This window comes from Polyodon spathula, chromosome 24, assembly GCF_017654505.1.
Source record: "Polyodon spathula isolate WHYD16114869_AA chromosome 24, ASM1765450v1, whole genome shotgun sequence".
Lineage (NCBI taxonomy): Eukaryota > Metazoa > Chordata > Actinopteri > Acipenseriformes > Polyodontidae > Polyodon > Polyodon spathula.
Window position 1 is genome coordinate 801791 of NC_054557.1, and position 138879 is coordinate 940669.

The 138879-nt window shown below is 40.0% G+C and overlaps 1 protein-coding gene across 2 annotated transcripts; it reads right to left on the minus strand.

Moving 5' to 3' along the window:
* Nucleotides 1–23953: 23953 nt before the first annotated feature.
* Nucleotides 23954–105017, minus strand: LOC121298620 (AT-rich interactive domain-containing protein 3B-like). Of its 2 annotated transcripts, XM_041225745.1 has the most exons (10): nucleotides 104762–105017; nucleotides 102313–102960; nucleotides 85141–85227; nucleotides 84148–84213; nucleotides 83385–83457; nucleotides 37906–38089; nucleotides 29380–29624; nucleotides 28702–28956; nucleotides 28023–28118; nucleotides 23954–26025 (listed from the first exon to the last, which is right to left on the minus strand). In XM_041225745.1, the coding sequence occupies exons 1-10, from the start codon at nucleotides 104795–104797 to the stop codon at nucleotides 25883–25885; spliced, it is 1833 nt and encodes a 610-aa protein (XP_041081679.1). In that variant the 5' UTR covers nucleotides 104798–105017; the 3' UTR covers nucleotides 23954–25882. The 2 variants fall into 2 exon arrangements, with proteins under 2 accessions (XP_041081679.1, XP_041081680.1); XM_041225746.1 differs by lacking the exon at nucleotides 84148–84213.
* Between the last annotated feature and the right edge of the window lie 33862 nt (nucleotides 105018–138879).

Genomic DNA, 138879 nt, shown 5'->3' on the forward strand with positions numbered 1-138879 from the left:
AATGACTTGATTCAAGCATTCAAAATTCAAAAAGGTATTGACAATGTCGACCCAAGGGAATTTTTCGATCTGAAAAAAGAAACTAGGACCAAGGAATGGAGAGTAGACAAAGGGGCATTCAGAACAGAAAATAGGAGGCACTTTTTTACACAGAGAATTGTGAGGGTCTGGAACCAACTCCCCAGTAATGTTGTTGAAGCTGACACCCTGGGATTCTTCAAGAAGCTGCTTGATGAGATTCTAGGATCAATAAGCTACTAGCAACCAAACGAGCAAGATGGGCAGAATGACCTCCTCTCATTTGTAAACTTTTTTATGTTCTTATGTTCTTAAAAAACATTGTTGAACTCCTCAATAAGCTTACGCAGTTCCTGTTGCTGATCTGGAACCAATTGTTCCCCTATCGAAAATTATTTTTGTGATAGGATTATCTGGAGAGGAGCCTAAATCATCCTTTATATTGCCTGGAGCTTTTGAGGAAAATGTATTTATTCTAATATAATTCTATATTTTTCTTGTATGTGCTGAGTTCTTCCTGTATTCTTTCTCTCATCTCCCCTCACCCAACTTAAAATGCAAGCTTCAAAAGAAACTAAGAACGCAGTCTGCAGATCTGCTAGCCAGGGCCAGGAAGAAATGAACAAGATTTTGTTGATTAGATAAGAATAGCAGGCCAAGTGGCTCAAGAAAGTGTGTCTGTTTTTCTAAATGGTCAGACTCTGATAAAATGACTGTCTCTAGCCCAGGTGTTAAACTGTCTATTGAAATTTATGAGTAACTCTAAGTGGGTTAGAGAATGTCTTTGAATTAGCTTTGCCGTTCAGCAAACCTTTAAAGATGAGTATACATAGTTTTCCTAAAACTTTCTAAATACAAGATTGACACTAACATTTTGTCTATAAATTTCTTACACTAACAATACCAAACACTATACACATTGTGATGATTGTTGTATGTCAAATTGTATTTTGATAACTGTCGGTATGATATCAAGGATTGAAAATATTTGATTTGTGCCTTACAATGACATGTGGCACATACATGGTTAAATCTGTAAAGAATAAGTTACAATTTAAAATGAACAAATAGTACATTATAACCAAATATAATTTGTGTTACTCAGGCTCTGAGTAGCAATATATTATAAGGTATGGAGTTATTCATCTTTTTGTGGGCAACATGAATATGAAGGTTTTATAGAGACAGGAAGGAGCAAAGTGGAGTTATTAATAAAATTTATTTTTTCTTAAGTTACTTTTTACTTTTTGATGGACTGCCTTATCCAAGGTATGGACAAGAATTCTTTAAAGATCAAGGACACATCTTTTTCTAAGGACAACTGCCAAGGAGGTTACATTTTGGGTCAATCCCAAATGATTGGCTGGTATCTCAGAACACCCATCTCAAGCCAATTTTAAAAGACCGGAAATCGAATGATTTTTGGGTCTTGATTTTTCCATCCATTCAAGATCTATTCTGGACCTATTCTTTGAGGAATCATCTATATAGCTGGAAGCTACAGAAGATGCCTTGTTGAAGAAAAACTTATTCAACTTAAAAACTTCGATCTGCCTTGGAACTAAACTTTGAATTGAACTGCAACCAAAAGACAATATCTTTGAAGAGGATTAACTGCAATTGACTTTCTACGTGGGATTTTAAAATAAAAACTTCACAGGACTCTTAAATCAAGTTTTGCACATTAATGGACTCTTTTTACAACTGGACTTGCAAAACTTTGAAACATTCCTGCTCTTAAAACCTTTTTTCAAGCTCCACAAGGGTAAATATATCATTCTCAACCTATCAAGAGTTGCCTATAGCTATTAGATTTAGAATATCTATTATGTGTTGTCTTCTCATATCCATGTGTGCATAATAAAACTAGTTAAAAAAGTGCATTTTACAGAGAGTAAATATTCATGATTTAATCAATTAAAATTAAGCTAGAATTGCTAATTACAATTGTAGTAATGTATTGCTGTAGTTTATAGCATAATTGGGGAACTATAGTGACTAGTTCTTTAATAGTAATTTGTGAGGAAACCACCTTAGATGTAAAAACATAAATATACACAACAGGCTATAAATAAAAACTCTTGGCTGCCAGGGCTTTAATACATTTATATGGTAAATTTCACATTCATTACGGTGATTGGGCTGTCTAATTTCATAATTCACCTTCCCTATAGCCCGAATCACTTCATATGGCCCCTGAATTTAGCACACAATTTCGATTCTGATGATGGAAGTAGCAGCATTACCTTGTCTCCTGTTTGAAAGGTTTGACTTAGTGCATTTTTGTTGTAGTGTTGCTGTTGTCAGTGCTGAGACGATTTGACGTTGTCTTGGGCCAAATGACTGACCAAATCCAGGCGATCTCTTAGTAGGAGCATATGCTTCACTACATTTTTGGACGAGCTTTTGTGCTCCTCCCACCCCTCTCAACAGATTGAGAATACAGTGAAGCTGTCGGCTGTACAAGAGCTTGAAGAAAAAATTGTTTGACTAACAGAAAATGGTTTATTTTCCTAATGTTGACATACAGTAAATGTACTGAATACAGACAACCTACTTTTGATCAGCTGATGGCATGGTATCGCCCATTGTGCTGGAATTTCAACCCCCAGGTAAAATATTTGACCTTTTCTGTACAATTCCTGGTTTAGTTTTTGATAATGGTTCTTGGAATTTGAAAGGTCTAAACAGCCTAACAAACACATTAAGTGTCTAGATATTTATGCCAAAAAATGTGGATTTGGCATTTTTACAATAATCACACTTGCATACAACAGATGCTCTCCGATTACAAAATACATTTTACAAATATCTAGTGACGGTTTGATACCAAAGGAAGTTATTCTCATCAGATGCAGTTTTCACTTGAATATAGAAAAGGTAGGTAATGACAAGTCAGGAAGACAGTTTTATATCTGTAGGACATTGCAGGGGGAAAAGGTAACTTTTATCAATGTATATTCCCCCGCTGTTTTTGACCCTCTTCTGACAAAATAATTCCTGTCATTATCTTAGTATTCTCTGATAATTGGAGGAGATATGAATGCTGTTTTTGATTTGCAACAAGACAGCTCAAACATTGCCTTTTCTGGTTCACAGAAATCAGCGTCCCAAGCATTAAATTGTTAACACAGGACCTGAATGTTTCAGATATCTGTCATCTACAAAACTCTTCTGGGAAAAACTAAATTTATTTTTCCTTGCATCATAAAACACACTCAAGAACTGAATATATTCTGTCTTCACCTGAATTAGTTACATCTGCCAATAACAGTGCTTCCTGCGATTCTTTCTAATCACAACCCTAAACAGTGTGAATTTCAGTTCCGCCCTACAGCACAAAAATTGACATGCTGGCAATTCAGTGTAACTTCACTACAAAACCCAGAGGATGTTTAAAATAGTGACGTTTTTAGAAATTAACAGGAGCTCAGTGAACAATCCATCTATGGTGTGGGATGCTACAAAAGGTTTCATAAGAGACAATACTTCTTATTTTGCTTCTCATGTTAAATAATCAAGACTCAAACAAATTAATGATCTGGAAAAATGGTGTCAATTGCGGGAGAATGCTCAAAAAAAATAACTATACCTGATATGAAGAAAAACTGCAGCCGCTAGGGCAGAACTTAATGATCTATTGTGACAATGGGTAGAATTTATTATGCATAGAGTTAGTCAAAAATATTATTTTCAAAGCAGTAAACCCAGCTGATTACTTGCACTGAAACTGTAGCAAAGTGAATCTCGAGCATCCATTGAAACTATTCGTTCATCCTTAAAGACTAATTTATGACCAGAAAGAGATTAGTGCAACTTCCCGCTCTTTTTTTCTGACTTGTGTAACTATAACTCCACATTAGCTGAGGTGGCATGCTCTAATTTCTAGCAAAACTTGACCCTTCCAAAACTATCTGAGGCAGAGTCAGCAAAATTAGACAAACCTATCTCACTGGATGAGTTAAAAACAGCACTGTTTTTGTTTTGGGACATACTTAGCCAGCCCTGCTTGACACACTACACTCGGCAGTCAAGAAAGGTGCATTTCATTGTTATCTCAATACTGCTCTAATTTCTCTGATACCTAAAAAAAGAGAACTATCCCACAGAGAGTGCAAATAATCATCCAATCTCTTTATTAACTCAGGATTTTAGCTTTACATCTAGAAAAATGTATGGGGAAACGTATATTCAATTTCAGTGACAATTTTATTAATTTGATGTGCACAATGTATACCAATCCACCTGCTATGGTCTCGACTGGTGGTTTACACTCTGAACCCTTTAATATCCTCAGGAGAAGCAAACAAGGCTGCTCTTTATCACCTATGTTATTTGCTCTCTCTCTTGAACCTCTAGTGCCCCCCATTAAGTTTAAACCATCAAACCATGCTATATAATTGTATGCAGATGATATTTTGTTGTATATTGTGGATATTCAAAATGCTATCCCTAAAATATTATCAGCTTTCAATTAAATCAGGGACTTATCGAGATATAAAACAAACTGGATAAAATCTGCCCTGTAGAGTGTAGTTTTTCTTATTTTATTAGTTATACTTCCTGTAATTCTTGGTTTGTTCATTACATTGTAAAGTAAAATATTACTGCCCATGTTCATCATGACACAACACAAATGAGTCTGCCTTTAAATCAGCAGACCATTTTTCACAAGACTGATGTTTTTTTTTTTTTTTTTTTAAATCATCCTTTGTTATCTGGGGTAGTAACAGGAGGCATCTATACCAGATTTGTGCTATCAATTTAAGAGTGACCCAAATCTTTTGTAAAAAGCTCAGTTTCAGATATTTTTTTAAAACTATTTATTTTCAAAATGGGATGGGAAAATGACCCATGGTGATATGCTGTAATATCAACAGTCCCATGTGACCTGTTTTGACCAATCAGGATAGAATATTTATATATGAGCTGCCATGCATTACAAGAAAATATCTAAATCATGGGTTTCTGTGACATCATAAACCGTGAGAGCAAACCCTGATCGCTGTGAAGTGACGGCTGGGAAGGTGATGTTGTTTGATAACATGACATGTTAACATGAAACAGTAGAAGGAGCAGACACGGTGTCTGGGGATACCAGTTCCCCATGAAACTTAAAATAAGGAACTGTGGCAAAGTGGTAATTAGTAGCAGGTGTATAGCAAGTGCAGTGCTGGTGCAGTAATCCAAAGAACAAACAGACAACAAAGTACGGATGAAATGGATTGTTCTATTTTTATAATCCAATGGTCTGATGACCAGCCAGTAAATAATAAAGAGCTTGCAATACACAACAATGTGTATTGCACAGTGGTGAAAAAGGGCTGCAGTCCCGTAAATAATAAGCACAGTACTTAACACATACAATTAGACACGAACACGATCCCAAAGTCCAAAGTGAGTGCTGTCAGTGCTTGTGGTGCAGTACAATATAATACATGCTATAGTGGTGAACAAGTTGTAATAACAAAGTTAATCATGACTGTAATGTAGTGTTGATCCGGTTTTGTGCTGGTACAGCTCCAGATTCGTGTTTAGCAGTCTAGGGATCACAAAACACAGACAGTTACTAAACAGACAAAGCAAACAAAGCACTCACAAACTCTTTCTTTTATTTCTTTCTCTATTTAGGGAAATCTCCCGGTTCTTCCAGTTCCTTGTATCTTTAAACCAAGCGAAGGAAAAGATTAACGATTCTCCGGCCCCTTTATGCTTTCACGCATGACCCCTTGGTAAACGATTGCAGCTGCCTTTATTACTTGCAACTGCTACCTCGTTTACCTTCCAGGTCAATACTTTCCTGCAATGGAGTCTCATCTTCTTCCAGGCTGACTGACTTCTCGACCCTGGAAATGAACTGTTCAGCCAGCCTGTCCAAAGACTTCGTGCTCTCACAGGTTGGGAGGGGGATTTCCAACCAGAACTCATTATATCGTCACAGGAACTCTGAAATATCTTTCTGTTTTCTGTTGTTCGGTGGATCATAGAAAACATTGGAATTATCCACGGAGTTGAGACAATCCAACTGGATTTTGTGTTTTAGGAGGCTGACAACTTTCACCAAAAAAAAAAAAAACAACCCCTCCCACATGATTCTTTTAATATAATAACCTCTGTAACTTCTATAATACAATAAACCCTTGGTCCTTTTGTTTATAAACTTTAACATTAAAAAAAAAAGAGTTTCATATCCACCCCACTTAGATAGATAACTTCCCTGAGGCTACGAAGCTGACCATAAAAAATAAGGCCAGTGCTTTACCAATAAAGATTCACTCACTTGTTTTCACACAGAATCAAACTGGCTGACCCAGAATTTACTCTCGCTCACTTTTGCGTGGCGGAGCAAGTAAAATTCCAGGTCAGTCAGTTTTATTTTGCTTGAATACAGCAAACAATGTCTCTTTCGGGGGCAGCAAAGCATAAACACAAGAAATGGGAAGAAGAAGACTGCAAGCAGCAAAGGGGGCTGTAATGTAGTGATATTTATGTAGTATCATGTCAAGTGGTCATGCCACGTGCACAAGACAATCAGAAGTCGAGTTTTGAAATGCCAAAAAGTGTTTTTTTATCAGGAGGCCTCCAGTGGAATAAATAAAACCAAAAAAAATAAAATCAACAAAAATAAAGATTCTCAATATTCAATGCAAAAGAAAAAAAAAAGAAAATACAAAATAGAAAAGAACATTTTTAAACAGAAATACTATGCTGTTTCACACAGATCTCCTGACACAGAGCAGTTATGTACTCATCAAGTCCATATAGTGAGAGTGCACCTCACTCTCCTTACTTTCTCCCCTAAATGACCCAAAACCCAGGTACTTATACCTGTTTTCATTAGCCACTCCCTTAGACTAAACCAATACAATATAAATTGGCATGTAATTGTATTTAAAGTCCCTATTTGGCCTTATCATATAAAAAATGCTCAAATATATACATTGGTTTTAACCCTCATGAAAATACACAATGCAAGTGTAAATATCAAAAACAAAATCAAAACAACAATAAAACCTGGTTTCCCTATAGACTACCATTAGGCAGCCTCGGCTATAAGAGCACGTTACATCAGCGCATGCCACCCCCCCTTGGTCCCACCGGCTTGCAGCTTCACCAGAGTGAGAAAGGCAAGTTAAAATATTACAAGCATTTTATTACAATGGCTTAGCAAACAATTTGGGAGTGCTTACTTTAACTAACATGCCTTCATGTCATTGTAAGGAATATGTGCACCTATTTCCTACAATACACACAAACAGTTACCGTGGCTCAAAACTGCAAACTAAACTTTCTTTCTTTACAGGTGCACAGTACCGGCAGAAAAGTGATCGGGCACCTCCCCAGCAGGTAAGCTTAACATTTACCTCTTGTAAACCCTTGTTAGTTTTATACAGCCGCAAGACATTTATCACGTTGATAAAACAAGCTTTATTTAAGTGCCTTTTAGTAAGCAGGTAAGAATGTAATGTGATCTGTGATTGAGTGCGCTGCATAGCTGGGGTCATTCTATCACAGAGACATTACAAATATTTTTACAAACTCGATGCTGAAAGCTCCAAATCGCCAAAAAACCAGCTCCCTGGAGAAAGAGCATTTTCTTAACGAAGCGTGTCAAAAACCAGCTCCCTGGAGAAAGAGCATTTTCTTAACGAAGCGTGTCAAAAACCAGCTCACTGGACAAAGAGCATTTTCTTAACGAAGCGTGTCAAAAACCAGCTCCCTGGACAAAGAGCATTTTCTTAACGAAGCGTGTCAAAAACCAGCTCCCTGGACAAAGAGCATTTTCTTAACGAAGCGTGTCAAAAACCAGCTCCCTGGACAAAGAGCATTTTCTTAACGAAGCGTGTCAAAAACCAGCTCCCTGGACAAAGAGCATTTTCTTAACGAAGCGTGTCAAAAACCAGCTCCCTGGACAAAGAGCATTTTCTTAACGAAGCGAGTCAAAAACCAGCTCCCTGGACAAAGAGCATTTTCTTAACGAAGCGTGTCAAAAACCAGCTCCCTGGACAAAGAGCATTTTCTTAACGAAGCGTGTCAAAAACCAGCTCCCTGGACAAAGAGCATTTTCTTAACGAAGCGTGTCAAAAACCAGCTCCCTGGACAAAGAGCATTTTCTTAACGAAGCGTGTCAAAAACCAGCTCCCTGGACAAAGAGCATTTTCTTAACGAAGCGTGTCAAAAACCAGCTCCCTGGACAAAGAGCATTTTCTTAAAGAAGCGTGTCAAAAACCAGCTCCCTGGACAAAGAGCATTTTCTTAACGAAGCGTGTCAAAAACCACCTCCCTGGAGAAAGAGCATTTTCTTAACGAAGCGTGTCAAAAACCACCTCCCTGGAGACAGAGCATTTTCTTAACGAAGAGTGCCAAAAACCAGCTCCCTGGAGAAAGAGCATTTTAGAACATAAGAACATAAGAAAGTTTACAAACGAGAGGAGGCCATTCGGCCCATCTTGCTCGTTTGGTTGTTAGTAGCTTATTGATCCCAAAATCTTATCAAGCAGCTTCTTGAAGGATCCCAGGGTGTCAGCTTCAACAACATTACTGGGGAGTTGATTCCAGACCCTCACAATTCTCTGTGTAAAAAAGTGTCTCCTATTTTCTGTTCTGAATGCCCCTTTTTCTAAACTCCATTTGTGACCCCTGGTCCTTGTTTCTTTTTTCAGGCTGAAAAAGTCCCTTGGGTCGACACTGTCAATACCTTTTAGAATTTTGAATGCTTGAATTAGGTCGCCACGTAGTCTTCTTTGTTCAAGACTGAACAGATTCAATTCTTTTAGCCTGTCTGCATATGGCATGCCTTTTAAGCCCGGAATAATTCTGGTCGCTCTTCTTTGCACTCTTTCTAGAGCAGCAATATCTTTTTTATAGCGAGGTGACCAGAACTGAACACAATATTCAAGATGAGGTCTTACTAGTGCATTGTACAGTTTTAACATTACTTCCCTTGATTTAAATTCAACACTTTTCACAATGTATCCGAGCATCTTGTTAGCCTTTTTTATAGCTTCCCCACATTGTCTAGATGAAGACATTTCTGAGTCAACAAAAACTCCTAGGTCTTTTTCATAGATTCCTTCTCCAATTTCAATATCTCCCATATGATATTTATAATGTACATTTTTATTTCCTGCGTGCAGTACCTTACACTTTTCTCTATTAAATGTCATTTGCCATGTGTCTGCCCAGTTCTGAATCTTGTCTAGATCATTTTGAATGACCTTTGCTGCTGCAACAGTGTTTGCCACTCCTCCTATTTTTGTGTCGTCTGCAAATTTAACAAGTTTGCTTACTATACCAGAATCTAAATCATTAATGTAGATTAGGAATAGCAGAGGACCTAATACTGATCCCTGTGGTACACCGCTGGTTACCACACTCCATTCTGAGGTTTTTCCTCTAATCAGTACTTTCTGTTTTCTACATGTTAACCACTCCCTAATCCATGTACATGTGTTTCCTTGAATCCCAACTGCGTTCAGTTTGAGAATTAATCTTTTGTGCGGGACTTTGTCAAAAGCTTTCTGGAAATCTAAATAAACCATGTCATATGCTTTGCATCCTCAAAAAAATCAAGCAAGTTAGTTAGGCACGATCTCCCTTTCCTAAAACCATGTTGACTGTCTCCCAGTACCCTGTTACCATATAGGTAATTTTCCATTTTGGATCTTATTATAGTTTCCATAAGTTTGCATATAATAGAAGTCAGGCTTACTGGTCTGTAGTTACCTGGTTCAGTTTTGTTTCCCTTTTTGTGGATCGGTATTACGTTTGCAGTTTTCCAGTCTGTCGGTACCACCCCTGTGTCAAGAGACTGCTGCATGATCTTGGTTAGCGGTTTGTAAATTACTTCTTTCATTTCTTTGAGTACTACTGGGAGGATCTCATCCGGCCCAGGGGATTTGTTTATTTTAAGAGCTCCTAGTCCCTTTAACACTTCTGCCTCAGTTATGCTAAAGTTATTTAAAACTGGATAGGAACTGGATGACATGTGGGGCATGTTGTCAGTATCTTCCTTTGTAAAAACTTGTGAAAAGTAATCATTTAATATATTTGCTATTTTTTTTTCTTTCCTCTACGATTTTGCCATTTGTATCTCTTAAACATTTAATCTCCTCTTTGAATGTTCTCTTGCTGTTGTAATATTGGAAAAACATTTTGGAATTGGTTTTAGCTCCCTTAGCAATGTTTATTTCTATTTCCCTCTTGGCCTTTCTAACTTCCTTTTTGACTTGCGTTTTAGATTTGTCTACTTTAGGGATATAATTGTTTTGTGCCTCTAGTACTACATTTTTGAAGAACAACCATCCTTTTTCTGTGGATGTTTTCTCTATTTTACTCCAATCTACTTCTGTTAGTCTCTGTTTCATACCTTCATAGTTTGCTTTTCTAAAATTGTAAACCTTAGCTTTAGTCATTACTTTTGGGGATTTAAAAAACACTTCAAATGAGACCATGTTGTGGTCTGAGTTTGCCAGTGGTTCTCTGACCTCTGTTTTAGTTATTCTATCTTCGTTATTTGAAAAGACTAAATCAAGGCATGCCTCCCCTCTAGTGGGTGCCTTCACAAATTGTGTTAGGAAGCAGTCATTTGTCATTTCCACCATTTCTATTTCATCCTTCGCGCTACCCACCGGGTTTTCCCATTTTATTTGGGGGAAGTTGAAATCCCCCATTAGTATGGCTTCTCCTTTGCTACACACATTTCTAATGTCATTGTATAACAGATTATTGTGCTCACCGTCTGAATCTGGCGGTCTATAGCATGCTCCTATTATTATGCCTTTTGAATTTTTGTCCGTTATTCTGACCCATATTGATTCGGCTTTATTTTCTTTGTCCAGGCTTAACACCTGGGCTTCAAGACTGTTTCTTATGTATAGCGCTACCCCTCCTCCTCTTCTGTCCTGCCTGTCTTTCCTATACAGTGTATACCCACAAATATTAAATTCGTCCCCATCACTCTCAGATAACCACGTTTCTGTAACACCTATCACATCATAGTTACTTGTTAGTGCAGTAGCTTCAAGTTCTAGAATTTTGTTTCTGATACTTCTAGCATTTAGATAAATACATTTAATGGTTGTCTTACCTGAGTTGTTGTTCTTGTTTTGATGCGGTCTCCCTTCTGTTTTTTTGTTGATTTCTCCCCCCTTCCTTTCTAGTTTAAATGCTTCTGAACCTGCTCGAGGATCTTTTCTCCAAGTAGACTGGTTCCCTTTTTATTTAAGTGCTGTCATGTCCCATTGTAGAATGTGATCCAATGATCAAGATAGGTGAAGCCTTCCCGTGTGCACCACGTCTTCAACCATTCGTTTTGATTAATTATTTCCAGCTGTCCATATGGTCCTTTGCAAGGTGCGGGTAGTATACCAGAAAATACCACAGTTTTGGTTTTCTCTTTTAATTTCCTTCCTAGCTCTCTGAATTTGTTTTGCAGGGATTTTGGTCTGTCTCTTCCAATGTTGTTTGTACCGATGTGGACGACTACTACTGGGTCGTCTCCTGTTCGTTCTAGGAGCCTGTCCACGTTTTCAGTGATGTGCTTGACCGAGGCTCCCGGAAGGCAGCACACTGTTGTAGTAAGGGGGTCCAAACTGCGAATTGAACTTGCTGTGTTTCTCAATATGGAGTCCCCAACAATCATGACCTCCCTTCTTTTTGCTGTCTGGTCACCACTGTCAATAGGGTCCTGGATGTTGTTCCTTTCATTCTCTTGTTGTTGGTTCTGCTCATCAAAATTCTGAAGTGACTCAAATCTGTTGGTTGTTTTGATTTCTGGTGGTTGTGTTTGACGAAGTTTCTTTTTTTCCCTGCTTCTGCCTACCTGAACCCAGCTGTTCTGACCTTCTATCTCCCTGGTGGCTTTCAGTCTGTTAGGGGTGATGCAGACTTCCATGAATTGTGGGTGTGCCAGTTCCTCAAGATCCTGTTGCTGTCTCATTTCTTCCAGCTCCATTTCTAGCATACTTACTAGTTTATGCAAATCCTGGATCGCGCGGCACTTTACGCACACTTGGTTTAGCTCCGCTGGGTTTTCTCGGATTTCCCACATCAAGCAGGTGTCACAGATTACTGGCTTGAAGACCATGTTGAGGGTTTTTTTTTTGAAGTTTAGTTTCTTCTGCAGCTGTCAACCTGCTTTCAGACTGCTTAAAACTGCTCTGTACTTTTCCACGCCTGTACTTCTCCCAATATTACAACAGCAAGAGAACATTCAAAGAGGAGATTAAATGTTTAAGAGATACAAATGGCAAAATCGTAGAGGAAGAAAAAAAAATAGCAAATATGTTAAATGATTACTTTTCACAAGTTTTTACAAAGGAAGATACTGACAACATGCCCCACATGTCATCCAGTTCCTATCCAGTTTTAAATAACTTTAGCATAACTGAGGCAGAAGTGTTAAAGGGACTAGGAGCTCTTAAAATAAACAAATCCCCTGGGCCGGATGAGATCCTCCCAGTAGTACTCAAAGAAATGAAAGAAGTAATTTACAAACCGCTAACCAAGATCATGCAGCAGTCTCTTGACACAGGGGTGGTACCGACAGACTGGAAAATTTGCAAACGTAATACCGATCCACAAAAAGGGAAACAAAACTGAACCAGGTAACTACAGACCAGTAAGCCTGACTTCTATTATATGCAAACTTATGGAAACTATAATAAGATCCAAAATGGAAAATTACCTATATGGTAACAGTATCCTGGGAGACAGTCAACATGGTTTTAGGAAAGGGAGATCGTGCCTAACTAACTTGCTTGATTTTTTTGAGGATGCAACATTGATAATGGATAATTGCAAAGCATATGATATGGTTTATTTAGATTTCCAGAAAGCTTTTGACAAAGTCTTGCATAAAAGATGAATTCTCAAACTGAACGCAGTTGGGATTCAAGGAAATGCATGTACATGGATTAGGGAGTGGTTAACATGTAGAAAACAGAAAGTACTGATTAGAGGAAAAACCTCAGAATGGAGTGTGGTAACCAGTGGTGTACCACAGGGATCAGTATTAGGTCCTCTGCTATTCCTAATCTACATTAATGATTTAGATTCTGGTATAGTAAGCAAACTTGTTAAATTTGCAGACAACACAAAAGTAGGAGGAGTGGCAAACACTGTTGCAGCAGCAAAGGTCATTCAAAATGATCTAGACAAGATTCAGAACTGGGCAGACACATGGCAAATTACATTTAATAGAGAAAAGTGTAAGGTACTGCACGCAGGAAATAAAAATGTACATTATAAATATCATATGGGAGATACTGAAATTGGAGAAGGAATCTATGAAAAAGACCTAGGAGTTTTTGTTGACTCAGAAATGTCTTCATCTAGGCAATGTGGGGAAGCTATAAAAAAGGCTAACAAGATGCTCGGATACATTGTGAAAAGTGTTGAATTTAAATCAAGGGAAGTAATGTTAAAACTGTACAATGCATTAGTAAGACCTCATCTTGAATATTGTGTGCAGTTCTGGTCACCTCGCTATAAAAAAGATATTGCTGCTCTAGAAAGAGTGCAAAGAAGAGCGACCAGAATTATTCCGGGCTTAAAAGGCATGTCATATGCAGACAGGCTAAAAGAATTGAATCTGTTCAGTCTTGAACAAAGAAGACTACGTGGCGACCTAATTCAAGCATTCAAAATTCTAAAAGGTATTGACAGTGTCGACCCAAGGGACTTTTTCAGCCTGAAAAAAGAAACAAGGACCAGGGGTCACAAATGGAGTTTAGAAAAAGGGGCATTCAGAACAGAAAATAGGAGACACTTTTTTACACAGAGAATTGTGAGGGTCTGGAATCAACTCCCCAGTAATGTTGTTGAAGCTGACACCCTGGGATCCTTCAAGAAGCTGCTTGATGAGATTTTGGGATCAATAAGCTACTAACAACCAAACGAGCAAGATGGGCCGAATGGCCTCCTCTCGTTTGTAAACTTTCTTATGTTCTTATGTTCTTAAAGAGCATTTTCTTAACGAAGCGTGTCAAAAACCAGCTCCCTGGACAAAGAGCATTTTCTTAACGAAGCGTGTCAAAAACCAGCTCCCTGGAGAAAGAGCATTTTCTTAACGAAGCGTGTCAAAAACCAGCTCCCTGGAGAAAGAGCATTTTCTTAACGAAGCGTGTCAAAAACCAGCTCCCTGGAGAAAGAGCATTTTCTTAACGAAGCGTGTCAAAAACCAGCTCCCTGGAGAAAGAGCATTTTCTTAACGAAGCCTGTCAAAAACCACCTCCCTGGAGAAAGAGCATTTTCTTAACGAAGTGTGTCAAAAACCACCTCCCTGGAGAAAGAGCATTTTCTTAACGAAGCGTGTCAAAAACCACCTCCCTGGAGAAAGAGGATTTTCTTTAACGAAGCGTGTCAGAAACCTCCTTCGATCAACAGAAAAGCTCATCGCCTTTGCTGTATTGACGATTGAGAAACTGCATTTGACTTAAGGTTGCCAACTGTCCATACATTTAAGTTTTACCACAGATTGATATTGGAAATATGCTGGATAGATGGGATTTATGCAGTAACAAGTGACTGACTTGAAGGATCTGGCAGCTGATGAATAGTGGCACAGAATTACACTCTTGTCTACACCTAGCAGAGAGCCATGTTTTCCTACACTTGCCAAGTTTGCCATTAATGTGTTGGCTTTGCCACACAGTACTGCAGAATTAGAACCATTATTTTCTCTCAGATGAACCTTGTAAAAGTAAAGAGTGGCATTAGGATGGGACTCCCACAGGATTTCCACAGTATGGGAATACATTTCTCTTTATGTGTTCGGAAATGGATGGAAACAAAAATGAAGTTGGCGGGAACTAGTCAGGGAGGCCACCAAGAGGCCTATGGCAACTCTAAAGTAGTTACAGTCTTCCATGGCTGAGCTGGGAGACACTGTGCATATGGCAACAACAGCCCAGGTGCTTCACAAAACCGGCCTTTATGGGAGAGTGGCAAAAAGAAAGCCATTGTTAAAAAAAACTCACATCAAATCTCGGCTAGAGTTTGCCAGAAGGCTCCGAGACCAAGTGGAAGAAGATTCTTTGGTCTGATGATACCAAAATAGAGCTTTTTGGCCTCAATGCTAAGTGCTATGTTTAGCGGAAGCCTAACACCGCACATCATCCTGAGAACACCATCCCTACCATGAAGCATAGTGGTGGCAGCATGATGCTATGGGGATGCTTCTCTGCGTCAGGGCCTGGAAAGTTTGTGAAGATAGAGGGCAAAATGGATGCAGCACAGTACAGAGAAATCCTGGAAGAAAACCTGCTGAAGTCTGCAAGAGACCTGGGACTTGGGAGAAGATTCATCTTCCAGCAGGACAATGACCCCAAACATAAAGTCAAAGCCACACTGGAGTGGCTTAAAAACAAAAAGGCTAATGTCAGTCCAATTGAAAATATGTGGAAAGAGCAAAGGTCTCCATCCAACTTGACTGAGCTTGAGCAATTTTGCAAAGAAGAAAGGTAGAGACTTATCCAAATAGACTCATGGCTGTAATTGCTGCCAAAGGTGCCTCTACCACATATTGACTCAAGGGGGTGAATACTTTTGCAATCAATTATTTTTTGTTTGGCATTTGTATTTAATTTCAAACAAGTTGTAGATTTGATTTTTCACTTTGACACTATGAACTTTTTTTGTGTTGATCAGTGGCAAAAACTCCTAATTAAATCCATTTTGATTCCATGTTGTAACACAACAAAATGTAGAAAAGTCCAAAGGGGGGGAATACTTTTGAGAGCCACTGTAAACATATATGTACAACTCCATCATCCCAGACTCTAATTACATCATAGCTTGTTTTTGTATGTCAACGTGAATGCTCGATAGGATTAATTATATTTTTAAATGTGTGATGAAATTTTGCAGTAGCTAGCATTCCTTGAATCTATGGAGTGAAAATGGACACTAAACAGTCGACTGTTACTCCTAGAATTTTGAATATCATCTGCACGATACACATTTTATTAAAAAATATTCTTGGTATTATTGAACACATTTAACATCAGTCCAGGCCTCAAACTGTTTTATAGGTATAGTACCTTGCTCACTTCAAGACCATTAAAAAATAAATAATAAATAAATAAAAATAAACTAATTTTGAATATGTCAATATTGGGAGTTCAAGTTGGAGTGTGTCATAGAGTTATTCAGTTTTTCTGTTATAAATACATTATGCATAATAAAATGGTTGCACTAGGTTTGTGTGGTTCTTGTTATTCTTGTAATAGGTAATATGGCAGTAGTGAATGACAATTTAAAGATTCAATTAGGAATGAAAAAAATGTGTACGGAACAGTTCAAAAAATGTAGTTTAAAAAAAAAAAAAAAAAAAAAAAAAAAAAAAATGGTTCACAAGGTGGTATGGGACCAGGAATTTAATTGCCACATAACTTTCAGAAACTGTGTTCCGCCTGATTCCGTTCCTGGTCTTCTGATTGAAAGTAAAAACTACCAATCACAGAGCACCCACTATTATACAGTTAAAGCAATTGTTTGATGCGAAAAATGACGTGCCAAAGTACCACGCTGCTACTCCAGCCCAGAACACAAGAGAATGCACACAGAATACATTTTATTTATTTTGAAATGTATTTAGCACACTGCCTTCAAATGAACTGTTTCTGTCAGATTCAGTCAGTTTTTCATCAGTCATTCAGTTCACAGAAGTGCGAGAAACTTTTGTCATAGTTAATAACTAGAATTCGGCATTATTGACTGTTTCTGATCAAAACCTAGTATAACTTAAAACTGAAAATGAAAAGTTTTGAAAATTGCCGTAATTTCTAAAAGCTAATTATGTATCTATCCATATAGAAAATTGTCTATTTGTTATTCACATAAGGTGGTAGGAGCCCAGGAGTGTATGTTTGCCTAGGGCCCCATGATGGATTAACCCGGCTCTGGCCTGAATCATGTCAAATGCAAGGGAACAGTTGCTACTCTACAGCTGAATATCACGCTCAGAAGTTTATCAAACGTATAATATTAGTAAATACATGACAAGCACAACACAGGTGTCAGAATTAAAAAACATTCTAATATAGAAACTTTCCAAGAAGATTCAGAAAAGACAAATGACTAGAACCCTGATCAATGCAGCTTCAGACCATGCTTTATTCATCTAGCTCTCAAGTTTCTGAAGCATTTTCACCCACAATCATTTATACTTTTCACTGAAAAAATATGACATTCATTGACGGCTTTTTATAGAAAAAGCAGTGTGCCAGGCTGGCGAGTGGAAAGAGGCCCAGAGACAGACTGCAGTTCAAAAAAATAACTTTTATTATAAATAAACACAAAAATGAAAGGGCACAAGGGCCCCAAAACAAAGCAATTTAAACACAAAGAAAGACAAAAAGCAAAACTTACAAAAATAACAATTTCCAGGCTGGGCAATGCTTTCACTGTATTCAACCTTTCCAAACAACCAAAAAAAAAACCCAACCTGCTTCCTCAGCTCCCTCTCTGCAAATGAGAAGCAGAGGCCTCCTTTTATATCAGGTGGCTGGGCGCTGATTGATCGTTAATCAACCCTAATCAACCCCAGCCACCTGAACATAATAAACCCAGGCAGGTAACGGAAGTTAACCCCATCCCTGCCAATTTAAAGGGCAGAACTTTGCTCTGCCACAAGCAGAACGACTGTTTTCTAACTAAGAGAAGTATTCCAGCATGTTCACTGGTTAGCGCCAGTCATTGAAAGAATACCCTGTTAGCCACCTAACTTACATTTAATCCCACATTATAATGCATCACTGTATCTACTGAAGCGGATGGTAATGGCAGGCTCCAGTAGGGTAAAAGAAGAACAGAGTGAAATTCCAAAGCAGTGAAAAATGTTACTCTATTGCCCATTCTGCACTGTGAAATGGATGCACTTTCAACTCCTTATACACAACAAGGAAACGGCAGCAAAGCACGCTTTTATATTCGTAACTCCGCCCACTGTTTTGCCTATTGGCACAATCATAACTCTGCACCCGATTGGCTGTACAGGCACCCAATCTCTCTCCGTGTGTGATGCCCCACAGACTGCACCCACACACAAATACACATATGCAGCCTGTAGGCAAGCAGGCTAGGAAACAGGGAGAGATGGAAGAGACCAGCAGCTGGGACACAAGTACCATATAATACATGATTACAGGGAGCAAAGTCCTAAAAATGGTTAAAAATGTACAGTAATTAAAGCTATGAATACTTTACTTGTACTTGCAAATTCCCTGAAACAAAAACAAAAGTAAAGACATATATTCGGCCCATCTTGCTCGTTTGGTTGAGTAGTCTATTAATCCCAGAATCTCATCAAGCAGCTTCTTCAAGGATCCCAAGGTGTCAGCTTCAACAACATTACTGGGGAGTTGATTCCAGACCCTCACAATTCTCTGTGTAAAAAAGTGCCTCCTATTTTCTGTTCTGAATGCCCCTTTGTCTAATCTCCATTTGTGACCCCTGGTCCTTGTATATTTAAAGACTGATATCTCTAGGCTGTATTGATGGAATACTTTTATTTAGGTTGAGTCTAAACTAGCATCCTGGGGCTATAGCTCCAAATTACCGGTGATCAGACAAGTCTGGTATTGGGGAATGGAAGAATGCCCTATTAGCATGGTGATTGATGCTGAAAACCCCTTCATGTTAGCATGGTGATTGACGCTGAAAAGCCATTCATATTAGCATGGTGATTGACACCAAAAACCCCTTCATATTAGCATGGTCATTTGTGATCACACAAAGGAAAACACTGGTCTAGTTCTTTCACAGTAACTAGTGGGGCTTTTACCATGGGTTCAATGGGAAAGGAAATCAATGCTGAAATGCTGAGCAGTGCAGAATCTGTATCCAACAGATAAAGACTGCCTGTGAAAGACCACGTGTTTGTTTGAAGAGGTTGCAGCTGCTGCGTCGGACCTTTCCTGAACAGTACACTGAAGCACTTCAAAAGTCAAGGTCGGGTGCTGAAAATCTCACCAGAAGTGTTGCTCAGCAGGCAGCACTGCAGATGTGAACTGTAGGCTCGTACGGGGGTTAGCATGGTGACCAAGACGGCTCTGTAGAGCCCTGCATACCCTCATCAGCACTGCGGATGTGAACTGTAGAGCCCTGCATACCCTCATCATTGTAGTGATGCAGTTTCTCTATACAGATCTGCAGTGCTAAAAGTGTTAAACGGTACAGACACACGCTTCAACCAAAGCAGTTAGCTGATTTAGAAAATAGGAAGCAAAGCAGGTGTTTAGTTTTTGTTAGAACACATATTCATATTTACAAATATAGTCTAATATGGATTTGTAACAACTTTTTCTAAAAAGAGACATACAGTATGGCGCCTTTAAAATCTTACCTAAAAGATTTTTTTCCCCCCTTAGTTGCAATGAACATAAATGACTCCTGTGGCATGTGATCTTATTACATTGTGAAATGTACATGGTGTAGTTCTCCTAAGTGATCTCCGTTGCAAGAGCTTTAGCGAGCGAGAGCACAGGCGGCTTCTCCTTTCAGTTCCAGTTTATCAAGCTGTGCAGAGGTTCTTTTGACTTCAGTTTCAGTTCTCTGCCATACATACAGTAGAAGTAAGAGCCTGAAGAACAGTGACCTGCCATTTGGGCCCAAGTTCCCTTTTGTTTAGCTGGCAATACAAATATAGGCAATTTGGCCGATATAGTCTATATCGGGGTTTCCCAACCCCATTCCTGGGGACATGCTGTGTCTGCTGGTTTTAATTCCAACTGAGCTCTCAATTACTTAACTAGACTTTTCATTGAACTGATCATTTACTTAATTAGACCTTTTTAATTGTTTACAGCTCTTTAATAGTTGCAGAGCTCAAGTTATAAAATATTATAGCTAACTTGAAATAAGCAACTGTTGAGCTGAAAACAATTAAAAAGGTCTATCCATTCAATTAAGGGTCTAGTTAAGTAATTGAGAGCTCAGTTGGATTGAAAACCAGCAGGCACTCAGGGTCCCCAGGACCAGGGTTGGGAAATACTGATCTATATGACCGATGTCTACTGGAACTGAAGCAACGGAACTTGTGCATTAAAATGTCAAAACAAACCAAAAAAAAAACCCAAAAACTAGACAGACGGATACAATCAGTGCATTAATGTCTACATTGTATACATTTTATATAAGGACCCTAAAGACTAAGACTATGATTATGATCGTGAACGACTGTTCAGTGGTGATGCCTCCATTATGGAGTTCACACAGGTAAAGTTGCACACTTGTGCATTTGCTGCAGGTCTGACATCACACTAGATGGTGTCCTTTAAGCATTTACCAGTTGCAGAGTGGTAAATGAAAATGAATGTAGGTCTAGTGTTTTTGTGGGGGAACGACAGGGTGTATACTTGCAATGACATAATACAGTGAACCTCCTGCCTCTTCAAATGTCTGGGTTGTTTATTTCAGGTATGGTAACTACATTTGTTCAAACTTAGATTATCCTAAAAGGACAAGGGTCTGTAAAACAGCCAACATTGGAATATTTACTCTGGCAGTTCATTCACCTTCAATGGAACTACCAAAGGGACTATGGAAAGATAAACCTGTCTATTGACACAGCTCTTATTCTTTCCAGTTGTGTACTGAACCCTACGCAGGCTCAACTGTTTCTCATTGTTCTTACCTCTGTTCCATCTTGAACACCTCCAGGCTTCAGGCTATATGTTTAACATTATGATAGGATACATATTGCAATGTTCACTTTTACTCACAATTCCCATCTTATAGCCCCTTGTCCTTTAAGTAAATGAGTGAAGATGAGAACTGCTTCACGCGTTTAGTTGAACGCTCAAAAGAGAGAGCTAGAAGCAGCGTTGATTAAATGCAAGTCTGTTCAAATAATATTTGCTTGCAATGATATTATAGACTCTGTGATGCATGTTAGATCTTATCTCTTCCAATAAAAGCATGTATCGGAACTATTAAACCTCAATAGAGACTGGGGTAAATATTGGGTTCAGTTTCAGATCGGTTGTATTTCATCAGCTGATTTCAGACCCAGTCTAGCTCTAATCTTGGATTACAGTGCATAACCAAGACTAGCATAAGCCAGGGTCTGTAAAACCAGTTGTTTACATTAATTGGTGCTATATTAGATTACAAATCGTTTCACAGGACGTTAGAGCACTAAGATGTATCTTAATATTTGTCTAGCTATTACCACTTAAAAACTTTATTTCTAATACAGTGCATTCCTCTCATAATGCCACACTGTCCAGTGTAATGGGTGCCTCTTAGCAGCTGATGTACAATGTAAGACATGACCTTCACTGCCTGACTTGAGCTAGCCCTTCTGTTGATGGCAAGTCATCGCTCTCTGGCCTGGGAGGTTATTGGTTTATGGTGGATAACAGTGTGATAGGTTTAACAGAGGAAGTAGAATCACATGTCAATGTATTCGCTTATTTAAATTCTCTTCGCTGTTTTAGGGTGTTTGCAATCCGTGCGACTGATTTCTTCCAATACTGAGTTATTATTTATTATTTATCCTTTACCTTCCTTCAAGCTGCTTTGAGCTTGTCTGGAGAATCTGAAGAGCCAGGAACTGAACAGCCGTCTTCATTCCATTCAAATCATGTGACAGAGTGACCCTCAACCCTGGGTACCTGGATTGATCACATAATATTGAAGCAAAAGAACCCAGAACCACTCAGAATGTCAGGAAGCATTATAAAATAGTAAACCAGTAAGGGAATGAAAAACAAAAGCATGCTACTTGCTACTTACATTTATACAAGTTGACCACTGACCTCTAGTGGTCAGTCAAACACATCACAACTGGAAAACAATGGTGTTGGGTTAACAGTCATGTACACCAGTACCATGAGAGTCGTTAACTTTTAAAAATATGAAAATGACAAATACACACAGAAAATAAGCATACAAGATCTGGGTAGAAATAAAGGTAAAACTTTATAATGAAATACATATTGTAACCCCTGAGTACCACAGCCTTGTATTTCCAATGCGAACAAAACTGAACATGTAATATCACTTTGGGAGAAAAAAAGTGCTCCCCTTTTAAATACACTTTACAATTATAGCACAAACCAGACTCACACGCATTCACAACATTATTCTCCAATAACATGGTTTAAGAGAATAAAAAAAGAAAAAACAAGCACAAAACCCACAAACAAAAAAGGAGTTCTCACCGTTGTGTTTTATGGCTTTAGAGGTATATCTTTAAAAAAACAAATCAAATAACTTGTACACCCTTAATATACTATACATGAATTAACAAACACAGAATGCTCTTCAATCAGGTTTCAAAAAGAAAGGGGTTGGGTGATAAGTGGGTATGTACAATATATTAAAATATTTCAGTTTGATCTGAACAGAAATACAGCTAGTACACAATGGGTTTCATTTCTAGGCTTTTTAAAATGAATGCACATACACACTGCATCTTTGGGTAAAATATCAGTGTCACAGTTAATTCTACATGATTAGAAAAGTTAGCAAACACCCTTTCATGGCATTAATTGATGTTTGATGCACAGTGTAACCATCACACACAGGAGTTAGTGAACAAATTTATAGCTGTCAATGCAATAGTACATCTGATGATAGGTGACAAACTGATTTTTAGAGGTTTTAAAAATTATGGAGGAGAAAATAAAATTAAAAAAAAAAAAAAAAAACCAACAACTCATGCAATACCTACAAACCAGGCCTTAGCTCCTTACAAAGAAACCAGAGAATAGAAAATACAAAGGACATCAGTTATTTTTTCTGTTGTGCTATTTTGCACTCGACAAATCTTTTTTTCTCTTTAAAAAGCACATCATCATGATATACGATCACATTTAAGCACACATAAGGTAAACATTAAAAGAACGCAATGATACAAATACTAAGCAGTCGGCCCACCTGAAGTGTCTTTGTTCTCCCTGAGCTTCTCCAAATCATTTCATTGGCCTCCTAGCTTCCCTGAGACTGCAGTGCCAAGGTGTTTGGTGGTCGAGGTGCTGGGATCCTGTGGGTAGCTTTATACCATCCCTGCCATCAGGAAGAGAGTCCTGAGCTTGAGTAAGTGTCCCTGCTGAGCCAGGGGTTTGAATCCTAACGCCGAGTGAATTAGTGTTGGAGGTGAGATGTCCTGTAGCATCTCTACTGTATTAGTGATAAAGCCGAGTCCATCAGTCGCATCCATCTGTGGTGGGGGGGGGTGGGGGGGGGGAGTGTGGGGGGGGGGGGGGGGGGGGGGGGGTATGTGGGGCCATGTTTCAATCTGCACCGTTAAACAAGGCTGCAAAACTAGAAACTGCTTCAGATTCACCATTCTACACGCAGGAATCCATCAGATCAGATACCATCTGCATGCAGGAATAAAGATTTCACAGCGATGTGGTCCTCGGTTGTTTATTCCTGCTGTGTGCTGCATCCAGTACCCACCTCGGTGAGTCATTTTCAGATGAACCCCCATTAGGGCGCAATGGAGACAGGTTTCTATCCTCACTGCAGCCGACAGACCAATTCAAATCAGTCTGCTGCAGATTTCCAATCCAACTGTTCCCAGCAGCATATAGAAATATTGCAGAAATATCCCTAACTAAATAATGTTCTGAACTCAAAAAGACAACCCCACCCCCTCCCCAATGTGACTTTACAAATTAGCCCTATTCAGCAGCTTGAAGCCTTCCTAATTATGTAAGGTTATATGTACTGTAATAGTAGGCAACTTATTTACAAGGATTTGCAGCCTTGAATAGTTCGATATATTTTAAAGCCAAATTGTTAAATGCAGAAAAAAAAAGCTTGTGTAGAATTATACAAAGTGACAGTGGTATACAGCTATGGCCAACGGTTTTGCATCACTCTACAGAATGAACAAATAATTTTACTTTATAAAGTCAAATGAAACCTGCTGAATAATGTTACGTTAACACATTGAATTACATACCGCTTTGTAGTTTTCTATATACCTAAAGAAAAACTGAAATCTAACATGAAATACTGTACTAATATTATGGCTTGCAATATCATTTTGTGGTGGAAATATCTCAATTATGTTGATTCTTTTTTGGGTTATTATTATTATTTTTTTTGGTTTTGTTTTAATTTTCTCAATTCTAAAATTCTAGGTGATGCAAAACTTTAGGCCACAGCTGTAAAGTTTTCTTGCCATGATTTGATCATTGTTAAAAGAGATTTAGTTATTATTAGCATCCTTGTGATTTAAGGTATATTGGTGAAGTGGTGCCTATACTTTTATTGTTAATGTTTAACCTTTAACTTTCTGTGGTAATGATAGTGTCCATTTCAAAGAACCTGAGTACGTAGCTGGGACCGGTACCTTGTGAGGTTCTGTCCTTCAGGGCTGGGACCGGTACCTTGTGAGGTTCTGTCCTTTTTTTGGTTATCACCTCAATTTAAGCCTCCTGACCACCTTCTCTTTCAAGACCCTTGAAGGCACTGAGAACCCCGACCCTCTCAGCTGAGCTGCTGACCAACACTGTCAAAGGAAGCCACACAAGGCCCTGCTTTCTTGCATACATTGAGGTATTTTGTTTACATGGGGATCCCATATCTTTGATACTTATCTGTGCAAGACCACGTAATTCGCAAGCAGACTGGCAGAGTTGCATCTAAAATACTGGCAATTGTGACACTGCATACAACACCCCCACATCTTAAAATGTTACACAATCCAACAAAGTAGCTTCCAGAAGTCCAGGCCCTTATGAAATCAACTGCCAATATGAGACCATACTGAAGTTGGAATGATTCTTAGCAAAGCAGGTTCTGAAGAGCTACCATTTGAAGCGTGGGGCGGGTTATCTTTTTTTTTTTTTTTTTTTTTGTAGTCTTTGGTTTTCAATAAACATCAACAAGTATGTTACAAATTCAACAAGCATTAGAAATAATGTCAAACCAATCAGATAAGGTATATAGAAAGATAGAAAGAAAAATAGAATTTAGCCACAAAGTCAGAGAGATATACTTGAATAGCACTAAGTTACTGTGCGGTATGAAATATTTTTAAAACCCAATATTTATAAAAATGTAAATGTACCAGCATATTCCTGAGACGACCCTTTCTGGTAAAGCAGAAAAAGGGAAACAGTTTAATTTGAACTGTAGCTGCACACTGATTTTCAGTTTTGTAAAGTTCCCTGCCCCCCTAAAAAGCACCTTAACCACACTAATAAACCTGCTGGATCCACAAATATGACAGTCTGGTCATTAGATTTATGAGGCTAGCTGACCAAGCTGAGCATAAAGTGGTGTCTGCATGCTACTATACGAGAGAGACAGCACGCTGCACTGTGAACCCGAAGACCAGGGTCTCTCACTCATGGCATGGGTGTTCTGGTCAAGGTGCATTTTGGGTTCTCTTCCAAATCAGAGGAGTTGTATTTGACGCAGCATTGGTTTTAGGACCTGAATTCAACTCCTATGCTTTTCAAAGAGTTGTGTCGGATCTTGTAGGGCTGGCCGAGCCTTGGAAACGAGAGGCTGCTAACAAGGCTGGGTTTGGGATATGCAGACTCTGCTCTCCTCCAGTTTAAAAAGCACTTGTAATACTGAGAAGAGATTCTGTAAACAGTCATTGTAAACTACAGCCCATTGAGGTATCAGCATTGCAAAATGGTTGAAGTATGTGATACAGAAAAACAACAACAACAATACAAAATCTTCAAGTTCAATTCACCCATCTTTTGGCTGTGCATCTGTGAAGACAGACAGTTCAGACGAGTTGATGAGGTAATAGTTGTGCAAGTCTGTAAATCCCTGCCATGATTAATATAATATATATTTCTATAAAGAACTGCCAAAAAGTCCTTGTGTACCCCCTCCCTCTCTCACCCTTTCTACACTAACACCCCCCTGCAAGGTGTGGCCTCTAGGGGGAGCCAGTGGTGGAGGGTTCTGCAGAGCTGGGCACCTTGGAAGAGGTGGGACTGTGAGAGGAGGAGAGGATCCCAAATCCGCCACTCGGACCTGGGGCTGCTGCTGCTGCTGCTGGCTTCTGAGCGAACAAGACACCTGGAGACCAGCAAGTGGAAAATCAGGGAATACACAAAACAAAACTGCAATGACAAAACGTTTCTACTAAAAATCTTTTTCAATGTCCTCAACGATGAAATAGTTAATTAATGCAATATACCACAATGTAATAAATGTTGTGCATATACACAATATAGATAATAGTCAAATTGCAATAATGAACTCCTAGTACTGTCAACTTTCACTTTACTTATTTTCATACACAGTAAATACAACCTTTATTTCAATATATATATATATATATATATATATATATATATATATATATATATATATATATATATATATATTACACACACACACACACCCACACACAGTGGCTTTCAAAAGTCACCCCCCTTGTACTTTTCCACATTTTACTGTGTTACAACATGGAATCAAAATGAATTTCAATTAGGAGTTTTTGCCACTGATCATCACAAAAAAAGTCCATAATGTCAAAGTGAAAAATAAAATCTACAAATTGTTCTAAATTAATTATAAATATAAAACAGAAAATAATTGTTTGCATATGTATTCACCCCCTTTGCTATGACACACCTAAATAAGCTCTGGTGCAACCAATTGTCTTTAGAAGTCACATAATTAGTTGAATGGAGTCCACCTGTGTGCAATTAAGGTGTTTCACATGATTTCAGGTTAAATACACCTGTCTCTGGGAGGTCCCACAGTTGGTTAGTACATTTCCTAACAAAAACTACATTATGAAGACGAAGGAACATTCAAAGCAAATCTGGAATAAAGTTCTTCAAAAGCACCAATCATTGGTAGGATATAAGAACATTTCCAAGGCACTGAATATCCCCCGGAGCACAGTAAAGTCCATTATTAAGAAATGGAGAGAATATGGCACAACAGTGAATCTGTCTAGAACAAGCTGTCCTCAAAAACTGAGTATCCGGGCGAGAAGGTCACTAGTCAGGGAAGCCACCAAGAGGCCCATGGCAACCCTAAAGGAGTTACAGTCTTCCATGGCTGAGCTGGGAACAATATATATGGGAACAATAGTCTGGGTGCTTCACAAAACTGGCCTTTATGGGAGAGTGGCAACAAGAAAGCTAGAAAGCTAGTTTGCCAGAAGGCATGTGGGAGACTCTGAGACCAAGTGGAAGAAGATTCTTTGGTCTGATGATACCAAAATAGAGCTTTTTGGCCTCAACGCTAAGCGCTATGTTTGGCGCAAGCCTAACAACGCACATCATCCTGAGAACACCATCCCTACTGTGAAGCATGGTGGCGGCAGCATGATGCTATGGGGATGCTTCTCTGCGTCAGAGCCTGGAAAGCTCGTGAAGATAGAGGGCAAAATTGATGCAGCAAAGTACAGAGAAATCCTGGAGGAAAACCTGCTGAAGTCTGCAAGAGACCTGGGACTTGGGAGAAGATTCATCTTCCAGCAGGACAATGACCCCAAACATAAAGTCAAAGCCACACTGGAGTGGCTTAAAAACAAAAAAGTCAATGTCCTGGAGTGGCCCAGTCAAAGCCCGGACCTCAATCCAATTGAGAATATGTGGAAAGAGTTGAAAATTGCTGTTCACCAAAGGTCCCCATCCAACTTGACTGAGCTTGAGCAATTTTACAAAGAAGAAGTGGACACTGAAATTTTTGCCCAATGTGCAAAGCTGGTAAGACTTATCCAAATACACTGTATTTGCTGCCAATGGTGCCTCTACCAAATATTGACTCAAGGGGGTGAAGACTTATGAGAGCCACTGTGTGTGTGTGTGTGTGTAATATGGATTTAAAGCAATTATATATATATTGCTTTAAATCCATATTAAAAGGTATTGGAAAACTCCGGTCAAGTCAGCACTGCTCATTGCCCCCATGTTGTTGTCTCTTTATTAAAAAGGGTCTAACGGATTTAAACAGGAACCAATTGAAAAGCAACCAGAAGAGCTGGGAGAGGAGACGGGTCCCCCTGTAGCCCTCCGAGTCCTCACCTCAGCCCTGTCAGCTTCAGTAAGCCTTACCGGAGTAGACTGTGCCATTAACCTCCACTGACATGCTGATGCTGTGCATGCCGCTTGTTGAAATGCTTAACGCCATGTCCTGCTTGCTGCTGTCTTCTGTAGGGAGAGATGGAACATGAGTGCCAGCATTGTTTCCTAACACCAGCAACTAGATAATGTTCAGGTGTGTGCGAGTTTGTGTGCATGTACATGTACCTGTGGGGAAGTAGTTTTAGTGAAAGTTACATACATTGTTTGATATAAATACTTGCTAGTATGAGGCACTGAATTTAGAAAAAAGGACACACGTTTTAATAACAAAGTTTATTTTGATTTGAATATGCCATGAACGATTGCTAAAGCCACTGCTACCATCTTGTCCAGGCAATATGGGCTGGGTTACTCTCTCTATACTAACCCTAAAATCATTCTCCTGAAATTCACCAGACAAGCTCATTCAAACTGATCAGAGTTCCATAACCACAGCTGTGTTCATATCTCCAATTTTATGTTTTTATTAGTATTACAACAAACTAACGTTGAGTTTGTACAGCTGAACAAATGAATCACAAAATATAAAAGTTCCCTGTTTATGTATACTGTTTCAGCCAATCACAGTGCTGAATTAGATGACTTCAGGGGTTACAGTATACACATCCAAGGGTTATCTAACTGCAGGGTTATTTATCCTGAGACTCACCGCGGTTGTTGATTCTGATGTTCATTGGCATCTGCGTTGCCATAGCGAGGAGGTTCTGCTGGAAGGCATGCTGGATGAGCCGCTGCTGCTCCTCTGCTAGCCGTGCAATCTTCCTCTCCGGGGGCTCCCCTGTCTCAAGCTTCTCCCGCAGCTGCTCGAGCGTGGCGGCTCGGGCCAAGCCTGCCATCTGCTGGTTGCCCAGAGCCATGGCCATAGGGAGGCGGCTCGACAGCAGTGCAGGTGACATCCCGTCTTCTGGGGAGAGAGCGCACGTTAAACCAACAGCGCCCAGGCTTCAGGTCAGGTTACAGCTGGTCAAAGTGCAGCAGAGTTCTGGTTTTATTTTTAGGTGAAACACACAACAAAGACAAACTTACTCCACTCCAGAGTAAATCTACCGTATTAAGGAAAAACACACAGTAGCATTTCCTTCCCCTAAACACTAACTTACAGTACTGTACAAGGTTTGTATACTTATTTTAGTTCACACTGTCTAAATAACATACTGCGTGTGACAATCTGGAAGACACTGGTGAAAAGTTCCTCAGCTTCAAATGCATTGTTGATATTAAATAGTGGACTGACATTCAGCACCTGAGGTTCAATCAGGCCCTGTGTTCACCAGCTTGGATAGGAAAGCACTGCACTGAACGTCTGAAGCAACCCTTGGGACAGTACCTTTCTTTATAGGCTGGCCAGGGGAGAGGTGCAGCCTGTTGTTTGCCCCCACAGTGGTGAGGTGCATTTTGGGGGGAGACAGGATGTGCGGGGCCCCGGAGGGGGTTGGGGAGTAGCCGAAGAGAGTGGAGGTATAGCTTGGCCGCCGGCCTTCCCGTCTGTTGCTGTCGATGGCAGCCTGGAGCTCCACTGGAGAGCTGAGGCCTTTCTTCTCACACTCGTAGGGATAGAGGTACTTCATATACCTGCGGAGGAGAAAGAGTCAGACACAACACTGAGCTCAGCACTTCATATACTGCAGAGGAGGGAGTCTCACACACACACGGACACACACACACACACACACACACACACACACACACACACACACACACACACAACACTGAGCTCAGCAATACCCCGGGCATACTATACCCAGTCACCAGGGGATAATACAGCTACAGTACCGTGAAAAAGTATTTGGCCCCTGTCTGATTTTCTGCATATTTTTGACACAATGTTATCAGATCTTCAACCAAAATCAATTGTTAGATAAAAGGGACCTGAGTGAACAAATAACACAAAATGTTGATACTTATTTCATTTATTTATTAAAGAAAGTTATGCAATACCCAATGCCCCCTGTGAAAAAGTAATTGCACCCTTAGACTCAGTAACTGGTTACGCCACCTTTAGCAGCAATAACTGCAACCAAACTCTTCCTGTAGTTAGTGATCAGTCTCTCAGTGCCGTGGAGGATAAACTGCATAAACTGCTCGTTTCAGGTCATGCCACAACATCTCAATGAGGTTTAAGTCTGGGCTTTGACTAGGCCATTCCAAAACTTGGAATTTCTGGTGCACTTGCTGGTGTGTTTCGGATCATTGACTTGCTGCATGACCCAGCTGCGCTTCCGCTTCAGCTCACTGAAGGATGGCCTGACATTCTCCTGTAGAATTCTCTGATACAGAGCAGAATTCATGGTTCCTTCAATGATGGCAAGTCATCCAGGTCCTGATGCAGCAAAGCATCCCCAAATCATGACACTACACACAACCACCGTGCGTGACCGTTGGTATGAGGTTCTTACTGTGGAATACAGTGTTTGGTTTTCGCCAGACATAACAGGGCCCATGTTGGCCAAAAAGTTCCAATTTTGACTCATCTGTCCATAGAACATTGTTCCAGAACTCTTGAGGATCATCCAGGTGCTTTTTGGCAAACTTGAGACGATTCATGTTCTTCTTAGTGAGCAGTGGTTTCCGCCTTGCTTCTCTGCCATGCATCCCATTTTTGCCCAGTGTCTTTCTGATGGTGGAGTGTGTCCAAATCAGGCCTGATTGCTAACCAAAGTATTCAAACAGCTGACCCTAATTATCCCTTTAATTGGGTTGAGTTAACTAGGGGGGCAATAACTTTCTCACACGAAGATTGCATATTTGATTACCTTGCACACCAAACAAATGAAAGCAGCACCAAACTTTGGTGTCATTTTTCTCTCAGACTCCCTCTATATATACCACAACCCACAAAAAGATCTGACCAAATTCAATCAGAAAAATGTGCAAAAATGCAGAAAATCAGACAGGGGGCAAATACTTTCACGGTTCTGTATGTGTATCCCTCAGGTATGGACATCGCCACTATGTCCAGTCATCAGGCAAATATGAAACTCTGTATCGCTCCGGGATCTTCATTTCTACATTTTAGTAAAAGCGGTTGTAGTCAACATAATAATTCCACAGATATGACCTATTTTGCACTTCCATTAGTTACACAGGTCTCAAATGTGCATTTTTGAAGGGAATCAATGTTATTGCAAACATGTATTTTCACTTTAAAACAGGGTCTCTGGGACTACACTTCCCAGGCAATTTTAACGAAAAATATTACCTCTGAATATCGGTCTGATTTCTGTTAAAAGGAAAATATATCCTACTCGGTTATTTATTTTCTCACTGTAATTTACCTGCTTATTTGTAATTTATCTGTAAGAGAAACCACAACTAAATCTTCTCATAGACAGTAAGCACTTATTTTTTATTTATTTATTTATTTTTACATTTAATTGTACAGGACTAAGTAAAATTCCAATTAAATAAAGATAACTTCGGCCAGCTTCCCGATAGCGCTAGAGTGACTGGCAAAGCTTTAAGTTCCTCTGAGTTTAAGTTTTCACGACCCAAGCTGAGGTAAACAGACAGCCCTTGTTTTATCCCCTGCTGTGTTGTCACTGAATTCTGCTGGGGTAAACAAAAAATGGATGTGAAGGACTGCTGTGCTCTAAGTAATTCATATTGGGTTGTCTATCGGGACTGTACCATAAAATACAATGTGCTTACTAAGGTGTGTGTACATTAGTATGTATTACACTGTGGATTGAGGCTGCAGTCTCTTTGGGGGCGTCACATGTACATAGCCACAGCTGCACATATATTTATTTATTTTTTGAACAGGGGTAAAAACCCTTGGCGTCCATTAAAAAAGCTGCTATCTGAGCGAGGCGTTAATTTGAGGGCGGCGTTAATTCGAATTAATACATACATACATACACACACATACATTATATATATATATATATATAAAAAATGGGAGCGAGAATTCTTTAGTCGGTTAGTTTTCGATTGAAAAATTTTACCCTCTTTTAAAATGACTTATTTCTTATATTTCTACTTGTTTAAGGTTGTACTAAAGAGTCACTCAAAATAACACATATAAGCTTTAATATATATTTTATTATGTTACGACTGTCATATTACATATTTATATATATATATATATATATATATATATATATATATATATATATATATAGAGATAGAGAGAGAGAGAGAGAGAGAGAGAGAGAGAGACACACACACACACACACAATGTGCCTATAGAAAGTATACACCCCCTTTCAAAATGTTCACTTTTGTTGCCTTATAGCCTGGAATTAAAATGCATTAAAATCTTTTTTTTTTTTTTTTTTTTTTTTTTTTCATTTATCTACACATCCTACCCCAGAACGTCCAAGTAAAAAAACATATTCCAGAAATCTGAAGAAAATTTATTAAAAATAACAACTGAAATAGCTTGGACAAAGTTGTTGAAAGGCACAGATCAGGGGATGGGTATATAAAAAAATAAAAAAATATCTAAGGCCTTGAATATCCCTTGGAGCACGGTCAAGACAATTATTAAGAGGTGGAAGGTGTATGGCACCACCAAGACCCTGCCTAAATCAGGCCGTTCCTTCCAAACTGTATGACTGAGCAAGAAGGAGACTGATCAGAGAGGCTATCAAGAGGCCAATGGCAAGAGCTACTGGATTTTATGGCCAAGTCTGGTCAAAGTGTGCATATGACAACAATATCCCAAGTACTCCACAAATCTGGCCTGTATGGTAGGGTGGTGAGAAGGAAGTCATTACTCAAGAAAGCCCACCTTGAATCCAGTTTGTAGTATGCAAAAAAAGACTGTAGCCATAAGGCAAAAAGTTTTGTGGTCTGACAAAAGTAAAATGGAACTTTTTGGCCTAAATGCAAAGCATTATGTTTGGCACAAACCAAACACAGGGCGTCACCCAAAGAACACCATCCCTACTGTGAAGCATGGTGGTGCAGCATTATGTTATGGGGATGATTCTCATCAGCAGGGACTGGGGCACTTGTCAGGATAGAAGGGAAAATGAATGGAGCAAAGCACAGAGAAGTCCTTGAGGAAAACCTGCTACCCTCTGCAAGAAAGCTGAAACTGGAACAGAAATTCACCTATCAGCATGACAACGACCCAAAGCACACACCCAAAGCCACACTGGAGTGGCTAAGGAGGTAAAGGTAAAAGGTAAATGTCCTTGAGTGGCCCAGTCAGAGCCCGACCTAAATCCAATCAAAAATGTGTGGCATGACTTGAAGATTGCTGTCCATCAATGCTCCCCAAGGAACCTGACAGAGCTTGAACAGTTTTCTAAAGAGGAATAGTCAAATATTGCCAAATCTAGGTGTGCAAATTTGGTAGAGACCTATCCCAACAGACTCAAGGCTGTAATTGCTGCCAAAGGTGCTTCCACCTATTAACTCAGGGGGTAGAGACTTATCCAGTCATAATCTTTCAGTTTTATATTTTTAATTATTTCTCAATAAAACTTTTGTCCCCTTAACAGTGTGGCGTATGGTGTGTAGATAAGTAGAAAAAAATCCTCATTTAAATGCATGAAACAGAGGCACTGACACAAAATGTGAAATAAGTTCAAGGGGGTGTAGACTTTCTACAGGCACTATATATATATATATATATATAATATATATATAATATATATATATGATAGTATATATATATATATATAATATATATATATTAGTGCTTGCTCTTATATATATAATTTTTTTTGCGAGAATTTAATTTTAGCTTTTTTTTTTTTGCCAGGATTTTATTAACGCTAGGAACAGAAATACGCTTACGGTTTTCCATGCAAGTGTCGAATAAAATGTTGCTGTGAGTTAAAAATAAAACCACCTCTAGTGAGAGAGCTTGTCATGAGAGCAAAAGCTTCTTAAAAGTCAACTTAAATCGTTTTCCACTGCGTTTGTCGCATATATTTTCTTATTCGCATAACCTTTACCAAGCTTAAAAGTTGGATGGAAAAAGGCCTAATGCAGGGGTGGCCAACCTTTCACAGACCAACAGCCAACAAAATAAAATGTACAGTGACAAAGAGCCACAAACTTTAAAAAGTGCTTAGTTTAGCATTTCATTGATATTTTTTACTGCAATTACTATCACACTATTAAATGATGCTGACCTTTATTTTTTCCAGTAGATATGTAATATTTACATCCAAACAAATACATTTTCACTATATATAAAAGCATAGTTTTGTTTTTGTTTCTTATTTGGGTGTGTAGCTAACTATCGTTTATTTTCTTATACCACATACAGGCAGGATCTGTGTGACTCTTTGGCATTCTTTACTACGCGCATTGTTAGAGTTCTGAATGCAGCTGTAGTTCAATGTCACTATTTAGATATGTTCTACCGCTGAAATTTTCTTTTGCAGTCGACTGTTATTTGGACATAGGAAAGCAATAACATTCCTAAGACAAGTTTTCACAAACTCACCTTTGGAGTAGGTTTTTTTTTGCATGGGCAATGTTCCAGGCCACTTGTTAGGAGCAGGCTAGAGTCGTGATCTCAGATTGTTTGGCAAATTTGGTCAACATTTGCGGCTGTTCCTCCATTTGCTTTTTACCGACAGCAATCATTTTGACGGGTATATTTTAATCAGCTCTGATATGAAAATGAACTACAAACTTTCAGATACAACTCAAAAGATGTATTTATGAACATAATATCTAACATTGGCACAGCAGAAACACCATATTTAAATAGAAATTAGCACATATAACGCATGACTATCGTGGCGGTTCTAGTGTAACTTTTAAAGACAGAAGTTTGTAATCTTTTGGAAATTCTTTGTCAATGCGGGCATGGTTTGTAGTGAAATAATTCTGCAGATTTGAAGATTTGAACTGCGACATAAAGGTAAGTGATCGATTGCATAAAACCTTAAGTGAAATTCCCCCCTTAGTTTTCCCAAATGTTCTACTTAAGTAATATTTGTATTTAAGTATTTCCCTTAAGTTAGTTAATCGTTGCACAAAACGCCTTTAGGGGATAATTAAGTGAAAATACGTAAATGTCCTATTGAGGCTCCTTAAAAAAATCGAACAAATGGTATGGCAGCATTTTTGGAAATTGAAGAGGACAGAGCCACACTTAGAAGAAGGATTTGCAGAGAGAAAATCCTTTGGATATAATAGATGACGAGCAATTAATAACAAACTATTAATTTGACCGAAATACTGTCTTTTAAATGTCTGTATAATGCTGGAAGCAGATTAACAACCACAAACAGAAGAAATCACGCATTACTCCCTGTTCTTCAAATATAGCGGTAGCACTTAGTTTTTTCGCAACTGGTGGCTTTGTATTACTATAAAAATTTATCCTTATTGGGAAAAAAAAAAAAAAAAACAAACACACATTTGGCCGGTTGCATAACATCTTAAGTGAGATTAATGGTTAATTCTGCTAAATACAAGATACTGCTCTCACTTTTGTTGTGAACACAGCCATACAAATTGTTTAAACAAATATGTTTAGTGTACATTTTTTGTAGATTCACCTGTTGTTTGTGATGCTCTTCTGAAATCAGAATATATATATTTATTTATTTATTTATTTTTAACACGTGACTTGCAATTTACCGTTAAATTTCTTGCACACACATTCAGTTATTTCTGCCAATTTCTTCTTCTTCATGGCAGTTGTCAAATTCAGACATAGTTTGCCTGATATTATTTGCTTTCTTTTATTATATTCCTCCATAAGTATTGTGTTTTTCCTCCTCTGTCCAGTTTGGGTTTCTTTTTTTTTTTTTTTTTTTATCAGCCATACTAGTAGTTTTCCTTGACTTCCCAAATGTTGCCATGGAGACAGGATTTACAGAGTACAGCAAGCTACTCGCCTATTGGTTGAAATCTTAAACAGTCCATACATAAGTGTTTTCCCTTAGCGAAGGAGAGCTGTTAAGATGTTTTGTGCAACACCTTTAAGTTTTTCCCTTAGCTAAGTGAAAAATACACTTGTGTCACACAAAAGTGAAATACTTAATAAGATGTTTTATGCAACCGGGCACTGGCAGATAAGGCACAGGAGAACATTACTCTCCCACTCCGGTAAGAAGGTTCGATATTCATCTTCAGGTTTTCTTTTTCGCTATTTTTTTCTGCCATCATGAACAAAACAGAAGCTGGTCCTGTTCAAAGTAAAACAAAGTTAACAGTTTCCAAGCTTCTAAGGGTGGTAAGGGTGCATAAGATTTGCTAGGTAGTTGCTATGTAACAAAAAAGTGCTCCTGCCACTCTGTTAATTGGCTTAGGTCAGAAATGGATCAGCTTGTGATGAAAAAAAAGAGAGACTTATTGTAAAAGTAATGCACATATAAAAAAAAGAATAAAAAAATAAATAAGTAACTTATTCATTGTGTAATGAAATATATGGGAGGTTCGAAGAGCCGCATGCGGCTAGGGAGATGCCGGTTGGCCACCCCTGGCATAATCTCACCTTCCAGTTACCGAGGAGGTGCAACACTACCTGAAAGCATGGCTTGCAAACACATTTCTTTAACCAAGTGTAGTTCCAGATATTACATTTCAAAATAGGAATACATGTTTACTATAAAATGTGTTTATTTCAAAACTACACTTTGAGACCTTTGCAATGTATGGAATGATTTTGTTAGCTCCACAGCCTCTTGAAATCTTGCTTCTGCAGTGAAATCCCTCCCTGGGATGGATGGAGAATGGATGGAGAATAGGCGACACACAGGGATGGGTTTGCTTCTTTCCTATCACTAGCTCTGTTTTTAGCATCGCAAGCTGCTCCGGATGCTGGTAGAAAAAGACATTGCACTAAAGCAGCATTGTAAATAAGACAGCTATTGTTTGCATTTAAATGGAGTGTCTGGAATCTCATTGTAAAGGTGGTTTTGGGGAACAAGCAGGAGCGAGCTTCACAATGGGTTACACTGGGGTCAGACAGGAAAATATAATACTATTGCCTTCACAACAAGGAGAGAATTACTCTGGACAATTGGGTTAAAAAACAAGATTACCACCCACCTAATAACACTGAAAGGACAGGGCAATCGGAATTCCAATAGAGGAAACAATTGATCAATACGGGCAACCTCCACCCATTCAACATGTATCGATGTGAATTCAGAACTCATGAATGTTGTTCAGTGACACTGGTACTGCCTGCAGTAAGTAGTTTTATTAATTTGCTTACAGTTCTGTCTGGTTTCCCAGGACATAACAGATCTTAAAAATGGGCTACTTAGTTCAGAGAGGGCCAGAAAGCTTCAGCAAGGAGCAAGCTTGTGTGTCTACTGCCATAATATAAACAAACAGGCTAGCCAGCCAGGTCTGGTTTCTGTTGTGGAAGATTAGTGGTAAAATTTCACTCAGGAATCACATTTTAGAGACATATTAAACAAGACTGTGGGACACTAGCTATAATAAATATATTATAAACAAACATACTATATAAGAAAAAATAATCTATAAATGACTACTATGTATTAAGTAAAACTATTTCATGGTTAATTTCTGTAAACTTGTCAATTGAATATTATGTAGTTTTGGGTCAGTGTGTCTGAGCTATAAATTAAAAAAAAAAAAAAAAAAAACTGCAATTTCAGGAACGACCCAATAATACCAGTTAGCTGATACAGAAAAAGGAGTATAAATATGTTCATTTTGTTATACGAGAGCTCGTGCAGTTCGGGTACTGTCTGCTCTAACTGCCAAATGATTTCTGTTATAATCAGAGACACACCAGGTAATAACTCCTTGCAAAAAAGATTGTACTCATGAACTACTTTATAACCTTTACAATCGTGTTCTATGCTCTGCTGCACATCCATACAATGGACAACAAGGTGAACTCTAACAGTGATTTGTCATGCGTGACTCTGATCATGTGAATAATGGCTTGCCGTACTGTGTCCGGAGAGTGAAGGCAGCGCTGGTTATTGAAGTGGGCAGGTTGAGTCCCTTGGTGATCTCCCTCCAGATCTTCTTGTTGATCACGTCCACCAGTCCTCCCTTCTCTGTCACCAGCTTGTAGAGTGTGTACAAGTCCAGGACCTGCTTTGCCATGATGGGAATTCTGTTCACCGGAGTGCCTGCAAAGCGAGCAGAGAAGAGCAGTGGGTGAGCATGAGGGCATTCATCCACACCAAGAGCGAGCACAGCAGAGCACAAGCTTGAGGGCATTCATCCACACCATGAGCAAGCAAAGCACAAGCATGAGGGCATTCATCCACAACAAGAGAGAGCATGAGGGCAAGAGCACAAGCATGGGGGCATTCATCCACAACAAGAGCAGAGCAGAGCACAAGCATGAGGGCATTCATCCACACCAAGAGCAGAGCAAAAGCATGAGGTCATTCATCCACAACAAGAGCAGAGCAGAGTAGAGCACAAGCATGAGGGCATTCATCCACAAGAGCAAGCAGAGCAGAGCACAAGCATGGGGGCATTCATCCACAAGAGCAAGCAGAGCAGAGCACAAGCATGGGGGCATTCATCCACAACTAGAGCAGAGCAGAGCAGAGCACAAGCATGAGGGCATTCATCCACAACAAGAGCAGAGCACAAGCATGAGGGCATTCATAAGAACATAAGAATGTTTACAAATGAGAGGAAGCCATTCGGCCCATCTTGCTCGTTTGGTTGTTAGTAGCTTATTGATCCCAGAATCTCATCAAGCAGCTTCTTGAAGGATCCCAGGGTGTCAGCTTCAACAACATTACTGGGGAGTTGATTCCAGACCCTCACAATTCTCTGTGTAAAAAAGTGCCTCCTATTTTCTGTTCTGAATGCCCCTTTGTCTAATCTCCATTTGTGACCCCTAATCCTTGGTTCTTTTTTCAGGTCAAAAAAGTCCCTTGGGTCGACATTGTCAATACCTTTTAGAATTTTGAACGCTTGAATTAGGTCGCTGCGTAGTCTTCTTTGTTCAAGACTGAACAGATTCAATTCTTTTAGCCTGTCTGCATATGACATGCCTTTTAAGCCTGGAATAATTCTGGTCGCTCTTCTTTGCATTCTTTCTAGAGCAGCAATATCTTTTTTATAGCAAGGTGACCAGAACTGAACACAATATTCAAGATGAGGTCTTACTAGTGCATTGTACAGTTTTAACATTACTTCCCTTGATTTAAATTCAACACATTTCACAATGTATCCGAGCATCTTGTTAGCCTTTTTTATAGCTTCCCCACATTGTCTAGATGAAGACATTTCTGAGTCAACAAAAACTCCTAGGTCTTTTTCATAGATTCCTTCTCCAATTTCAGTATCTCCCACAACAACAAGAGCAAGCAGAGCAGAGCAGAGCACAAGCATGAGGGCATTCATCCACAAGAGCAGAGCACAAGCATGAGGTCATTCATCCACAACAAGAGCAGAGCAGAGTAGAGCACAAGCATGAGGGCATTCATCCACACCATGAGCAAGCAGAGCAGAGCAGAGCACAAGCATGGGGGCATTCATCCACAACAACAAGAGCAAGCAGAGCAGAGCATGGCCGCATTTATCTACACCAAGAGCGAGCAGAGCAGAGCACAAGCATCGGGGCATTTATCCACACCAAGAGCAAGCAGAGCAGAGCACAAGCATGGGGGCATTCATCCACACCAACAGGAGACTGAGTTGAGAGCAAAATGAATTACTTAATTTTAAATTTAGCATCGTATTGATACATTATATTGACGCCTTAAATCAAAACAGTGTCTTACTGGCTTTGTGAAACTGCGTAGGTTTTGATTTGCTTTTAAGAGGTGCTTCTAAGATCTCCTTTTAAAAGAGGAAAATGTGTGTCACCTATACTACAGTACATCCAACAGAATTTGACACAGGCAGGCCCCTTTATTGAAGACAAGTGCTTTCTAATGGAGTATTGGATATCAATTGTACATTAAATAATTAGTTCAACAGAACCCAGTTCAGAGGTCAGTCCAGTTTTATTGACCTGTGTATTAAGCAGCATAGTGGTGGAAAAATTAGTCAATGCCCCCAATTGATGTGATGTGCAATAACTTCTGATAAAGATAACAGAAGTGGTATCATGGATTGCTCATTCAATTCAGTCCACTACTGGGGATAAAAGCAGAATGAAGAGAGTATCAAACCTTTACTGTATGGCTAGGGGGTTTGAGTCAATTTCTTTAGCAATTTGGCTTCTAAAATCACCAGAAAATGTATGTATGAAGTCTGTGAATTAATTTTGAAAAGTAGTAGAAAAAGAGTACAAGACTATTAGCCCAGTTCATGCATGTCCGATTTTGACAAACATATTGGAGCCCCCTGAATCCAACCCCAGCTCTGTATCTCAACAGGACAGCTCTGGCTTTGCCACAGTGCTGCTATCTGGGCCTAGTGAGCCACTGCTAATTTGCAACTGCAATGACACGCTGGTGCTGACTGAATGCCATAAGGAGATGGTCAGCACACACTGGCAATTAAACACATGGAGCCATTGCCTATTCATCCAAACAATAAGACCACTGCTACTGTAATGGATAATAGAACTAGAGACTGTAGCTAATTGGTTTACGAAAACTGAAAGCATCCAATAGATACTGGCTTCTGATATGAGAAAACTGGCTGACTGGCTGCCTTCCCTGACCACTTTCACAATCTGTCACCTGTCAGGGTAGATTACTGTGATCTGGCACATCATGATTAATGACTGCCGAGATCAGAGGTCACTATTCCATAGGGAGGGGCCTCAGGCCTAGCACACAAACCCCCTCATGATCCTTTTTAATTTTTATTTAGAGCTCTCCTAGCTAACTGCATTTCCTACAGAGATCCAGGCAGCAAGAGATAGCCTTCTCACACTGACACAGGCAGTGAAGCTCACTGGACGTCTGGGTCTACAAGCTTCACTGCTGAATCTTCAATACAGAAAACAAGGCACATTTTAACCTCTTAAAAAGGAAAGACAATCAACATGCTGTAACTCATCTTCCATCTCTGTAAAAATAAGGTCATTACATCTGACCTCTGACCTATTTTTAGAGTAAAGCAGCTGCCCACATTAAAAGCCTTTAATAATGGATGGCAGTCCTTGACGCCACAGCAGTAAATTAAATATTGCTGATTCTACATTACTGGGATTCTTTAAATAATTGAGAATGACAGCATTCCTCCCAGACATGGGCACAGACATTAAAGGATACAGGAAATGAATAACTTTGCATTGAATTTAGCTCTGCAGTCAGGGGATGCAGTTTCTAATAGATGCTTTTCTTGGGGGGGGGGGGGGGGGGGGGGGGGGGGGATTTGCTATAAAAAATAATGCCCAATGAAAACATAAACTGAGCTTTAGCCTTTAAATCAAAATACTGGTTCAAATTGGTTTACTGTGGTGAGCAAGAGTTTCTTGAAATGCAACATCTTAACCAAAATAGACTTGTACCTTTTTATACAAGTCTTTGATTACGTTAGGACAGTCGCCAAGAGCACCCAAAAACTTTTATTCTATGATTCATTTGTATAAATAGCAACAAGCTTGTATGCAACTGTGCCACCCCACCCTACTAAAATAATACAGGTCTTCCAGGAACAGCCAAGCGTGTTAGATTAGCCAGCAAGAGCAGCCTGCAAACCACAACGCTGCCCCTTTGAATGGAGCCCAAGCTGCTGTCATTATTAGGGGTTAAGTAGACCTTGATAATGCTTTTCTCTCTAATCCAAACAGCCTACATTTTACAGCAGCGCTGTCACACATAGGCAGCCAGAGGTTTATTAGAAGCGGATTTCACGAGGCATCAAATAAAACACCCCATAGAAATCCATCATCAGACTTGTCAACCCCTAAGTGTTCACTGCTGAAAAACCTTGGGATTGATGAAAAACCTTAAACTAGACCACTAGATTTTTAAAAAAATTTTGGGGGTGCTTTAGGCGGATCAGGATTTTTGCACATGGCTGACAGCTACACCACTGACCTAGACTTAAGAGCTATGCACACCGGGAGCGAAGCAAATGACACGAATACAGCACAAGTGCATAATTTTTTTATTTTTTTTTAAAACTGTAGCTAGTCATGAAAAGAAAATACTGTGTGCTTTTGCTCCTTTTGTGGAGACAAAATAAAATAAATAAAATAAAAGAAGGGGTCTGGTACATTACACACTAAAAAAAAAAATGACAGTGAATGTTTATATGTGGTCTGGTTTACGTGTATTATTCAAAAACAATACATCTCCACATACTAATTTAATATATGTTTAATGATTTTCAGTTTTAATAAAATTTTCAATTAGTGTGTGAATGTGGTGGTTATTGGTCAACATTATTAACACAAAGAAGCATCACTTTACAGGAATATGAAACCACTGTGTAGCGCTGCCCTTCACTGACTAAAATTAAGGTGAAATAAAGAGAGATAGACATAACATCAATTTCCAATTGTTCTGTTACTTCTTACCATATGGCGTCTTTCTTTTAATTGTCTTTTTTTGTGATCAATTTTTTATTTTATTTTTAATAACAGAAACAAAGCATAAAAAAATTATAAAATTAACTATTTACAACATTGCCAATGCTTGCACATTAAAATAACTAAGAAAAAGTTACTACAATATTGTTATCTAAAAATAAAATTACTTATCAAAAATAGAAGCTAGTATGAAGGTAATGGAAAGGAGGCCCCTGCCATTTAAACATCAGCGTAGCCAAATCGGCAGCAGTTGCACTCCATGCCTGTATAGCTGTCAGACATGCCTTATTAATCCTGGTTGTGGAGCATTCCAAAAAACAATGCTTCTAAACTCCGACAGCCAGGTAGCAATCACAGGAGGGGTAGGGTCTATCCAAAGCTGTAAAATTGATTTCTTGGCTGCAGTTAACCCTGCCAGAAGTATCCTGCTCTGATGTAGAGAAAGGCCCAGAGAGGAGTCACCATTCAATAGAAATACAACCAGATTTTTTATGACCTGAACCTCCATCAGCTCAGTAACAGTTTGAGCTACACTGTCCCAGAACGCAGCCACAATCTGACATTCCCAAAACATGTATACGTATGTGCCCACTGCACCAGCCTGACGAACTGCACAGAGCGGACTAGGGGACCTTTTCATTTTAAAAAGTATGTATGGAGTAGCATATGCTTTATGGGAAGTTTAAAGTGTATTAATTGATGAGCTGGGTTTGCGTATCGTTCCATACATTGTCCCAATCAGGAGAAAAGCCCAGCTTTTCCATTTCACGCTCCCAAATTTTTGTAACTGGCAGAGCATTACATGCTTGTTTTAGCAAGTGTCCATAGATAGTTGAGACTGTCTCTCGTGAACAGCTGTCTGTCACCAGACAGTCTATCAAAGGATGAGGACATACATCTGAGTCCCAAGGAACCCCAAAGGCATGTAAAGCAGACCTTAATCTTAAATATAGAAAATAAGAGAAACCTGGGAGAGAGAAGTCTTCCTTGAGTTCCTGGAACGTTTGAAGGCATTTACTGTTAAAAATATCTTTAAAATTGCACACTGCTATTTGACCAGACAGGTTATATAAAAGGCTTGCCTCCTTTCAGTAAATGATTATTATTCCAAATACGACACAAACGAGAAAACTTAAAATGGACCTCCCGTAAATTTTTTCACATCATACCAAGTGTTTAATGAATTTGCAACAATAGGACCAAATCTGAAGTCCTGTAGTCTATGTGGGTGAACTATAACTGCTTCCAAATTGCGCCCGGTGACCTTTGAGTCTATGCTGGTCCATGTTTTTAAGGCTCTAATTTGAAAAGCCCAATAGTATAGTTTAAGATCAGAAAGAGACAATCCACCATTGACCTTTCTGTGGTGCAGTATTGTTAGACGAATGCGGGGACGTCTTTCATTCCAAATAAATTTAGATATAATAGAATTGGCTTCCTTAAAAAAAGTAGGAAATGGGGAGAGGGGTAACACAGAAATTAAAAAATTAACTCTCGGTAATATGTTAATTTTAATCGTGGCTATCCTGCCTTGTAAAGATAAATGCAAGGGAGACCATCTCTGCAGGTCTTGTTTAATTTTTCAAATAAAGTAGTGTAATTAACTTTGTTTATACCTTGCAGACAGGGGTGAATCTTATTCCCAAATATGTAAATTTATTATCAGTTGGGACTGTAATAGGGAGTACTGATTCTTTGCAGTTAGATTTAGAGGATTAAAAATGTATTTAGCCCAATTAATTTTCTAATCATACATACTGCCAAATTTAGTAAATAGAGCTGATTCTGAAATGTTTGAAAGATATAAAAGAATGTCATCTGCGTAACGAGAAATGTAATGTTTTGAGCCTGCGGTTGTTATTGGAGAGATAGCTGTACTTTGATAACAGCTTAAGCCAGCAGTTCCAACGATAGAGCAAATAGCAATGGGGAGAGAGGACATCCTTGACATGTTTCCCATTGAAGTTTAAAAGGGGAGGATTGACAGCTACCAGTCATCACAGATGCCAAAGAATTGTTATATAGTACTTGCACCATATGAATAAAACCTGGACCAAATCCAAAGCATTCCAAGACCAACCAGAGGTAGCGCCACTCAATTCGATCAAATGCCTTTTCTGCATCCAGGAAAAAAACTGCACAAGATTCAGAGTGGGAGGCAGCATCACAAATGACATGTAGTAATCTATGAATATTGTCAGACTAGACACCCTCTCATGAAGCCCGTTTGATCAAAGTGGATCAAACTGCCAATATATTGTTCTAATCTAGAAGCCATGACCTTAGCATACAGCTTTGCACCACAGCTTTTTCAATAATAGTAAGATTAGGGCTGTATTTTGGTCCCTATTTAAAGAGCCTGTTTCAATAGCGTAGTATATAGAGTTCAATAAAAGAGGACAAGCTATATCCCATATTGCTAGCAAGAACTCAGGGGGGAGGCCATCTTTTTTATTGTCTTTATAACCACTGACACTGGCATCAAAGAACATTATATTTTTTGACTTTAATAATTAAATTCTCATTTATGTCCATTTCTCTTTTTTCTGTGGTAATTTCTGTGTGAATGAGACAGTGACAGTCTGTCCTTCGACTCTGTCTAAGTAATGACATGCTGTGTACAAAAACATAGAAGGCTGGCGCAGTCAAACCGTCAGTTTGAGACAACAAGCCAGTTCTATCTTTGGAGAAGGGTGGAGTTTGCATAGCAGCTACAGGAATATAGAATGGTAATGTACACCGCTTCATGGTAACCCCCCCCCTTGGTTGTACACTTTCATGTGAACCTGGCCTGACACTGATGACATTTCAATAACACGGACAGCATCTTATTTACAAGAAGACTGTGTCATGCACATTCCACAAAATACAGAACAGTTTTAAATATTTAGTATTTAAATGCTGTATTAAAATGCCTGATGGGAGTAAAATAGAATTACTGCTCAAGACTTCATGGACGAGCAAGGATATTTGCCTGGAAGAAAATAATCAATTAAAATGTATCTGTTACAACAAAAACTACAACTCCTGAATGGATTGTTGTTATGCGCTGTTGAGATCTTCAAGCATTTCAATAAAGCTTGTCCACAGAGACACCACACTGGGCTTGCAATTCCTCTCCGTGTCCATTAGCGGGCTACACATCTGATACACAGCCATCGATTGTCTTGATATTGGACGCTTCATTAAGTTGAGTTATCAAGAACCGTGATCATTTCACAACAGAGAACAGCAACAGAAGGAAAAAAAAAAAAAAAAACTATACTAACTGACATGAAGTTACGTTAGCACAGGATTTCTAAAATTTGTCAATAGTCTTTTTAAACTTACTTGCAGATAAATGGGATAAGGTTAGCAAAGACCCATTCTTGCACTTGTGAGTCTTCATACATCTGGATGAGAAATGCTGGTATACATTACTTTGCATTGTCTGGCCCCCAGCATATGAATAATAGGGTTAAAATAAAGAAGCCATGTTATAAATATCCTTCTATTTTTTTTTTTTTTTTTTATAGGCGATATTTTCCACAGCGAGCACTAATTGAGTCCTCTATACAATGTACTGGCAAGACTCTAGGTAGACAGTGGGTTGCTTATGCTATATTACAATGGCTTACTGCAATAATTTCTCTGTACTACAACAAAAATAAGTACTCTGCAGTGCTTTCCTCGAAGAATTGGTACTGCAATATGCTGTATAATCCTGGCTTCTCTAAAGGGGGAGCTGGCTTCTCTAAAAGGGGGAGCTGGCTTAATGTTGAGTAGCCAGTCCCAATGATGATGTCACCAGCAGGCAGCGGTGCTCAGGGCTCAGTCCAGAGTCTGCACAGGAAAGAGCTGAGCTGAGCTGGCAGGCCTGCCACACTGCACAACGAGAGAAAGCAAACTGCTCCCTGTTCAATGCCACTAAACTACACAGCAAACACATGAGTCAGCAGATTGCTCTCTGTTCAGTACAGTCAAAAAGAGCAGGGCCTGGACTCCACAATGTTGCTTAAACAAAAAAATATTGGATTCACAAGCACTGATTGCCATGTATATTGGTATAGTAGATCCTAATCTGACAAACAAGGCATCCACTCTTAAAAATATGCACAACCAAATATGCACCAACATTTAATAACACTTACGCAATACAATAAAAAGTAGAAGCTAGGGGACTGGTGGGTTAATTCACTTGCATCCAATTGCTGCCTATTACTGAGGGAGTTTGGTCTTGATTGCATGTAAAGTGAGTTGGGTGGTCTCAACTATGTCCACAGCATATAGTTAGGCACTGTTACTGTAGAGCCTCTGCTGATGAGAGGCAGGGCTGAATTGAGGCAAGGCAAGGGGTGCTGAATGATATGAGGGGGGAGCTCATTTGCCTGTGAAGATTAGAATAAATTAACACAGGCACAAGTAGAGACGGCAGAGCAGATATTACACAGGTACTATAACAGTAAGCACTGCACAAAACAAATACATGGGTAGAAACAGATCACAGTAGTACAAGCTGTTTGTTCTTAACATGGTTTTAAATTTCATCAAAACGTGTAATAGCAGGACACTGACTTTTCTGTCTAGCAGAAGTTTGCTAATTGGCTTGTCTTTCTGCATCAGTTCAGTAGGTGAAGCAGCTCCGCTCTATCGTCAGTTCAGTAGGTGAAGCAGCTCCGCTCTATCGTCAGTTCAGTAGGTGAAGCAGCTTTGTTCTCTCGTCAGTTCAGTAGGTGAAGCAGCTCCGCTCTCTCTCGTCAGTTCAGTGTGGGAAGCAGCTCCGCTCTCTCTCGTCAGTTCAGTGTGGGAAGCAGCTCCGCTCTCTCTCGTCAGTTCAGTGTGGGAAGCAGCTCCGCTCTCTCTCGTCAGTTCAGTGTGGGAAGCAGCTCCGCTCTCTCTCGTCAGTTCAGTGTGGGAAGCAGCTCCGCTCTCTCTCGTCAGTTCAGTGTGGGAAGCAGCTCCGCTCTCTCTCGTCAGTTCAGTGTGGGAAGCAGCTCCGCTCTCTCTCGTCAGTTCAGTGTGGGAAGCAGCTCCGCTCTCTCTCGTCAGTGCAGTGTGGGAAGCAGCTCCGCTCTCTCTCGTCAGTTCAGTGTGGGAAGCAGCTCCGCTCTCTCTCGTCAGTTCAGTGTGGGAAGCAGCTCCGCTCTCTCTCGTCAGTTCAGTGTGGGAAGCAGCTCCGCTCTCTCTCGTCAGTTCAGTGTGGGAAGCAGCTCCGCTCTCTCTCGTCAGTTCAGTGTGGGAAGCAGCTCTGCTCTCTCTCGTCAGTTCAGAGTGGGAAGCAGCTCTGCTCTCTCTCGTCAGTTCAGTATGGGAAGCAGCTCTGCTTTCTCATCAGTTCAGTAGGTGACAGCTCTGCTCTCTCGTCAGTTCAGTAGGTGAAGCAGCTCTGTACTCTCTCAAGTCATACTCAGGGCATGAACTAAACAAGTAGCAGATGAGACTGAAAGCAAAGGAGTTTAGTGGGATGCACTCTCGTCTCTGCAGACTGAGCCATCGAGCTCTGTGTGCTGTATGCAATAACAGACAGGAAGAAATCAAAACGAGCAGTACGGTATTGTACACCTGTAGAAACTGATACACGTACAGCATAAGCTGTACTAGGTCAAGCTACAAAACAAAGGGGACATGCCTATTGTTGATGGTATATACTGTAGTGAAATAAATATGCACCAAAATATTATTCAAGTCTAAACTAATATTTAGTTTCACTCTCCAATCTGCATTACTTCATTGTCCTCTCTCGTCCTACACCTTCAATTAAAGGTTCTCCAAGCTGTGTATTTTATTTTAAGAGTTAACGTTTGGAAGACTACCCAGAGTAGTTTAACAAATGCGACAGACTCAACTGTAATTATTTTATTCTCAAACTTCCAGCTTAAGATTTTTTACTTTTTAGGACTTTTTTACTTTTTTTTAAACTTTTTATTTACTTCTTACTGTCCTTAAGAGCTGACCGTGCCTGTTGCTGGTTGCTCTCAGTATGGACTATAAAGTTTGACTACTTGCCCTATTTTGCTATAGTTTCACCTGTAAAGCACACTATTTCTTCTGAAACAAGGAATGAGACTCAGGAGAAGAGAGGGCATGAATTGTTTAAAATATCATTAACTGCACACTCTCAGCATTCACTACCCATCACTAACACAGCTGCTCTGTCCTCATAAGCGTCAACCAACTTTTGCAAATCCTTACTAAAAGCCAATATTTAAGGAGTATTGCTGTAAATAAAGGCTTATGATTTCATTACCAGTACTTATAAATTAGGCAAATTTTCTGTCCGATTATAACAACCAGAAAAGGTACACAAAATAATATAAAGTGCGTCTTGGTATGAATATAAAATCAGTGCCCACACGTTTAACGCTCATCATGCAAGAGAATAAATAACTGATCATTCTGTATAAAATGGATGAGAATGTAGGCATGGAGCAGAATAAATGAAGTTGGGGAGCAGTGGTGAATCTAACAGTCAAACCACCACTATGCAAAACTTGAGCTGTAAAACTGCTGCAGTACTGTTAAAGGGACAAAAAACAGACAGCTGGACAAATATGCAAAAAGCACTGGAGAGAATTCCTGCCGTCAATGTCAAAAGAACCAAGTTAAAACACACAGTACTGGATGTACTCTGACTGACAGGCAAGCAACTCTTTCAACAATGGGCCAGTTTATACAAGTGCTTTTTTTCCTGGGAATCAGCAATGCGCGTGCATGTTAGCTGGAAAAACTTGTGAAACTGGCCCAAAAAACTGATGAAGTATTTAAACGGAAAAGTCCCATTTTAATGTGAGATTCCAGGAAATGCTCATGAAATCAACGTCCACTTACAATGGAAACACGAGTTTCTTATGAAAAAGTTAATTAGCTTGTTCAAGTCCTTTACTAAAACTGCTATAAAAGTCACATGGGAATACATAAGTTACCATGGTCCAAAGATGCTGCAGAGAAGTTAATGTTTTGTTTGCAGTATTTCCCTTATCAGTTTGATGTTGCAGATAACCCCACTTTCTCTGTCTTCCCTAAAACTTTGCACAATGCTAATCATACACTGATCTAAATGTGTTTGTAAAGTATCATACAGATTGTACTTAACAAGTTTCTGTTTAAAACTAGTACTAAAAATGTTTGATAAACTGCATCGTGGGCTTGGAAATTCAGGTGGTTACAGCCACTGTATGGTACTTTAGAATACACTTGCAATAGCTTTCCAAACAAGTATTATGTTTAAATGTGTATAACTATACTCCAAAGCAATTTCTCCTAGTTATGTCTGAGCAAAATCTGTGTCCATTCTCCACTTACATCCGTTGGAGTGATGAAGAGACTGTGTTTAATATCCATAAGGGAAGAGGATATGACGAGGCAGCTTGATACAATGCACAACACAACCATTGTTTAACCTACTTTGAAAATAAAATGTGGTCTCGGAAATCAACAATACTACTCAATATTCCAATTCTTTATTAAGCAGAACCAGTCACACAGCAGAAATAAGTACGCTATATTTGGTATAAAGAAATACAAAATAAGCTAATGAAACAAAAATGTGATAAAAAATAAAAGTACACAGTAGGGTTACAAAAATAAAGCTAGCAGTACATCTCTAATAACAGGACCCTCTTCAAATCACTGTTGCGCAATTCTTGCTGGAACCTGAGGAAGCTGTTCCTCTGCCTGTCTGAACACCTCCTTATCGTCCTGGCATAGACTGTGCAAGATACAGCAGGCTATAATAACTTGGTGAACAAACTCGTGGTTCACTTTAGTACGCTTCAGTAGTACCCACCACCTCCCTTTCAATAGCTCAATCGCCTGTTCAACCACCACTCAGACTTAGCCCAGTTTATTATTAATAAAGATCTAACCCCCCTGACAGATGATGTGTGAAAAGCAGTGTGGGTTATTCAACACCAAAACAAAGTATTAAAAAAACAGGCACTATCCATCAACAAATTAGATTTTTCATAACCATTTACGTCAAACATGATGACACATGGATTCTTCTTGTGAAACTGTTCTCTAAACAGTATTTTGGGGACTTTGACGGTTACAGCACAAGAATCTACTTGGGCCATCAACATGGCTAATTGAAATCTAAACACCCTCCCACTTTCCTTCATTTGCTTAACGACCGGGGAAAAGTAAGCGTTTCAAGGAAAATTAAAGGCTTTACATGTAAAATGCAAAAAAGTACCAAGTGCACATTTATTTCACAAGTCATACATGTCTCGAGAAACAGAAACCACTCATGTAAAATCGGCCTAACGACTGCTCAGTCCCTGACCACCTTCTGGTGCCTCCTCAAGACACACCTGTTCAGACAGCATCGTAAACCTCACAACTCTCGACTAGACTGTCCTATATGGCACCCAGTTGCACCAGTGCTTGCATCAGTTTGCACTTGCACTGAACTCCTCCATACTTTGCTGTATTCTACTACTGCTCTTAATTATAATTACTTCCAGTATCTTGTATTCGATTCTACTCTTATAGGTATCCGTATTCACATTTTTTGTAATTTAAAATCATTCTCCATAAATCCATTTATCGTACTTACTAGGTGCCCTTCCTGGACTTCACTCGTATAAGTAAATATTTTTACTGTAAGTTAACTGCTCTTAGTCGAACTTGCTCTTAAATGTAATTTACTGTATTTGTTTTTTTATCTTCTTTGAATTTGCTCTTATTTGCTACTGACTTTACTGTACTTTATAACTGCTCTTAACTGTAATGTGATATTCTGTACTGTACTTGCAGGGCGGCACACATGGTTAACAGCTGCCCAGTTAGGTTTGGTATAATTGCATTGTCAGTATTACTAAATAAGTGAAAGTCTCTATATAAAACAGAGAGAAGAGTTGTAACCTCCACAACTGACATCACTATCCATCTTCCTTTAATAAGAGCATCATTTAACTACAAAATCATGTGATGACTAATTTCATGACAAGGCCTCCCTGTTTTAAAACATAAACTTTTCTATTTAGGAAAGCAGCTGTTCCAGTCCATTTCACCCCGATTACACCGTGTAACAAATTATTTTATTTTTTTTTGTTCCTGGGTAGTAAGTGTTATTTCCTAATTGCTTATGCCTCGAAAGTATAGAAAATGGCTATTCCCCACAAACTTTGCTTTTGTGACCAGGACAGTGATATTTCAAAATGGGAAAACGGGCAAATGTGTGTCTTTTCGTTCACATAAAGTCAGAAAAAAACAACACATGAATCCAAATTAACATGTATTTATACTAAAGTAATACAAAAATGACTACAAAAGATTTAGAAGTGAGTAGTTTTTCGAGATTTACGATTATACTGTAAATACCCATTGGAAATAGTGATATTTTGAAATATCACTGTCCTGGTCACAAAAGCAAAGTTTGTGGGGAATAGCCATTTTCTATACTTTTGAGGCATAAGCAAGTAGGAAATAACACTACCCAGGAACAAAAAAAAGAAAAAATTTGTTACACGGTGCTATCAGCGATGATAGACAGGATCACGGGAATACCAATGCTGGTAAACGATCCCAAGCCGGTCGCACTTGCAGGTGCTCAAAATAATAATGAAAATAAAAGGCAAAAGAAAGGGAAAATAAAAACATAGTAATAAAAACTACAAATGAAAGGTGCTGCACTCAGCAGCATTAACCCCCGGTTGTTGCTACCCGCACCAACCTACACTCTTGGTTCCCTCAGCCTGCTAAAACAATACGTTGGGGGATCTGCTCAAGGTTTCCCCGCTACCCCTATGCTTCTCTCTTTTCGTTCAGGTTTCTCTCTCCTGTCCGTTCTCCTGGACCAGCGCTTCCGCAAGCTCAGCACCTCTAAAAGGGAAGACCTGAGGGAACAGCAGAGTATTATTTTATAGGGCCGACAATTCCCCCAAGACCTGCCTCTCAGAGAGAGGGAAAGCCACACACCCTCTCTCCCACCTCTTCATGTCACTGCCATGACTGTCAGGGGGGTATTGGACACTCCTCCTCAGTGGTGCTATAATTTGTTTTGCAGTGAAGGCTCTTCCTGCTGATGTACAGGGCCGGTTGCTCACTTTCCCGAACCTCCTGATACAACACCGCCCCGAGACCTCTGTCTGATGCATCCGTCTGCAGGTTAAACCTCTTACCGAAATCCGGACTGCATAGCACTGGCTTGCTACACAGCCTCCGCTTCAAGGCGAGAAAGGCCCTCTGCCACAACGCCGTGCACTGAACTGTATTTGGAGCAGCCTTCCGGGCGGGGTCTGTCAAGGGAGCAGCGAGCCTGGCGAAGCTTGGGATGAACTTCCTACAATAGCTCCCTAGTCCCAAGAAAGAGTGCACCTGGGTTTTCGTCGTAGGAACCAGCAAGTCAGCCAAGGCTTTCACCTTACCAATCAGCGGTCACTTTGGGACTCTTCTATTACCCCCAGTTGAAACATTTAATCAATCTCTGCCTTTATTTTCTGCTGTTCCTCCCACATCTCTCTGACCAGATTGAGTACACCCCGGGGTCTCCGCCCATACAACAGCTCGAATGGTGAAAACCCTGTGGAAGCCGAGGGTACCTCTCTGATCACAAAGGGAAGGGGAGGAATCAGCTGGTCCCAGTAACGCACATCACTATGAATAAACCTGCGCAACATGCTCTTAAGAGTCTTATTAAAGTGCTCCACAGGACCATCGGTCTGAGGATGAAACACCGACGTCCTAATGGTCTTAATTCCCAAAAGCTTACATGTTCCGCGGATTAGCCGGGACATAAAATTGGTGCCTTGATCGGTTAGTATCTCTTTGGGAATCCCCACCCGGGAGAAAACCTTCACAAGCTCATCGGCAACAGACCTAGCGGACATGGCTCGGAGGGGAATGGCCTCAGGATAACACGTAGCATAATCCAAAATGACCAGTAGGTGGGTGTATCCTGTCGCACTCATTTCAAGTGGCCCAACTATGGCCATCCCAATTCGCTCAAAAACAGAGCTTCCACTAGGGGTAAGGGCACCAGTGGGGCTTGTGGAACAGCTCTAGGGCTGACTTTCTGACATTCTCCACAACATTCATAAAACCATTTGATGTCGCCATCCAGCCCCAGTCAAAATAACCATGTCACTAGCCTCGCTTTAGTTTTGTCCCTTCCCAAATGACCAGACGGGAATAGCGTGAGCAAGCTGCAACAAATCCTCTAAAGGGCTGTGGAATGAGCAACTGGTGTCACACTTCCCCAGTCTAGGGTAATTTATCAACATGGTACAGAAGGACTTGATTAATTTCAAAGCGGGGGTACATGGTGGTGCGTCTGGGCTCAACCACTCGACCATCAACTACAGCCACTTGGTCAAAGAGCCTGCCCAGCACATCGTCACATCTTTGCTCGAGCCGGAAATCAGCTCCCATGGCCTCCAGCTCAGGATCAGGTCGGTCCCGAGCGGTGGCAGTCGGGCCAGACCCCTGTGCTGGCTCCGCGGCTCCACCCCCAGACTCTTCGCCAATTGCCCCACCTGAAACCTCTCTGACTCCCTCCATTGCCAGCCCTCATTCTTGGCGGGCCGGCGTTCCCGTTTAGATTTCCAGAGTCTAAATCGATGGCAAAACCAAGCCAGATCACGGAAGAGGATTACTTCCTCCTTCTCAACCTATAGGGAAGACGGAGCTGTCAGGGCAGCTATTCAATCCTTGAACTGCCCATAGTCCCGTCCCAGAATTACCTGTACTGGCAATTGCGGACATAATCCTGCTGGCCAATAATCATATTTACACTAATCTTGGGATAGGAGCGTACATCCCCACGAGTACATTTAATGTGCAACCGGCCAATATGTGTTTATGCCCCGGTGAGATTAGGCTCTCCTGTATTAGAGACTGACCACACCCTGAATCCAGGAGAGCCTGGGTTTTTGTACCATCCACTGTCACAGGAATAACAAAGCCTGTCTGTTGAAGTGACCGAAGTAATTGAACGTGCTTACCTCATCGGCTGAGGTCACACTCCATCACGGGGCAATCCCGGGCAATGTGGCCCACCTCCCAGCACGTCCAACACTTCGGTGGACTGATTTATCGCCCTGGAGCTTCAGCAAAAGGTGGGTACACTGGAGCCATCAAAGGAGCTCGCCGATAAGGTGGCCGCACGATACCCCTAACTCTACCCTGCCCTCTCCAGGGCCAGTGGAGTGGAAGGTCTGGTTGCCACACTCCTTCCAGGCAGTCTCGCGGACGCTGGCTCCGCTGCCTGGTACTATTCTGCCAACTCGACCGCCCAGTCCAGAATGGCAGGTGTTTGCCGCTGTAATCCTAGCCAAGGTCCCGGGGCCAAGCACTCCAGGAACCGCTCCACCAAATCACTTCCACCAACCTGGTTTTGGTGGTTGCGTCCGGGGTCAGTCAGTCCTTGATATAAAACTTCAGGTGGTGGGCGATGGTCCGTGGATGCTCCCCTGCCGCGAACTGCTCCTCCCGGAACTTTTTCCAGTAACCGTCCGGCATGGCCTCCACGCGATTAAGGATGGTCGCCTTTAACGTGGGGTAATCCGACATGTGCTCCAGGGACAGCATCTTCGCTGCTGCTTGCGCCTTTCCCGTCAGCTGAGGCAAGAGGTAACTACCCTAATGGGCTTGGGCCCACCCAGCTGATGTCGCTATGGCCTCAAACACCTCCAATTAGGCTTTGGGACGATCCAGGGCCGTCATCTTGGTTGGCCTCTGCGACTGGGGGTCTGGAGCTAATGGTCTAGCTGGCCCCTGCATCACAGGGTCTGGCGCAAGAGGTCCATCAGGGCTGCAAACTGGGTGGTGTCCATTTTCGGTCCCTCTGAGCGTGCACTGCTTGTAGGGCAATGCCAGTGAATCCCACTTCTAAAACCACGTAAAGGGTGATGGGTGATTCACTGACACACGGGAGACAGACAGATGTACGCGAAACACCGCCCAGGTGCCCAGTTTTATTAATAGTTGTTCTGGCTCAATGATTTGTTTTAGCCCACAGAGGGCACTGTTGTCCGTGGCTTGACTATCAGCGATGATAGACAGGACCACAGGAATGCTGGTAAACTATCCCAAGCCGGGCACACTCGCAGGTGCTCAAAATAATAATGAAAACAAAAGGCGAAAGAAAAAGGGAAAATAAAACACAGTAATAAAAAACTACAAATGAAAGGTGCTGCACTCTGCAGCATTAATCCCCGGTCGTTATTACCTGCGCGACCCATGTCACCAACCTACACTCTCGGCTCCCTCAGCCTGCTAAACACAATACGTTGGGGGATCTGCTCAAGGTTTCCCCGCTACCCCTAGGTTTCTCTCTTTTCGTTCGGGTTTCTCTCTCCTGTCCGATATCGGTCCTGGACCAGCGCTTCCACACGCTCAGCACGTCTAAAAGGGCAGACCTGAGTGTTATTTTATAGGGCCGACAATTCCCCCAAGACATGCCTCTCAGAGAGAGGGAAAGCCACACACCCTCTCTCCCACCTCTCCGTGTCACTGCCATGACCGTCAGGCGGGCATTGGACGACTGCTGCCTTCCTCCTGCAGTACCATGAACACGCCAGCAGAGTCAGTACAGATCTCCCCCTGTTACACAGGGACACTCCAAATAAACCATAGGAAAAACAGACTGCAGAGTATTTAGACTTAACTGTAAGCTAACGCATCGGAACACTGAGACAGAAGAGATGAGAAAGTCAAGTAGAACATTTCAGTTGATTTGAGATCCTGAAAACATGTCTGCCAAGAAAAGCACTGAATCTTTAGTGGATTGTTATTTCATGTGTGGAGATGGTCATTCTACTTTTAAAACACACACAACCACAACAGCTAGATCATGTTCAGAGCAAGTACTACAAAAACTAATTATAGAAACACACACACACACACACACACACTATATTAGGAATGGTCAATTCAGTTTAAAGATTTCTAGGAAGCCACCCTTTGATTTTTGAATCTATTCATTTTCCAATTCAGCTGAGAATTGCTGTGGCAAATTGATGGTTTTCGTCTCTGAAAGACAATCACTTTAATAACTGACAAAGTATTCATGTTTTCATAACGCTTCTTACAAAACCTCAAGTACTGGAATTTAAAATGTTATACATATTTCTAGAATTTCATTAAAATATATATGTTTTATATTGACTGTGCGATCACACTTTGACCAAATAGCACTGGAATCAGAAATGTTTTATGTGGGATAAACAGTAGATTCTTTTCATCGATTCATCACTTCTCATTCCTCCCTTACAGAATAAACAAGCTTAAACTAACGGACATATATAGAAAATCTGTACTCAATCACAAGGCCCTCATGAGAACTTCATGATTTTTATTATTTGGTTGTAGCCCCAAACTTGTCTGCATTTGGTAAACTAAGCTCTGTGTGTTTGAGAAGACAGAGAGAATTGCCTCAGACACCCCATACTGTGCACAGTTCTCTGAATAAAAGGAAGTGTTTCATCGAGGGTGTGTTTCATTCATGTTGATGTGTTCCAGACAATCCCTAGTTCCGCATTTCAGTTTTGAACTCACCCCCCTCTATTGATCTTACACAGTTGGGTCTATTTTAATGATCTAAAACCGCAACAGATACAAGGAATGGGGCCCTTCAACTCAAAAGCCTCTGCCTGCGGAGTTATTGTATTCAGTAATGCTACCAAATGAAAAGAACCGCCTAGGTGTTCATTCAAATAAAAATGGTACTTCAGTGGCACGTGTTCTGTATGTATTATTACTGCATGTGTAATAGCAGATTTTAAACATGATTCTTAATACCCATTACAATCGTTAGTCTAAAGGCCCATACCGGTAATAGAGTGGAGTGGTCCATTTTCAAGACTCAGTAGGTGACCTTTTGTTAATCCAGTCCCTGTGCCTTCACCAGAACTCAGTACTTCGCTCCCCTTTCCTCTCTACTAGGTCTGCTCACTTCACGAAATAAAAGCTAGCTTGTAACAAGGAAGACACATTCCCATTGATTCCATGTGTGGGAGTCGGACTCCTCCAGTGACCAGAACTGTGCATATTCATTGTGTCACTGGTGCTCACCCTGCTTATTTAATACAGAGCTATAGCTGTTAAAATCAATCCTCCCCCGCTTATTTAATACAGAGCTATAGCTGTTAAAATCAATCCTCCCCTGCTTATTTAATACAGAGCTATAACTGTTAAAATCAATGTCACCGTTTTCAATTCAGTTTGGAGTTTAAAGGAATTCCTAGAGGTACCTCATGTATGATTTATTGATTTATTTGTAAATGTTTTTTTTTTTTTTTTTAAAGCAGGTGACGTCAACCGTACCAATACTGATAAGGCGGCACAGCAAAAGCCCCATGTGGTCCGGCTGACTGCATAAAAAGCTCAGATTAGCTAAAGGGTCCTCAGCAGTCTATAATTCAGCACAATCAGCATGGTTCTCAAGATATGGCCAAGAATGAAAGAATGATTTTATTGACCTACAATGACTGTTTTTATATACTGTAAAAACTGTACATGTAAAGTTTCATTCAAATAAATTGTTCCTAAGATAGAGCCTTTATTAGCTCAAGCCATGACTAATACTTTAGATCCCTATGACCTGCTGCTGAGAGAAGGCTCAAAAGTAAGAATAATCCTTGTCCTTTTGACTCTCAGACAGGGTTCGAATACACTACCGAATGTACAAAACTACCTCAGCACAGAGAAATCTCACAATACCGATGAAAACATTAGCTGAAAACACTCTTCATTCAAAGTTGGGCAATTGACGAAGCTGGAAAACTTGGATTTGCTTCTGTGGTTACCAAGATAAACATGACCTTGCTCCCCAAGCCCAGTTTACAGGGAGACCTACAGTAGACATGCAGCCCTGATCAACTGTCAAAGAACTACTTGCAAGCAACTGGCTCTGGAGGGGAGGAACTGTTGTTAAGACTCTACCCACTTTGATTACAACATTCAAATACAACAGATGACTGCTAACAACATCAATCAGGGATACATATTTTGAGGCAAAATATATGGCAGCTGAGAGATTGTGGACTAAACATGGTCATTTGTTATAATTGCAGGTGTTGAAAACAGCACTTCGCACAGACTATGATCAGAACTGTGCAGCAGGTCATATAATACCTAAGCCTTTCGCTGGGTAAAGAACCAGACACGATTAGTTGGAGGATTTGCCTACAGAGACTGTCAAAATTTAAACACGTTTAACATCCTGGCATTTTGCATGCCGTCAGTAAAGGGTAGTATAATTTGCTAATAATTTGGCCTTTTACTGAGAAAATGTCCTTATTAACTGTGTAATACTGGTAAGATATCCAAACCTGTCAATTTTCAGTCTGGTTTGGCCAATAACTGGCCATGTCTCAAGACTAGTGCCATGTTACAGAATCAGGCATATTAAACATTACGGAAAGCAGGATGGTTAAAAGAAATTTCTGTTTTTATGATGGCATATAGTGCTGACTTGTTATATTCTTCTTTATTTCCACAGTACTGCACACATGTAGGCCAGGCGCTGCGAGCAGTGTTTAAGTTGCGATGGAGTCAATGCTGAACCTGGCCAGCGCACAAGGAATTTCTTGCAACCCAGACTGCTATCGGAGTTGACACGACATAGACTTTCAACTTAAGAAAGGAAAACCAGATATGTATATAATTACTGAGAAAATAACCTAGTAATTACAAAGAAATCAAGCAACCAATAACGGATCAAGGTTTCAAGTTGGTGGAGGGCTACTGTAGACCAACACAGACAACACAGCAGCAGTGTTTCCAGGAGCACAGCTCATAGGCTTGCTATCTGACAGCCAGTCCATACAAAAAGCAACACTTCCCTCCCCTGTTCTAACATGAACACCACCTTAATGTTTCAACGCATCACTCAAAGAACACCATCCCTACTGTGAAGCACGGTGACGGCAGCATCATGTTATGGGGATGTTTCTCATCGACAGGGACTGGGGCACTTGTCAGGATAGAAGGGAAAATGAATGGAGCAAAGTACAGAGAAGTCCTTGAGGAAAACCTGCTGCCCTCTGCCAGAAAGCTGAAACTGGGATGGAAGTTCACCTTCAGCATGACAACGACCCAAAGCACACAGCCAATGCTACACTGGAGTGGCTAAGGAACAAAAATGTAAACGTCCTTGAGTGGCCCAGTCAGAGCCCTGACCTAAATCCTATTGAAAATGTGTGGTATGACTTGAAGATTGCTGTCCATCAACGCTCCCCAAGGAACTTGACAGAGCTTGAACAGTTTTGTAAAGAAAAATGGTCAAATATTGCCAAATCTAGGTGTGCAAAGTTGGACCTATCCCAACAGACTCACAGCTGTAATTGCTGCCAAAGGTGCTTCCAACAAGTACTAACTCAGGGGGGTGGAGACTTATCCAATTATGATCTTTCAGTTTTGTATTTTTATATATATATATATATATATATATATATATATATATATATATATATATATATATATATATATATACACATTCAGACCCCTGACCAATTCTCTCATATTACCGAATTACAAATGGTACATTGAAATTTCATTCTGTTTGGTATTTTATTTTTAAACACTTAAACTCAAAATCAATTATTGTAAGGTGACATTGGTTTTATGTCGGGAAATATTTTTAAGAAAAATAAAAAACTGAAATATCTTGCTTGCATAAGTATTCAGCCCCTGTGTTGTGGAAGCTCCCAGTTTGCACCAATGAAAGAAATTGCCGTAACGAGGACACAATGACCTTACCACTGGCCTCCACCTGTGAACCATTAAAATTGCTGTCACATTTTCTAGATAAAAACCCCCACTGTATCATTGGTAAGGCTGTGAATCTGAAGGAAAATGAAGACCAAAGAGCATTCTACAGAAATTAGAGATAAAGTAATACAAATGCATAGATTAGGGAAAGGGTACAAAATAACATCCAAGTGTTTGGATATCCCAGTGAGCACAGTTGGATCAATAATCAGGAAGTGGAAGCTGCATCACACCACCCAGGCACTGCCAAGAAAAGGCCGTCCCTCAAAACTCAGCGCTCAAACAAGAAGGAGACTTGTGAGAGAAGCCACAGAGGGGCCAACAATCACTTTGAAGGAGCTACAAAGTTCAGTGGCTGAGAGTTGAGTAATGGTGCACCAGTCAACCATATCAAGAGCTCTGCATAACACTGGCCTGTAGGGGAGGGTGGCAAGAAAGAAGCCGTTACTCAAAAAGTACCATCTGAAAGCACGTCTGGAGTTTGCCAGAAAGCATGAGAGTGACCCAGCTGCAATGGGGGAAAAGGTTTTGTGGTCAGATGAGACCAAGATAGAGCTTTTTGGCCAAAACTCAAAGCACTATGTGTGGCGCAAACCTAACACTGTCCATGCCTCAAGACACACCATCCCTACAGTGAAGGATGGTGGTGGCAGCATCATGTTGTGGGGATGCTTCTTATCAGCAGGGACTGGGCATCTTGTTACAATTGAAGGAAGAATGGATGGAGCAAAATACAGGAAAATACTGCAAGAGAATCTGCTTCAGTCCACTAAAAAGCTGAAGCTTGGGAGGAAATTCACCTTTCAGCAGGACAATGATCCCAAGCACAAGGCCAAAGCAACATTGGAGTGGCTCAAGAACAAAAAGGTGAATGTCCTACAGTGGCCCAGTCAAAGTCGTGATCTCAATCCCATTGAGAATCTGTGGCACTATTTGAAAATTGTCCACAAGCGTCGTCCAACCAACCTGAACAACCTAGAGCAAATCTGCCAAGAATGGACCAAAATCACTCCTACATTGTGTGCAAAGCTGGTACATACTTACCTCAAAATACTTAAAGCTGTTATTGCAGTGAAAGGTGGCTCTATCAAATATTAATGTGTGGGGGTTGAATACTTATGCAAGCAAGATATTTCAGTTTTTTATTTTTGTTAAATATTTCCCAACATAAAACCAATGTCACAATAATTGATTTTGAGTTTCAGTGTTTTAAAATAAAATATCAAACAGAATGAAATTTCAATGTACCATTTGTAATTCTGTAATATCAGAGAATTGGTCAAGGGTCTGAATACTGAATACTTTTGCAAGGCACATTATATAGCTGTATATAGCTCTGGAAAAAATTAAGAGACCACTGCAAAATGATCAGTTTCTCTGGTTTTACTATTTATAGGTATGTGTTTGGGTAAAATGAACATTTTTTTTTTTTTTAATTCTATAAACTACAGACAACATTTCTCCTAAATTCCAAATAAAAATATTGTCATTTAGAGCATTTATTTGCAGAAAATGACAACTGGTCAAAATAACAAAAAAGATGCAGTGTTGTCAGACCTTGAATAATGCAAAGAAAATAAGTTCATATTCATTTTTAAACAACACAATACTAATGTTTTAACTTAGGAAGAGTTCAGAAATCAATATTTGGTGGAATAACCCTGATTTTCAAGCACAGCTTTCATGTGTCTTGGCATGCTCTCCACCAGTCTTTCACATTGATGTTGGGTGACTTTATGCCACTCCTGGCGCAAAAATTCAAGCAGCTCGGCTTTGTTTGATGGCTTGTGACCATCCATCTTCCTCTTGATCACATTCCAGAGGTTTTCAATGGGGTTCAGGTCTGGAGATTGGGCTGGCCATGACAGGGTCTTGATCTGGTGGTCCTCCATCCACACCTTGATTGACCTGGCTGTGTGGCATGGAGCATTGTCCTGCTGGAAAAACCAATCCTCAGAGTTGGGGAACATTGTCAGAGTAGAAGGAAGCAAGTTTTCTTCCAGGACAACTTTGTACTTGGCTTGATTCATGCGTCCTTCACAAAGACAAATCTGTCCGATTGCAGACTTGCTGAAGCACCCCCAGATCATCACCGATCCTCCACCACATTTCACAGTGGGTGTGAGACACTGTGGCTTGTAGGCCTCTCTAGGTCTCTGTCTAACCATTAGACGACCAGGTGTTGGGCAAAGCTAAAAATTGGACTCATCAGAGAAGATGACCTTACTCCAGTCCTCTACGGTCCAATCCTTATGGTCTTTTGCAAACCTCAGCCTGGCTCTTTGCTTCTCATTGATGAAAGGCTTTTTTCTAGCTTTGCACGACTTCAGCCCTGCCCCTAGGAGCCTGTTTCGAACCGTCCTCGCCGTGCACTTCACCCCAGCTGCCGTTTGCCATTCTTTTTGTAGGTCACTTGATGTCATCCTACGGTTGCTGAGTGACATTTGAATGAGCTGGAGGTCATCCCGGTCAGTGGAGAGTCGTTTTCGCCCTCTACCGGTCTGTAGCTTTGTTGTCCCCAATGTGTGCTGCTTGACCTTGTTCTTATGAACCGCCGTCTTTGATATTTTAAGGATGGAAGCAACCCGACGCTCACTGTATCCCTCTGCCAGTAAAGCCAGAATTGAACCCTTCTTTTCCTCACTCAGAACTTTCCTTTTCAACTCTTTGGGCATGGTCAATAGTTATTTTATATTCCAATTACTTTTGTTGTACTACTAGCACTGTTTTGCCATCCAGCTGGTCCTATTGCAAAAGGACAGTGATGACCACAGAAGTGGTTTTTATACTTTTCCTCGTTAAATAAGATTTGGTTCAGGTGATCCCCTAATCAGTACCTCATTCAGTAGAATGAGGTGTGCCTGTGTTGGAATTCAACAGACACTGGAATGGAATGGCTGCCATACATGAAGAGATGCTGATTTAAGAAAAATTTGCAGTGGTCTCTTAATTTTTTCCAGAGCTATATGTATATATATGTGTGTGTCTATATATATATATATATATATATATATATATATATATATATATATATATATATATATATATATATATATATATTACACACACATCAGTATTAAAATAGGTAAAATGAAGATGGAACAGAATGCATTGTACAGATGACGTTTGCATTCATCTTTAGTTACTTTAGATAACAAAATTATTAAGATAGTTGATATCTAGTATCTTGCTGGACAGTAATCTCAATTTTAAGGTCCATATTGATAATCTTGCAAAAAAATTAATTAATGATAGACTTCTTTTACAGACTCCGATTTTGTTTTTCTGTAGTATAAAAAAATAATAATAGTATAAAAAATAATTACCTGTATGTTCTTACCACAAACTGATTATGGGGACACAGTCTATTGGTTTGCATGGCCCTTAACATTAAGCAAACTGGATCCTATAGATCATGCAGCTTTGAGATATATTAAGAATTCAAGTTACAGCTCTCATCATTGTGTGTTATACAGTTTGGTTGGCTGGACCTCCACGGCTCTGAGAAGGTTGAAGCACTGGTATATTCTGTTATAGAAGGCTATTCTTTGTAAATTACCTCCTTATATAAATGAATACTTTATAGTCTCTTTTTGTAACTACAGTATTAGATCGTATACATTTTTTTAATTTCACGGTTACTAAAGTGCATACAGAGGCTGCTAAAAGATCATTTGCCTATTTTGCTCCCGGGTCTTGGAATGATTTACAATCTAATTTACGTAATCTGCAGTCCTGAATAATTTTAGTACAATTTAAGAGTAAGCTGCACGATTACCTACTTGAGAGTTGTGCACGTTTCAAGTAGTTGAGTAGACTTGTTACTGTTTGTTACTATTTGATTGTTGACTGTTCACTGATTGCTGACTGTATTATTATGATTTGTTTGTATTTTATTTTTGTATCTGGTTTTGTACTGTGTTTTACTGTGTTGCCTTTCTTGGCTAGGTCGCACTTGTAAAAGAGACTTTAATATCAATGTGCTTACCTAGTAAAATAAAGGTTTATAAAAAATTCAAAAAACCAAGCACATTTAACAAAAACAAATGTTATTTTGATTCTTGCACCCTTACATGGAAAGACGTTATCCTTCGGGCACCCTCTGCTGCAGCAAACCACCACTCAACTGCCGCTATTTAAATGTGAAAAAATGTTGCACAGTTCTCGCTAGAGATCTAGCTAAGAAGATGCAAATAATATTTAAAAATTAGAATGTTGCACAGTTCTCGCTAGAGATCTCGCTAAGAAGATGCAAATAATATTTAAAAATTAGAATGTTGCACAGTTCTCGCTAGAGATCTCGCTAAGAAGATGCAAATAATATTTAAAAATTAGAATGTTGCACAGTTCTCGCTAGAGATCTCGCTAAGAAGATGCAAATAATATTTAAAAATTAGAATGTTGCACAGTTCTCGCTAGAGATCTCGCTAAGAAGATGCAAATAATATTTAAAAATTAGAATGTTGCACAGTTCTCGCTAGAGATCTCGCTAAGAAGATGCAAATAATATTTAAAAATTAGAATGTTGCACAGTTCTCGCTAGAGATCTCGCTAAGAAGATGCTAATAATATTTAAAAATTAGAATGTTGCACAGTTCTCGCTAGAGATCTCGCTAAGAAGATGCAAATAATATTTAAAAATTAGAATGTTGCACAGTCTCGCTAGAGATCTCGCTAAGAAGATGCTAATAATATTTAAAAATTAGAATGCTGCACAGTTCGCTAGAGATCTCGCTAAGAAGATGCAAATAATATTTAAAAATTAGAATGTTGCACAACTCACGCTAGAGATCTCGCTAAGAAGATGCAAATAATATTTAAAAATTAGAATGTTGCACAGTTCTCGCTAGAGATCTCGCTAAGAAGATGCTAATAATATTTAAAAATTAGAATGTTGCACAGTTCTCGCTAGAGATCTCGCTAAGAAGATGCAAATAATATTTAAAAATTAGAATGTTGCACAGTTCTCGCTAGAGATCTCGCTAAGAAGATGCTAATAATATTTAAAAATTAGAATGTTGCACAGTTCTCGCTAGAGATCTCGCTAAGAAGATGCAAATAATATTTAAAAATTAGAATGTTGCACAGTTCTCGCTAGAGATCTCGCTAAGAAGATGCAAATAATATTTAAAAATTAGAATGTTGCACAGTTCTCGCTAGAGATCTCGCTAAGAAGATGCAAATAATATTTAAAAATTAGAATGTTGCACAGTTCTCGCTAGAGATCTCGCTAAGAAGATGCAAATAATATTTAAAAATTAGAATGTTGCACAGTTCTCGCTAGAGATCTCGCTAAGAAGATGCAAATAATATTTAAAAATTAGAATGTTGCACAGTTCGCTAGAGATCTCGCTAAGAAGATGCAAATAATATTTAAAAATTAGAATGTTGCACAGTTCTCGCTAGAGATCTCGCTAAGAAGATGCAAATAATATTTAAAAATTAGAATGTTGCACAGTTCTCGCTAGAGATCTCGCTAAGAAGATGCAAATAATATTTAAAAATTAGAATGTTGCACAGTTCTCGCTAGAGATCTCGCTAAGAAGATGCAAATAATATTTAAAAATTAGAATGTTGCACAGTTCTCGCTAGAGATCTCGCTAAGAAGATGCAAATAATATTTAAAAATTAGAATGTTGCACAGTTCTCGCTAGAGATCTCGCTAAGAAGATGCAAATAATATTTAAAAATTAGAATGTTGCACAGTTCTCGCTAGAGATCTCGCTAAGAAGATGCAAATAATATTTAAAAATTAGAATGTTGCACAGTTCTCGCTAGAGATCTCGCTAAGAAGATGCAAATAATATTTAAAAATTAGAATGTTGCACAGTTCTCGCTAGAGATCTCGCTAAGAAGATGCAAATAATATTTAAAAATTAGAATGTTGCACAGTTCTCGCTAGAGATCTCGCTAAGAAGATGCAAATAATATTTAAAAATTAGAATGTTGCACAGTTCTCGCTAGAGATCTCGCTAAGAAGATGCAAATAATATTTAAAAATTAGAATGTTGCACAGTTCTCGCTAGAGATCTCGCTAAGAAGATGCAAATAATATTTAAAAATTAGAATGTTGCACAGTTCTCGCTAGAGATCTCGCTAAGAAGATGCAAATAATATTTAAAAATTAGAATGTTGCACAGTTCTCGCTAGAGATCTCGCTAAGAAGATGCAAATAATATTTAAAAATTAGAATGTTGCACAACTCACGCTAGAGATCTCGCTAAGAAGATGCAAATAATATTTAAAAATTAGAATGTTGCACAGTTCTCGCTAGAGATCTCGCTAAGAAGATGCAAATAATATTTAAAAATTAGAATGTTGCACAGTTCTCGCTAGAGATCTCGCTAAGAAGATGCAAATAATATTTAAAAATTAGAATGTTGCACAGTTCTCGCTAGAGATCTCGCTAAGAAGATGCTAATAATATTTAAAAATTAGAATGTTGCACAGTTCTCGCTAGAGATCTCGCTAAGAAGATGCAAATAATATTTAAAAATTAGAATGTTGCACAGTTCTCGCTAGAGATCTCGCTAAGAAGATGCAAATAATATTTAAAAATTAGAATGTTGCACAGTTCTCGCTAGAGATCTCGCTAAGAAGATGCTAATAATATTTAAAAATTAGAATGTTGCACAGTCTCGCTAGAGATCTCGCTAAGAAGATGCAAATAATATTTAAAAATTAGAATGTTGCACAGTTCTCGCTAGAGATCTCGCTAAGAAGATGCTAATAATATTTAAAAATTAGAATGTTGCACAGTTCTCGCTAGAGATCTCGCTAAGAAGATGCAAATAATATTAAAAAATTAGAATGTTGCACAGTTCTCGCTAGAGATCTCGCTAAGAAGATGCAAATAATATTTAAAAATTAGAATGTTGCACAACTCACGCTAGAGATCTCGCTAAGAAGATGCAAATAATATTTAAAAATTAGAATGTTGCACAACTCACGCTAGAGATCTCGCTAAGAAGATGCAAATATTTAAAAATTAGAATGTTGCACAGTTCGCTAGAGATCTCGCTAAGAAGATGCAAATAATATTTAAAAATTAGAATGTTGCACAGTTCGCTAGAGATCTCGCTAAGAAGATGCAAATAATATTTAAAAATTAGAATGTTGCACAGTTCTCGCTAGAGATCTCGCTAAGAAGATGCTAATAATATTTAAAAATTAGAATGTTGCACAGTTCTCGCTAGAGATCTCGCTAAGAAGATGCAAATAATATTTAAAAATTAGAATGTTGCACAGTTCTCGCTAGAGATCTCGCTAAGATGCAAATAATATTAAAAAATTAGAATGTTGCACAACTCATACTAGAGATCTCGCTAAGAAGATGCAAATAATATTTAAAAATTAGAATGTTGCACAACTCACGCTAGAGATCTCGCTAAGAAGATGCAAATAATATTTAAAAATTAGAATGTTGCACAACTCACGCTAGAGATCTCGCTAAGAAGATGCAAATATTTAAAAATTAGAATGCTGCACAGTTCGCTAGAGATCTCGCTAAGAAGATGCAAATAATATTTAAAAATTAGAATGTTGCACAACTCACGCTAGAGATCTCGCTAAGAAGATGCAAATAATATTTAAAAATTAGAATGTTGCACAACTCACGCTAGAGATCTCGCTAAGAAGATGCAAATATTTAAAAATTAGAATGTTGCACAGTTCTCGCTAGAGATCTCGCTAAGAAGATGCAAATAATATTTAAAAATTAGAATGTTGCACAACTCACGCTAGAGATCTCGCTAAGAAGATGCAAATAATATTTAAAAATTAGAATGTTGCAGCTCTCTTCATTAACATATTTTTTCTTAACATACAACAAAATGTGCTCTTTGCATAACAAAAATGCAAACTGCTGTATTTTTGCACTGCGATTGGCCCATCTTAGTACCTCTACCCCTAAGTATGATATTATAAGAATAACCAGCTTAACTACAATTAAAATTTAATTTTCCAGTATAGCAAGTATGTTAACATACATCCTACAGCAGGAATGCAAATGCACAATTAGAGCCACAGGTATCATAAACAAGCAGGTCACCATAACCTACAGAGATCATAAACAAGCAGTTGAGCATAACCTACCGGGACCACAAACAAGCAGGTCACCATAACCTACCAGGATCATAAATAAGTAGATAACATACAGCCATAATAGGAATAATCAGCACACAATGGAAAACTTACAAATACTGTGTATGGGTCAGTCTCCAATACTCAGTACCATAAGTGGGTACAAAATTCAAAATTTTAAATGTACTTTATTGCATTCATTGCTTCAGTTACAAAATGTGTAAGATATGAGTTTATATACAAGCAAGTCTTAAGATTTTTTTTTTTGTTTTTATAAATCAGTTGACAGTTTTATTCAATGACCATCTTACTGTTCATATGCAGCACTGACAACCATAAGGGTGCTTTTTAGATGCAGTCCTTTTGAAGTTGCTTACTTACAATGATCAAAATGATGTAAATTATGTTTAACATCCTCAAGCCTGTAACACATGGAACTGCCTCAATATTTACCTCATTCATTTTACAGAAATGCAAACTGGTTCTAAGAACTCACAAAAAGTTTTCTACCATTTTTTAAATGTAATTTTGTTCTCCTAATAATTTACATGTCTTGAAAGGGGTCATTTTATATTAAATATGCACGTAACACGGAGACCATGATGCCCATGTTACAGGTCTTGAAAGGGGTTGTTTTCTATTAAAATATGCACACAACACGGAGACCACGATGCCCATGTTACATACAAATCATGTACACTTTGTATAATAAAGGACATTTCAGAAAATAGTACTCAGTACATACTAAAACCAGCAATAAGCTTCATTTCTAGATTTGCAGGTATGTGACATTCAGAACCAGACACTCCTAACCTGTACGGTCTCTAACAGAAAACATTTGAAAGTCATTCAAATATATTTACATTTAAAATTTGAACAACATATAATCCTGTGTGGAGTTTTTGCATTTCAAACTGAAAGGATTCTAGCTAATGAAATCATTTCCATATGTATTGCGAGATCACAGGATGCAGGGCTGCTGGTTATTCCTAGGGTCAACAAAAGCAACACGGGAGGTAGGGCTTTTTCTTGTAGAGCTCCTAAGTTATGGAATGCTCTTCCTTCGTTTGTCAGGGAAGCTGGGACCGTTACAGTCAAGAGTAAAAACACACTTTTATAAAAATGGCTTTCTTACCTTAGTGGGTTTTAATGTAACTTTAAAATTGCTGCTATTGTATTATGTGTATACTGTTATTTAAATAGTCTGACTATGGCAGTTGTACGTGTGAGATGCTATATAAATGTATTATGGTTTGTTCTTGTTTTTCTGCTATGTACTGTGCAGTGCTTTGCGATACTTTTGTATAAAAAGCGCTACATAAATGCACTAAATAACTATATATATATATATATATATATATATATATATATATATATATATATATATATATTGCAGGTTTTCTACCAGCTTCATTAGCCACAGTGTACAGGTAGCAAGTGCAGGTGTGTCTTATTCAACTCATAGTAAACCAGGAATGAATCAAACTGCTCTGCAATGGGAGTCTTATTTCCATCACTGTATCATGCATGTTTCATCGCTTTTCTTTTAATTAGCATTCTTGCAAACGTGTTTTCTCAGTACTGTACTACGTTGCATATCCGACCTCCTGTGGACTGGGGTATAGGCGGATATGTGAAAAAGTTGGATTTGCAAACATCTCTAGAAAATTACATTTACACAAGCATAACTAGGTAGTGATCAAAAGCAACACTCAAACTGCTTTAAACACAGGGAAATTATGCTTTAAAAAAGTAAGCAAACGTAAATGTGATTAATTAGGCTACAAATTAATATACAGTGTTGCTATGTGGTTTACTATAAGCCATCTCCACGCAAAGATTAAAAAAAAAAATCAAAACAAAAAACTGTAAATGTACAGTAACATGCAACTGATGGCTTCTTTCTTTACTCTGCCTGTGCTTTCTTAATCTCTCTGTCACGGTACTTTGTCCTCTTTCTTGATATTGACAACAGCGGGTAAGAAGCTTGGTGTAAATGTTGCTTTGGCTACTTTAAACAAACGGTCAGTAATCATTGTGTTTATGAAGCTTGCTTTGTTTAATTCAAATGCATTTAAAAGCAAAAAAAAAAGGGGGGGGGGGGACACAAAGCTTCAATACTCAAGTGGAGTACTGAAATGTCACTGCTACACACAGCTGACTGACAGCCCGTCTCTCTTAAAGGGGAACGCACCAAAGGACTGATTTGCTAGAACGCTTGCTTTCTGTTTCCATGACGGACGCTGCACTTGCTGCCAATGCCATTACTCTCGTAGCCAAATTTTTATTTATTTATTTATTTTATTTAGCGAGGCGGTTAACTGATCAGGGCGGTTATACGACGATCAGATATGCGACGTTCTACTCAATAAAAAATTATAGCAAAATATTTTTACAGTCAACTTAAATGTACCTCTACTGCTTTAAACCAGAAGTTACACAGAGTAGTATAAAAAACTTTGGGACAACACCACTAACCCCAATAGTAAAATTACTTTTGGGAGCTATAAACAAACTGGATTACACAGAAAATCACAACAGTACTGTGGTATGTAAGCACTAATTGAAAGTAAAAGATTTAAACAAAACAAAAATTGAGACACTAAACAGACACTAAACAAACACGGTGAGACAAACCAAAACCAAGTAATGTGCCAATTTACAGTCAGCATGAATAGAAATTGTCATTCTTTCTGTACCTCCGACTCTCGTTCTCTCCTCACCTAACACCCAACCGAGAGTGAAAGATGTGTGCCTCTTTCATGCAGCTGTGCCTGGCTCGATTGCTTGTTAAATCATTCAATTTGAGCAGGCACAGACACCCACTTTAATCTGGACGTGAAGTGACTGTGCAGTCCCCGTGCCTAAATACAAATATACACTTTAAATCACATCACAGTGCATTCATACATATTGACACAAGTGTTGTGTATGGACCTGGTGTGACAACCACACAAATCATCTAATCATGAGATTGTTCAGACCCAAACACTTCCTAATACAGGCGTCTCTCTAGTTGCTGTAGCTGAAAGGGCACTGCAGCCATAATGGCCGTGCGGAAAGCAGCAATACAAAACAAGATTTCTACTGTATAAAGAGAGCAAGTAGCTGAAACTGCTTCTGAACAAAATACATCTATACTGTACTGGTAACAGTGAAAAAAAGAAAAAAGTACAAGAAATAACTTTAGTTTAATAATTGATGTGCATCAACTAAAAATTGACAACTCTGTACGACCTTATAAAAGACTCCAGTACCAACTGGTATCTAAAGGCATGCCGTATCACTTTCAGTTTAAATGGGAAATGTCGGTAAAAAGCAGTCTCACCTTATGCTGGCACTGAATTTCCCATTTCCCCTTTCGAGTTGGTTCAGAGACAACTCTGTGCCGGTACTGAAATGGCTTTCGCCGTGTCTGCAATGCAGCCACTGACACTGTATTTTGTGTTCCAGATGGAATTTGTGTTTTTTTGGAAAAACTATTTCCCGTTTCGCCGCGTGTTGACTGAAGAAATAACCATCAAAATGGCAAGTGACCATGGCAGTAATTGGTCCGAATAAGATGGGAAGGAGCTTTTGACCATCAGAGCAAAAGAGATACATGCACAACTTGATGGAACTGTGAGAGATGCTAATGTGTATTCCACAATAGTAGAAAAGTTAATGACACACGGTGTTCTGCATAATAAAAAGCAAGTGATGGCTAAATTCTCTCTATGTCTTCCAATCTTTTCATTAGTCTATTGTGATATTCAGAAAGCATAGTGAAAAATATCATGCATACCATGACAGGTACCAAAAGCATCACTGTTTTGATCACGGTGCTGAATACTAGCAAATGATGTTAACGCGAGACTATCCGCCTTCTGTGTAAAGGGGTACGCCGCCAGATTGCCGACACTGAACAGCAATACTGATGTGTGTAAATGATGAATTTAGAAAACAAATTGCAGCATCAGTTCCGGCGCTGGTCCTGCATTTTCTGTGGAATACAGCTTGATGTATCTTTTCTTTCGTAATAATAAATCAAAAACAATATTTATAACAATGTATTCATCTAACGAAGACAATAGCCTTGTTTTTCTTACTGTTATTCAATTACAAACGTAACTTTTTTTGTGGACCTGGGTTTCAAACCTACAGGCGTAACCACTGGACACCAATGTGGAATTTATCACTGTAAAACAGATTCCCGCTTCGAGACATCATACAAATCCGTTTACAAAAAATAAACTTGGTGACTGTTGTCAAGTCCTGGATTGGGGTATTATTAAGTACGGATATTTTTAACAAACTGCTGTACGGATTTTTCCTATTCTGACAATGATGCGAACCGGGAGTAGTACATTAAAATATTGTTATTTTGGACATAAATAAACTTCTGCTTTATGAAAAGTCAACAATACACGTTATAAAATAATTTAAAGACGGTCTCCATTCTGAGTGTAGACATTTAAATTCAGCAAGTAAACATTTCTTAATTAAAGGTACATGATGAACCACGTCACAATTACCAGGGTTTCCTTCATGCATGTACACCGCTTGTAAAGATTCTTAAATACCGCCTAATTAAAGTAAATATAATGCAGTTACATTTTTGTGTGTGTGTATGTAATGTACCAAATATTAAAAAATATGTACCTCAATAAAATAACTTCATAAAGAGAAATGTTACAGGGCCTTTCGGAAACCGACTCGTACGTAAAAATGTACAGACACACACAAACACAGACACTAAGCCAGTATAAATATTCTTGTTATTTTACAGCCCAATCAAGTGACAATCACGGGTTGCAATCAGGGCTCTTCCCCCTATGGGTGTGTGTGACGCACTGCATCCCGACTCAGCCACAATCCAGTGAAGAGCTTCCTTGTGCTGCACAGGTTTCAGCTGTCAGACTCCCTTTTCTCAGTGATGGATGTGCCATTTCCACAGGGAAATGAAGAGGTTAGTTTCAATACAAATACAATCACTCCCCCGGCTCCACTGTCCTTCACCCCTCCACGTTCCCTTTTCATTTCAGCAGCCTCACACAGAAAGCACAGCACTCACTTCACAGCCCACTGTCTGTCACTCCCCATATCAAAGAGTGGCCAGATTTCAGAGGCACATTAATCATTTGCTGTGTTACAGGGGGGCCCCTTGATCTGATCTCCCCTACCTTCAAATACTTACTGGAGTAGCTCCCCCCCACAGCAAACAGGACAATCAGGTTTCAGCTTCTGCCATTGTTGGGGCACTCCCCATGATTAGGAAGGGAATTGCACTGTCCTGAGCTACAGTATACTGACTGGGAGCACAGAAGCACAATATTCAGGCTCGAAATTAAATTATAGGACTAATTAATACATTTTTTTAATTCCCTGTTTCTGGAAATTGCATGTTTGGTAATATAGGTCATATATACTTACTGTATTTGTTGTGTTGAATTAAAAGAAACTGTTCTGCTATAAAATGGTTGCGTTCAGTTTACTGCTGCTAAATATTTAGCCATTGACCAACGAAGCTCAAACTAGATCTGAGCCACTAGGTTCATTGAGTACATTATTACTTTGCGTTGAGTTGGACAGCACTGTTTAGCACTGCTTACTTGCGAAGCACTGTTTGAGTAATGAAACTATTTCAGGTCAATACATATTGTTGGAAGACGGTATACACTTGAGTTTACAGTCATTTCATTGGGGAATAATAATTCCACAGGACACAAAAAAAAAAAAAAAAGTTAAAAATCATGAAGAAACAAGATTAGTAACTTAAAAAAAAACAATTGGTATTGCAGGAAGTGGCGACTCCTACATAACATGTTGACAGAATGTCTGCTGTACAGCACTGACGCAACCTCAGGAACCTAAAGCATGTACGATTAACCGGCTTCTTAAGTTTTAGGGAATTCAAATGTCAGTACTAAAAAATAATACAAAAATACATACAATATTCAACATTTAATCCACTCCCCCCAGTGCCCTTCCAAGTGTACAGGCATGAGGTCAAGAGGGGTAAGGAACTACATTTTACTGTGCATCAATTATCATTCCTACCTCACAGTAACAAAAACACAACTCTCAATACTGCCTCAGTAAACTGTCCCACAGCGTAGGACTGGGGTAGACCGGGTACACATCATTAATCATTAAAAAGTGGCCAGCCCTGACAAGCAGTCAGAGTGGAGAACCAGTCCACCCCTTGGGGGGGGCAGGGGGGGGCAGGGATACCCCAGGGGGGCTCAGGGACGGTAACGAGTCCCCGACCAGCGTCCAATTCAAACACCAAATCCATCTGCTTTATTCAAGTCCATTCAGGGGGATTACCACCCTCTCCACCCACACACAATTGTATGCTTTATTTTCATTAACAAATTCAAAATGCCCACATTCAACCAACAAAAATATTCAGGAGAGCATTTGGTCAGTAAATTGAAAGAGATTCAAAAGAAAGATCAGGCTTATTGTTTTGTCTTTACTATAAAATACATTGTCAGCTATTCCCAATGTGCTACCTGAATGAGGAGTAACTGGTAGATTAGCATTTTCACAGGAACAGCAAACTCCTATTGCATCTGACTGGGATCTGCACCTGCACATTGCAATCATGTTTTCAAGTTAAAGTTGCAAAAGGATGCACTGAAAGTAGTTAAACCACACACCACAGCAAACCTGTTTGAATGAGCAGCTATAATAAACCATCTCCAGGTAACAGATCAAAGAGACTGAGCATTTGATTTGTCACGCGCTTATACTGGTGAACACACTGGTAAGGCAAACTGCCACAGCGACAGGCTTACACAATGCAGCTGTAAAGACACAGCTCGTACATTGAACTTACCAGTTGAGTAACAGCAAGACTGTAGGAGGAGGACATGCTTCATGTTACTATTACTATACTGCTCGTTTAGCCATTACGCAAACAACCTGAAAGACCACACTGTTTATTGAAGCATGTAGTGCAACCTTAACTGCTTAAGACCTTCAGCAATGTTTCTTATTTATACCAATATGCAGTGCTTATTAAAACTGCTCTAGTACCGAGTTTAATAATGCAGATATGGACAATTATTAAAATCCGCTTGAAGATTTGCATCACATCCAAACGCATGTGAATGCATTGTAATATCCCTAAAGTAGACAAATCTAAATGTAAAACTAAATTGCCAAAATGGTTTAATAGATCAATTAAAAAAAATATTCAGCGAAAAAAGGCACTTTACAGAGCATTAAAAAAGGACCAAAAAGAAAGTACGCAGAAAGAGTACACAGAACTGCAAACGCAAGTCAAAAAGGAAGTTAGAAAAGCCAAGAGAGAAATAGAAATAAACATTGCTAAGGGAGCTAAAACCAATTCCAAAATATTTTACAACAGCAAGAGAACATTCAAAGAGGAGATTAAATGTTTAAGAGATACAAATGGCAAAATCGTAGAGGAAGAAAAAAAAATAGCAAATATGTTAAATGATTACTTTTCACAAGTTTTTACAAAGGAAGATACTGACAACATGCCCCACATGTCATCCAGTTCCTATCCAGTTTTAAATAACTTTAGCATAACTGAGGCAGAAGTGTTAAAGGGACTAGGAGCTCTTAAACAAATCCCCTGGGCCGGATGAGATCCTCCCAGTAGTACTCAAAGAAATGAAAGAAGTAATTTACAAACCGCTAACCAAGATCATGCAGCAGTCTCTTGACACAGGGGTGGTACCGACAGACTGGAAAATTGCAAACGTAATACCGATCCACAAAAAGGGAAACAAAACTGAACCAGGTAACTACAGACCAGTAAGCCTGACTTCTATTATATGCAAACTTATGGAAACTATAATAAGATCCAAAATGGAAAATTACCTATATGGTAACAGGGTACTGGGAGACAGTCAACATGGTTTTAGGAAAGGGAGATCGTGCCTAACTAACTTGCTTGATTTTTTTGAGGATGCAACATCCATAATGGATAATTGCAAAGCATATGACATGGTTTATTTAGATTTCCAGAAAGCTTTTGACAAAGTCCCGCACAAAAGATTAATTCTCAAACTGAACGCAGTTGGGATTCAAGGAAACACATGTACATGGATTAGGGAGTGGTTAACATGTAGAAAACAGAAAGTACTGATTAGAGGAAAAACCTCAGAATGGAGTGTGGTAACCAACAGTGTACCACAGGGATCAGTATTAGGTCCTCTGCTATTCCTAATCTACACTAATGATTTAGATTCTGGTATAGTAAGCAAACTTGTTAAATTTGCAGACGACACAAAAGTAGGAGGAGTGGCAAACACTGTTGCAGCAGCAAAGGTCATTCAAAATGATCTAGACAAGATTCAGAACTGGGCAGACACATGGCAAATGACATTTAATAGAGAAAAGTGTAAGGTACTGCACGCAGGAAATAAAAATGTACATTATAAATATCATATGGGAGATATTGAAATTGGAGAAGGAATCTATGAAAAAGACCTAGGAGTTTTTGTTGACTCAGAAATGTCTTCATCTAGACAATGTGGGGAAGCTATAAAAAAGGCTAACAAGATACTCGGATACATTGTGAAAAGTGTTGAATTTAAATCAAGGGAAGTAATGTTAAAACTGTACAATGCACTAGTAAGACCTCATCTTGAATATTGTGTTCAGTTCTGGTCACCTCGCTATAAAAAAGATATTGCTGCTCTAGAAAGAGTGCAAAGAAGAGCGACCAGAATTATTCCGGGCTTAAAAGACATGTCATATGCAGACAGGCTAAAAGAATTGAATCTGTTCAACACTGACAGTGTCGACCCAAGGGACTTTTTCAGCCTGAAAAAAGAAACAAGGACCAGGGGTCACAAATGGAGTTTAGAAAAATGGGCATTCAGAACAGAAAATAGGAGACACTTTTTTACACAGAGAATTGTGAGGGTCTGGAATCAACTCCCCAGTAATGTTGTTGAAGCTGACACCCTGGGATCCTTCAAGAAGCTGCTTGATGAGATTTTGGGATCAATAAGCTACTAACAACCAAACGAGCAAGATGGGCCGAATGGCCTCCTCTCGTTTGTAAACTTTCTTATGTTCTTATGTTCTTATGTTCTTAATTACTTAATTAGCTGGATGTAGTAACTCTAACCCAATTTATATTTTCAATAAACCAGTTACAAATGGCAAATCCTGACCATACTAATTTAAATGGGAGGGCAATTTAACATGGCCCATCAAGACATCTAAATGAATATTGAGGCTCTTTGTCACGATCAATAAATGTTTCAAAGGGCCCAGCTTAGTTAACCTCATCATTGCACAGGGCACATGATACCCATAGAGTGAGTGGCACTGACAAAGTCATCTGTTATTGTAATTCTCATAGCACAAGCACTGCTGCTATCTGGCTTTCAGACTGCAGACAAACAGCTGCAGGTATTCTCTTAATGCTTAGACTGTAGGGGATAGAAAAAGTCACCCCCCCCCAAAAAAAAAGAAAGAAAAACACCCCTATAAAATATCTAAATTTACGCTTCCTTTGATATTGTCCCCACTTTCCATCAACACAGATCACTTTGACAAATATTCCCATTATGTAATTAGCATTAGAATGGTCGGCCAAAGTTATGAGGCCATTCTTCTAAATGAGCCTCCTCTGTTGTTGGTGATAATGCTTTCCTTATTGATACAGTATCAATCAGCCCTCCTGGGCTAACAAAGGCAGGGACCCTCACTGGGGTCAGGAAAGAATAGGCTAATTACACCAATCCATCTGCCACTTTAATCCCTTTACTATATCTAAAAATAAATTTAAAAAGGATACAGGCTAAAACAGAATGACTACAAATGAAAAAACACAAGCTTCAACCGACAGGATTAATTCTGTGTAATTGTAAAAAGCTGTGCTTCTTTAAGGACAGATATTTGTGGTGCTGATGGGAACCACTGCAAGTATTCTGACCATTCCTTAATGGAAGCCAGCCAACACCACAATTCTTGCTAGCCATCATTTCTGTGTATTTACAGGGGAATTAGCCTGTATCCTATTACAAAATACTTTTTTGTTAATGAGGCAGAACACAAAAGGTGTCAAACTGTGAAGCAGCGGGTTCAGTGGAATATTTACGTGGCTCTGAAGAAAACGGTCATGACTGGTTCAAAAACAAAAATAATTAAAGAGTGACGACACGTGCAAGATGCTTTCTCTCCCAACCATACAGTAAATGCAGTGCAGCCCCATGTCAGTCAATTTGACCACTGCAAAGACTTCCTTTCAGCCAACAGCCAACCCCCAGCTCCCCACCCGTACAAGGAGGATACGTCCCTGGGGGTTCCCCAGGTGCCATATGGGAACCCAAGGTAACCCCGTCATCAGAAACCAGCCCGCTTTCACGGAGAGTGTTCATCACCAGCATGCTGTATGGTCACAGTTTTGTCACTGCAGTGTTTGCCAGCTCCATTCATCACAGGAAGACAAGCACAATCAGCCCGCAGGTTCCCCTGACTGGTCTCCAGTGCTCAGATTAAGCAATGCTCACCAGGTCAGGGGTCAGGCAGGATTTAGACTTCAGGGCCACTTTTGGATAACAGGCCGATTACAGCTCCAAAAGACTCTTCAGTCTGGTATGTTTGTACTCAGCATTAGATTTACAACTGGCCAAAGTTTACTCAGGCAACGCTCCTTATGAGCAAACAACTGAAGAGGAATTTCAGATCCATTTTCATTAATAGAAGGGTCCTTTATTCAAAGTCTGAACTACTATTAAACCAGCAGTTTTCAAACTGGGGTACGTGTGCTCCTGAGGATACTGGAGCGCTTCTCAGGGGATACGCATGAAAAATCCTGTGATGGCGGACAACAGATTTTTATTTATTTATTTATATATTATTTTACCACATTGTAGTACTTTGCGACTTACCAATCGAATTAACAATGTTGACTCTCCTTTCAAATAAAACCACAGCAGTACTGGTGTATGTTTCCTTTCTGCTGGGCAACGTTAACTATAAACACCCAAACAGCTGCTGACAGTCAGCAGTGAGTAAGCGTTGAGCGCACACGTGGCTAAATCACATATTTAAATAGCAGGGCGGTGGTTCTGCAGTCTGCAGGCTAAAATGAAAAAATAATATTATAATCATTGTATGATGTTGTTTCTTTTAAAAATGTGTAGTATTTACAAGGTATGTTTGCTTTCTGGAGTTTTAATGTTCAGTGTTTGTAGTTTAGTTTAATCAGTTCAGTGTGTTTTATGTAAGTTTATGTTTTTAAATAATAGTATTATTGAGTTTATCAGGCAGCTGTGCCGCCCTACTTAGATAGTGAAATCACTGCGCTGGAGCTTGAGCGTACACAAACTGTGTTATCTTTATTTGCAATGCTTTATGTGTTTTTTGACTAATTCGTTGAACTCCTTTGTCGAGTAATTGCATTAGCCTACGCATGTACACCGCTAATTATTAAGTTAATATAAGCAAAAACACAGTATTATTATTGCAAAAAAGGAATCGCGGATTTTAAAAATAATAATAATAATAATAATAATAATAATAATAATAATAATAATAAATCCCTAACTCCTGGTTGGGAAGTGTCTGGAATTGGATTCCCTACTCCAGACCTATTGAGTGCGTTCATATCATATAGTGAGTGCCCATCAACAAGCTGTCTGGCAGCTGATTAACATGAACAGACGACTGCACTAAACACTAACATGAAAGCATTTTGCTAAAAGTCATTTTTGACTGCAAGATATAAATGTCACCTTTCTACTTTAATCAAATTTAGTTTATGGAAATATTCACTTCAAAACAATGTTCTTAATGTTCTCAATGTTCTCAATGTTTGATACTGCACAAGACACAGATAGAATTTTAGGTGTTAAACTATAACATTAAGTTAAATAAATAAAACAAACAAAAAAAAAACACATATATTTAATGTGTTATTCAATATTCACATAGTTCTGCATGCTACCAGATTTTTTTTTAAAGATACCTGTATTTGTACATTTTAAATAGTTTTTTTATGCAAAACGCCCCGTCTTTTCTCTCTAAATTTCTCCATTTGTTGTAAGAAATGTGTGACTTTTGTTGAGAATTGTTTTCTGATTTTGTTTTAAATTAGAACCCTTGTTTTGTTTTCAAAAGCTATGGACTCGTTTTGCCACTTATTGGTCTGGATTTTGAAATCATTTTAGCATTTTCAGTTTTAATTTAATTTAATTTTATTTTATTTTATTTTAATTAGTTTAAGAGCAGTTTTCTACAATTACAACTCTAGCCCCTCCTCCTTCTGTGCCTTCTGAGTCAGCAAATAGAGTCCTGTTTATTTAAAAAAAAAAAAAAAAAAAAAAAAAAAAAATTAATGACCCATTCATTCACTTTAAAATACAGAATAACATAACTTTGTCTAGGGGCTGCATTGTTTACTAAATCAGGGTGTTGTTTTACTGAAATCTGTGGGCTGGCATGGTTACACGTGGTCTGCGGTTGTGAGGCCAGTTTGACATACTGCCAAATTCTCTAAAACAACGTTGGAGGCGGCTTATGGTAGAGAAATGAACATTCAATTTTTTGGCAACAGTTCTGGTGGACATTCCTGCAGTCAGCATGCCAACTGCATGCTCCCTCAAAACTTGAGACATCTGTGGCATTGTGTTGTGTGACAAAACTGCACATTTTAGAGTGGCCTTTTATTGTCCCCAGCACAAGGTGCACCTGTGTAATGATCATGCTGTTTAATCAGCTTCTTGATATGCCACACCTGTCAGGTGGATGGATTATCTTGGAAAAGGAGAAATGCTCACTAACAGGGATGTAAACAAATTTGTGCACAAATTTTGAGAGAAATAAGCTTTTTTTGTGCATAGAAAAAATTTTCTGGGATCCTTTTGATTTCAGCTCATGAACAATGGGACCAACAACTTTTATGTTTTGCGTTATTTATTTTTTTTTGTTCACATGTAAAAGATTCTTTGAGCTAAAATTATATATATATATATATATATATATATATATATATATATATATATATATATATATATATATATATATATATATATATATATATATCTCACACCCCCATTTTTCCAGTTTTTATTGAAATTTAAGTAGTTCAAGTCCAGTGAATAACCTGAAATGGTACAAAGGTAAGCGGTAAACTGCCAGAGGTTAAAAAAAAAAAAAAAAAAAAGTTTAGGTTACCAAAAACTGAAAAATAATGTACATTTCAGAGTTATACAAACAGGCCTTTTTCAGGGAACAAGTAATGGGTTAACAACTTACAGCTGTTCTGCAGCAATGGAAGTAAATTAAGCCTTGAAAGTTGATGCTAACAATTCCTACAGGTGTCCCAACTTTTGTTGATTACTTACAAACCCTCTGTCTGTATAAAAGCAGTGTTGGAACAGACTGTGTTACTATACCCTCTTAAGCATTATTTGGACAGTATTGTACTGCAGGAAGTAGTATATTGCTATCATAATGGTGAGAAAAAGGCAATTAACAAAAAGGAAGACAGACAGACCATTATAACCCTTAAAAGTGTCAGTCTTTCCTTTAGAGAAATTGCAAAGAAAGCCAAGGTGTCAGCGAGTACAGTTTCCTACATAACCAAAGGCACTTTGAAACTGGAGGAAACTCTGACAGGAAGCGGTCTGGCAGACCCAAAGCCACAACAGAATCAGAAGACAAGTTTCTGAGAGTCAACAGCTTGCGTGATAGGTGGCTCACAGGACAACAGCTTCAAGTACAGCTTAACACTGGTCGAAGTAAGCAAGTCTCAGTTTCAACTGTGAAGAGAAGACTTCCAGCTGCAGGTTTGACAGGTCGAGTGGCAGTAAGAAAGCCATTGCTAAGATGGCAAAATAAGAAAAAGATGCTTGCCTGGGCCATGAAGCTTCAGTGCAGTACTGAAGACTGGAAGAAGGTCTTATGGACCGATGAATCAAAATCTGAAACCTTCGGGTCATCACACAGGGTTTTTGTACGCCGTCGAGTAGGCGAAAGGATGGTTCCTTGGTGTATGACACCAACTGTCAAACATGGAGGAGGAAGCGTGATGGTCTTGGGCTCTTTTGTTGGATCCAGAGTCGGCGACTTGCACAGAGTGAGTGGCACCCTGAACCAAAACGGCTACCACAGCATTTTGCAGCGCCATGCAATACCCTCTAGTATACACCTAGTTGGTCAGGGGTTCATCCTACAGCAAGATAATGAACCAAAATATACCTCCAGGCTATGTCAGAACTACCTTAGAAGAAAAGAACAAGACGGTAGGCTTCAAATCATGGAATGGCCAGCACAGTCTCCAGACTTGAACCCCAGCGAGCTGGTGTGGGAAGAACTGGAGAGAAGGGTGAAAGCAAAGCAACCTACAAGTGCAACACATTTGTGGGAACTTCTGCAACAGTGTTGGGAAGAACTTTCCAAACAATATTTGATTTCCATTGTAGAAAGAATGCCACAAGTGTGTTTGGATGTTATATCTACAAAAGGTGGCTACTTTAACAAAATTTAATCGAAATTTTTGACTCAAACAAAACAATTCCATGATTTATTTTTTATCTACAATTGTTTATTTGTTCTATGCTTTAATTTCAGAATACATTGAGACATTAAGCTGTGTAAAATTCAATACAAACTGGAAAAATGGAGGTGTGTAAAAGTTTTGACCGGTGGTGTGTGTATATATGTATATGTGTGTGTGTGTGCGTGTGCATATATATATATATATATATATATATATATATATATATATATATATATATATATATATATATATATATATATATATATAGAGAGAGAGAGAGAGAGAGAGAGAGGGAGAGAGAGGACAGATGTGATACATTGATGTGTGTATACATGTATAATATATATATTCAGTAAACATTAGTAAGTACTTAAGCCTAGTAATTAGAAAATACAATTTTTTTTCTGTTTTCATAGGTATATTATGACCCTATCTCAGATGGGGGTACACGGTAGACTAGATTTTTTGGAAAGGGGTACGGGGCCTAAAAAGTTTGAAAACCACTGTACCAAACAAACGATTCCCAGCAATTTTTTGTTTTCTTCAGCTTCAGTTTAAAACCACCATTAAATTGATCCTTTATTTCTGCTCTTTTCTATTTTGGGGGTTCTACCAAGCGTTTTAAATAAACATACAAGGATTTCTCTTACAGCAATGCTACATACATTGATAATAAGAATTCACTGGCACAACATGGTCCTTGTGATCCTACCTCTCTTCTGCATGAAGGTGAAGAGATCATCTAGGAACTCTTTCCTCTTGGGATCGCCGTCGAGTTCATAAAGCTGCAGAGGGCCAAAAAAGAAAAACTGTAACGAATACCAACTACTGCTTTGTTGCACATTGTATTAAAGAACAATTAAAATAGAATCTTTACATAAAGGAATGTAGATGTAGCACAAGCAGGGGGGAGCTCTTCCACACCTGCAGAAGCACGTCTCCAGCTGCACAGTGCATTGCACTGAACTCAAAAACTCTCAATGGGGGCTCATGCATAGTCCTGGATTCCTTCTGAAATGTAATTGAACAGTGCTGTTCCAAAAGGGTTACTAGATCATACCTGCCTGAAACCTTTGTTCAGTAGTAGGAAATGATATAGCAGATCAACATACTGTTAACAACGCCCTTGGGCATAAATGTGATTATCATTACAGCTGGAGCAGGGCTTGGACAAGAATGTGATCAACGTTTCTTAAATCACTAAAAATTGCTGGGTGGGGGGCAGCGACATTCTTACAAAAGAATACAAAACAAACAGTGCTAACCAAGGATTTGGAATCCAATTCCTTATTTCTTATTCATGTGAACAACTTTCATACTAGCACCCCTTTAATTGTGTTCCATAATCTGCTGCGCTATCAAACAAACTGACCTGCAACTCAGGAATCACCTTTTAAACTTGCCGGAGCGAATAAGAAATGGGGGTGGATTTTAAAAGACTTGGTTAGGTTTCTTAAACACAATAACTCATTTACCATTTTCTGTCCTTCCCTGTCAAAGTCGTTGGACTTTTTGTCTAGCACAGAAGAATCCCATCTAACCTACGTAATGAATGAAACAGCATTATTAATAGACTGCAGTAAAACAAAGCCAAGTCAGACTGGAAGAGGCAATATCAGTGCTTTAGGAGCAGGGATAGTCCACACACTAAAGCAAGTCACTGACACAACCAGATTACAAGCAGTTACTATGTCGAAACATTAGTTATATACTCTAAAAGTGCCTGGAATTTTTGCTTCATTTAAAAAAAAAAAAAAAAAAAAAAAACACAACTTTTGCCAGAGAAGACACTACCGAAACGTTTGCACGTTTGATTTGAGAGCTACATTTTTCCACAACCTTCTACTGCACAAACAAGAGTGTCTTCTGTACAGTACACCAGTTTTACTTTTTCAGAGATCAGTTAATACAGACTGCAACAGATAACACAGGGAGGCAGGGAGACTTGCTTGATAAGGGTATTTCGTTTTTTATTGTACTGTATTTTCGTTTAGTACTACTGCCGAACATAAGCGTGGTGATGTTTGTGTTTAACAATACTAGAATACATTTTCAAACACTCATGTTACAGTATTGACATATCCGGGGCAGATATACTGCCGGTTAGTAACTACAGTTATTCCGTTAGCACAGTAGACTGTTACTTAGCAGAACCAGTTGGGACCAGGCCATGTTTTTGACTCTCCCAACTTAGAGAAGCCTGTAATAAGATCTGGACAGCTGTAAATGTGTACCCTAAAATGTTCTCAAACTCCTTTAATATGAGCGGTGTTGTACTATATTGTACATGTGCAGGGTGTTTTCAGTACGATTTAAATAAACATGAACAGTCATTTATTTTTAACATCAGTTCTGAGTAAAGGTCCATTTTGGACTACCACTGTTCGGACTGGCGAGAGCCCACTGTAGGAAGCATGAGGCTAAAATAGTTTTTAAAAATATGAATTAAAATCCTCTGAAAGGCTAACCTTGGCGAAGTCTCGCAATGCCTCTCCTCCTCCTCCTCCTCTTCCTCGGCCCCCGTCAGCTTCGTCGCTCCACGCAAGACTCCCATTCTGAACAGGAAAGAAGGAGGACACTCTCAGAGCGGAGAAACACACGCAAATTCATGACAGCAAACCAACAGATTACATGGAGCCATGGTGAGGAAACACTCCAACAGATTGGTTCATTCTATTACTTGAACCCACCAGCAAGCTCCTGACTCTTATGGACCCAATCAGCCCTATGAGGAGGAGATGCCTCAGTGAGGCACGGTTTATTGTCGAACAAAGGGAGAGCGGTGGAACTGAGGTTAAGATGCTAAATTCATTAAAACAACTATTCTTTTTTTTTTCCCCCCAATTTCAATATATTATGTACGGCTTACGAACAACTTTCAGGATGACAGTGTGGTGTCAATGTGGAGAGGACTTAATATTGAAGGTCTATTCAAGATTTCATTTTAATTTAATTTGTTTAAAAGGTTATCATTTTATTACATTAGGTTTGTGAAGTATACAATCGTTTACACAGATAAGAATTACAGTGTAGCTGGTTTGGTCTACGTGGTTAAATTGATTTGTTTTAGCAGAATGATGAAGCATGATTTAAGTTTCCAAAAAGTAGCACCTCAGTCTAATGCCAGTTTCTTCAATCCCGCCCCACTCCCTTCCCTGACTGGAGCTCTTGCAGTCTCCTTCCCCTGTAAAGAGAGGCAAAGAAGCTGAGCTCTCCCACTGACTCTTGTCCTGTTTAGGGGAATGGAAATGTCAAGGCTGCAAGAGAGGACAAGCCCAGCTCTGACATTCCAGACAGCAATAGCTACACTTCCATTGTTTTCTGATGAGATTGTAAACCATGGCGCCAGTGGATCGAGGTCAGGGGTCATTCATGGAAACTGCAATTCAATTGAACTTTTTCAACAAAAAAAAAGATAGAGGTGGCACAAGGTACTTGCAAAGAAGAAACTCAAAAGGAAAGGGAAAAAATTAAAAAAAAAAAAAAACAATCCTGCTGGCCGACGCTTCTTAATGCTGGAAAGATTATCAGCAGGACCACTCCCTTAATCTAATCAGCTGTTATTGGATTTGTAAATTACTGTCAGAATCCACCTCCTCTATCTTTCCATTGAAATAAGCATTTTTATTAATTACAAAGAGCACATGTCCTTTTCCAGTAAAGATACCTCGCAATACACCACAGTCTGGAGGGCAATTCTAACCACTAGACCACACTGCCTCCCAGTTCTAAACAGTGGGCCTCAGTCACGTGTCCTACACTTTATACTCACTATGCCACACAAGAGTTCAATACTTGCACCAAACCCACAACATTCTCTCCGAGTGCGTGCTTCTATTGGATAGCACTACGTAACACAATTTTTGTTCCAGGGCAGTAAGCGTTATTTCCTAATTGCTTATGCCTCAAAAGTATAGAAAATGGCTATTATTCCCCACAAACTTTGCTTTTGTGAAAAAAACAACATACGTATCCAAATTAACATGTATTTATACTAAAGTAATACAAAAATGACTACAAAAGATTTAGAAGTGAGTAGTTTTTCGAGACTTACGATTATACATGTTAATTTGGATTCGTATGTTGTTTTTTTCTGACACACATTTGCCCGTTTTCCCATTGGAAATAGTGATATTTGAAATATCACTGTCCTGGTCACAAAAGCAAAGTTTGTGGGGAATAACAGCCATTTTCTATACTTTTGAGGCATAAGCAATTAGGAAATAACACTTACTACCCAGGAACAAAAAACAACAAAAAAAAATTGTTACACAGTGTAGTCTCTCCGAGTGCGTGCTTCTATTGGATAGTCTCTCCGAGTATTCCAGTTATTACAATGATTTAGGCCTATTTTTACATTTCTAGCATGTCAATCATCCAGAAGCAAGCGTCAGCTAAAAGATGTTGAATCTGGATTATTGCCAAAACTGTTATATCAACTGTTACCGAAGCAGACATCCTTCTCATTGTGTGGCTGATCCATGTGAACACAGATCACCAGGAGACTGCTTTCTGTAGGGTATTAGCCACAAACACAGAGCACCAGTTAACCCTTTCTGCACCCTACCGATCCCACATAAGAGACATTTGAAGCCCTGGGATCAGGGACTACGGGGGCAGGTGTATTAAAAGGCCCAATGGACTCCCTTTCATTTTACAAAAACGGCTATGTTGTGTAATATAAACCGTTTTATGACCCTTTTACACAGAGATGGTGAAACCTGCACTTTGGTATAAAGATCCTGACAGTTCAATGTTCACATAGACAAGATCTGAGATTTCAATGCAGGCAAAATTATGCAACATCTATGATGCAAGCAGTGTCAATTGCAAGACTGCTTTTACAGTAACTGACATCTGAGATGACTTAAAGATCCAACCACACCTGCCAAACGTTATAACTTACTACAGTTTAAAGAAACAACAGACCAGCAGCTGGTCCTGTAAAAACTGTACATTTCAGAAAGTTGAATGATCTTTCATTTTACAGCCAACTGTGTTTAAAATCATAGAAATAACCAAGGTTTGGGAACTGAAAGACAGGTTTCTAACAATGCAGCATGTCAAAATGAAAGCAATTTAATTGAAACTACCAGTTCTAACCAGAATAGAGCAGTTTTCCCTTTAAATGACCTACATGTAGTGAGACAAATACTCTTCTCCTGAATTCAAAACTGGCACGCTGGTCCATCATTCACATACATGAGATTATGTTCAGATAGTTTTCCCAATACAATCCTGTGTGTGTATATTGTATGCACATGCATGCCATGCGAGGGAGTGTTCATTCTGCAGCAAACCTCCAAAATGTCGCTACACACATTTTAAGCAGAGCTTCAAAAATACAAACAAGGTTGCAAATACATCCGATTGCTTTTCTGATCTTCAGCCATTGTGTGTCGGGTGTATTTCACCATCTGACTCGCACATGAAGGGACATATTCAAAACTGAATTAGTAAAGGGTCCCTATATGGTAAAGCATACCTTTACAATCTGCGGTCAACAGATTTTTAGGATAAGAACATAAGAACATAAGAAAGTTTACAAACGAGAGGAGGCCATTCGGCCCATCTTGCTCGTTTGGTTGTTAGTAGCTTATTGATCCCAAAATCTCATCAAGCAGCTTCTTGAAGGATCCCAGGGTGTCAGCTTCAACAACAATAACAATAATACATTTATAAGTTTAATTTCCTTCATATACTGTTAATCAGAAACTAGTCTGTCCCAAGACCGGACGGAGGCTTTGTCAATTAGCATCACATCCTGCCCATAGGAAACAATACCCTGTAATTCCTGGGCATATCATTTGAAATTCAAAGTAAAGCAATAATGGTTGCTCATTAATCTTCAAGTGGTAGTCAATTTAGATGGTGGTTACTGCCCTACCCATTTAGAGATTTAGCTGTGGGATTAGCAGGGACCATTACTCCCCTCCCCCAACACAGTACACAAGCAGGATTTTGGTTTCAGAATGTTGTCAAAAATGACATTACGGTGTTGTCAGAAACTCAAACAAAAGGGCTTTCAGCCAGAGTGAAAACAAACATTTACTACTGCTTTTCACTAGTGTGTGAACCTGAAACTAAAATTCCAAAGCAAAAAGTAATGAAGAATTAAAACTGCATTTCTAGGAACAGTGGTGGTTCAGGAATGGAATGCACTGGACCGAGTGAGTACGGAATATCATTCAGAGTGGAATGCAGTGGACTGAGTGAGTACTGAATATCATTCAGCACGGAATGTGTACAGCGGATAATACTATACCAGGAACCCTCATGTTATTCTAAGTGCTTAACTCTTAAGAGACATCATCACTGCAAACACATTCAGAATGTCCAATTCAGAGTGGACGGAAATTTATTTGCAGTTCTGTATTATCATCTGCAAAACAATTGTGGGAGACGCACAAACAGGCTACATTACTGTATGCGATGTCAGCTTTCAGATATCTGGCTTATCCAAGATAGTATTAGATTCCTCTAAACTTAGTTTAAAAATGAAGATCAACGGCCAGGAAATCCTTAGGTTCAAATCTCAGTTAAGCCGTGATCCTACTGTTTGAGGTTTGTGAAGAGTAACATCCTATTGCAGCCGCGTATTGGTAAATAGTAGGACCAGGCTCAGCATGAATTGAAAGAGCAGGACCAGAATGGTGTGGATTGAAAAAGCAGGCTCAGTGTCGATTGATAGTGCAACAGCAGGCTCAGTGTGGATTGAAAGCGCAGGACCAGGCTCAGCGTGGAATGAAAGAGCAGGACCAGGCTCAGCGTGGAATGAAAGAGCAGGACCAGGACTGTGTGGATTGAAAGAGCAGGCTCAATGTGGATCAGAAGAGCAGAACCAGGCTCACTGTGGATTCAAAGAGCAGGACCAGGCTCACTTGTGGATTCAAAAGAGCAGGACCAGGCTCGGCGTGGAATGAATGAGCAGGACCAGGCTCAGCGTGGACTGAATGAGCAGGACCAGGACTGTGTGGACTGAAAGAGCAGGCTCAGTGGGATTGAAAGAACAGGACCATACAGAGTGGATCAAAAGAGCAGAACCAGGCTCAGTGTGGATTGAAAGAGCAGGCTCAGTGTGGATTGAAAGAGCAGGACCAGGTTCAGCGTGGACTGAACGAGCTGGAACAGGATGGTGTGGATTGAAAGAGCAGGACCAGCCTCAGCGTGGAAGGAACGAGCAGAACTAGGATGGTGTGGATTGAAAGAGCAGGGCCAGTGTTGACTGAAAGAGCAGAACCAGAACAGTGTGGACTGAAAGAGCAGGCTCAGTGTGGATTGAAAGAGCAGGACCAGGTTCAGCGTGGATTGAACGAGCTGGACCAAGACGGTGTGGATTGAAAGAGCAGGACCAGCCTCAGCGTGGAAGGAACGAGCAGGACTACGATGGTGTGGATTGAAAGAGCAGGGCCAGTGTTGACTGAAAGAGCAGAACCAGGACAGTGTGGATTGAAAGAGCAGGACCAGGCTCAACGTGGACTGAAAGAGCAGGACCAGGCTCAGCGTAGACTGAACGAGCAGGAGCAGAACGGTGTGGATTGAAAGAGCAGGACTAGGCTCAATGCAGAGTGAAAGAGCAGGAACAGGCTCAGCGTGGATTGAAAGAGCAGGACTAGGCTCAGCGTAGATTGAAAGAGCAGGACTAGGCTCAGCATGGATTGAAAGAGAAGGACCAGGCTCAGTGTTGATTGGTGAGCAGGATCAGGCTCAGTTTGGATTGAAACAGCAGAACTTGGACGGTGTGGATTGAAAAAGAGCAGGCTCAGTGTGGACTGAAAGAGCAGGACCAAGATGGGGCAGATTGAAAGAGCAGGACTAGGCTCAGTATGGATTGAAAAGCCCATCTTCACAACTCCCCTCCACACACATCCACCCACCCATCTTCAGGACCCCCACCCTCGCCACACACCTACAAACCCATCTTCAGGACCTCCTCTCTCCACACCCACAAACCCATCTTCAGGACCTCCCCAGCCCTAAGCAGCTGTCTGCATGTTTGCTGTAAACAGTAAACCTGAAGACCCCTAGACACCATGAATAATTTAACATTGCTTTTAAAAGTAGCTTCTACAGCTAATGACTGTTTTAATTCCATTCATCCTCCATCTGTGACTTTATGTGCAATGAGGTTACAACTACATCATTAATACAGCCTAGTTTACCGAGAGAGGTTTTAGGTTCACTTTCTTCCTGTATAATTCCCTCAGCACTTAAGGTAGCTGTGGTAAAGCCTATGCTTAACAAACACAATTTGGACCCTAATGTCCTCAATAACTATAGGCCTACCAACCTTACAATTCTTACAAACCTACCATTCTTAGATAAGGTTCTACAGAAAGTAATTGCAACTCAATTACAAACATTTATAACTGTTAATGTTATATTCAAGAAATTTCAGTCCGGTTTTCGTGCGGCACATAACACGGACACGGCCCTTGTCAGAGTTGTGAATGATCTGCTGATAAGCTCTGACTCTGGCTTCTCATCAGTTTTAATTCTTCTAGATCTAAGAACTGCCTTTGATAATGTAGAGCATTCCATCCTACTGAATCGTCCTGAAAGCACAGTAGGACTGTCTGACCTTGTCCTATCCTGGGGGTCTGGGGGGTCATCTTTGATCCAGATCTATGATTTGAGACTCATATTAGATAAGTTATTAAAGTATCTTTTTACCATTTGAGAAATACTGCAAACTTAGACCAACTATTTCTGTATCTGATGCTGTGAGACTAATGCATGCTTTTGTTTCATCTAGAATTGCTTATTGTAATGCACTTTTTTCTGTTGTCTCAAAACACGTGGTATCCCGCTTACAGCTTGTTCAGAATACCGCCGCTAGAATTCTGACTAAAACCAGGAAAATGCTGGCTCCCTGTGCAGTACAGAATTGATTTTAAGATATTGCTGCTAACTTACAAGGCCCTGAATGGATTAGCACCTAGTTATTTGCAGGAGGTATGCCTCGTTTCTACTCACATGGTAAGTATTTGTTTGTTGTGTTAGTGGTCATTAAAAATGAACTTTCTGACCAAATATTCAAAAGTGCTTTAATTTCCCCCTCATCCCAAGGTAAGTAAGCTTTTTTTTTTTTCTGGGCTTGCTAGCGACAGCCACTGCTGCAGTGAAAGCCAAAAGCACACTGCTGCTGCATATCATGTTCTGTAATGACACTTCCGCCTGGACCAGTGGAGACTCATAAAAACAATGAACATGCTTGCTTGTAAAACCGATCATGTTTTTGTGTATGACAGCCACAAAACTGGTAAATCACCTCTGCGAAAGCACAGGTGTAGCTCCCTTTCAACTGGTGCACGAGAGGAAGAGACAGGCATTTTATAGTAAAGTAAGTAGAGATAATTAAAAACTATCAATCTGTGGCGAATGGCAGAGATATCTGTGTGCGAATGTGAGAGAGGCAGTCAACGCAGACAGTAGGTAAAGGACAAACATTTGCGGGTTCGGGTCGGGTCGGGTCACAAGTCTTATTAAAGAGGGTCGGGTCATGGGTAAGAAGACGGTGTTGCAGCAGGTTGCAGGATCGGGTCGTGTCCTGTAGTAGCGGGTCTAGGTTGGAAGCAGGTTGTACAAAACGGACCAGCACAGGACTCTTGTACACATTACATTATGTAAAAATATTAATTTGTACAGTAGGCCTACACATCACAGTAGTGAAAATGAAACAAATACCTAGCGCCTTTTTTTTTTTTTTTTTTTTTTTTTTTTTTTTTTTTTTTTTTACTTTAGCCTATAGGCTACTGGTAACAAAAAAGAAATGATGCTACTGCATTGTACACATCACTGTTTAAATGTGAAAATAATAAAATATTTTAAATTGAAACAAAACTATTTCAGCAGATTCTTTTTCACCGCAGCCTACTGGTACACAAAACAGATCCCAGTGCCGAACTGACCTGCTACGATACTATACAGTACCTTACACATACTGAACACACTACAGAAAAACATTGTTTTTCATTTCCATAGAACATTTTACAGTGTACACATGGCTCTCTGTTGGTAGAAGTCAGACTTTCTTTGCAAATGCAATTATTCAGAATATTAATCACTGGAGTCCAGCAGTATTTCTGAAAGCTTCTCTTCCTTTTCCACCCAATCAATCACAATAAGTTTAAACTATGTAGTTTATATGCCCTCTTTTAAACATACATTGCAACACAAAATAAACAGTATACTGGGCCTGTGCATTCATAGGCAGAGAAATTAGTTTTAGCAGCTAACGTAGTACTGTATAGAACGTAAGCAATGATCCATCAGAACGGAATCAGAACTTAGTGAATCAATTCCAGTTGTTTTCAGAAGAGAGACCTGATTAGGCACGCTAAAAAGCACAAGACACATCAAATTACAATGAAGTCTGCTTCAATCGGTGAACAAAAAGGAGCTTTATTTACAGACACTGAATTAAAGTAAACTGCTTCTGAAATATTGGTGCTTATTAAATCAGTCCTAATCAAAGCACCCCTTCACAAGCATCTTGTGCATGGAAACAAACACATGAACAGAGTTCTGAAGGAGAATACGGAGAGTGTTTCAATAAAGGGATCTGGAACAGGTCTGGTTTAGAAATAGAAAATCTCCACTATCAAGCCACTGGCCCCTGGAATGTGCTTGTGAAGACTCCCAGCTAATTAGACCAGAGCTGTGTTCGTTCAGGGGCTCCTGTGAATTTCTTCACCATCTGGCTCCTGGTAGATGAGTGTACAGCAGACACCCTTCCCTCCATATGGGTTCAAAATTCACCACACTGCACTATTTTGAGTGAAAATAAATTAACAGTCCACTCTATTTAAATGTTTCAACATTGTCAAAATTCAGATTATACTGCAGCACTGAATTAACAATAGAAAATAGAGATGAGTTTTATTTAACATCAGTTAATGGAAACAACTGACCTTTGATCACACTTGCAAATCAGAAAATTGCTCAGTGTTTGTATGGCACAGCTAAGCTTTCAACATGTTCTAGTTTAAAAGGCTCAATTCCAGCTTGTTTTAACACCTAATTGTAGAAGCTTCTGTCTCTTGTAGACTTCAGAGGGCTATCTGGTAAAACGATTTTCAATTAATAAAATGCTACCATGGCTCCAAATATCACAGCAGATGCTGCCTGTTTCTCATTCATTAAGTTTACAATCGCCATCTGGTATGTCAAAGGCTCTGAAAGTCTTAGAGTAAGACTGTACTAATAGGGATATGAACAGTATTTCTTCATAGATCTACCACTTATTCACGCTGTGAAGACTGAAACCAACTTGCACTACAAAAATACATTTCGTAGTATCTTGATGTATTGTAAACTGTAATTGAAATACTGCATGTGGAAACCACTGTCAACTTGAAATTAAGTCAGAAGTCAAATAGTAAGATAACAATAAATACTAAAACATACTTTTTCAAATTAATTGATATAAATAATGTGTCAACAAATGGTTCAAACATTTAGTCTGTTCAATTTAATGTGTGAGTAGAGGTAGTGTTTTTCATTTATCCCTTATTTGGAAACTGAAGGATACATCATAAAAAATAAAAAATATATTTAACGGCAATAATGGACACATGAAGTCAGGAGGAAATTCTGGTGCATGACTTGGTATTGAAGCAGTTAGATTGGTTTGAGAAAGACACGGCCTCCAAGTAATGGTATTCATTCAGAGCAAGCTAGTTGAAGTACTGTACATCTTAAACAAGGTTTTTAAATTCAGTGTTCCTTGTTTATAATATAATCTACTTCTACCATTCAAATGCACCCAATTCGTCTTTAAATGCAGACCGTACTAGTGATCAATGCAGGAGCCCAGCCCAGCCCAGCCCAGCCCAGCCCAGCCCAGCCCAGCCCAGCCCAGCCCAGCCCAGCCCAGCCCAGCCCCCTCCTCTCATATCTTCTGAGCTGTTTATTGTGTCGTTTCATCGTGTGGAAATCTAAATTTAGAAAGGTTAGCAGGAGATGTTACACACAGACAGTGTTACACACAAAAAAAAAAAATTCTATAACATGTATTATGGCACAAACTGTTCCAGAGACACAAAATCAGGTAAATTAGGGACCTCATTTTTAAAAGCATGGTAACTTGGTCAAATGTCTGACTATTAACTTCTGGAACTACTAAAGCAAATCTCACTTTTGCAAATATATGTAAATATAACCATTAAATAAACAGAACATACAAAAGAAAACCACATTTTATACAAGTGGAAATGTATACAATTGAAAATCCACTTAGTAAAGTTGTGAAAACGAAACCTAGGAAGTTTATCGATTACACCGCTGCACAAGACAGAAATCTTACAGGCAAACCCTGCAACGTGTATAAAGATAAATACATAGGAAACACTGAACAGCAACAAAAAACTAACACTGAACATTTTAAAAATGATGAAGATGTATTGTGCCACAATAAGCATGCTGTATAAACCACATGTACAGTTCTGTAACCATACAGAATTTAGTTTTATATATTGATTGAGTAAAATAGAAATGTTCTGGAATACACATTAAAAATAAAAAATATTCATGTTAGAGGAAAAGTGACTTTATTTAGTACATTTAAAGGCATTCGGATAATCGATGTATCCCAGGTTTCTTTTTCACGTGGGCATATGAGACAGCACGATTCCAGACTGGAAATTGAAGGAAAGGGACAGCTGGCCAGAGAGCATGTAGCTACAAGCTTTTATGGCAGCAATACTGCTTTCAGCACACCTGTTGAGGCCTGACCAGGGCTACTAGCCCAAGCAAAGGATCAACAAAATGGAGATTAATCACTGCAATTAGACCCTCACCCACACAGCAGAGTACCTTGGGAAGAAATTACACCAAATGGCCTTCATCCCACCCTGCCCCCTCTGTAAACAGGAAAGACAAAGGGCCAGGTTTGAAGAAGCTTCTCAAGGTGTCAGTGCAGAAGCCAGAGCAAACAGATTTACTGGTCATTGGCAGCCAGGCTAAACAAGCAGCCACCAGCGTTTGTCCTGCTGAACCTCTTCCTCAGAGATACTAAACAACTTCTCCACCTTGCCGATCCCACTGGGATCTGAGAAATGTAACTAAAGTTTGATAATTGAGGGAGAATCTTTCAAATCCCCCTGGGCTAAAGATATTCCCATTCCTCTCAATGTGTTGCAATGGTCATATAAACTCTATGGGGTACGAGGAGCTGCCCTCGAAGAATTTGAATAAAACATATCATTAAAAAGTAGATATATTGTTAGTGTTATAAACAGCGACCAAACATTAGGAGCAGAACATGTTTAGCTGGTTCACATATTAACATGCAGTCCATACTTTCTTTTCAGGAGTCAGACCAAGTGTAATATTACAATAATTATTACACAATTCAGCAAGACACTAAGTTTGCTTACTGCTGTGTTTTAAATTTTTCTTGTGTGGTGCTGTACCTTTAGATTTTAGCCAGCAATTATAAGATATTATAAAGACGTATTTAACAGAATTATAGCAATAAAAAATATGACCTACAATGAGAGATAATTAGTTATTTTACCATATTGTACTGAACACTGCCTTCAAAGGATAATCCCCAATCAAACCTATAACAACTCCAATGTTTTATGTTAACCCTCTACCCCACTTCAGAAACTGGAATTCAGGAAAACTGCATGTTGCTACAGAGCACTTGAGGAACTTTGAAACACCATCTGAAATGTTCCATTAAGATATGGTGGGTCAGGAAGGCTTTCCGAAGCCATCTGAATTCCACAGAGTGAACAAGAGTGAGAACAGACCCGCCACACAGTCTCACAGCAACAGCACACCTAAAAAGGTTCACAGGTGCACCAGAGCGAAACTCTCACAACCAACACTGTGGTTTATTTGTTTTGTTTAAAACCTCACCTACATCTCTCCATGAATTAAGAGGTTGAGAGACACAGGAAGTCTGAGGTGTGCCCGATAACTGATCAAGCCTTAGATGGGAATGCCAACTATTCCCCGGTTAACTCTTTCATTGTGTCTGGAATGTTTCCTTTGGGTGGGGCAGCAGAATCAAAAAACAGGGACAGCACTCCATCCCCCACTAAGCTCAATTAAGCACTTTACTATTGGAGCCCAATGAACCATGAGCGTGCTGTGTACTCATCTTTTAAAACAACAGAAACAAGCCGGGTTCTGTGGAGTGCTATTTCATGTTTAAATAGCACAGGCTGACACAACAGAGCCAGTGCTAATGAATTATGTCTACTCAGGCAGAATGTTCAAAATTGGGAATTCAATCTAACAAGAAGAAGAAGAACTACTTTAATTTGATATAGCACCCTTCACACCAAGGTGTCTCAGGGTGCTGCAAAATATGAAAAACTAAAATCAGAAACATAGTAATAACAATAATAACAAAACAAACACTCAATTCAAAAATATATTAAAAACAGGAAAAATACAAATAAAAAACAATTCCTAAGATCGTAAAAACAATAATTACAAAAACATTAAATGTTTTAAAAACAAGCCCAGAGGCTAACTGTAAAAAGGCTGCTGAGAACAAATGCACCTTCAACACTGGTGTGGAGTCTCGAATGCAGCCAGGCAGAGTTCCAGAAAGAAGGGGCAACATAGCTAAAATACACCCACCAAGAGTAACACATCTTGGAACCAAATGCTTTAGAAATCCATAGTCTGATGAATCTAAACTGTCTTCCACGGATGCAAGGGTTGAGAAGGTCCTTAATATAAATAGGACCCTGACCATGCAAAGCCTTGTATGTCAGCAAGAGAATCTTGAAGTAATGAAGAGAACGTGGAAGAGTTTACTTAGCAGAGATATTAAACTGACTTACCAAGAGGGGATAAAACAGAAAACAGCTCATAGTGGATCATTTCTGAGTTCATGGAAAAAGAAGCTTCCAGTAACCGGTATTATTCAAAATAAAACAGGGGAGCAATATATAATGTGGAAGGATTTTACAATTCCTGTTCAGAAAGAAATTCCTTTTATGATGAACTAGGAAAGACAGGTGGATTCAGAGCAGTTGAGGGGGATGGGTGGTACAGATTAAAAGGAGGGAGTGACAAATCTAAAGACAGGGGTGGGGGGGGGGGCTGTGGAAATCAGATCCAAGATGAACACAGATGATACTGTATCTTGTTTGTGTTTATATCTCCCCCCTCCCAATCCCAATTCTGCAGTTACCCAAGATTATATAATCCCTGTCATGAGAACTGCACACTGCAGCAGAGCACCGCTCCCCCTCCTCCCTAACCCTACCCAGGATTACATAATCCCTGTCATGAGAGCTGCACACTGCAGCAGAGCACCACTTCCCCTCCTCCCTAACCTAACCCTACCCAGGATTACATAATCCCTGTCATGAGAACTGTACACCACAGCAGAGCACCGCTCCCCCTCCTCCATGGACTCTCATTATGAATACTTTCATACAGGGAGGTGTCTGATGGCTGACTGGCAGGCAGAGAGATCATGCAGTTTATTCAATAATTAGATCTCTATGCCAGGGAAAACAAAGAGTTACCCATCAGCGGCCTGTCTCAGGGCTGCCTGGGAGGTCTGGGTCTCAGAGCCCAGGATATGACAGGCGGAACAAACGCTGACAGTACTCCCAAAAACACCAAGCCACGAGACACACAAACAGGCTCATACATACACACACGGCAACCCTTTTTTTTTTGTTTTAACCCATTCAGTAACAAAGACATTTCTTTGAAAAATAATCACAACACAAGCTGTATTTCTGTAATGTGATCAATTACACTTAAACGTAACTTTGCAGTTAACAGAACTAGAGTAAGTTATAATAACAATAGAGTTAAAGAGAAAAGGTAAATAGCAGGTAGATGCCAGTTAATCCTCCAAAAAAGAACAAAGTAGCCTGTCCTCAAATGAGGATAACACCACTTAATGGGTTAAAAGCTGTGTACAGATCACAGGGCCCTGCAACCCACTGCTGGAAGGTCAACGGCACATCTGGGCACAGGATCGAGTGTAGGGCTGTCAGTTAAGCCTCCAAATACCAACTGATTAATTGAGGACACAAAATCGAATCACTCAAATAAATATTGATGATTGTGCCACCCACATACATTTCTGCTCCATTCCTCTCCGCAGACATGATTATTTTAATATTTGTGCAGTTCAGTAAATGCTTGTGAATCCGCGGGAGAATTACGCCTTGATAGCGTCAGGAGAAAAAAACAAAAAACAAAAACAACATTAACAACAAGCCTAAAGCAAGTTTAACGTATTACAGGAGCGTTACTAAAATATTTATTCCAAACAGATTACAGTACTTTGGAATGTAAGATACACAAACGATAAGTTTATGCAAAACGTCTTTTTTTTTTTTTTATTCAGTGACAGCTGCAGCATCACACACTGTATCTTGCAAACACTGTACCACCTAACCTTCACTATCTGTGAAACACACAATGCGAAAATCCCTGGCTAAAGCATAATAATAATAATAATAATAATAATAATAATAATAATATAATAATAATAAATTGACTTACCACAACATGCACACTCGCTACAGGTCAAGCTGATCGTTACTCCAAACTAATCGTATTTTTTTTAAATATTATTGAATATTGATAAATATTCATTATATTACAGTTCATTTTGAAAAGCCAAAGCAGCACAAACTATATACAGTTCTCTTCAATGTGCACAATTTATTTACAGACTGTTTGCCAGGAATACAAGCCTGTCATCCTGCTCTGGATTCAAGGCGGCACGCTTTTTTGTTTGTTTACATCGAATACGCAGAGGGGCGTACTTACAAAGCATTTTCATTGATTCACTGATTTGCTGATAGGATGGGACCAGCAAAGCAGATGCTAGTTAATGTGAGCAGAAAAACAAGAGCACGCCCACTGCTTGTCTGGTAGAAATACTGTAAATAGCAAGGCAGGGCATTAGGTACAGTTTAATTGATAAACTTCAATAATGTTATTAACAATAAGCGTTACAAAAATGTAACTATTGAACAGATTGTACACTATTTATATCAATGTATAAAATGAGGAATGGAATCTATTGAAAAATCGATTTAAAACGTAGCAGCCCTAATCAACTGGGAGCAATTGGGCCACAGAAGTATGTGAGGGTGGTCAGTTAAGCCTCCAAATAGCAATCGATTATTTGGGCACACAAAATAGAACTGTTCAATAAAATATCAATAATTGTACTCCGTGCCGCCCACAGCAATGTCCATGCCCCCATCCCCCCCTCCCCAACAAAGTGACCAGCACAATATAAAGACTAACGACAATCAAGGCATATTAGCGGTCCATCAAGACCATTTCACAATGGAGTAGAAAATGTGACTTAAGTGTTACTGACACATAAAGGGGTCTGTTTTGCAGTATTCATTAAAGAAAGGGATGCCTCGGCCATCGCGGATATTATGCACACAACGTCTTCATATGGTTAAGCCATATTACAAGTTTCTTCCAAGTTAAATATTATTTTCATTGCACCACCATCTTAGAAGTGAAAAGTCTCAAACTACCTTCCGCAGGCTAATGGGGGGTTTGAAATAATCACTGGTCCCCTGCAGAGAGAAACAACATCCTGCAATCCTGCTTGCAAACAGGGTGTTTATTATAGGGGGAGGGGAGCGTGAGCACAGTTTATACCATACATCCCCTTCCTTCCCGCAGCAACACTGACTGCAGGTTCCTGGAGAGGGGAGGCTATTGCAGTTTTACTTGGTGCACCTGAACAGTGTTAAAGGTTTTAGAACTGGATTGAATTGTTTAAATTTGCATATCAAATAGAGGTTAGACTCAATAATCCGTGTTTACGTCGAACAATAAACACTCAACAGTACTAAATTTAGAAAATCTAGAAGAGAAGTCATAAATTGAACGGCAAAGTCTTTTTAAATATCTTAAATCAAATTAAACGTTTGTCAGTGAATTTAAGTTTTTCATATATACATTTTAATTAAAGGTTATCGCAGGGTGACTGATTTTGTTTAACATTCTTTTTTCAGTTTTCAACACACATATACAGTGCAAACACATTTTATAAAATTATTTAATCAGCCATCTAATTTAATAAAAACCAATACATTTCTAGCCGCCCAGTTATCCAAGATGTGAAGAAGTCCACTGATGAGGAGAAACCACACTCCATTTCAAGGGGGTAGTTTGGTAAAGGAGGGGGGGAATTAAAGAGATTTGAGGTAATCCCCCTCCCAAAATTAAAACAGCTACTGGGAGGGCCATATGTCACTCCGACCACCAACATTAAGACATTGGCCTATGAATCCAACACAACAATCAACCACACAATTTTGTTGATTAAATACCTATTAATCATCTGAGATAAGCATGGTCCATCCCCTTCTTCCTCATCAGAGGGGAAAGGACAGAAACATGGCTGTCAGATAGACCTAAAGGGACTGCCTGGCTCTCCCAGGGGGAAGAGAACAAGGCCTTTTCCAGACCAGGGCTTGTTGACAAGAGGCCTTTACTGCTAGGCCTCAGTGCAGACAGCACTCCCTGACAACATCTCGCTAAGGTTTCTTTGTCTGCTCTCTTGTTTAACAATTATTTACTCTGCTGTTCAGGGCAGCGCTGAGGTCAAAAGACATACATCAATGACAAAATCACACCCCTCCCCATTCTGTGAGGCTGACACAAAGCATGCAACATCTGTTGCCCTTCTCCTAAACTGCCATGCTGACAATGAACTGAAAGAAACATAATAACAATTCCCCAAAATAGTGTAATTGGAAGCTACTAAATAGACATTAAACAAAATGCCTGTGCCCCTTAAGGAAAGGCTTCAGCATCCTCATGTGAAGCTTTCTGCCTCCCTGTTTCAGATAGATATGCTCCACCCAAATTTCTGATAAACTGTAAACTCCCATGTTTTTCTACAGCTTCCAACGGTTTTTGATAAAGGTTTCTCCCTCTCCGCCCTCACTGCAAGTCTCTCCGCTGCTGATCAATGTAAGGCTGCTTGCTAGCCACTCCACCCACATTTCACTTGTTTTTTGGAGTCTGCTGTTGTACCCTCACTCCCTGGAAGGTCCGTAACCTCGAGAGCACAAACTGGCTGCCTGCCAAGCCACACTTCTAGGATTCTGGTTACAAAGACAGCAGCCTCCCTGGAGAACATGGTCCTGACACAAAGAACATCGACAGGAGAGGGATTAGCACTTCCTCCCAGCAGGGGAATTTAACTCTTAATGGAAAAGAACAATTTGGACAAACTAAAGCACTTTGCAGGTGACCATGAGATATCTTGGAAGCGATTTCCCTGAGCTGTAGACTAAACAAAACATTCAGTAGCAATTTCAAAGGAATCAGTTTGTCAAGAGGTGCTCTGTTTCTCTGTTAAAGCATTACCAAAAGAAAAACTAGAACTCAATGCCTACAATTTGTGCCTTCATCATTCCACAAGAACAGAAAAAATGCCCTACTGACAACTTAAAACAACACACAATTATCCTCCAGATGATATGACAGAAATCCTGTTAGTAGATGTATGCCTTGTGCCCGACCCAGTAAAGTCCACTGTCTGCATTATTCCCTTTCAATGTTTCAACAAGAAGTTTCCCATCTGAAAGGTTGAAATAAATATTGTTATCATCTCAATTTCAAAGTGCCTGCAGAAAACTCAGTAAGGCCCCTGCTCTTACCTGTTTCAACTGCTCATCGTAGCCCCAGTCTGGCTGCCCGCTCGGGGATCCCGATGTCTGCTCCCCCGGAGAGTGGCTCTCATCGCACGGCTCCTGCTTTACCTCGACGACTGGAGGAGGTGGGCCTGGGGGAGACGGGTGGGTGGCGGGCAGCAGTCTGTGGGCCGTCTGCAAAGCCAGGGTTTGTTTCCGGAGGTATTCCAACCCGACAGCCCCACCTCCACTACCTTCCTCCTCCTCGCTCCCTTCCTCCAGCTCCTCATCCCGTTCCATCTCCTCTTCCTCATCCCCAGACTCTCGGCCCCTCTCCTCGTCCGCCTCCGAGTCCACGCTACTCTGATCTGAGGCTCTCTGGCCCCCCACCACCAGCGCAGACAGGCCCCTGTGAAGGAGTCCTGAAGGCAGCTGGTTCCCCGAGGTCCTTGCTGCAGCCAGGACAGCCTGCTGAGCTGCTACCTGCTGGGCGTACCTGATGTGGGCCTCGCGGACGTGCCGCTCATTTCGCTCTCGGTGCTCCATCTCCAGACGGGCTTGCTGCTGCCTCTGGAGCTGCTCCATCACCGCCTCCAGCTTGACGCCTGCATTGTGGGGGGAAAACGAAGGGCTTCCAGGCAATACCACACTCAATCCCTCAGGGGTCAGACCAGGCTGAGAACAACGAGAAGGGGACAACACATCAGCATCTCTACGAGGTTTGACAAGTGTAGCAAGCAGTAACGGACCTAGTAGAATGGTATCCAACAGAACTGCGGAATACTAAAGAATTGCAAAGTCTGAACCCAGAATTTTAAACTATCTATTTATGTGCAGGGTTTGTGACCAACTTTGTAATTCATTTCAGTTTGTCATGTCATAAAACTAAAATGTTTATTTGTACAATGTAAACAAACGCTTGCTGCAAATCTATCTCCATTAATATGTTACTATACGTTGTTTGACAGTATTACAGGCTGTATAACAAGTTGATTATTGTGTATTTTACTGACAGGTCCTGACACAGCAAAGGGCTTCGTTTTCATGCCAGCATTCCCATTACATTTTCATCCCATGAAATCGACATGCTGTGCCTGTCTTTAGCAACAGATCTAACAGAATGTTAACAGTAATTCGTAATGATTATCAGAAAAGATTTACAAATTCAATGTCTAATATAAATAGGGTTATTTATTTGTTATGTTACCACAAGGAACCTCTACTTTGTAATTACACATCCCTGTAGAACGAATGTGGCGTTGGTACCCTGCAGAGTAACTGACGTCACAGCAGCAGTCAGATACCGTTTCTTAAACTCGCCACCAGAATCACAGACAGAAATGACTGGTCATGCAAGCCCAAAGCAACAATTTGACTATTTATAGACATACACATTTCCATATGGTGTATTTAAAAAAAAAAAAAAAAAAACAAGCTTCTGATTTAAGGGAGAGCCTAACACAACAAAAAGCTTGTACTGTACATTACAGCAATTTGGTTTTAAAATGTAGTTTAAACAAAAACATAAATACAAAATAAATCTTCAAGCAATTAACAGGTATGTTTTAAACAGTTTGATTATAATACGAAATAAAATAGCGAACAGGATTGTCGTTTTAAAAAAATAAGTGTGCGTGGCTTCCCGGTAACGAAATTTCTTTAAGTGATTCGAAATTTAATTCTCAGACGAACAGCTCTGGTTCAGCGTTGTTATCGAATTTAAATTGCTTCGCTATCTAATTCCCCGATATCGATTATAAAATTAGACCCGAATACAGCTGTCAGTCACTTCACAGTAAATGCGTATTTTAACTGTAACAAATACAGTCTTCGTTTTTGTTAACCGCTGGAAACAAACAGTGTACTGTGCATTTAATACAATTATACTGCCTACAGTATTCAAGTATGTCAGTGATCTTGAATATGGATCTATATGTAATTATGTTTTTCGGATTCCATAGTTAACAACCAAACTTAAGCTATTTCCCATTGTATTCCCATGCAACGCCCTCGTTCGACTAGGAATATAATAATAATAATAATAATAATAATAATAATAATAATAATAATAATCTTTATTTTTTATATAGCGCCTTTCATAGCAGACCACTATCACAAAGTGCTTTACAAGATGAGACCAGAAATACACTCAAGTGTTTATTTCAGTTGCTGCTGTAGTAATTTTAGTGCGATTAACGTTACTGCTGAGTAGCCCACACACAGCGGTTCATAATTTCCAACACCCCGATGATTATTTTGGGGGTCAAAAAGTTACACATTTTGCAAATTAGCCTACTGTATCTAGCTTCAATTTATCTCAGAGAGTATAAATAAATCAATAAGAATTGCAGAAGCTATCCATGCGTTTTTGCGTATTTATTATTCCGAATCTGCTGTTAATTTCCGCTCTGCTAGGGTCGAGGAGCGAGTCGATGCCATTTCCCCTTCTCGTCCAGCACTGTGTGAAAAAACTCACCATTTGACCCTTGCTGTTGGCGGAGTTCTCCACCATCCCTACGCTTTCCACCGGTTCTGCAAATTTCAAACAATTCCAAGCGGGTCCTGCTACAGACGTCCACGGTGCCGGAGCTTTCGCTGTGACCTGCGCTTTTGAACCCTTTGCGTCAGTCAGTGTGTGAAGAGGGTTTTATTATTCGTAATCAATTCCTAACTCGAGCCTTATCTCTCCCTTTCCAGCTCGCCCAGACTCATTATTCCACTGCTTCTTTTTAGCGAATTAAACCTCCAGTCGAAGCCCCGCCCTCCTGGCAACAAGTTCCAGCCCCGCCGCCACAAACAAAGCGCCCCAACCCACCGCGGGGAAACGTATGCAAACACATGTAAATCCGCGCACGCGTATGTAATGAGGGTCTGTTCGGTCTCTTCCTGGAGAAATTATCACTTTGTACAATTATCATGTAAATGCTGTTTTATTTCATAACTGTAGATTGATTGTAAGGCTGAATTTGTTTACAAATGGTTTTGAACTTGTGAACTGCATAACGATATTATGGAACTTTGTGGGGGCAAAAGGAGTCGAATGTGAGTCTTATGAACGTTCTCGAATCTGACTTTTAAGAACTGCTGTGCGATCTAATGACAACGATATAAAAGATAATTTCATAAGCAAAAGTATTTTATTTTATTTTAGATATAGTATTATTACAACATAAAGTATAGGTATATTTATAATTAGCCCAGATCGTGACTTCTATTTAAAACATTAAAGGACTTAATTTTATACACTATATATATATATATATATATATATATATATATATATATCTATATATATTATTATATATATATATATATATATATATATATATAGATCAAGAGAGACAACCTCCTAGCGTTTCTCTCTGTTGGAGGGTCGCAAAGCCATACAAAGTTAGTTATTACACAGTATATACATACATAATTGCTGCTGGTAACATCTTTCGTTTAATTTATTTTAATATTTGATTCCACTGGTGTGCTATCAGATTTAGTTGAAATATTCTCTCTCTCTCTCTCTCTCTCTCTCTCTCTCTCTCTCTCTCTCTCTCTCTCTCTCTCTCTCTCCTTTTTCTTTATAAAATGGACCCATATCATCTTAAATCTTTTTCAGTAAATGTATTCTAATCAAATCCTAATTATTATGGTAGTAGTCGTAGTAGTAGATTGGCACCCTAAGTAAGAATATTGGTAACCATGATCATAATAGGATAAAGAAGCAGAAGAACCGTGATCACACTATAATCATAACCATGCTTTAAAAAGCTAAAAAAAGAAAGGACTTGATTGTCAAAACAAATTGTTCACATTTAAATTGGAATGTCATTGATTACATGAAGATATAGCCAAAACTAAACAGGAATAAATTATAATCGACATTACAATGGTTCATTACCTCTTGATTTAGTTTAGCTGTTACACGATTGATGGAATAAAATAATGCTTTAAATGAGGGAATAATAATAATAATAATAATAATAATAATAATAATAATAATAATAACAACATTGTTTGGTATATGAGTAGCCTAAAATAGCCACACCCATCTTGTCTTTGTAACGTGTTTGAATTGTTATCAAGCGAACTGTTTCACAGGTAAGAAAATGTGTTCACACTGCAGGCATCCTCGTGTTTGCAGAACAGATTCAAAACAATCTGCTGTGCTTTGAATTCACATTCAAAACAATCTGCTGTGCTTTGAATTCACATTCAAAACAATCTGCTGCGCTTTGAATTCACATTCAAAACATTATTGCACTTTGAATTAACATTCAAAACACTGATGCGCTTTGAATTCAAGTTCAAAACACTCTGCTGCGCTTTAAATTCTAGTTCAAAACACTGCTGCGCTTTGAATTCACATTTAAAACACTGATGCGCTTTGAATTAAAGTTCAGAACACTGCTGCGCTTTGAATTAAAGTTCAGAACACTGCTGCGCTTTGAATTAAAGTTCAGAACACTGCTGCGCTTTGAATTAAAGTTCAGAACACTGCTGCGCTTTGAATTAAAGTTCAGAACACTGCTGCGCTTTGAATTAAAGTTCAGAACACTCCCTTACAAGACCAGGGGCTGTATTTTTCAATCGTGCTTAGGCACACATTTCATTTTAAACTCTGCGTAAGCACATTCTAACGCAAACCTTGCGTGGGGAATGTTCGTCGGCTCACGCACAATCCGGGCCATAGTTAATACCTTTTCCTTGTGTTAGAATGATGGTACTGCAGGGGAAATAATCGAGTCAATATACAGGATAAAGATACACACACCATCGCTGCACAGTGAAAAACACGTAACGTCTCGACCAGAAACTTCCTATTGATAATATATATATATATAGATATATATATATATTAATATATCTATATATATATATATATATATATATAGTATATATATAATCGAGCCTATTAGAGCCTATTATTGTATTTGTTATCTAAGCAGTGATGTAAATATTATACTATCACCACTATGTGTGTTACTAAAGAATGTTGATTGTTCTTAGTCGTTTCTGTCGTGCATTGTTAATAGCAAAATAACGTAATAACTACAAACAAATGTGCAGCCTAATAAAATGAAAATATAGTAGGCTAGATTCACAGAATAGGTCATTGTAAACTATATGAAAATTGCTGGTCTCGCCCTTTTGAAAGACATTTCTAATGCCGCATTTCCTTGAGAGAGTGTTTGTGGATCGTTATGATTTCTTTGCACTGAAACAATTTGCAAGATACCACTTTCCCAAGGAGGTCGTATTGGAATCATGCGATATGTTGGGTCCTAGGCTACATAGACCAACCTTGCGCACTCATCCCATACAAGTCCTTTCTACTCCTGGCTTTTTGGCCATTGCTACCTTTCAAAGACAGATCGGAGACACAACTGTTACAATTTCACATGCCTCTTTGAGAGCACTGATGCTAGTGGTTTTGGATTCCATCATTACCCTCTGTCCACGATACATTCAGTTTCCTTATACTGACAGACATCAGATTGAAATAAAGATACTTTAATTCAATTGCTGGGTTTTCAATGCAGTCGGTGCTGTGTAGACTGCACCCACATAGCAATTAAAGCACCGACATTGAATGAATTGAATTTCTTGAACAGTCGACAGTACCACTCAGTTAATGTGCAAGTTATATGTGATGCCCGACTCTGTCTAATAAGCTACTAACAACCAAACGGGCAAGATGTGCCGAATGGCTTCCTCTCGTTTGTAAACTTTCTTATGTTCTTATGTTCTTATTAAATGTAGTGGCTAAGCGACCAGGCAGAACCCACGATTCTTCATTCCACAGAACAGCAGTGTGGGCAGTCGCTTAGAAAACGAAGCAGTGATAAGTGATATATAACGACATATTATATATTTACTTCCTCACAAAACATATTACTTTGTCACTGGCAATCCCCCCGCCCCCCATCCCCTCCGCTCGAGGATATCCACTGAAACCGTGGTTGATGAGACACAGACCCCTGAAGATATGGGGTGCCATGTGTAAAAAAAAAAAAGATTTAGATTAAATCTTGTATTTTTCCCCAGATTTATAAATGTTGTGAAAATAAATAAATATATTTTTAAACATGTTCCTTAACAAGATTTAACATTTAGCTAAATATATAACTAAATCTTTCTAATCTTGCTAATCCGGGAATATGGACATTTCAGTATAACAAGAGCCAATCAAATCGCGTGAAAGCACAAAGCGGGCGGAGCTCATTTCCACAGAAACTCCAGATTTAGCTGCCAGTTAAATATTTAGCTAAATGTTCAATCTTGTAACTAGATTTATAAATTATATCTGAATGTACACATTATAAAAAATATTAATTTATTTTCACAACATTTATAAATCTGGGAAAAAATACAAGATTTAAGCTAAATCTGAAGAAAAAATAAGACACATGACTCCCCATCTGAAGAAAAAAGGTATAATTCACACACGCTCGTAACGGGCTGTTGTGGAGCGCTCGTTTGGAGTTCTAAAATTACGTTTTCGTTGTTTGCATTGCTCGGGAGGCACACTGCAGTAAAGCCAGAGAAGGTGTGCAAAAGCATCCTGGCATACAGTGTGCTGCATAATATTACACTCAGCCACGGGCTGAACCCACTACCAGCAAACACCATGAACAACGAGGATGCCATGCCTCAGACTGAGACCAATAGATAAATTCCCAGCATCAGTGCTACCCAAAAAAGGCTGGCATTAATAAGACGATTTTAAAATGTATGCTACACTTTAACACATTACGGAATAGGCATATTCGTATTGTTAGTGATTAACTGGAAATAATACTGCATAAAACCTTGCTAGGTTCTTATTGTGCGTATTCCCCAAATGCCTTATTAAAAGCTAATTTACTATTAATAGAGGAACTGCACCCCCTATTCTGAAGTGAAGAGTATCGTTGCACCTAACACAGCCTTATACGGTGGTTATCCATGATTTATTAAGAGCCATTTAATCACCAAGACTGACTTAAATCTGAAATTGGAAGGAAACATGTACCCAATTTGCTTAAAGAAAAAAACTTGGTGACCATTTTTTGGTAACAGCTGTGAAAAACAATTAACAAGCTATTTTATGTTTTTACTAATATCTTCCAAAACAACTCTCATGGCACTTAATTTTGTGACAACGTTATCAATTGATTTACTAATGTCATCCTGTTTTTTCAGCACAGCCTGACAGAACTCTGGGAGTGAGGTCGGGTGGAGGACGTGGCTGACATCTCCGATGGACAGGAAACACTGTCGATAAGGCATTTACTGAGGTAACACTTTGATGTCAGACAGCTTTTTTCCTCTGACTCGTTAGCCCGCTGCTGAGTGAACCACATAGGAAGGGTTTTTTTTTTTTTTAAACTCCTGATATTATTACCTCTACCGCCATCTGAAAATGTTTTCTTCTTGCCTTTTCGATGTGTTTTTTCGGTACCACTAGCCTTAGTAATATCAAGCCAGAAACACGTAGCTTCAATGTATTACTTTATACGGTTAAGTTTACCATAATAATTGCGGGCGTTTTTAATGCAAATTCCACGTGCGCACCCATTTAGTAACATTGAGATTTTTCACACGTATTACTTAAAGACGTGCGTAGGAGTGCCTTACGCAAGATTAATAAATCCGAATTTAATTGTGCACGCGAACATTCTAAACTCTGTGCGTACGAACAATTTCAGTAACTGAAATATGGCCCCAGGTTTGCATTGCTTTAAGGTATTTTGCTACCGGATCTTTTCAAAACCTGGTAGACGACTCGATACCGGTGCATAAATCCACAGACTGCAGAATAGTTAATTTGGTTAAGCTCTCTCCGTATAAACTGTTGCAGAAGCATGTATACTTCCCCACTGATACCAAAAGATTGGACAAAACTCATCAGAAGTTCTTTTCAGATTGCTGCTTTTCTTAATGATGTTGGCTGCATAGATGTGACGCATGTAAAAATAAAAACACCTTCCGTTCATGAAGCAGAATACATAAATAGAAAGGGCTTCCACTCTTTGAATACACACATTGTTTGCGATGCAGATTTTATAATCGCGAATTGTGTTATAGTGGCCTGGTGTTGTGTAATATTCTGTATCCCATAAAATTCTGCATTCCCTGCGTATTGTATTATGTTCAATCAGGTGGGCTGGCAATTTGTCTTCCGCACTTTCTCCACGGTTTACTTTGTTGGAATGCCGAAGTGAACACTTTCTTCTAATGTCAAGGTTACGTTAAGGGTGAGGGTTAGTCTATATTTGCATTATTACGGTAAAATGTTTTTGTAAAATGTTACAAACACTTGTTTGTATATAGAACAATAAGCCGGGTGATGCAAAATTCAAGGGGATGCAGAATATTACCCAACACCGATCCCGACTCAAAATACATAAGAACATAAGAACATAAGAAAGTTTACAAACGAGAGGAGGCCATTCGGCCCATCTTGCTCGTTTGGTTGTTAGTAGCTTATTGATCCCAAAATCTCATCAAGCAGCTTCTTGAAGGATCCCAGGGTGTCAGCTTCAACAGCATTACTGGGGAGTTGATTCCAGACCCTCACAATTCTCTGTGTAAAAAAGTGTCTCCTATTTTCTGTTCTGAATGCCCCTTTTTCTAAACTCCATTTGTGACCCCTGGTCCTTGTTTCTTTTTTCAGGCTGAAAAAGTCCCTTGGGTCGACACTGTCAATACCTTTTAGAATTTTGAATGCTTGAATTAGGTCGCCACGTAGTCTTCTTTGTTCAAGACTGAACAGATTCAATTCTTTTAGCCTGTCTGCATATGACATGCCTTTTAAGCCCGGAATAATTCTGGTCGCTCTTCTTTGCACTCTTTCTAGAGCAGCAATATCTTTTTTATAGCAAGGTGACCAGAACTGAACACAATATTCAAGATGAGGTCTTACTAGTGCATTGTACAGTTTTAACAGTACTTCCCTTGATTTAAATTCAACACTTTTCACAATGTATCCGAGCATCTTGTTAGCCTTTTTTAAAAATACACTGATTTCATTTTAATAATTTAAATAAATTACTCTTTAATATAAAATATTCCCAATTAAATGATATGCGTATTATCGATATCTGTAATCGGTTGCCTATATTTCTAATAATAACAGTTTAAAGCCAGGCACTATGTCGAGCCGGTTGGTTGTACTTCAAGTTTATTAAAGTTGTTTTGATCAGCGGCATCAGTGCTCCAACATCCCCGGTGCTGATTGGTTACTGTAAAGGGAACATGTGAGCGATTTGGTTAAGATCTGTCTTAGATATGTGTGGTGCAACTGAAATTAGGACAGCGCTTAGTTATCAACTAACTTGTAACTACTAAGCTCCTAGTGAAAGCTTTATGTGTTAACAGACGGACAAACTTATGCATAGCTGTGCATAAGTTCTTACTTCGCTTAGTTAAAGGGTAAGTCTTTACTAACTTTGATTTTACACATTGAGACTTATTTGTTGCTTAATATTTACGCATACCTTTAGGGAGGTGTAAGCTGTTAATATAATCAAAATACAACATAACAGTGCAACTTTTGCAGCATGAGATTCTCTTTGAAGATGATTTTGTTCATAGTCAGCGAATCCTGTGAGACCGCACAGATCCTCTTGATAATTATAGGGCATCCTATTAGATTCTAAAGTTTCTTATAAGATTTAAAAAATAAAAATGTCTTATAGGAATCATTTTAAAGTTCTTATATGAATTATTTTAATTTCTAAGAGAGTCCTATATAATTTCCTATAGGAATTTTTCACCAGGGTTATATATTTTAATATAGAATTAAATATTTATATTTATTATCCATACAAGGTACACAGTATTTGAGACAGTTTAGGTTTTTATGAATAGAAAATGTCTCAGAGATATAGAACAATTACCTGAAAGATAAGATGACCGCCAATGATACTTTTTGGATATACCTGTTTGCAAGGTATTCACTGAGCATTCTATATCAAAGCTGCCGATAGGCCCCTCCGTGGAGTGACGTCCTCGGTCCTGCCTCACTGAGGTAGTAAATAGTCACTGCTTGGAGAAGTCAGTCTCTTTTGCATTGAACCCGCCAATGTGAGTGATGAACCTCACAAGGTTGGTGGTCATCTTCTCTTTCAAGGAACTGGGGTTACATCTGTAACCTGTTGTTCTCTTTCAATTCGAAGATGACCGCCAATGATACTTTTGGGAAAATATACCAGAGCTGTCGTGAGGAAGAATGAGTGGACAGCATCTGAGGTAATCTCAAAACTGCCATCTGGTGTTGATGGTGTGAGCGTGCAACCTCAAGGACCCTGGTGCCTATTAAAAGCATAGAAGGATCCACGACATTTAGTCAGTAGAACCTGGTAAATGTATGCGCGGTAGTCCAGCTAGCCGCAGTACATATATCTGTCAATGAGACACATCTGAAGAGAGCCCATGACATAGCTACGCCTATGGTTGTGTGCACGGCCACCCTCACAGGTGGGGGGTAGGCCGGCATTAGTATATTCAGTCAAAACCGTGTCCACAATCCAATGGGACAGTCACTGCTTAGAGAGGGCTTGACCTCGGGTCTGTTCACCATGGCAAACGAAGAGCTGGTCAGACTAACGCAGTGCTCTCATTCTATCCGAGAATGGATGGACATGGAAAGCTTCTAGTTCCATTGATTGATTCTGATTGATTCAAATGAAATGCTGTACTCACCTTAGGTAGGAAAGCAGGGTTTGTGCTCAATGGTACCCTGTTTCTCTTGGCCCAAACGTGCATACAGGAACTGTGCACTGACAGAGCCTTTAGCTCGCTGACCTGCTTAGCAGAGGTGATAGCTAACAGAAAGGCTGTCTTCATAGAGAGATATTTTAGCTCTGAAGCTATAGGCTTGGGGAGGGTTATGGAGCGCAGCATTCCATCTAGGTAGGCAGTTAAGAGGCCTCCTGTGTTCTCCAGACGCGTTACCTGCGCTTCAGCGACATAAGCCTTCTTAAGGTGGGCTTCCGTGATGCTGCATTGGCCATTTGTGCATACAGGAACCTTGGACGGGCCTCCCACTGGGGGAGCTCACACTAAGGCTGCTATGGTGGAGTCCACCAGAAGGAACAGTGCTAGCCCTACCGCCTTTGCTCCCTTCATGGAGGCAAGTGCGGCTGCACTCTTGGACACGCTGGGTGCTGAGTCCGGGTGTTGCCAAGCGGACTTGACCTCCTCCAGGAAGTCCGGGAATGCCGGAAAAGGCTGGGGGGGGTCGAAGTCTGCGCTGGTCTGAAGACAGACTTGCGCTGCTCGGAACTTGCCTTCCAGGGTACCTGGAGGAAGTTGGCGGCCATCTCCATCAATGCCCAAGCTCGGAGCTGAGGACCATTACCTGAGTAATGTCTGGGTCCTGAGTCTCCGTCTGCAAGAAGGACACCTCATCCCAGGAAGCCGTTAAGGAGAGCACATCCTGTTCCTTCTCGTTCATCACCACGTCCTGCTGATCAACATCTGCAGCAACCACTGGCGAAGCCGGGGTATGCACTGGGGCAGGCACAGGGGAGAGTTGCTGCCTACTTAAGTTCAAGTATCTGGGCCATTTGGACCTGTAGCACGGCAATATCCCTCGCCTGGTTCGCATTTCTGGATCTCTTCCTGCCCCTTGAGTGAGATCTAGAGCGATTGTTGGGGTGCTGTGGAGACTGCGTACAAAACATACTTTGTGTAGGGCTTGGAGGGTGGGGAGGAGAGGCCTGGGATCCCGAGACCGATAATGGCTTTCATAGGCTGCCTGCAAGGTTCTTATCTGAGAACAGCGCCAGTCTTTTTTGCAGGGTGCTCTCTTTGGACAAGGTGCAAAAAAAGGACGACCTGTCTGCCAAGGCAGCAGAGGCATGCTCAATGCTCAGGCACCTCACACACAGGGTGTGTTTGTCCTGCGCGGGCAATTTCCGGCTGCAGGACGTGTATGGGTGGAAATTCTATATTTCAGTTGTGTATCACCGAGGCACAGAAAAACCCAGAGGGTATCGTGTGCTGGGTGAAGTACCGCAGTCATTGAAGCGCTGAGTCGGTGTGTCCTCGAGGCACCGAGGGTGTCAAAGCACTGAGGTTTCCAAGGCTATTGAGCACCGAGGGTCTCGAGGTTACTGGAGCACAAGGTTAGAAAGACCTTGAAGCATTGAAGAGCTGAGGTGTACAGTCCTCGACGTGCCGAGGGTGTCGAAGCACCGAAGCTATGGAGCACAGGGGCCCCAAGGGCGCAATGCACAGAGCTGAAAAGCCTTGAGGCGTTGAAGGTACCGAGGCTCTGGGTCAGCGTGGGACCCGCTGGAGGGTCGTGTTCTCTCTTTTCTTTTTTTTACAACTACTAAAAGCAGAGGAAAATTATAGTAAGGAACATGCAGCAAGCTGCAGAGGTTAAAAAGCAGCCTACAATTGCTAGGCAATGTAGGCTGTTAAAGAACTCGAAGGAGGAGCTCTAAAGAGTCAATCACAACTGAAAAACGGTAATTCTAATACTCTCCCACCTTACCTAACTGCTACCGCGCAATGACTATTTATTATCTCAGTGAGGTGGGACCGAAGACGGAGGGGCCTATCGGCAGCTTTGATATAAATTGCTCAGCGAATACCTGACAAACGGGTATATCCCAATAGTATAATTGGCGGCCATCTTCTATTTCACGGAACCAGGCTTAAATCCGTAGCCTATCATCTTCTTGCATCATGAGTGTACTACACCTGTACCAAAAGACAGCAGATTTAATTAAACTGGTTAATTTGTATGATGTACCGCACTATCTGCTATTTGCATATAATTAATTTTGAATTTTGGATGACAGATTATTAGCTATGTTCCTTTTTGGTACATCAGCCCCAGAGGGCGAGTGATGTATCAGACCCCCTTTACAAGCATTGACATCATAGCTGCTGCCCCCCTCAAACCCCCCAAAAAAATAAATAAATAAATAAATAAATAAATGGCCAAGTCAAAACTGAAACACATCAATAAACGGAAAGGAAAATCAAATGAACATCAATGTTAAAAACAAGCCCATTTAATGGCCATTTTAACCAATTTAGCATATTTACGTTGTAGCTAGTTGCAGTTGTTTTATATATATTTTGTCTATATTTTGAAATACAGTACACCTATAACACCACTCATTATAATGAACCTTCGGCTAACGTACCTGGCCCCATTTTTTTATATATAAAAAAGTATTCTGTATAGTATTCTGTCCCTTGCATGCGTAACTTGGCATGAATCAACAGATAGCTAAACATTAGCAGCTTGAATAACAAATGAGGCGCAGAAGTAATATAAAGATGTCTTTACTTGAATGTCTTGATTATCATTATCCACTCTGTTCATCACAATGTGAAACTGAAATACACACACAAAACAGTACGTGCTTGATAAACAATACTGCACATAAACATAAATGTGCTTTACCACATAGAGTGTAGCTCTATACAGCTGGTTATGCATATGAAAAGGCTAGTAAAACAGCTATGCAGGCTACTACAGCTGCCAGCTAACAAAGCACACAGAAAGTTAGCATTAGCTAGCATTGCTTACAGAAACATGCAATTTAACAGAGTGAGCAGCTTATGTTAGACAGCCTCACAAATCTGTTTAACAATCTAACAAATATGCTTGAAATTATTACTAGATAACTTATACAAACATTAAAACTTACAAGCAAAGCTTCTCCAAGGCTCAGCACGGGCAGAAGGCAGTGGATTGCAGTGCCTGTCTGTTTACTTTGTAAATACTAATCAAAATGGCAGGTCTGAACTACGACCTCTGTGACATGACTTCAATAAACCAATAAACAAAATGCAATAAATTGCCATAGAAATAACCTGAATGTCCTTAGTTGACCACTAGTTGGCTTAAAAAAATATGCAGTAATTACATATAACATGACACTCCCCGCCTGGTATTGAATACCACTATTAATTTCTTAACATATACAGTAGGGTAGTAGGGAATGTGGCATAAGCTATGATGAAGTGATGGAAGGTCTCATAAAGACCATCTCTATGGTGACATGAGAAGTACCACTTCGGAAACTGGTCTGAAGAAGGTTCTTGGCATTCCATGTTTAGTGACCTTCAGCTCGACTTTCCTAACCTTTCTGTCACTGTCAGGAAATGCCTTTGTGACGAGCACCATGGGCCACTCGTTCCGCTTTACCTGGCTATCTTTTAACAGGACCAGGTCGCCCATTTTGATGTTGGGACCATCCTCTTGCCATTTGCTGCGACTATGGAGAGTTGCTAAGTATTCTCGCCTCCACCTCTCCCAAGAGGTGTTTGCGAGAGGCTGAACTTTCTTCCACTGCTGACGGTAGTGATCTGTATTGTCAAAGGCTGCCAGAGGTGGTAAAGGAGTGCAGACCTTTTGTGTGAGAATCATAGCAGGGGTCAGCAGGAAAGGTGAGTCCGGATCCGTAGAGACGGGCGTCAAAGGTCTGGCATTCATTATTGCTGTAACTTCCGCCATGAGGGTGGACAGCACCTCATGAGTGAGGCAAGAGGGACTAATTTATTGGAGCATGGACTCCAGGATGCGTCTTGAGATCCCAGTCATATGTTCCCAAGCTCAGCCCATGTGGGATTAATGAGGTGGGTTAAAAATCCAAGTGCAGCCTTCCTCACCTAAGTACTTTCTCACACTGGGTTCATTGGTGTCAGCCAGAAGAATCTTCAATTCTTTGCAAGCTGCTGTGAAATATGTGCCACAGTCTGACCTGATCTGCTTTATGGGCCCACGAAGAGCGAGGAATTGTCGCAATGCATTGATAAAACTAAACGTGTCTATTGACTCAATCAATTCAATATGCACAACTTGAAAGCTCATGCAGGTAAAGAGCACTGCCCACCTTTTACTGTTGGCTTGACCTCCTCGTGTGCAGCGAGAAGCGATGGTCCAGGGACCGAACACATCCAGTCCGACGTGTGTAAAGGTTCTGTGCTAAGGCGGTCTGAGGGGACGTCTGCCATCTTCTGCTCTGCTGTCCGTCCGCAGAGTTTGTTGCAAGTGACACACTTGCAAAGGTTACCGTTGATGCGCCTCTTTGCTCCGATGATCCAGATCCCTCCTGTTTGGATAGCTACGTTTGTGAAAACGCGGCCCTGATGCTTGACTCTTTCATGATAGTAATTTGTGAGTAAAGTAGCAACATGGCTGCGGCCGGGATGATGAAGGGGTGTTTCTTTGCTGTGATAAGGGTAGCATGTTTTAGCCGTCCTCCAGTCCTCAGAAGGCACTCTTCATCAATGATGGGGTTGGGCTTTCTCAGTGGACTGTTTTTTAGAATTTCTTTTTCCTTTTCCAAACAGGTAAATTCCACTTTGTAGGCCTCTCTTTGAGTGCATCCAATGATGACAGCTTTGGCAAGTTCATCACTTTTATGAGGCTTTGAGCAGTGATGCCAGCCATTGCAGTTCTCTTTCTGCTTGTGATTGATAGTCTTGTAACAATGATTGATATGGACTAGGGAAGCCGCGGCACGTGTGAGGGATTTCCAAGAGGAAAACCGTCCAAAGCGACAAGACCAATGTTCTGACATAGTGACATGTGAGGTACCTTTACATCTGATTCAGGATCGATGAGTTCATACGACATCTCTTCTGTGGTATGAGTCTCCCCAGTATGCAACAGGAATGCAGGTCCTGTAAGCCATGTAGTTTGGGACAAGTGAGCAGCGGGCACAGACCGTGTGGCAATATCTGCTGGATTCTGGGCTGCTCACGTACACATAGAACCTTCTGGTTTGGTTACAGATGTATCCCAACACCTCTTTCCTATCCATATAGAACTCCACAGCACCTAGCTCGATGTCCATCTCGCATATGATCAGCTCTGCGACCTCAACTGCCAGTACGGCAGCGCCTAACTCCAATGGGTTGGGATTGTGTGGATGGACTACGGAGCCAACTTTGCCTTTCATAGTATGAATCCAAGATGCCATACTCCTTCGTGATCCATTACCCTCAAATATGCTACAGCTGCTATGGCCTTTACTGAAGCATCTGAGAAGATGGAATTTCTTTCCTTTGAGCTTTCAAGAGGGAGGTTGCAGTGTAAGCTCAAGGTGTTTCAAACCGTTGAAGGTCTTGCAAGGAGTCCCTCCATGCATTCCATTCAGCCTCTTTTTCCTGCAGGAGAGGAGCGTCCCAGTCAAGGGCCATATTAGTGAGTTCTCCTAGTAAGAGTTTACTTTGAATGATAATGGGTGCCACGAGACCAAGAGGGTCGAACAGGCTGTTGATGGTCGCTAAGACGCCTCTACGTGTGAATGGCTTTTCACTTGTTGTTACACGGAACGTAAACGCATCCAGTTTGAGGTTCCAGCTCAATCCCAGACTGTGCTGTACGGGGGGTGAGTCAACATCGAGATCTAAATCCTTTAGATCCTTCACATGATCTTCTGAGGGAAAGGCCTCCATGACCGTGGCACTATTGGATGCTACCTTATGTAGTCTCAGGTTGGAGATGGCAATTGCTTTCTGTGTCCTCTTCAGCAGGTCGATGGCCTCAGCAGCAGTGGGCAAAAACTTGAGCCTGTTGTCAATGTAGAAGTCCCACTCTATGAAGTGCTTGACATCCGCGCCGTACTCAACTTCTTCATGACCTGCAGCACACCTGAGACCATAGACAGTGACAGCAGGTGAGATGCTATTACCGAATACATGCACCTTCATCCTGTACTCAATAATGTCTTTGCTGGTGTCGTTGTCTCTGTATCATAGAAATCTGATCCTGTGATCTTCCCTGACGATGAAGCTGTGAAACATTTGCTCGATATCTGCTGTAATGGCAACTCGTTCATGTCTGAAGCGTAACAGGACCCTAATAGGCTGTTGTTCAGGTCTGGGCCAGTCAACAGCAAGTCGTTTAATGAGACGCCAAGATGCTGAGCGCTGGAGTCAAACACAACTCTAATCTGACCTGGCTTAAGTGAATGATACACCCCAAATGTCTGCAGATACCAGCATTCTTCACCCTCTTTCAGTGGTGGAGCTTGCTCGGTGTGGTCACGGTCGAAGATCTTCTACATATAAGTCACAAAGTGGTCCTTCATTTCAGGCTTTTTCTCCAGCATGCGACAGAGAGAGGCAAGATGGCTGAGAGCTTGTTCTTTGTTGTTAGGCAGATGAGGCCTAGGTGATCTAAACGGAAGAGGTGCCACCCAGCTGTTCGTGTCATCCATGAACATCTCCTTGTCCATTAACTCTAGGAATAGCCTGTCTTCGACTGAAGGTGTCATATTTTCGTCGTCCTTCATTGTCTCAAAGATTGTGTTTCCCATTGTGCTTTCTTTGGAGTCCAAGGCAGGGCTGTACGAAGGAACAGTTTGATAGCTGTTCTTTGTGGCAAACTTCTCTTTCAAGTAGAGATGGTTTGGGCATGGACTGAAGTGGGATGGGCGACCATTGTTGAGAACATTTGACCGATATGTTTTGATCGTTCTTGGATTGTGAGCTGCAACCAAACAGATGTCACCGACCACGACCCAGTCGAGGTCGAGTCTTTGGGCATATGGAGCATTATGTGGGCCATTGCGCTGTTCTATGACCTTATGGACCTGCAAGATGTCACGCCCCAGTAAGAGGAGAATCTGTGCATTCGGGTCTAGTGCTGGGATGAGGTGAGCAATAGACTTCAAATAGGAGTGGTGTTTCGCAACCTCTGGAGTGGGTATCTCTGACCTATCATCCGGCATATGATTGTACTCAGTGAGTGTGGGAAGTAGCACACTCGTCCCTCCATCTAAGGACTCAACAGGGAAACCAGTGGCTTTTCTCCCAGACGTCTCTGTGACTCCTAAACATGTGCGTAGAGTGTAGGGAGAGTCTGTCCCTTCGAGGCTGAATAGGTCAAAGAACTTAGACCTGGCAAGTGACTTATTGCTCTGGTCGTCAAGGATTGCATATACTCTTGCTGACTTCTCTATATTACCTTTTGGGAACACCTTTATCAGGCAGATTTTAGAGCATGACTTAGGGCTTCCATGACCTTCTTCACAGACTTCTGTGCATTTGGAGTTGATGTTGGGTAGGGGTCTCTCTCCTTCTTCCTCCCCACCATGCTCTGAGGCCGGGCCTTTTAAGGTCCAAGGGTCTGGACCAGGGTAGAGGACTGTGACATGTCTATCACTGTTGCATTCTCTACACTGGACAGCTACTTTTCAGTCAGTCTTTGCAAAATGATTATTAGATGAGCAGTATCTGAAACAGGTTCCATTTTCTTTGAGGAATGCTTTCTGCTCTTCAAGGGTCATACTTCGAAAGCCTCTGCAACGGTTCAGAGGATGAGGCTTTTTATGAATAAGGCATTGTCTATCCACATCTGGCTTGCGTTTAGGGCTCTTGGTACTGCTGGAGGTAGATGTATGGGTGATCTGTCTTGTGTGCAGAGACATGGCTCTTAGTGTGTCCAAACCTTTTACCAAGGTGCTCATTCCTTAATGGACTTGCGCTAGCTCAGCAAAGGTTGGAGCTGGGGTCATTTCTGGTGTGAGCTTCTCTGCAAACGAAACTGGTAAAGAATGAAAATGGAGGAAATGGAACGTGGAACTGTTGCTTTTATTGAGATCCCCATGCCATTCATTTCTCTTGTAGCCCATGTGGCAACTTCTCTACAATAGGGTTGACGCCCCGTGCAGTGTCCAGATAGGTGAGCCCAGGTAGGTAGACTTCTGAATTAGCACACTTGAATTCTCATAGCAGATGTCCTAGCTCTCTAAGTTTCAGAGGATCTTTGTTGCTGATCTTAGAGAACTTCTCCAACTTCTCAAAAATAGCTCTTTCTATTACCTCAGGTGAGCCATAGCACTCCTCTAAGTGCTCCCAAGCCACCTTAAGCCCAGCGGCTGGTTGACTGACATGAACCACTCTAATCCTCTTCACGTACTCTGAAGACTGAGGCCCTAACCACTTTGTTAGGAGATCAAGCTCTTCGCTGGTGGTTAAATGCAGACCATCCATTACATTAATGAAAGATGACTTCCAAGCCCATTAGATCTCTGGGCAGTCATCGAACTTGACGAGCCCAGAGTTCACAAGCTCACGGCACACTAAGTACATTGCAATGTCACTCATACCTGTTGTATTTTGAGTGGGTTCCTGTGGTATTGCCTTGCTGGGAAATGGCATGCGTGGCTGTAGAGCAGGGTCGAGATGGGCTGCTGGCAGGTGCACGTTATCCCCCGCTTACGTCTCTTAAAGGGAACTTGTTTGGGTTGCATGACTGCGCTGGTCTGTCACCAGCACGAGAGATGTAAGCATTGCTTACAGAAACATGCAATTTAACAGGGTGAGCAGCTTAAGTTACACAGCCTGACAAATATGTTTCACAATCTAATAAATATGCTTGAAATTATTACTAGATAACTTGTACAAACATTCAAACTTACAAGCAAAGCTTCTCCAAGGCTCAGCACGGGCAGAAGGCAGTGGACTGCATTGCTTACTGTCTGTTTACTTTGTAAATACTAATCAAAATGGCAGGTCTGAACTACAACCTCTAAGTCACATGACTTAAATTGGCCAATAAACAAAATGCAATGAATTACAATAGAAATAACCTGAATGTCCTTAGTTGACCACTAGGTGGCTTCAGAAAATATGCAGTAATTACATGTAACCATCCCTAATCCAAGTACATATCTTTCCTTGAATGTAATATATTCATGTACTAGAATTAATCTTTTGTCGTGACATCATAAGCAATCTGGAAAACTAAATAAACCATGTCATATGCTTTGCACTTCCATCCAAAAATGATGCATCCTCAAAATATTAGCAAGTTAGTTTGAAACGATTTATTACAAATATTGTGAAATAATTGAGAATATATTTAAAGCCATACAGTAATTGTGTATTACCCACATGGCACAGAATTGCAATATTTGGTCTGTAGTTATGAGTTTTGTTTATTTTGTGGATCGGTATTACGTTTGCAATTTTCCAGTCTATCGGTAACAGACTGCTGCATGATCTTGGTTAGCGGTTTGTAAATTACTTCTTTCATTTATGACTTGTGTCCGGCCCAATTTGTTTATTTTAAGATGCTTTTAGTAAAACTGGATAGGAGGTAGGTATGTAATGTCTAATGAAAGATGACTTCCAAGCCCATTAGATCTCTGGGCAGTCATCGAACTTGACGAGCCCAGAGTTCACAAGCTCACGGCACACTAAGTACATTGCAATGTCACTCATACCTGTTGTATTTTGAGTGGGTTCTAAGTGCTGGCATATTAGTAGGCTGTAGCATGCATGGGATAGGGGTCCAGAATATTGATAATGAAGGGGGGTTGTAATATACTCGAGCGTAATGAAGGGGTCGCGGTCCTACAGCGGATCGGCGATGTAATCCTAGCATTTTGTTGATCGAAATATCCTTTACAAAACAAAACTTGAAATTTACTAGATAACTTGTACAAACATTCAAATTACAAGTAAAGCTTCTACAAGGCTAGCACGGGCAGAAGGCAGTGGACTGCATTTTACTGTCTGTTTACTTTGTAAATACTAATCAAAATGGCAGGTCTGAATACAACCTCTAAGTCACATGACTTAAAAGCCAATCTGGAAAATGCAATGAATTACAATAGAAATAACCTGAATGTCCATTGACCACTGTTATCCAGATTAAAATTACATGAAAAATATACCCGTAAATATACCCTTCAAGTTTAAAACTTAAGCATGAATAGTTTCGTGACAAAATAAATAAAATAATTGACTCCTGTTTATGTTTCCACAGTGGAAAAATGATCCAGCGGTAAAATATTACAATTATGGTTGAAATGATTTATTACAAATATTGTGAAATAATTGAGAATATATTTAAAGTTACAGTAATTGTGTATTACCCACATGGCACAGAATTGCAATATTTAATATATGAGTAATATATTTTTAAGTTATATATATAACAGGCTATAGGTATGTTTGTGTCAAAGGATGCTTTTAGTAGCCAGTGCTACATATTAGTAGGCTGTAGCATGCATGGGATAGGGGTCCAGAATATTGATAAGAGCGTAATGAAGGGGTCGCGGTCCTACAGCGGATCGGCGATGTAGCGGATCGGCCTAGATTTTGTGATCGAGATTCCTTTAAAACAAAACAAATTTCGGAAGCATAATTATTTGTAATGTGGATACAAGTAATCCAGCAATGACATTTTTGAGAAAAAAAAAAAAATATAGATCAAAACGATCCAGATAAAAGAAATCTGGAAAACAAACAATCCAGCTCAAATTTTTGAAAAATATACCCGTAAATATACCCTTCAAGTTTAAAACTTAAGTATGAATAACTCAAAATAAATAAAATAATTGAGATGTTTAGTTTCGTAAAACTGCTGTCGTACAAATATAATTGGTAACAATAGCTCAGATTTTGAGCTCCAGCCCTCTTCAGTTCCTGTTTGGAAGCGCACCTAAACAAACCGTAATCCTTAGTTTTTAGGACTTTTTTTATTTTTATTTTTTTTACATTTATTCACTAGAGTTGCTGGTTTCGCCATCGGAAACAAGTACAACGTTATAACACAATTGCATGTATAATGCAGTCGTGGCAAAATAGATAATTAACAGCACAGACAAGTTTTTCACAAAATTACAAAATAAAGTAATAACAAGCTTAACACTGTATAAATGGATATAGAAATATATATATATATATATATATATATATATATATATATATATATATATATATATATATATATATATATATATATATAGCATATATATATATATATATATTATATAATATATATATATATATAGGATCAGTGGTTCTCAAAAGTATTCACCCCCCTTGGACTTTTCCACATTTTATTGTGTTACAACATGGAATCAAAATGGATTTAATTAGGAGTTTTTGCCAATCAACACAAAAAAAGTCCATAATGTCAAAGTGAAAAATGAAATCTACAAATTGTTCTAAATTAATTACAAATATAAAACAGAAAATAATTGATTGCATAAGTATTCACCCCTTTGCTATGACACACCTAAATAAGCTCTGGTGCAACCAATTGTCTTTAGAAGTCACATAATTAGTTGAATGGAGTCCACCTGTGTGCAGTTAAGGTGTTTCACATGATTTCAGGTTAAATACACCTGTTTCTGGGAGGTCCCACAGTTGGTTAGTACATTTCCTAACAAAAACTTCATCATGAAGACGAAGGAACATTCAAAGCAAATCTGGAATAAGGTTCTTCAAAAGCACCATCAGCAGTAGGATATAAGAACATTTCCAAGGCATTGAATATCCCCGGAGCACAGTAAAGTCCATTATTAAGAAATGAAGAGAATATGACACAACTGTGAATCTGTTTAGAACAGGCCATCCTCAAAAACTGAGTATCCAGGCAAGAAGGGCACTAGTCAGGGAGGCCACCAAGAGGCCTATGGCAACTCTAAAGGAGTTAGTCTTCCACGGCTGAGCTGGGAGACACTGTGCATAGGGCAACAATAGCCTGGGTGCTTCACAAAACTGGCCTTTATGGGAGAGTGGCAAAAAGAAAGCCGTTGTTGGAAAAAACTCAAATCAATCTCGGCTAGAGTTTGCCAGAAGGCATGTGGGAGACTCTGAGACAAAGTGGAAGAAGATTCTATGGTCTTTTGAGACCAAAATAGAGCTCTTTGGCCTCAATGCTAAGCGATATGTTTAGCGCAAGCCTAGCACCGCACATCATCCTGAGAACACCATCCCTAGAAGCATGGTAGTGGCAGCATCATGCTATGGGGATGCTTCTCTCCATCAGGGCCTGGAAAGTTTGTGAAGATAGAGGGCAAAATGGATGGAGCAAAGTACAGAGAAATCCTGGAGGAAAACCTGCTGAAGTCTGCAAGAGACCTGGGACTTGGGAGAGGATTCATCTTCCAGCAGGACAATGACCCCAAACATACAGCCAAAGCCACACTGGAGTGGCTTAAAAACAAAAAGGTCAATGTCCTGGAGTGGTCCAGTCAAAGCCCGGACCTCAATCCAGTTGAGAATATGTAGAAAGAGTTGAAAATTGCTGTTCACCAAAGGTACCTATCCAACTTGATGGAGCTTGAGCAATTTTTCAAAGAAGAATGGGCAAAAATTGTAGTGTCCAGATGTGCAAAGCTGGTAGAGACTTACCCAAATAGACTCATGGCTGTAATTGCTGCCAAAGGTGCCTCTACCAAATATTGACTCAAGAAGGTGAATACTTATGCAATCAATTGTTTTCTGTTTTGTATTTGTAATTAATTTAGAAGAACTTGTAGATTTTATTTTTCACTTTGACATTATGAACTTTTTTGTGTTGATCTGTGGCAAAAACTCCTAATTAAATCCATTTTGATTCCATGTTGTAAACAATAAAATGTGGAAAAGTCCAAGGGTGGTGAATACTTTTGATAGCCACTATATATTATATATATATATATATATATAATAATGCAGTGGCGATTAAAGTAAGAACATAAGAAAGTTTACAAACGAGAAGAGGCCATTCAGCCCATCTTGCTCGTTTGGTTGTTAGTAGCTTATTGATCCCAGAATCTCATCAAGCAGCTTCTTGAAGGATCCCAGGGTGTCAGCTTCAATAACATTACTGGGGAGTTGATTCCAGACCCTCACGATTCTCTGTGTAAAAAAGTGCCTCCTATTTTCTGTTCTGAATGCCCCTCTGTCTAATCTCCATTTGTGACCCCTGGTCCTTGTTTCTTTTTTCAGGTTGAAAAAGTCCCTTGGGTCGACATTGTCAATACTTTTTAGAATTTTGAATGCTTGAATTAGGTCGCCACGTAGTCTTCTTTGTTCAAGACTGAACAGATTCAATTCTTTTAGCCTGTCTGCATATGACATGCCTTTTAAACCCGGAATAATTCTGGTCGCTCTTCTTTGCACTCTTTCTAGAGCAGCAATATCTTTTTTATAGCGAGGTGACCAGAACTGAACACAATATTCAAGATGAGGTCTTACTAGTGCATTGTACAGTTTTAACATTACTTCCCTTGATTTAAATTCAACACTTTTCACAATGTATCCGAGCATCTTGTTAGCCTTTTTTATAGCTTCCCCACATTGTCTAGATGAAGACATTTCTGAGTCAACATAAACTCCTAGGTCTTTTTCATAGATTCCTTCTCCAATTTCAATATCTCCCATATGATATTTATAATGCACATTTTTATTTCCTGTGTGCAGTACCTTACACTTTTCTCTCTTAAATGTCATTTGCCATGTGTCTGCAAAGTTCTGAATCTTGTCCAGATCATTTTGAATGACCTTTGCTGCAACAGTGTTTGCCACTCCTCCTATTTTTGTGTTGTCTGCATTTAACAAGTAGTATGTCTTTGGTCTGTGTGTGTGTGTGTGTGTGTGTGTGTGTGTGTGTGTGTGTGTGTGTGTGTAAGAAAACGACATGAAAACAAAGTACTGTAACCATCTAGTAAAATAAAAGCACAGCTTTGCTAAGATTAATACTGTTGCTGAATTACTGTGTGCAGCAAACAAGTAATACTGATTGGCTGCTCACTATACTCATTTGAACGATACGTACGCATTTACATTTGCGGTACAATTTTTACACCAAAAAAAAAAACAACCTTTCAGCTCAAGTAAACACTAAAATGAATTGCAGCATTTCACCGATTAATTAAGTTTCCGCTATTGTGATATCAAATCCTGCGACAGAACTGGAGGTTGCGGTGAAAAAATTTGTACGGTGGGAAATATCGTAAATGACACCGTACTGAAGCTGGGGATCAGCTAGTATCCAGCTTTGTTCCGCTTCTTTTTTCGTTGCAATTGGTACTCAGATATGCAGCTGGGCATGATCCCGAGATAGTACAGTACTAGCCTGGTACGCAGCTCCATACTAACTCTGCAAGTTCATTGCAATTGACCAAATAGTTCCACCCTGAGATTCATTAAAACAATTAATTACTTTTACGGCGTAGGTCGTGGCCCTCAGTGACGTATTAATTGTTAGTTAACAATTGGCAGATTATCTTTGATCATTTATTAGTGTAATAAATATCGAGTTTGGCCCTGAATTGACTGAAGGCTTATTGTTGCAGTGTTAGGATTTTTGTTACTATACACACTGTCAACATCTCGGTCTGTATGCACGTGATGCCACCTCACATTGAAGTCAACTCTTTTGTCTTAATAAGAATGTGTATGTAACAATGTCTCCAAAACGAGCACCATTTTATGTTTGCAAGTTTAGATTTTTGATAGACTAGAAAGTTATTTCCTCTTTGCGTCCGTATAGAGACAGCACTTGTATCCAACATTTTTAATAATAATAAAAAAAAAAAACCGATACAGTCGTTGGCACACGGTCTCGTTGTCGTTGGTTGCCATTAGAGGAAAAAAAAATTATTATTATTTTTTTTTTTTTGGCTTGTCCAGCAACCGTGTGCAAAGCAAAATCGGTTAAAAGGATCGTTAAAGGATTTAAAAAAAAAAAAAAAAAAAAAAAAAAACGAAAATAAAACAAAACTTGATGTTCTGATTAGCTTTTCATGTTGGGGTGATTTTGAATAAAAGACCAGTTTGGGATTCTAGTATGTTGGATTAAGATTTGGTGCCCTTTTAAATGATTCTTTTCAAATTGATTTTTTTTAAAGTTTAGCTTCAATTTGAGATTTTTGCTTTTTATACTGTGTTTTAATTATTTAACGAATTAGATAAAGGCAGAATACTGCATACATGAAACGAACAGGTTAATGTAATTCTACTTTTATTCACAATATCAGCTCATTAATTTACTTCAACAGTTTACCGTTCATTTTGATTGTCCTTTCGCTGTAACAGACCCCTCGATATAACGAACAAAAGGCTTGGACCCAACAGGCTTGTTATAACGAAGGTGTCGTGTACATCTACTCTCTCTCACTGAGAAAGATTTTCGCACGAACACCACCTGTGTTTTTCTTTTTAGCATTTAGTGTATGCAGCTTGTGTGTTTGCGTATGGCTAGCGGCAGGCTTGACTGACATCAACAATGATTTCGTGAAACCCTGTAACCTCTTGCAGGAATTCACACAATTAGGGCTGATTCCAAGAGTTATACCTATTAAACATTCAAGCTTTAAAGTTCCCGGTGCCCATTAGGAGCTATCAGTGGTTTGTTTCGTGACTCTCTAAACCAGCTGGTGCATTCCCCGATGTCACCGACCGGTAATGTGACAAATGTTTCTCAGAAGAGAGACATCTTACATCGGGCACAAAGACAAGACAAGACAATACAGGCAATGTGTGTTTATTTCATTTAGTTTTGTTCGGTTTATTCAGTTAGTTTCTTGTTGTGTCAACTGGTGTTTCAGACTCGTAAAGTGTTGCATTTCTTTAACACACATTTCACAAGACATGTATCTTGCCACCAGAAGTCTCGATAGGATTTCTAGCTTATGGACACTTTGGTGTCGTTTTATTATTATTATTATTATTATTATTATTATTATTATTATTATTATTATCACTTTGAACACGCTTCTTTACTTCCTTGAACTAAACTGCAGCTGAAACAACCTGTAGGGAATGTAACCAAAGTGAGCAGCCAAGAAGGTCACATTTCTAATGTAGAATAATGCACAAAAGAGTATAAAAGTACATTGTACACAGTCACACATAAATCAGATTGTAGTTCAAATCTGACAGTGGGACAATAGTTTTAAAGGATATAACACTATTGAAAAGTACAAAGGGTTAATGTCTGGCCCTTCATATTTTTAACAAGGTTTTTAGACAGCATGTTGTATTTTATATATTGAAAATTGAAGGATAGATGAAAGGCTGCCATTATAACAAAATATATTGACACTGCGTTCACAGTGTGGCAAGCAGGATTAAACTGAGGAATGTAAACAAACTGTACCAGAAAACAGAGGACAGCGCTGAGGAAGAAAGTGAAATTCCATACATGTAATAAAGATCTTGAACTCAAAACATACAAATAAAAAGTGGAAGAGCAGTATTTCAGGTTTGGCTGCTTATTTTGCCGCATCTGAATATGTTTTTTGCAGGCAATGTTAGAGGCATTACAACTATGTATCTGCTACAGTGGTATAATGGCAATAAGTTTGATCTAGTATATAAGTAAAGTAAAGAAGTGGAGGCGGATAGTAAATATGAAGGCTGAACATGCAGGCTGTGAATATATTAAGTGTCAGGAAAATACTGGAGGTTTGATGAAGGAATTAGAAAATATGAAATATAAATAAAACATGATTCATGCAGGTGATGTTAGACGTCTGTGTGATGATTGGTTGCAGAATGGATTGTAGACTGCAGATGGAACTGTCTGAGCCCCAGTTTGAAACGGGATGAGATTGAGTTTTCAGACTGGTTTCATGGTGCAGATGAGAATAGCATTAGTGGCTTCAGTCCCCTCACCCTTCAGAGTAGTCCTCATCCAGTTTGTTGCTCTTCAGTGAATATTGTTCCACAACATCATCCCACAGTAGTTACCTGAGTCTGCCCTTGAGCTTCACAGTCTTCCTCTCCCGTTGACACCTTGCTGCTGTGTCATTCTGTGAGCCCGGCTCCAGTTCTTCCTCATGACACCTCACCGCTGTGTCATTCTGTGAGCAGGGCTCCAGTTCTTCCTCTTGACACCTCACCACTGTGTCATTCTGTGAGCCCTGATCGAGCTCTTCCTCTTAACATCTCACAACTGTGTCATTCTGTGAGCCCAGATCCCATTATTCTCCTCATGACACCTCACCGCTGTGTCATTCTGTGAGCCTGGCTCCCGTTCTTCCTCTTGACACCTCACCGCTGTGTTATTTTGTGAGCCTGACTCCACTTCTTCCTATTGAAACCTCACCACTGTGTTATTCTGTGAGACTAGCTCCAGTTCTTCCTCATGACACCTCACCGCTGTGTCATTCTGTGAGCAGGGCTCCAGTTCTTCCTCTTGACACCTCACCACTGTGTCATTCTGTGAGCCCTGATCGAGCTCTTCCTCTTAACATCTCACAACTGTGTCATTCTGTGAGCCCAGATCCCATTATTCTCCTCTTGACACCTCACCGCTGTGTCATTCTGTGAGCCCGGCTCCAGTTCTTCCTCTTGACACCTCACTGCTATGTCATTCTGTGAGCCCAGCTTCAGTTCTTCCTCTCCCCTTGACATCTCACCTTACCTCATCTTGATTTTTCACCCCATCTGAGTCTAATCAATTTGCTGTTTCAGTATTCCCTAAACTCTTTCCTGGGATTCTGATAGAGCTCTACTTGTTATAAGGCAATTCACTATATTATCTAACACAAAATATGTCAAATGTGAGAAGACAGGGATATGTGGAGGTTCCATCAACTCCACAGACTGGTTCACGTGGAATGGGGATATTACTTTTGGCAAAAATGAGAGAGGAGATCTGCCCTCAGGGAGGATCTGCCTCGGCTGGCCGTGCAGGAGTTGCACCAGGGTCGAAAACCAGGTCCTTCGGGGCCACCGAGGAGCTACCAGAATCACTGTAGCTTTCACTACCCTGACCTTCTCTAGGAAGGTGGGAAGCAGTGGTATAAGTGGGAAGGCATATAGGAGACAAGCAGGCCACTCATGGGCCAGGGCGTCGACTCCTAAGGGACCGTCTAGGTCTCTCATCGAGAACCAAAGAGGGCAGCGCGTAGACTCCCGCAAGGTGAAGAGATCTACGTCTGCTCTGCCGAATCACTCCCAGATGCGTTCCACTGCCCTTGGGTGGAGATGCCATGCCAAGACCAGGGGACCTCCTCTGGAGAGGAGATCCGCGGCGTGGTTGGGTCAGCCCGGTAAGTGGACTAGTCGAAGAGAAGCCAGCTGGGGCTACGACCACAGTAACAGCTGAACCGCCATGCGGTGAACGCTCGGAGATCTAAGGCCGCCCTGGCGGTTGATATAATATACCACGACCGTGGTGTTGTCTGACCGCACCAGCATGTGTTTGTTCCGGACCACCGGAAGAAAATGCTGTAGGGCGAGATCTACTGCCCTGAGTTCCAGGGCATTGATGTGGGCTGAGGCCCAGGCCCCGTCCACACTCCCCAAGTTCCCACACCATTCCAGACTGCGCCCCTGCCCTAGTTGGAGGCATCTGTGATGATTACTTCCCTCCGGAAGATGGGACCCATGGTTGTCCCCTGACGAAGGTTGGAGGGAATCCTCCACCAGCACAGGGTTCTCCAGCAGGACTCGTATATCACCAGCCTGTGATGTCTGTCTCATTGCAGGTGAAGAGCAAACGAGTTGAACCAGGTCTGGAAGGGCCTGCAAGGCAGCAGCCATCAACCCTAGCATGTGCTGACACAGCACCATGCTTACTGTCTCTCTCAACTTTAAAAGGTAGAGGCAAGACTCTATTGCAGTAATTCTCTGTTGTTAATGTGGCCTTCATAGACAATGAGTCCAGGTGGAGGCCCAGAAAATCAAATTGCTGGCTTGGCATGAGGTGGCACTTCTGCAGGTTCATCCTGAGACTGAGCCGCTGGAGGTGGTCTGTGACCAACACCGTATGTGCCAGGGCTTGCTTCTGTGACTGAACGCAGACGAGCCAGTTGTCTAGATAATTCATCAGTTGAATGCCCTGAACCCGCAGGGGGGCCAGAATGCACTTGGAAAAGGTGCGAGGAGCAAGGGACAGGCCGAAGGGGAGTAGGCAGTACTCGTAGAACCTGCCCTGAAACGCGAAGCGAAGGTATTTCCAGTGCCCTGGCCTGATGGATATGTGAAAGTACGCATCCTTCAGGTCCACGGTGGTAAACCAATCACCCGGCCGAATAGCGTGGACGACATGGCTGTGCATGAGCATCTTGAAACGTAGAACCCACCATCCTTCTTGGGCACTAAGAAGTTATTTGAATAGAACCACTCCCTGCAAGAGGAGGGATCTATTTCGCGAATGGCACGCTTCAAGAGAAGCGCCAGGATTTCTGTGTTGAGAGACACATGTTGGCGCGAATCCTCCATTGCAGTTACTATCACCCCCCGAAAGGGGGGTGGTTTTAACTGAACTGAAGGCTGTAATCAGCCTGCATAGTCTTGAGCACCGAACTATCGTTGGTGATGGTTTGCCATTATACTAACTGGGAGACAGGGGTTGAAGGCTGCTGCGGCCCTTCAGGGATGCTAAGCCTTAGGCCGCGCAGGGGGCGCAGTCGCGAGACCCTTGGGTCACTGGCGATTGTCGCCCCCCAGGGGCGCCAGTTGCCCCTCTTTGTAGGCCGACCACACTGCGGGGCAAGTGCAGCCGGGCGTGCCGTAGGAGCACGAGCGGGCCTGGGTGGAGGCTGTCGCCCCCACAGGGGGAAGCCCCAACAGGCAAGGTGGGCTTCCGTGGAAGCAGCTGGGCATACTGCCTTTATGCCTCCTCTGAAGCATCTCCTCCACTGTGGGGCCAAAAGTATGGTCAGGAGTGATAAGGGCATCCAGGAGAGAGGACTTGTCCTGCTCCTGAACTCTAGCCTAGGAAAGCCAGAGATGCCGTCTGGTGACCACCAGCGCCGCAAAGCATCGGCCCTCCACTCTGGCCATGAGTTGGGCCAGTCTGGTGACTGCCCAGAGACCTGGTTCAGCTATTGTGTCTGAGCCTTAATAAGGATGGCCTGATAAGCAGAGAGCATGCTCGACACATTGGAAAGCCAGGCAGCTTGGGAACAAGCCGCATACGCCTTCTTGAGGTGCGTCTCTGTCATCTGACACTGTCTGTTCGGATGTTGTAGGTCTGTGGCCGGTCCAGTGTCCAGTGCCTGTATGAGGGCCACAATGAAGGAGTCCACCGGGGGGAAGGCTGCCAAGCTGGCACCCTTCACTCCCTGCATGGACCAGGAAGTTCGGACTTCCCTGACAGTCGGGGAAAGGGGGCAGTGTCCTGTCATGTACCGGCTTAACCGAGGGGAACCAGGAGCCCTGGGGCTCCTTGTCCCTAGGCCATTTCACCCCTAGGCAGTGAGGCGCTCGCTCAACCAGAGCCTCAGACGCTGGCCTTGGAGATGCCTCCAGTTCCTGCTGCAGCTTGTCGACAGAGTTGCATAAAAGTCCCTCCTGCACAAGCTCCTCATCACCAGACGCCTGCAGAGACAAGATGTTCTCTTCGTAGTCTGAGATGGCCTCAGCCTCAAGCTCAGGCTCAACAGTCAGAATGGGCAGCTGCGGTGCCAGGGGCTGACAACATAATTATCATGAGTGACTGTTGCCCCATCACCACATCCATAAAATGACCAATCTGGTCAATGAGGGCTGAGATCCCGCTAGGTTTTTTGTCCCTAGGGGACCTGGAGTGCACACGCTTCCGCACGGGAGGTGAACACTCCTTAGGAGGGGAGCGCCGAAGCTGCCCCATGCTCCTGGTAGGTGAGCGAGAGCGTCGCCAAAGAGACGGGGTGGGTGACCTGGATAGCTTCAGGCAGGCAGGAGATGGTGCTGTTCCACCAAAAGGGGGAACAGACTCAGAATGAGATCCCCTGCTAGAAGGAGATCCGAGCCCCACTGCCCTTTTGGCTCTAGCCTTTAGGACCCGCCTCTGGAACTTTACATAACAACATAAGAAAGTTTACAAACGAGAGGAGGCCATTCGGCCCATCTTGCTCGTTTGGTTGTTAGTAGCTTATTGATCCCAGAATCTCATCAAGCAGCTTCTTAAAGGATCCCAGGGTGTCAGCTTCAACAACATTACTGGGGAGTTGATTCCAGACCCTCACGATTCTCTGTGTAAAAAAGTGCCTCCTATTTTCTGTTCTGAATGCCCCTCTGTCATAAGAACATAAGAACATAAGAAAGTTTACAAACGAGAGGAGGCCATTCGGCCCATCTTGCTCGTTTGGTTGTTAGTAGCTTATTGATCCCAAAATCTCATCAAGCAGCTTCTTGAAGGATCCCAGGGTGTCAGCTTCAACAACATTACTGGGGAGTTGATTCCAGACCCTCACAATTCTCTGTGTAAAAAAGTGTCTCCTATTTTCTGTTCTGAATGCCCCTTTTTCTAAACTCCATTTGTGACCCCTGGTCCTTGTTTCTTTTTTCAGGCTGAAAAAGTCCCTTGGGTCGACACTGTCAATACCTTTTAGAATTTTGAATGCTTGAATTAGGTCGCCACGTAGTCTTCTTTGTTCAAGACTGAACAGATTCAATTCTTTTAGCCTGTCTGCATATGACATGCCTTTTAAGCCCGGAATAATTCTGGTCGCTCTTCTTTGCACTCTTTCTAGAGCAGCAATATCTTTTTTATAGCGAGGTGACCAGAACTGCACACAATATTCAAGATGAGGTCTTACAAGTGCATTGTACAGTTTTAACATTACTTCCCTTGATTTAAATTCAACACTTTTCACAATGTATCCGAGTATCTTGTTAGCCTTTTTTATAGCTTCCCCACATTGCCTAGATGAAGACATTTCTGAGTCAACAAAAACTCCTAGGTCTTTTTCATAGATTCCTTCTCCAATTTCAATATCTCCCATATGATATTTATAATGTACATTTTTATTTCCTGCGTGCAGTACCTTACACTTTTCTCTATTAAATGTCATTTGCCATGTGTCTGCCCAGTTCTGAATCTTGTCTAGATCATTTTGAATGACCTTTGCTGCTGCAACAGTGTTTGCCACTCCTCCTACTTTTGTGTCGTCTGCAAATTTAACAAGTTTGCTTACTATACCAGAATCTAAATCATTAATGTAGATTAGGAATAGCAGAGGACCTAATACTGATCCCTGTGGTACACCGCTGGTTACCACACTCCATTCTGAGGTTTTTCCTCTAATCAGTACTTTCTGTTTTCTACATGCTAACCACTCCCTAATCCATGTACATGTGTTTCCTTGAATCCCAACTGCGTTCAGTTTGAGAATTAATCTTTTGTGCGGGACTTTGTCAAAAGCTTTCTGGAAATCTAAATAAACCATGTCATATGCTTTGCAATTATCCATTATCGATGTTGCATCCTCAAAAAAATCAAGCAAGTTAGTTAGGCACGATCTCCCTTTCCTAAAACCATGTTGACTGTCTCCCAGGATACTGTTACCATATAGGTAATTTTCCATTTTGGATCTTATTATAGTTTCCATAAGTTTGCATATAATAGAAGTCAGGCTTACTGGTCTGTAGTTACCTGGTTCAGTTTTGTTTCCCTTTTTGTGGATCGGTATTACGTTTGCAATTTTCCAGTCTGTCGGTACCACCCCTGTGTCAAGAGACTGCTGCATGATCTTGGTTAGCGGTTTGTAAATTACTTCTTTCATTTCTTTGAGTACTACTGGGAGGATCTCATCCGGCCCAGGGGATTTGTTTATTTTAAGAGCTCCTAGTCCCTTTAACACTTCTGCCTCAGTTATGCTAAAGTTATTTAAAACTGGATAGGAACTGGATGACATGTGGGGCATGTTGTCAGTATCTTCCTTTGTAAAAACTTGTGAAAAGTAATCATTTAACATATTTGCTATTTTTTTTTCTTCCTCTATGATTTTGCCATTTGTATCTCTTAAACATTTAATCTCCTCTTTGAATGTTCTCTTGCTGTTGTAATATTGGAAAAACATTTTGGTTTTATCTCCCTTAGCAATGTTCATTTCTATTTCTCTCTTGGCCTTTCTAACTTCCTTTTTGCCTTGCGTTTGCAGTTCCGTGTACTCTTTCTGTGTACTTTCTTTTTGGTCCCTTTTTAACGCTCTGTAAAATGCCTTTTTTAGCTGAATTTTTTTTTTAATTGATCTATTAAGCCATTTTGGCAATTTAGTTTTACATTTAGATTTGTCTACTTTAGGGATGTAATTGTTTTGTGCCTCTAGTACTACATTTTTGAAGAACAGCCATCCTTTTTCTGTGGATGTTTTCTCCAATTTTACTGTTTTACTCCAATCTACTTCTGTTAGTCTCTGTTTCATACCTTCATAGTTTGCTTTTCTAAAATTGTAAACCTTAGCTTTAGTAATTACTTTTGGGGTTTTGAAAAGCACTTCAAATGAGACCATGTTGTGGTCTGTATTTGCTAATGGTTCTCTGACCTCTGTTTTAGTTATTCTGTCTTCGTTATTTGAAAAGACTAAATCAAGAGTAAAATGTACAGAATGGGAATCAACTTCAATTCAGGTGCAACATATTTATTTTGCTTCCACTTGTTGGTCTCTGCAAAATAATAATAAAAGTTCGGTTGAACTTTACACAGTACAGCAGCATGTCTTCATATAATCACCATTGAGTTTTGTAACAAAATAGTCAATCATATTTAAACAGTATACTGTATTATAGTAATACTTAGACATGGTAGCAATACCTATAATCACTCCCATTCATGTATACCTTTGTAAACAATTAACAAGTACTAACTGACTGGCTTTACCTATTAACTTTCACTGTCATAATTTCCAGTTGTTTCTTTTCCTATCTAATTATTCTTTATCATTAATCACTTACTAAATCATAGTACTGTGCCTTTTCTGTTTTAATCATAGCAAATAATATTTTCACTGTTTATCTTAAGCATTTTCAGATTTCTTTCCACTTAAACACATAACAATCTTACTGATTTACCATTCAACCAGAACATCCAACAGTAAAACTGAATTATAACAATAACTTCAATCTTCTGTTTCATTTTCTGAATTAGAAATTATTTTAATAATTATAGCAATACTATCAATGGCACAGATCGGTTCGCCAATAATTTATAATTATTCACATCCATATTGTCTTTACACATCTATCAGAATCCTTATTCATCCTTTGTTATTATTCCAAAATAATCATCATCTGAACTATATATGCCCTAAAGACAGTTTATATTCTTATTTTCTACCTTTATTTTGGTATTTTATGCAACGATGATGTTTATTCAGTTCAATGCAATTCCACCTTACCGGTATTTCAGATATTTTTCTATGTAATCCCCAGTTTTAAACATTGGTCAAATCAATATAATTGTAATCACTAACTTTATTTATGATTCAATCTTTAGATTATATTCAATTTGAATTCTTATTATTGAATTCTTATAATAATAAAAGTTCAGTTGAACTTTACACAATACAGCAGCCTGTCTTCATATAATCACCATTGAGTTTTCTAACAACAACAGTCTATGAAACGGCTGACAGTGAGCCTTAGAGCGCCACCTACTGACGGGGTGCCACCATCATAATTATATTATTGTTTAGTTGTTTTATTTTTTAAGGGGTAACTATTTTCCTGGCAATTCTATTTTGTTTCTACACAACTTACTTGCTATGTCCCACACGAGGCATGCCTCCCCTCTAGTCAGTGCCTTGACAAATTGTGTTAGGAAGCAGTCATTTGTCATTTCCACCATTTCAATTTCATCCATCGTGCTCCCCACCGGGTTTTCCCATTTTATATGGGGGAAGTTGAAATCCCCCATTAGTATGGCTTCTCCTTAGCTACATGCATTTCTAATGCTATTGTATAACAGATTACGCTATGTAACACAATTTTTGTTCCTGGGTAGTAAGTGTTATTTCCTAATTGCTTATGCCTCAAAAGTATAGAAAACGATTATTATTCCACACAAACTTTGCTTTTGTGACCAGGACAGTGATATTTTGAAATTTACCTATTTCCAATGAGAAAACGGTCTTTTCGTTCACATAAAGTCAGAAAAAAACAACATATGAATCCAAATTAACATGTATTTATACTAAAGTAATACAAAAATGACTACAAAAGATTTAGAAGTGAGTAGTTTTTCGGGATTTACGATTATACTGTAAATCACTTTCACGAATCCGCCCCCAAATGTAGTCTCCCATCATGTTCTCGTTATACTGTCCTTGGTAGCGACATTCAAAGTCCAGTATATCCTGGTGGAAGCGCTCGCCTTGCTCCTCCGAGTACGCTCCCATGTTCTCCTTGAATTTATCAAGATGAGCATCAAGGATATGGACTTTGAGGGACATCCTACAGCCCATTGTGCTGTAGTTCTTCACCAGAGTCTCAACCAGCTCCACATAGTTTTTGGCCTTGTGATTGCCCAGGAAGCCCCGAACCACTGCGACAAAGCTGTTCCAAGCCGCTTTCTCCTTACTAATGAGCTTCTTGGGGAATTCATTGCACTCCAGGATCTTCTTTATTTGTGGTCTGACAAAGACACCGGCTTTGACCTTTGCCTCGGACAGCTTAGGGAAGAAGTCTTGAAGGTACTTGAAGGCTGTCGACTCCTTATCTAGAGCTCTGACAAATTGTTTCATAAGGCCCAATTTGATGTGCAGTGGTGGCATCAGCACCTTCCGGGGGTCCACCAGTGGCTCCCACTTGACGTTGTTCCTCCCCACAGAGAACTCAGTCCGCTGTGGCCAGTCCCACCTGTGGTAGTGCTCCTTGGTGTCCCTGCTGTCCCACCCGGCCAACGCCACCCCGGTGTACACGTTCCCTGTCAATCATACGCATCTACCAACAGGGTTCTGCCGCTGGCCACCCCCCCACCCCAGTCTTGTCCTCTTTCCTACATACACTGTCTCTCCACTCAAACCACCAGACTCATAAGCGTCCGATAAACAAATTTTTTCTGTCTTCGAATCGACCAAGTGTCCTAGGTCTGTGCAGCTGTTTTTTTCTTTGTCTGTTTGTCCGGTTCTTTGGTTGTTTTAATTCCCCGTACAATGGTCGAATGTATTAATGTAATGATGGCTCAGAGGATCG

Bases quoted from the DNA above. Each gene is read 5' to 3' on its own strand.
- LOC121298620 (XM_041225745.1), bottom strand. From the start codon at position 104,797: ATGGTGGAGAACTCCGCCAACAGCAAGGGTCAAATG. The intron at 85,228-102,312 runs GTAAGAGCAGGG...TTTCCTGTTCAG, and splicing joins ACGATGAGCAGTTGAAACAG to AATGGGAGTCTTGCGTGGAG. The intron at 38,090-83,384 runs GTAGGATCACAA...CTCGCTTTGCAG, and splicing joins CACCTTCATGCAGAAGAGAG to GCACTCCGGTGAACAGAATT.